A 115,664-nucleotide genomic window follows, 5' to 3' on the forward strand; every position below is an offset into this window, starting at 1 on the left:
GACCCCTGACAGATCACATGCTGATCACTTATACTGTGGACACTTGTCCCCTGGCCCGATCTCGGGCTAGGCCCCCCCCAGTGATTGGAGTGATGGTTCCATGTGCCCAGAGCACTGCTGTGCATCCCTGGCCACCTCACCATAGACTTCTATGGGAATGCATTTGCTAGAAGTGCCAGAGAGGAGAACAGCGTTGTCATTGAGCATGTGCATTACAGCTTCATTGAGGACAGGGACCTCCAAGCAGGCAGACCCCACTTCTCCCGTGTCCTTGGCACTTATGCAGTGGTATATAGAACGCCTCTGTTTCTATACAGATCTTGATATCCTGAACTGCAGACTTGCCGATATATGCGAAAAGTAGGAGATACTCTGTAGATTTAGCGATGTAGGTCTACAAAAAAAAAAAAGCAGAGATCCCTTGGCGCTGGAATGGTAGCCATATTGTTTGGCACTCAGCTATCCCAGGTATAAATATGATCAATCAATTATTTAATTCTATTAATGCAGCTGGACACATATAATGGCTTATATATAATATATGATTTATTATTTTATGAGCGTTGGTCTCTATATATATATATATATATATATATATATATATATATATATATATATATATATATATTAAAGACGGCTCTGCCAGGAGGGGGGTGAGGACAAATAAACTGCCCTACGTGTGGTCGCCTCTTGTCGCCCTTTCTCCACATTTGCGCTTTGCTTTGGATGACTAAAGATGACTAAGACTAAACTGAATCAAGAAACCAAAGCCGGTGTTAATGTAATAAGGGGTTAACGGCCGGCGGTGCGCCTGGAGCGGCAGTGTATATGTGCGACTACTGATGGGGATAGCGGAGTACAAAGCTCAGTCAGTTCCATAGTAGTAATACAGACACACTACTCCTATAAGGGCCCCTATCCTCCTGATGGGTGGGGCTCCAGGGGTGACACGTATCAATGGTAAATCCCTTTAAGGATAGACAGTGATATTCTGAGCTCTGTAGTGCTGATGTTTCTGTTTCTGGGAAAGTTGGGTGATAGTTCATATGACCACAACCTCAACCTTTTCAGATTGTTTAGTCTGATTCCTATTACTATCACTTCTCTGGTTAATGAGGATCCTGGGAAAGTTGAGTGCCAACCCTGTAATGGCAGTCCTTAAAGGGTTACTACACTAAAATGATGCAGGTAGTAAGGATATGGGGGTTGCTGGGGGTCCGAACTTTGAGACCCAAACCAGTCCTCAGAAGGTCAGGGGCACAGCACTGGTTTAATAGGGTTATGCCACAAGGTGAGAATGGCAATCTCTTCCCACCACCACCACTAGGGGGCGCTCACTGCATCACTTACTACTGAGCGGATCTAGTAGTACCCCTACAATCTGATCACAGTATATGGGGGGTCTCCGGGTTATACGAGAGGATGATGACAGGGTGTGGATCGTATTTATTACGTTATTAGGTTTCTACGTTTGTCTCCATTATGTGAAATCTTCCTCGTTTGGACTTTTATTTTTCTTGCAAGTTGTACGTTGCGCCCTGCGTTATGAGGACAGAAGAAGTTTTGGTCATTTGCCTTTATGTTTTGCATATTGTATAAAAATCTGTGCAGTGAAAATGACTCCAAAATCTTTTTGTAAGAGTTTTTGTATCCAAAGGCCCAATAAAACCTGCAAACGTCTCCCAATGTGTAGGTTACGTTACGGGCAGTGGTCATCACCTCGAGGAGAGTAGAAGAGCAAAAGCAATGATCAAAATTTTTGCAAACAAAGCCATTATTACCCAAAAGTAACCTCTGCTGCTGGTCTCGGATCTACAAACTTAAAGGGGTATTCTGGGCTCAAAGTATAGAAGACCTATGCCAAAGATAGACCATCAATATTAGAGCTGCAAGGATCATACACAGAGAATGTAGCAGGAAGCAAACAGCGCTGTTCTCTGTATAGTGGTCAGACCAGATACTGCATCTGAATGCAAACTAGTCAGTGCAGATAATCAAGTGGGGGTTATGGGTTTAAGACCCCAACAAATCTAATAGTAGGGACCTAGTTTAAATTTAGTCCAGAAAACCCTTTAAGGCCGGGGCCCACGGGCTGGAAAACTTGTGGCGTTTTTCAGTACTTGCAAAGTTTATGGGATTCATGCGAAACTCATTCCCACTTTGCGGAACAAAAATCGCAGCATGTCCATTATATCTACGGAAATGTCGGCGGCTTTCCCATAGATATAATGGTAACTAGAGATGAGCGAGTACTGTTCGGATCAGCCGATCCAAACAGCACGCACACATTGAAATGAATGGACGTAGCCGACACGCGGGGGGTTAAGCGGCCGGCCGGCGTCAAAGCGGAAGTACCAGTTGCATCCATTCATTTCAATGCGTGCGTGCTGTTCGGATCGGCTGATCCCAACAGTACTCGCTCATCTCTAATGGTAACAAAGTCCGCGGAGGAAAACTCAGAACTTTCTGTTCAAAGGGCTGTGGGAAGAACCGCAATGCCTTCACATCGCAGTTGTCCCCGCAGTGCTTTAGTGCAGCGGTTCCAGCCCGTGGGGCCTTAGCCTAAAGCCCCACATAGTGAGCCGCAGCCAAAAGGCGCCTTGGAAAAGCATTTTTTTTTTTTTTCTGCAGCGCTTTTTGCAGAAAGTCTGAATTTTCCTCTGTAGATTTTCTGCTTGCGTTATACCTATACAGAATCCACCACCATAAGTCATCAGTATGTGATCTGTGGAGGTCGGATACCTGGACCCTGCACAGATCAGCTGGTACAATCAGTTGCTAGTGGATGAGGCTACTAGAGATTGCAGTCTCATAGCAGTAAATGGACCGCCATATTGGCACTTCATTGAAATAAGTCGATCATTCCCTGAGTGGACCTGGCCATTAAGTCCATTACGGTCAGGGTTCTGGTTATATCGATGACTGGAGACGTCACCGAATATCGATATCACAGGCCGGGCGGCACGGGCATGCACCGAAGACAAAATGCAAACTCCAGTATTACATCTCTGCATCTCGGCCCTTCACCTGACCACCAACTTGGTGACTTCTACAGGCCATGTACAAAGACTCGACACCATTGTTTGCGCTCACTTTTATTTAATTTTTTTATTATTTGAACACAATAATTGAAATGAAAACTTCAGACCGGTGACTTGTAAAGATTCCTCAAGTGGTGACCCTTATGGAGAAGCGACCGAGAACACGGGCAAAACTCATCCCAGACCTTCGAGACGTAGATCTGCCATGTCACCCTATATCCTCCTGTGATCTGGCCTGAGGATCACCAGTGCTGTAGACTGCTCTTAGGGCGAGACAATACATACAGCGGCTAGTACTAGTCTACGGAGGACACAACATTCGGTCTATGCTCTCCACGCTCCTTTAGTTTTCCGCCAGGACCTCCAAAAGTTGCCCGGAGTCCAGGCCGCACGTCTTCTCCACCCTAACCACAAAGGGCAGTTGTACTGTTCGTTCTGCTAGGACTTTTTGGCATGGACTCCACGTTTGTGCTTGTTGAGACTAGAATTGTCAGCAAAACTTTTATCGCACTGCGGACAGGGGAACGGCCTCAGGCCCGTGTGCGTCAGCTCATGCCTTTGTAATCTGGATTTGCAGATGAACCCTTCTTGGCAATGTTTGCAGGTGAAAGGCTTCTCTCCCGAGTGCAGTCTTTGGTGGACCACCAGGTTGGCATACTGGCAGTAACTTTTGCCGCACTCCTTGCACACGTGCGGCTTCTTCTCTGCGTGGATACCGGAGTGCTTGACCACGCTTGACTTCCTTGTGAAGCCTTTGCCACAGACTGGACAAGTAAATGGCTTCTCCTTGGTGTGGACCACCTTGTGGAGAATGACGTGAGACTGGTTGGTGAATTTCCGTCCGCAATCGGAACAGGAGAACGGTTTTTCCCCGGTGTGGATCCGCTGGTGGGATATTAAATGATTCCTGCAGGAAAACCTTTTCTGGCATATGTCGCACGGAAACGGCCTCTCCTGCGTGTGAATCTTCATGTGGCGGCTGAGAGAAGACTTGTTGCCGAATCTTTTCCCGCACAGATCGCACGGGCCCGTTCTCCCTCCCGACCTCGATTTTTGGCATCTTTTATCGGTGACGGTTATCTGGTAGATAATTTCTGACTGCACCGTCTGATGGTTAAAGTTGATATCTGATCGCAAAACCAAAAATACACAGAGATTAGTGATAGGTTGTCCACTTGTCCCCGTTCTGGGTTCCACTTTCATTTGCCAAAAGCTCCTCCAGTTTATAGGGGCGAATGATAAGTAGTAGGACAATCCCAGAACTGGCCAGAGCAGAAGACCCAGATGGCACCATGTAATGCTTTATTTCCCCCCAGTGGTGGCGCTGAAAGGAAACTGAACACCTGTTGCCTCGTTCCCCCAAAAATTACAGTTCGCTGGTGGTCCCAGCATCAGGACAATTCTATTGTAAGGCCTGTTCATACTTTGGAAAATGAAGAGGAACCAAAAGTGGACATTTGCCTCGGACTCATCTGTCTTTATGGTCATCTCACCTACTGCGCAGAGCTGAGTATCGTCATCTTCATCAGGTTTCTCCGGGATGTGACTTGTGACCGAAGACAGACACTTGGGAGGATCTGTAGGTGACACAGCCATAGGTCTTAATAGCATCCTATATAAATACAGCTACCATAGATATATAGTCCTGGCCTGACCTGTATGGATATCGTCCACCGTGTCCTCATCGGAGCTCGTTCTAGGTTCAGACTTTATACAGCACGCAGGGATGCCGCCAACACCTACTGCAGGCTGGACTTCTAGAAAGGAGAGAACATCATCTACGGTATATATCTAGTGGTTACTGAGACGTACATCTCTCTTATAATTAAAGGGGTCGTCCACTTTTCCAAAACCATTTCCATATTCCCATTCAGTATGGCATTAGATCAGCGTCTCTCACTCTGGAGGACTTGTCCTGCATTACTCAACCGGATATCAATGACCACCGTGTAGTACCCAATCTGTCCTGTGGGGGTGCTGCAAGAAAACTGAGCACATCCTGGCAAGTTTACCCTTGGAGCTCCCAGTATGGGGGGTGCTAATTGTCAAGAACAAGTAGGAGCGGTCCAAAATGGAGAACCCCTTTAAAGTGAAATTAAAGAATTTTGCTCTTCTATTTAGCATCATCTCCACCATGAATGGTAACAGATAGGGAACCTACTGATCATGTAATACAGGACATGGACGTGCCGAGTCCTCCAGAGCAAGAGACACTCTTTATAGGCACATTCAGCTGGGAATATCAGAGGATCCTGAAGCAGAACCTCAGTCTATTACATGGACCCCCTAGGTCGTCACTCTTGGTATCTCCACACTTTGGTGAATGTTTGATCCGTACCCTGATAATCTCCTGTGTCTGGCTCCTCTTTTATACGCTGGTGGACAAGGCTCCTCTGGTCAGTGTCCTGGTAGTTCATCACATGAGGGTCTTCTATGTTGAGAAGGAACAGGTTGGAAAGAAAACCTATCTTTACACTATACTGTCCATGATCAAGTCAAAGACCCTGCAACAAATGTATCCCATACAGCCCGTGCGACTAGAAACATTATTGCTAAAGAGGCGTTATCTGGCGACCACTATGTTGGGATGGAAACCATCTTTAAACTCTCTTCTAAACCACCAATATGTTGTCGTAAGGGGGGGGGGGGGGGGGGGGAGGGGGGGTCATGGGATACACGGGGAATTTTACTTTTTAACCTCTTGCTGTCCACCCATTGACTTTATACATCCAGATGGCCCCTTTAAATAAAATGTTACACTGTTCCTTTAAGGGGATTCTACCATTCCGTAGAAATCCCTGTTTTCATTGGTATGCAAATGAGTTCTCTCGCAGCACTGGAGGCGGTCCTCAGCGCTCAAACAGCCCTGGGGGCGTCCCCAATGCTGCGAGAGAACTCTCCAGCACCACCTCCATCTTCTTCAGGAACATCCTCTTCACGCATCTTCTTCTGGCGATGGCGGTCAAACTTCTAGGCCTCGGGGACTGTGCATGCCCACAGGCCACAAGAAAGCGTCTTTTTTTCTTGTGGCCGCAGGCATGCGCAGTTGGCTCTGCCCAAGGCCTAGAAGTTTGACCACCAGTGCCGGAAGAAGACGATGTTCCTGAAGAAGATGGAGGCGGCGCTGGAGCGTTCTCTCGCGACATTGGGGACGCCCCCAGTGCTGTTTGAGCGCCTGAGACCGCCCCCAGTGCTGCGAGAGAACTCATTTGCATACCGATGAAAACAGGTATTTCTACGGAACGGCAGTGCAGAGAAGACATCTAAAGGTATAAGAATAATAGCCTTTCTTAAGGCTATTCCTATGTGTCAATGAGAAAAAAAAAAAAAAAAAGTGTTTTAATGGTAGAATCCCTTTAAGGCTAAGGTGTAATCATGGCGGACGGCTTACTCCGGGGCCCCAGATTACCTTTAGCTTCATCCACTCTCTTGTAGTTGTAATGTTCTCCGTGTCCTTCTAGATATTCCCATTCATCCTTGGAAAAATAAACCGCCACGTCCTGATATTTTAAGGGCACCTGAAATCCAAGGAATAACATTTTCACACAGGAGGATTTAGAAGCCCTTGGGCTGAGGGGAGTGGTAAGGGTTAAGTGTATGGCGCTCCATTGAAAATCTATAGGACTGGCGAAGATCGCGGGGCTCACCGGTATTCTTGGCCAGGCCCACAGACTGAATACCCTGGCAGTGGAGTCTGTGCACTCTGGAGGCGGATGCAAGAAGCCCAGTCTTGTGTGGACAGGTGTTAAAGGGTTAATAATATGGAAACTATCCTTAGGATAAAGATTGGTAGGGTCCAACACCCAGAACCCCCGGGGTCTCTTGGCTACTTACCAAGAACAGCACCATACATTTGTATAGAGGCTGCACTTGACATGCCCTTCACCCGAGTGGGGCTGAGCTTCGAACAAACCAGGTGACCAATGACATCACATGGTCTCCGAAGCCTCCGGGGTGTCAGACCTCTGCCTATCCTATTGGAGAACTACTTTAATTGGCCTTTATGGGAACCTTTTCCCCAAACTTCCCACCTCACATGTCAATAGCTGGATAATCTTATCTGCCAGCTCCAGGATCTTCTTCTGATTCAGGTCCTGAATTCCAAGGATGGTGAACGAGAGCTCAGCGGGGACGGCTGAGGCGTCGGGGATTTTGGCAGCACAAAGGCCGTAGCTGGACTTGTCTCCATCGATCTCTCTCTTGACGACAATGTAGTCCTATAGGGGAAAAAAAAGCGCATGATGCAACCTACTAAGAAAGAGATGTACGGTATATATCACGTCTCATCAGACCCAGCAGGACTTTAGACTAGGCCCTCACCGGCCTATACAAACTAGTACCAAGGCTGTGAACTATGCCTATGTAAATAGTCTGTTTGTTTGTTTTTTTTTATCTTAATTTAGCAGTATTTCATAGTGTGAACTCGCAACAGTAACTATGTAGAGCACCCAGTGCTCAGACACAGCATGGAGCAGCTCTTCCTGCCTCTACCACAGCAGGAAATCTCAGCATAAGAACTGAAACATTGATAATCCAAGGGATATTCTGATGCTTTGCTACAAGGGTTATAGAGCATGAACTATCCAGATATATGAAATGGATTGGAACGGTTCAGAACCCCCCCCCCCCCCCCCCCCCATTGTAATCATTGGATATCATTAGAATCAGAACCCCCTAGGGTGCACACAGCGGTCAGGAGGATGTCTGAAATTGAGAAAACAGAATCCCTCCTCCTGGGTAGGATACTGATCTGCCCTACATAGATAAGATGCTTCAGTCCTGTCTCTGATGTTCCTTGTATTCCCGGGTCAGGCTCCACCCCCCACCCCAGTCCCTGCCCCTACACATTATGTCCACCAGTTCTGCCTGGAGTTTACTCACCTCTACAGTCAGGAGACAGAGCATCTCCAAGGTATGACTTAATATGGCTTCTGCCTTCTCCATCATCTCCATGTGGGTCCTTTTCCAAACACGTATAGCGTCCTAGAAACAGAAGATTAGTTACAGAGCCAAACCTACTATCCCGAGCGTCATCCATTACTGGTCACATTAAAAAGCTATTTTTTTTGTGACTGACAAGTAGGAATAGCCTTAAGAAAGACTATTCTTCTCCTACCTTTAGATGTCTTCTCTGCGCCGCTGTTTGGTATAAATCCTGATTTTCGTCGGTATGCAAATGAGTTCTCTCGCAGCACTGGAGGCGGTCCTCAGCGCTCAAACAGCACTGGGGGCGTCCCCAATGCTGTGAAAGAACTCTCCAGCGCCGCCTCCATCTTCTTCAGGAACGTGGTCTTCATGTGTCTACCAGCGCTGGGGTCAAACTTCTAAGCCTCAAGCAGAGCTGACTGCGCATGCACGCGGCCACAAGAAAAATGGCCGCTTACACAGTAAGTGGCCACGGGCATGCCCAGTCAGCTCTGCCCGAAGCCTAGAAGTCCAAAAAACCCTGTGTGACCTTACCCTTGACCCTTCAGACCGCAGAGTATAATAATCGGAGGCCAAAAGGGGGTGACAAGCATAAAAATAAAAAAAAAAAAAAAAAAAATAAAAAAAACACAGCGGTCCTCATCTATCCAGGACTCCGATGCCATTCCCTTTTCTCTTCGGGTTTTCTGCCCAACCTCAGGGATCACTGAGACTTAATATTTGGTAGTCACGTGGCATTATGACTTGTGTCTATGCATCGAGATGCCACGTGACCACTGCGGCCCAAACAGATCAAAGACTGGAGAGAACAGGGAGTCGCGCCGGGGCCCAGGAGAGGTGAGTAACATTGTTTTTTCTAGGTTTGATCACCAGTTCAGACCCATTCAGTCCACATAAACCGCCCAGTTCACCCAATACAAACCAGTAAGGGGCACGGCCTAAATCATCGCCATTAACTGTACTTAAAGTAAAATGCCCAATTAATCGCGATTGTATTTCGGTCATAACGGCCCAGCCCTAAGATTTGGGGCCGCATTTTTATGTAAATCACTGTTTTATCCACGAAGGGGAAATGTGCTTTACCCCGGAATCTAGATCTGAATCTGTCCACAGCAATTATAGATATTTATTGGTGCAGGTTTGGCCGCGGATTCCGACCTAAAAGCCATGAGAGCCTTGACCGTGGCAGGGTGCGCTATGGCATACTGTGTCTTGACAGGCCACACCCCTTTTAGTAACCCCACCCATTTCCGCCCTCTTTATTGTGCACGACAGATACGAGAGAGTCCTCCAGGCACAGGTTTACCCCGTTTTATGGGCGTTTTGGGAAAGTTGTCAGGTATGGGCTGCAGACATCCCAGCAGTAGACCTGAGCCTTGTTATTTTAGCCTTAAAGGGATTGTTTGTGGAGGCCGACAAAGGTGTAAGATACAAATAATTCATACTCCGCTCTTTAGGTTGGCCTGCGGTCCCTCTTGACTGCCACGTACAGCGCCTTACATCCTATAGTGGCCATGCTTGATATTGCAGTTCAGTCCCATTCATTTCAATATGTCTCCCCTGCTTTGGCATCCACCACCACGGTCCTGGCGTGCTTTGTGCCTTCTCCACTGTCCTGCGGCGCACGTGACAACTGTGACCACTCAATGGCCAGAAGACTTTTCGGCAGAGAAGGCACAAAAGCCCACCTGGACACCAGAGATAGGCGAGTAGGAATGGGACTGAACTGCAATATCAAGTACAGCCACTATTCGGTGGTGGCGCTGTACTTGGTCAAGAGGGACCGCGGGTCAACTCAAAGAGCTGACGGGTGGGGGCGGGGATGCCAGGTGTCCGATCTACTGACAACCTACTAAGGACATCTTAGACTCGGAGAGCCCCTTTAACCAAACCGAAACCAGGAGGAATTGACATTATACGCCGGTTAACCGTTCCAGGACTACGTTTTATTTGGAAAATCCAAAAATGTGAGCGTTGGGTTTTTTTTGGTCAGGCTCATGGACGTCATGGGGGGAAAGGGGTCAAAGGCTCAGACCCGTCCACCGGAGAGGAGAGCGGCAGATAGCGCTCAGCGTACGTTATCATGGACGCCATGCAGCGAAACATGGTACATGCATAAATAAGTCAGACAATGTGGCCTTGCAGTCCAGCAACCAATCAGCACACAGCTTTCACTTTCTAATCTACACTCCAGATGGCGCAGAGTCCGGTTACCAAGAGCAACAAGATCATTTCCCACATATGAAACTCAGAGAGACAAGCAGCAGAGCGCATGTGCGCGATCCTCTGCAGTCAGCCCTGTATATACGCCTATACTGACAGTATACAGCACCGCACCGTCTCTGCGCATATAGGGCCATGTACACACTCAGCACACTCCAAACAAAGCTCCTACCTTCTCCGACCATGTGAGTGGGCGGGTTTATCAATACTGCGCTCCTATTGGCTCTTTATCTAAAGACTTCGACGAGTATTCTGGGAGTCGTAGTCGCTCTCTGATAAGCTCTCTGCCAATCACGTGCGCAGCGAAACTACAATTCCCGACATGCCTTTTGTTTCCTCCGCGCTCTGGCGTTTGTCTGACGCTTAGCAGCTTGGGATATGCAGTTCTACCGTATTCGTTTATCGATAGGGGACATTGAGCATTTGACTACAATTCCCATGATTCTAGTCTGAGCTTTGATTGGCCGCTGGTGTCAAGATCCCAGTGCATGTCGGGACTTGTAGTTCTAGAGCGTGAATTAATCGTCAGACTATAGCGCGGATTGGACTACAATTCCCGAGATCCCTCAGCGGCTCCATTACTATGAGTGATGGGCTTGTCCTGCAGTCATATCGCGTTATATGAAGTGTGCTTGTTGTGTGAACAGGGCTGTATAGGGAATTCTGAAAGCAATGCTGCACATAGAAGCTGAAATACAGGGGGAGCTCCAGTGTAGTGTCCATAATCATTGTGTAATGGGAACGTCTGCCACATTCTAATGTACTTTGTGTATCAAGAAGAAACTGAATGCAGTTCCCTAAGTTTATAAAATCCAAACCCACATTATAACTGCAGTGTGTGAACACCCCCTCACAGACAGATGTGCCATTTCTATTGAAAGGGGTATCATGGTTATTTAGAGTCGTCTATTGGGGGCGCCACTGGTTCTGGTGACCTGCAGTGTGGCTCTTACTGACTACTAGCAGCGATCCCTGCCCTGCCCGGAGGCTGCTACATCAGATGGTCTGTCCGGGGTCTGGGTATCGGCCCCAACAGATCACGTACTGGTGACCGGTCCTGGGGATACGTCATCTCTTTGGCCGGACCATCCCTTTAAGAGTGGCTTGAAATGGTAAGGGAACTATGTTTCCCTCTTCTGCTTGATCCACTACAGCAAAATCTGCAACAAAGCTGCGTTTCCGCAACGTGGGGCCTCAGACTTAAAGGTGTTCCCCAAGATTAGGCTTTTTATGGCCATAAATACCTGATCAGTTGAGGGGCAATAGATGTCTCTGGGGGCAATCAGCTGTACGGAGCCACGTCTGGAGCCCGACTATACACTATATAGGGCCGGAAGCAGAAAGCGGTGTCCCTGCTATAGTGGCTCAGCTGCCAATGACATTAATGAGCGCTGAGCTGCGGTGACGGCGCCTGCCCGCTATACACGTTCTGCTTGCCACTTTCTGTAGTATATACAATGGTCTGTACAACTGATCAATCCAGGCGTCGACTATAGGCCCCCACAGATCAGGTATTTGTGGTTTATCCTGAACATAGGCCATAAAAACCTTAATCCCTGATAACTCCTTGAGGCTGAGGCGCCACGGGACGATCTGCAGCGCTTTCAATAGAAAGTTCACAGAGTTTTTCTCCGCGACTTTCTATTTCCATTATATCTATGGGGAAGCCGATGGCGTTTCCATATATATAATTAACGTGCTGCAATTTTCAAAACCGCACCGGGCATGGGAGTTGCGTGAATCCCATCCACTTTGCAAGTGCTGTAAACACTGTGATTTTTCCCGCGGCGCTTCTGACCCCTGGGCCCCGGCCCTTGCACACATGCAACTTCTTTTGTTGAAGATTTTGTGCCAAAGCCAGGAATGGATTGAGCAGAAGGTAGACGTATAATAACTTCTATGAATAATGCAGCCCCAACGCAAGGCCCACATATATATATATCACCATATATTGCATCGGAGGAGTATATACCACCCTATTGGTCTATATACTAAGGATCAAACACCCAGTGCTGAGCCGCCAAATAACCTGTCAATCCAACATGGGGCGCTGTTTAACAGATTATCAGGGCGACCGATCGATGGGATTTTGCAATAAATAAATCACTAGTCGTAAAACAATTATGAACAATTTATTTGGCCTGTAACACAATTCATGTATAACTAAATATACTCCTGGCGTCTGTGTGACCTCCACCTGCCAGCAGCGACCTCCTGCGCCAGTCACCACTTACGGTTGACCATACTATAACATAAGGATTACGGCTATGTTCGCAGAGTTTTTTGCAGGCCTCCAAACTCCCCCATTCATTTCACTGCAAAGAAAATCAAATAGCCGCATGATCCGAAATCTAATGTGTATGGCCAACCGTAGACTAGTCTAAAGATGAGGAATCCAGAAGTTGTCCCAACCCAACCGCCTTCACTGCTATGCAATGTTCTGTCACTATGTCTCCCGAGCCTTATTATGGCCAAGACGTTTCGATGGCGTGTTCACAAGTATTAGATATTGGAAAATTACAACGTTGACATGATATTGATCCGAGTAGACCTCGCTCTTCTCCACCGATGAAGTGCTGGTTGATGAATCTAGTATCAAGAACGGTCCTGCCCCGAGGCGGAGGAGGACTGAAGTTTCGCCTTACAATGAATCTTTTTATGCACCATGAGAGAAAACCAGAGTACAAAACTTTTGCCGCATTCGCATTGGTAAGGCTTTTGTCCATAGTTCTCCATTTTGACATGGCTGTCGCAGTCCATTTCGTGTACGAGAAGCTCCTGGTTCTGGTGAGTTCTCTGGTGTCTGTACAGGTGTGACTTGGAGGTGTAACTTTTACCACACTCACATTTATAAGGTTTCTCCATTATACTTTCTTCCGCTGGATAACTTGAGCTTCCGGAGACATTCTTGTCTTGGTGAGTCCTTTGATGTCGGTAGAGATGAGAACTACAAGTGTAGCTCTTCCCACAAATACACACATACGGTTTCTTGCTACCTGTCTCTTCCACAGAGTCACCTCTGTGTTCTTCTCTCGACAACTTCTCTTGGACGTGGGTCTTCTGGTGCTGGTCCAGATGTGACTTATTGCTGAACGCCTTCCCACAGTCACATATATAGGTGATGGCGCTCTCCTTACTTCCATCTAAGTGAGTTCTCTGATGTCTGTAGAGATGCGAGCTGCAGGTGTATCGCTTCCCGCAGGCGCACGCGTAAGGCTTCAATTGACTTTCTTCAGTATCGGACTGGAGATTAGACGCGGAGACAGCTTGGCAGGTCTTCTGGTGTCTATATAAATGAGAACTGATGGTATAACTCTTTCCACACATGCACGAAAAAGATTTTTCACTTGTGACCTTCACCTCACAAGGTTCTCCAAGAAGAGGACCATTACTGATCTCATGAGTTTTCTGGTGTCTGTGGAGATTGTAGCTGCTGCTGTAGCTTTTGCCACATACACAAGTGTATGACTTTGACTGTCGGTTTTGCGATTTTGTCCTTTTTGTGTCGTGAGCACCTTCTTCTTGCAGAGTCTTCTGGAGTCCACCCTCCACTGGTCCAGTCGACAACGCTATTTCCATCAAAGTTTTTTCAATATGATTGTCCGCGTTCTTGAATACCGGTAACCGATCATCTTCCAAGTTGGATCCTTCCGTACTATCACAGTTTCCATCACCACAACTGGAATTGATTTTGGTTTTACTAGTCCTTCCATGCTCTCCGTTACTTATGGTTTCATGATCGTTCTTGGATACGTGGTCCTCATGGGCACATGTGCCACCAGAAGAGGAGGAGACCTCTGAGGAATCACGAGGTTTCGTCTTCTTACGTTCACTCGACGCTCGTAAAGATTTCTCGATAGAAGCCCTTTTCCTTGTATGTTCCATGGACTTGTCCGATTGAGAGTCGCGCTCTACGTCACCTATGTAGCAACTCAACTTTGGATCTGTGGGATGGAAGAACAAATATATCTATACATTACCATCATCATCAGTGATTGGTGACTGGCATAAGATTACAATTCTCTAGCTCAACAAATCCACCATGAAAGGGTTACAATTAATATCCATTAACTAACAATCACAAGGAGTGATCTATAAGAAACCTGAGTGTTACTTCTTATGATCGGTGCTCTTTTTTTTTTTTATATGCAGATTATGAGCCCCATATAGGGAGATACAGTATATATATATATATATATATAGGGATCACAATGTACATTTTCCCTATTAGTATGTCTTTGTAGAATGGGAGGAAATCCACACAAACACGGGGAGAACATACAAATGCCATTCAGATGTTGTTCCTGGTGGGATTTGAACTCAGGACTCCAGCGCTGCAAGGCTGCAGTGCTAACCACTGAGCCACCACATTGCCTCATATGCACAACTTTTTTGTCAAGCTAAATGACAGACGCTGGAACGATAGTCCAACAGACCCCATTATAGACAATGGCACTTCCATCATTCTAGTCCTATAATGGAGCAGAACAACGGAAGATGGCACAGTTGTGCAAGAAGCCAAAACCATAACTCTTTCTGCATAGACTCAATGCAATCAATACGCCCTACAAAGGAAGACATGCCACTCGGGACTCTAGGAAAGCTTGGTGCTACACCTGTAATCACATTTGTCACCAAATGTTTCATAGACTTAATATTGTAGCATGCAAAATGCAACGCAACAACGGGCAAAAGGCTTTATCTAGGCTTGAACAAGCAATTCCTGGGGATTCCTGCTTATTTCCGTGTGCAAAAATGGACACTAGGACACTGCAATAAGCACATGGACGACAATTTTTTTTTTTTTATGTTCAATAAATAACATGAAACAAATTAAACCAGTAAAATAATAAAACCGTCACCAAGAATAAATAACAGCAAAAAATAACGAGAATCCTCCAGAGGTTCAACATGAGGAGCAGCAAACTGGGAAAACGAGGCGAAATCCAGAATTCTTCTCTAGCATTTCACTTACAAAGATTGTCGCTCCGGGCACATTCATGGCCTACAGATAAAACAAGGCTCTTGGAGAGATCCAATTACTGGGACCCATCGTCGTGTCTCATGAGAATGAGGGACTGGTCAGTGTCTACCAGTGGCCAAACCCCTATCGGTGGAGACATTTATGACACTGGTACAAATGTATATGGGAGAAAATCGTCTTCAAGACGCGGCGACACCTTGCGGAAAGGCTTATTTTTTTGCAGATTTTTCTGTGTTTGCTTTTGAGCCACAGCTGGGGGGTACTCAAAAATTAGACGAAATCTGCAAAAACACAACGTGTAACCTCAGCCTTATGGGGGTCACGGCACTTCCCGGGGTTTCAAGACCATTTCAATTGAACTTGGACTTGTCTTCAAGACTGACCATTCAATGGCAAGAGGTCAAATTTGGACTTTCCAACCAAAGTCAACAGTGAAAGGGGTCGTGCCATTAAGGACATTTACCCCTACTCACAGGGCAGGGAATACGTGACCGATTGCAAGGTTCCCAGTGATCAGGAGGATGAGGGAACAAAGGTCCTCCTAAAGCCTCCTTGTGCATGGACTACCAGTGCATTGAACTTCATTCACTGCGATGGTGTTGCGGCACTATCAGTCCCCGAAGCCCCATAACGGTGATGGAGCGCATGTCTCACAGAGACAATGGTGCTCCATTCACAAGGAGACTTTTGGTCTCCCATCCTCCTGATTACTGGAGACTCGCTGATCAGTCCTCAGAGATCGGACACTTATCTCCTGTCCTGTGGTCAGGGGATGTGTCCATAGCGGCACAACCCGTTTAACAAAATGGTGAGGGTCCTAGATGCAGTTTGATGGGCTTTTCTTCTGTGGTTCTTCTGAGGTTACGGGTTATCTCGACGTTGCGGTAGCATAATACAGTATGTCCAACACACTGGTCTCCAACAGGGGCTTCTGCCAATACTGGCAAACATGGGTACTGCCCATAGCAAACAAGGTCTCATTTTTCAGAGGCCTTAAGTCATCTTCTGCCTTGTGGTACCAAACGTAAATCCAAGAGTGTCCATGTACGATAGGCCGATAAGTGGCTCGGGCTCCCTCTCGAGATCACACTGTACTCCTCTACTTATTCCTGTAACTACTTGCGTTCCGACACTCTTCCTATTTACATTCGCCTCAGTCATGGTCCAGGCGTCCATCTTATTCCTGACACAGGAAGTCTTGACCTTCTTTCCCACAATTTTATACTTGTTTTCCTTACATATTCTCCTTTGAGGAATGACCTCAAATATTGTTGGCACGGCGTCCTTCCTAAGACATTTCCTACACCCACCATCCACGTAACTCTCTGGAGAGAAATGTCTCGAACAAATTCTAAACAAATCCGATTTTTTTCCGTCTAGAACTTTCTGGGCAAATTCGTCAATGTCGCCAAAGTCTTGAGGGATCTGAAGGAGCCATAATTTTATAATATCTTTATCTTTGGGGAACGTGTGCATGATGAGGTCACTTTTCTTTTTCCAGCTGTTACAACAACCTTTCACGATACAGGACGGCATTCTGGGAAATAACGGACGTAGACGAAGAACGTCTTCACATGAAGTCGATGGAAGAGATTTATCCGAAATGGTGCAAGGCCAAAGCGAAGTAAGTAACCTCAGCGACCAATCACATTCCTACTTTCATTTTTACTCCACCAATTATAAATCTCCCACATTGGGCCTCAGGTCCAACAGAAAAAAAAATGGCAACCAATCAGATCTCAGCTTTAAGACGTTATGGGAAATGAAAGCTGCAGTGTGATTGGTTACTATGAGCAACAAGGCCGCAGTGCCGATTTTTTTTGACAGTTTTGGTAAAAGGACCAAATTATTTTTATCCCAATCTGTCACAGAAACAGACCCGCAACGTAATCCCAGAAAAGGCCTAAATTTACGCTTAAGCTCCTCCTCTCTCCCTGACAAGAACGCCCCTAAATGGACAAAAACGGCCATTTTAATGTAAAATTTGCAGAAATTTCCCTTTTTTCAGATCTTCTTGACAGATGTAACACTGACGCGGGCCGTAAGGGATAAGTGGAGGTGCTGCAATACTTGTCAACTCCGAAAGGCTTCCGAAAACAGGGGTGACCACCAGGACACCCAGTACAGTAGGCAAATCTCCTGGGTTTCTCCATGGAGTATGGGGGGGGGGGGGGTATGTGGTGCACCCACGGCACAAAAAGAGAGGGTGCGGTATTGCTATCAATGTTGGCAATTATGGGTATTGTCCCCATAGCAAGCAAGGCACAATTTTTTTTATAGGGGCCCTCTGAAAAGTGACCGCTTGCTCCAGTATCCATGTGAACTGCTTTACGTAAAATGTGTGCACAGATTTACCGCCAATGATTGTTCAGTCAGCCATATTCCATATAATATCTGGTCTGCGGGTTATATTTAGGATTGAAACGCTCTCATTTATAGGATACTGAAAGACAAAGGCTCAATGACAGCAGTATTCAGACCTGTCACCTTGGCTGACGGTTCCTTGCGTGGGCAATATGGAGATAGCAGTAGTATTAGACTAGGCCAGGAGTAGGGAACGTACGGCTCTCTAGCTGTTGCAAAACTACAACTCCCAGCATGCATACTGGCTCTGCTATTCTTGGAACTCCCATGGAAGTGAATGGAGCATGATGGGAGTTGTAGTTTCACAGCAGCTGGAGAGCCAAAGGTTCCCTATCCCTGCACTAGGCGGTTCATGGGTGATATGGAGATAAAGGGGTTGTCTCATTGTGACGTTAACCCCTATTTATATCCATACTGCGATAAATGGATGTCAAAAAGTGGGAAAGAGGGACCTGGTCATGCTCAAGACCTCAATTTAGGAGCAAGAGCAGATGTCTACTGATCTGGTGGACCCTTCCATGGTTTACATCAGGGGTAGGGAACCTTTGGCTCTCCAGCTGCTGTGAAACTACAACTCCCAGCATGCTCCATTCACTTCCATGGGAGTTCCAAGAACAGCAGAGCAAGTATGCATGCTGGGAGTTGTAGTTTTGCAACAGCTGGAGAGCCGTACGTTCCCTACCCCTGGTTTACATGGACACTGAATTCATTTCAATGGTCAGAATGTAATGCTACGTGTCACCTGCAGATGGCACTGTTATAAATCTAATGTCAGATGACGCCAATGGATCGCCAGGGCTGTGAAGTCGGTAGGCTAAACCGTGGGGTTGAGCCGATCTTGAGATTTCAGGTTCGATTTTAAGATCCGATTTTCAAGAATTTTCCAGCCGATCCCGATCGTGAAATTTGCTCGATCGCCGATCGGGATCCGATTTTTCCCGATCCAGATCACTCAACCCTAGTCAATGCTTCTCTATGGGAAAAGTCACTTTTAGGGTTGAGCCGATCTTGAGCTTTCAAAATCTGATTTCTGATCATTTTCCAGCCGATCCCGATCGTGAAATTTGCTCGATCGGGATCCGATCTTTTCCGATCCCGAACGTTCAACCCTACTAAACCACTGACTCTGACCCCTCCATAAACGGCTGCCAACCATGATCAGTCACAAGCTCCTCTAATTCACCAAAAAATCAGAGATCGATTCCTATGAAAGTAAATATGTAACAAACGAATCTATTCTAGAATATTATTAATTGTGTAATATAACATATCATTCTATTTAGAAGACTATATAGATAACTTCCGTACAACTCCACAGCCCTGATAGCTATTGCTCAACGTTCCGAAAAAGCAGCAGTTATTATTGCAGATTTTGCTGAGCTTTTTGAGTCAAAATTTCCAGATGTTGCTGATTTTGTTGCATTTTTTAAATTATACTTATAGGGAAATCGCCAGTATTTCCAAAGGTGTCATCGACATGCTGGGATTTCCAAAACCGCAACGTTTTTTGAAATTGCAGCGTAACCCCTGGGAATATTTTTCCGCAATGTGTGGATAGGATTAGTTTTGCAGTGCCATTTTTTTTTCCGCATTGACGTCGCCCCCCATCAATCAGATCACAAAGATAGGCCATAAGTTTGTAGATACGCTCCGTGCGGCACTCATACGGGTATATTCACATGCAGAAGTTTTTGCAGAAATTTCTGTGATTGCAAATCCGTTTCATACATTTATTGGATTTCTGCACAGAATTATTGTCCGTTGGGCATTTTACCTCAATTGTGATGAATGACAATCTTTTTAATGGGGATCTTTTCGGGGGCTCTTATCTGCCACGATAACCCGTTAGAATCCCACAAATGCATTGCAGGGTGCCAATGGGCGAACAGATAGAGCCCCCTCCCACTAGGGTCACCACTCGCTGCAGCATCTAAGGAGTTAAACTGCCAGGATTAGCATGATCGCCGATCCCAGCGGATGTTGCAAAGGCCATGGCTGTGGAATACGGCCCCAATTCCGCCGCCGATCTTGCAGTGCCATGGGTGGGCATGTATCCTGTAAATGGGGATATTGATGCCAGTATAGGGAAATCATCACCAATTCTTCTAGGTGACTACACCTAGGTATAGCATGCAGCTCTAAGGGCATGCTGGTTCATGCAGTTTTGCATTGGACTCCATTACAGTTAGCATCTCCTTTAAGGTTAACCCCTTGACCTGCTTTACATGTTGCATGGCTTAATTAGCATTTCCTTAATTGAATGCAAATCCTGAAATCAGCAATCATGGAAATCTGGACATTACTATCACAGGAACTACAAATCCCAGCATGCCACCCCCGCCAGGCCCCTGCCCAGCATCACTCACCGGCTCCTCAGCAGACGCGTCCTGGATCACAGTCCCGGCCACGGGTTCCAGCCCAGCTGCGCCCTGATTGGCTGCTGGGTATCTCGTGATCTCTCTCAGCCAATCACAGCTCAGAGAGACCCCGAACGCGCTCCACCAATGACAGAGCTGCTTGTAAGACCGCTGGAAAGCCGCGGGGTCCCGGAGTGTGAGGCGGGGGCGGAGGGTTAGGCTGAGACTTGTAGTTCGGGCCGTCTCACTCACGTGACTGTGTAGCCGTACGTGAAGGGCATGCTGGGAACTGTAGTTCTATCAGTATGGAGCCGGGACTATCATGAGGTGATTGCTATTGTGGAGCTACAAGTCCCAGAATGTATAGGAATGGCCTGTATATGGCAGAAGCCTGACCTGTGTATATGGCGAGGCGTCATTTATACAGAAGCGTATTTATACAGACTGGCGGTAATAACACGCGTGTGCCCCAATGGGATAACACCGCCATTATACCGCCAGTCACCCACATGTAGCCATGGAAAGGGGTCCTATCATTAAAAGTCAATTTTTCATGACTAGCACATAGGAACATCCTTAAGAAAGTCTATTCGTCTCCTACCTTTAGATGTCTTCTCCGCGCCACCGTTCGGTAGAATTCCCGGTTTTCGACGGTATGCAAATGAGTTCTCTCGCAGCACTGGGGGTGGTCCTCAGCTCTCAAACAGCACTGGGGGTGTCCCCAATGCTGCGAGAGAACTCCCCGGCGCTGCCTCCATCTTCTTCTGATGCTGGCTTCATACGTCTAGGCATCGGGCAGAGCCGACTGCTCATGCCCACGGCCACAAGAAAAATGGCTGCTTGCACAGTAAGTAAGTGGCCTTTTTCTTGTGGCCACGGGCATGCGGATAGATGCTAAGTAGGGTTGAGCGATCGTGTTCGGAAAAGATGGGATTCCGTTCTGCGATCGAGAAAATTTCACGATCGGAATTCCGAACCCGATCTTTTTAGGTGGCATCGAGATCGGTGATTATTTCCCACAATGCTTTGCTACTGGACAAGCATTGTGGGAATAGCTAACAATGTTAGCCTTCACACTGAGTATACGCTCAGCGTATACTCAGTGTAAAGGCTCTGCTGCGGTTCCATAGGAATGAATGGAAGCAGCTGGCACACAGCCTTAACCCCCTGTGCGCTGGCTGCGTCCATTCATTCTAATGGGAGACTAGCTAACATCTCTAGTAGCTACTTACCTGCAGAGATGGCTGGTCCGGTGCCCGGTGTTCTTGTTCTTCTTCGCCTCGCTGCCCCCTCCTCCCAGGTTACTGTTAAAGAGCTAGCAAGAAGGCGGGGCTTGTGGCCTAGGAGAGGCCCCGGGAGGCGGGGGCAGCAAGGCGAAGAAGAACGAGAACACCGGAGCAGCCATCTCTGCAGGTAAGTGGACATCAGGGGGGACTAAGTAGCCAGAGGATTAAAAAAAAATCCTCTGGCTACTTAGTGATTAAAAAAAATCACTACACAGCGTGGATTCTAACAATTAACCCCTTCCCAACATGCACCGTAATAGTACGGCGCATGTCAGGTGTGTAACTATGGCAGCCGCCATAGCCGCCGGGTATCTACTGCTTTAAGTAGTAGACATCCGGCTGTAATGCCTCCGATCGGTCGCCGGAGGCGCCATTTTCCCAGCGATCGCCGGCTCCTGGAGCATGCTCCAGGGCCGACATCACGTTGGCATGACAGCCGGGAGCCTTTACAAGGCTCCCAGGCTTGACTGCAAATTCTTTCTTTTGCAGGCTGGTCTATGCAGCCTGCAAAAGAAATGATGATTTTTTTGCAATGCATTAGCATTGTAATGCATTGCATTAGTGATCAGACCCCCTGGGGCTCAACACCCCTAGGGGGTCTAATAAATGCAAAAAAAAAAAATATATAAAAAGTATTAAAAGTTCAAGTCACCCCCCTTTCCCTAGAACACAAAAGTAGTTAAAAACTGTGAAACACCAACATGTTAGGTCTCCCTGTGTCCAAAATCACCCGCTCTACCAGTCTATAAAAATATTTTTCCTGTTTGGTAAACGCCGTAGCGGGAAAAATAGTCAAAAGTGCCAAACCGCCGTTTTTTTCACTGTTTTGATTCTGATAAAAATTTTAATAAAAAGTGATCAAGGCAAAAGCATTTCCCGAAAATGGTAGAACTACAAAGTACACCCAGCCCTGCAAAAAAAGACGCCCTATGCATCCCCGTACACTTACGTATAAAAAAGTTACGGCCGTCGGAATATGGCGACTTTTAGAAAAAAAAATTACACAGTTTTGGATTTTTTTTAAGGAGTTAAAATGTAAATAAAACCAAATAAATTTGGTATCCCTGGAACCGTACCGAAACACAGAATACAGGGGACAGGTCATTGTGGCTGCACAGTGAACGCCGTAAAACCAAAGCCCGTAAGAAAGTCGCAGAAATGCATTTTTTCTTCAAATCCACCCCATTCTGAATTTTTTCCAGCTTCCCAGGACATTGTACAGAATAATTAATGGTGACATCATGAAGAAAAATTTGTCCCGCAAAAATTAAGACCTCATATGGCTCTAGGAGCGGAGAAATAAAAAAGTTATGGGGTTTAGAAGGAGGGGAGTCAAAAACGGAAATAAAAAAATGCCATCGGCGGGAAAGGGTTAAAGCGTTCAATTGTTAGATTCCATGCTGTATAGTGAATAGGATTGTTTTTAAAATCCGATCTCCGATTAGTAAAGAAAATCCCACTGACTTTCATTGGGATCGAATGAAAAATGATTGGAAATCGGATTTCAAAATCGATCCTGAAAAGTCAAGATCGGCTCAACCCTAGTGCTAAGTTATGCTTCTGTAGATATTACATTCAGGCACACGTTACAGGTTAACCTGCAAAATTGCCGGAGGCTAACCCGCTGCGGGGACAGTCATAGTGTAGTCAATGTCTATCCAACGACTGCAGCACAAAGTGTCTTATACTGTGGATTTTACATGTCAATTATGGCTGCAGGTTTGGTCACAGTTTTGAACCTTGGCCAAGGCCGGCCACTGAAGAATGACAGATAAATCCAGCTGCTTTCCACTGGTTTTTGCCTCAGATGGGCCAAAGCGAATTTGACAAAAATGACCCCGGCCATAGGGGATTTTTGGAGTGGGGGTCATTTTGGATACTGATCCTCAGGACTGGTCATCAAATTGGTGGAGGTCCAACACTTTGACCTCATACAGATAGCTGGACAGGGCCGGAGCAGAAGGTTGCACCCGTAAAATCCCATTCATTCTATTTGTGTAGCACAGAGCTATCATTGGTTTTTGGGGGATTCAGCGACCATTCATTTTGTTAGGGAGAGCGCTGTACTGGTACTTATGGAGTACTTCTTATGTGGCTTCTCTGACGGCATTGTCAGGCCTCATTCACATCTCCACATTTCACATACCTATGACATGTTTTCGCGGTACATACCCATTCATTTCATTGTGTTTATTCAGACGTTAATGTTTTTTTTTTTTTTTTTGTGGACCGTAGGTTCACAAATCATTTTTTTTTTTTTTTTGTCACTCATGGTGATGCATCATATTAATAATGGTCGTTTTTCTTATTTGTGTGATACTGGGTTTTATAAGCCAAACATTGCCTTGTAAATGCCACCATTCACATTAGAGCAAAGTTGGAACCAGCCGATCTTATGTGTATCGTATCTCCCTACAATGAGAGATCACATTAAAGGGATTCTACCAATAAACTAACATTTTTTCTAATGACCATGTTGGAATAGCCTTAAGAAAGGCTATTCGTCTCCTACCTTTAGATGTGGTCTCTGCTGCGCCGTTCCGTAGAAATACCGGTTTTAACCGGCATGCAAATGAGCTCTCCACAGCAATGAGGGCAGGCCCCAGCGCTGAAAGGCCGGTGAGCGCGTCCCCATTGCTGCCCAGAGCTCTTTCCTGCGCCGCCTCCTTCTTGAACAGCAACTCCGCCTCTTCTGATTCGGTCCAACTTCCGACGCCTGCACAGTGGGCTCCTGTATTGAACTACAAGAGCGGCCTCCCAGAAATGGCCGGCGGCCATTTTTGGGATGCCGCTCTTGCAGTTCAATATAGGAGCGGCTCTTGTAGTTCAATACAGGAGCCTACTGTGCAGGCGTTGGAAGTTGGACCGAATCAGAAGACAGAAGAGGCGGAGTTGCTGTTCAAGTAGGAGGCGGCGCTGGAAACAGCTCTCGGGCAGCAATGGGGACGCACTCACCGGCGTTTCAGCGCTGGTGCCCGTCCTCATTGCTGCGGAGAGCTCATTTGCATACCGGTTAAAATCGGTATTTCTATGGAACGGCGTGGCGGAGACCACATCTAAAGGTAGGAGACGAATAGACTATTTTAAGGCTATTCCGACGTGGTCATTAGAAAAAATGTTAGTTTATTGGTAGAATCCCTTTAAAAAAAATCACCTACCGTACATACTCAAGTATAAGCCGAATTTTTTAGCCCCCCCTCGCCTTATACTCGAGTCAAGCAAAAAAAAAAATTTTTTTTTTTTTTTTTGGGAGTGGGTGTCTATGTCCAGCCGCAATAGTAATGTATAGAATCTCCCATAAAATAGTGGAAAAAAAAGAAGCTTTAAAAAAATATATATAATAAAAAAATAAAGTAAATAAAAGTTGTAAATCCCTCCTTTCCCTAGAATACATATAAAAGTAGAAAAAGACTGTGAAACACAAACACATCAGGTCTCCCTGTGTCTGAGAGTGCCCGGGCTACTGAATATAGGGTACCTGCAGTGCTCCTGTTCTGTCGGGAAGGGGTTAATAGGAGCTCTGCAGATACCCTATAGTCAGCCAGGCTGAATTCCAAGTGGGGGGGAAAAAACAGTTCTCAAGCTCAGGGAAGGGGCAGACAGACAACCAAAACACCCCCTCCCCAGCACCTACTGCACCCAAAAACTCCCACCATTTTGATTTTTGCTGCATTTCCCCCCTCGGCTTATACTCGAGTCAATACGTTTTCCCAGTTTTTTGTGGTAAAATTAGGGGCCTCGGCTTATATTCGGGTCGGCTTATACTCGAGTATATACAGTATATTGTTCTGGTCTGTTGGAGGACCGCTGAAAACAGAGCCCGGCGATAATGGAGTCAACGACTATAATGAACCAGTGGATAAAAAAAGCTGTGCATGCAAAATTTTTGCTTTGGCAGATTTCAGACAGACATTGCGGCTTTGGGGACTCCAATGCAATTGTGAACACGGCCTTAGTGAAAGTGAATATGTGTGATAAGGCCTGGATCAGGAGAGGAGCTGTAATCCCAGGCTGCCTTATGTCGGAATAGATCTGAGCTTTCTTCCAAGTTTATAGCAGGTTTCTTATCATCGGTGATAGCCTCAGTAGACAAAGCACCTGTGTGACTGCAGCTCTGGAGCATTTCATTAACCCCTTCCAAGGAAGCCATTATTTTTTCACTTTTTTATGTGTTATTCTCCTATTACCAAAAGCCTTGGTTTATTTATTGTTCTGTTCACAGAGCTGTATGACGACTTATTTTTTGCAGGACATTTAATGTTCCAGACAAAGTACCAGGAAGCTGCATATGCGCCATACTCTTATGGGTTTTGTTTTTACTGTGTTCATTGTGCAGACAAAATGATTACGACAATAGCAAATTTATATAGTTTTTCTTTTGTTTTAATACCTTAAAAAATCAAAAAACAAATACAAACATTCTTGGAATCTTATCGTTAAGGAATTGCAATAGGACAGTAGCTGCTGGAAACCCTGGAAAGGGGCACAAGAGACAGTGATCCCTAAGCTGAAGCCCCTCACTGTCCCTTCCTGATTGCCTGGTCCTATCCTAGGTAATAGGTGACAACTGGGCGACGGGCCCTTCCTATATATGTGATACACAAAACACAGACAAGACAAACAACAACAAAGGGAGATCAGCTAGCCAGGGGTCAGTAACAGTCGAGCAATGCAGTGCCAAAATCGAAATCCAAAAGAATTCCGTAGATATAATTGACAGGCTGCGATTTCCAAAACTGCGCTTGTTCTGCAAATCGCGGCGTGTTTGCTCTGTGGTTTTTACCGCAAAATGAGCATGGGATTCGCTAGAGCAGGGGTAGGGAACCTTTGGCTCTCCAGCTGCTGTGAAACAACAACTCCCAACATGCTCCATTCACTTCCATGGGCGTTCCAAGAATAGCAGAGCAAGTATGCATGCTGGGAGTTGTAGTTTTGCAACAGCTGGAGAGCCGAAGGTTCCCTACTAGTGTTGAGCGAGTAGTATTCGATTGAATACCTCGCCGGCATAGGAATGCGTGTAATCGGCCAAACACCAAGGGGTTAAACGCATCGAATATTCAAAGCGTTTAACCCCTTGGTGTTCGGCCGATTACACGCATTGCTATGCTGGCGAGGTATTCCATCGAATACTACTCGCTCAACACTATTCCCTTCCCCTGCGCTAGATATTCCATTATAGCAAGGATATAAGAATTATAATCTACGACAACTGAACACCACAGAGAGAAAGATGATTATCTGGCACCTGCCGTGGATAAAAAAAAAAAAAAAGTTATTTTTGGGCGCTTTAAGGGTAAATGATAACAACTAGTCGTAAAAACTTGGATAATAAAAGATACAAATAACATTTGACCCTTCGTCTTCTTACTCAATCCCTGTTGGGAAGACAGACTTAATCTCTCAAGGTTAACAGTCGATTACCTGGGATTGTCACTTTTTGGTATATAGCCTCACCTGACATCTGAGAACACGGACCTTTCTCTCATGTATGTGCTGATACACAGGAGCTTCTATTTTTGGATGATATCTTTTACATGGATGATCACCTTGTATGTGTCTATGATAAGAAGATGAGGATTGTACTGTTGATCTACCTTCTTCTTTCGGACCCTGTGGTTGAGGCATTTGGAAGAAGTAAGGTTGATTTTCTCTCTTTTAATCTCTCCGCTGGGTTTTGCAGTTGATAAACTTGCCAAGAAACTTGTTGAGTAGAACTTGTACTTGTTGCTCCAGAGCAGCCCGGTGCTGATGGCTCATGCCTTGAACTTTTCCTTGAGTAGCTCAGTATTTGCACTTGGTTGTTGTAGGTTGTGGACCTCCAGAAATGGGCCACATGACGTGTGACACTTGTACACCACTAGGTTGGTCTTAGCTGAACCCTCACCAATGTCTCACTATAGTTTATTTTGTATGTATCTTGTGGTTTGGCGCATGATACATGACCTGGAAACTTCACTTTAAAAAAAAAAATGCAAGCAGTTTTTGATGCGTTTTTTTTTGCAAACACCACATAGAAAAAAACACGTCTGTTTTTTTCTGCTTTCCATTCATTTCAATGGGTTCTTCAAGGAGGAATCTATCTTAAGATAAGTCATGTCACTTTTCTTTTTACTCTGGCTTATTGGTTTTGCCTTCCGATTCCTCAGCCTTCATGATGCAGGTTCTTAGCAACTAGAACTTAGAAATAACAAATGCCTCCATCCCCTGGTCATCCCATAGTCCGGTGTGGCATAGGTCTTTATAGATCAAGTGAATCCTTATTCATCAGCAGCCAAGCATGCAAAATTTTTAATCGTGCAGCTAGGTGTCCCAGCACTACAACTTTTTCCCTAGGGCACCGAGTTGAGAATTTGTACTTCAGACTTGGAAGAAACTTGGCTTACATCTACTGCTCACATGCCAGACTTCATGGAGGTGATATAGACATTGGGGGAGACATTAGCAGTCATCATAACTCAATCGCCAGTGGAGGGGCATCGCATGTAGGACGAGGCACATGTCTTCTCATATATCAGGGACGTCCTCCACTGGGCAGTGTGCCTGGAGGGAAGGCTATGCTAGTTCATAGCTGGCATAGATTTCCAGCATCATTTATACCAAATTTCTGGTATAACTTATGATACATACTAGCAGTACCCGCAACTTTGTCCGCAGCACCCTGATCCCCTGCGCGACCCACCTAGAGCGCTGCGCAGGCTCCTCCCTTACACCTGTGGGCCCATGGACCCCCAGGCCCCCACTTTGCGGCCCGCTGGCTCCCTTTATCTCCTCTCCCCCCTGGCGACCCCCCTTCCCCCATTTTCTGTACCCGCTCCCCCATTCCCTCACTCCTCCCTCCTACCCGTGTGCGGCCAGCTTGTGGCTGTATAGCTGCGCCCCCGCTGACGCCTGGTCCAATCGGAGCGCTGCGCCTGACATCGTGACGTGATCGCAGGTCCTTCAGTCTACCCCGACCGTGAATTTGGTGCTCGCGGTCGGCAAACTCGGCAATAAACAGGGATGGTGAGGTGCCTATATTCTATTCCTGGTGCCACTCTAGGTATGTGCAAAATTTGAGGTAAATCCGTTCACCTGTTGCGGCGTGATTGCGGAACAAACATACAAACTTTCACATTTTAGTAGGATAGGATAGGAGGATATAATATTAGTAGGATAGTATAGGATGGTGGAGTTGATGGCCCCACCACCTTTACACCTTCGCCACCCTATTTCGAGAGGGCAACAATAAAAGAAAATGTTGCAAATTGGCTTTGTACGCTAAAAAAACAAATACGACACATAATAAATCTGCCCCATTATTGGGCAGCTAATAGTATAAATAGAAGGTTCTAGATCTCTCTCTATTGGTAGGGTAATGGCTCTGTCATTCTCATACTATTGTAATGAGATCTTGATTTTGTATCTAAACAAAATCTACATAGAATTTGCACAGTGGCATGAGTTTCCCATATATGATCCCAACAACACCAACATTGCAGTGATCCAGGTGGGACAACTTCTGGACCCTGTAACACTACACCAAGGATATTACATACAGTAGATCTGCTGACATTGGTCTGATGTTTATGACCACCTAAAGGATCATCAGTGTCACTTCCGAAGGCTTATCAGTCATAGCAATAATGATAACAGATTATTAACACCTGCCATTCTGCCCTTGTGAGAAAAATACTGACATGCACCAATGATATACTATAATAAGAACACACACTATGTCATTGTATTCTTATCTGCCTGCTCCTTTCCGGAGCGAGAGCATTATATTACCCTGCTCTGGCTCTGTACACGTCTTGTTTACTTTTAGTGTATCCATCAATGTTCCTAACATATATGCACAGAATATAACCATAACTTTCAAGGGGAGTCTACGATCACCAAACTAAATTATAAACCATTTTTGCATGGCCGCATCTGCCAGCACATCCATTTTCTCTTGTGGGCTCCATCTAATGCCACCCTTAATATACTGCCCGATCACGCCAACGAATACAGATCTGAGACCTTGAAACGCGTCATCTCGAATAAAGTCCTTATTCCTCATATCCAGTCTCAGTTGTCATCTATATTTTTCTGTAATGTGTAGATAGGATTCGATAGAACTGCCGCCCCGGTTTTAAATAGATTGTTTTCATAAAGTATAAAACAATTCAAATAAAAATATATTTTCAATGAAAAAAAAATATTGTCTTTTTTGTCATATGTGTATAGAGTACAAAAGTGCAAGGATGAAGTCATCGGTATTGAACACGTCTCTAGAAGATGAGAAGACGTTATTGTATGCAAATTCAGTCATGAAAATAGAGACCAGCGACAGAAGCGAAGACCATATATTTGTTAGACATCACGAGATGATGACCTGCCCTCCATGTACGACAGCCTATACCACATCTGTGACCGCGACCCAATTCCAGGGCAATTCCACGACCAAAACAACTGCAGCAACCACAACATTCACTACACCATGGGTACCAATTTCAGAAGATTCAATGACTGGTATATCCACCAGAGAAACGCCTGCAACATCTACTAGGGTGGAGATGACATCTACTACAGCCTTAATGGCTACTCCAACAGCAATGGACCACACAAGTGGAGCTACAATTGTATCTCCCTCGGCAACTACCGAGGTACAACTAACCAGGTCTTCATCTGTTATCCCAAGGACTGAGTACACAACCGAAAAAAGTACTACATCAATGGAGATGTTAACCACAGGAGGAATCACAACATCAATGAAATCGGGACACGTAAGTTCTACTACTGATTTACCATCAACAGCGAGGTTGTCAACAACCATGTCAGAATTAACAACATTTGGAGAGTCCTCAACTACAACATTACTAAGTACACCAAGAACAATGGACTATCTAACTACTTCATCAATAACTGGGATTACATCAACTTCCACCCTAACTAGTGTCGTAAAAACATCTATCGGATCTACAACTACGACAGACGCACCATTGGAAACTACAGAACTTGCTACAGTTGAGGAGACACCAACCATAATACTCAGTACAAGCACAAACCTAACTAGTGATGTATCAGAAACTACACCTGGAAGTGATATGTCTACAACACCCATTCCTACGTCTTTAGATCATATAACAACAGAAATTCTCGCAACGACATCATTGATGACTGATGCATCATCAGGTTATGTTTCAAATACAGGAGCCACAACTATTACAACAACAGCACCATCAACAGTGTCACCTTCAACATTAAGCCCAAGTACAGGAACATCAGATTTGACAACAAGAGCAACCATCTTAACATCTCTACCGACTGTGGTGTCGGTGCTACCCTCAATATCATCCTCAAGTACAGACGTGCCTGATCTGATAACCACAGATCTTGGCACCATCCTAACATCTATACCAACTATAACTGAGGCAACAACTGCATTACCTTCAATGTCATCATCAAGTACAGACATAACAGACCTCATAACCATCACTGATCCTTTCACCATCCTGACATCCATACCATCTATGACTGAAGTATCAACAGATACATCAGGTCTGAGAACCACAAATCTTGCCACCATCCTACCTTCTATACCAACTATGACTGAGGCACCAACAATGTTACCGTCAGTGTCATCCTTGAGTACAGGACCGTCAGATATGAGAACCACAGATCTTTTCACCATTTTATCATCTACACCAGCTATGACTGAGGCATCAACAGTTTTACCCTCAATGTCAGACCCATCAGATTTGATAACAACCACAAACCTTGTCACCATCCTGACATCCATACCAACTATGACAGAAGAATCAACGGCATTACCCTCAATGTCACACCCATCAGATCTGATAACAACCACAAACCTTGTCACCATCCTGACGTCTACACCAACTATAACTGATTCATCAACAGTTTTACCCTCAATGTCACACCCATCAGATCTGATAACGACCACAAACCTTGTCACCATCCTGACGTCTACACCAACTATGACTGAGGCATCAACAGTTTTACCCTCAATGTCATCCGTAGGTACTGACACATCAAGTCTGATAACCACAAATTCTGACACCATCCTAACGTCTATGCTGACTATAACTGAGGAATCAACTATGATACCCTCAATGTCATCCTCAAGTATGGACTCAACAGACCTAATAACCATCACAGATCCTGTCACTCTCCTGACATCGTTACAACCCATGACTGAAGCATCAACACCGTTGCCATCAATATCATCCTCAATTACACAAACTTCAGATTTGATAACCACAGATTTTGCCACCATCCTAACGTCTATGCCAACTATAAGTGAGGAAGCAACAGTGTTACCCTCAATGTCGTCAAGTACAGACTCAACAGATCTCATTACCATCACAGATTCGGTCACCATCCTGCCTTCTATACCAACCATGACCGAAGAGTCAACAGCATTACCTTCAATGTCACCATCTCATACGGACTCAACAGACCTCATAATCACAGATCCTATCACCATCCCAACATCCATGACAGCTGTGACTGAGGAATCAACAGTATTTCCTTCAAGATCACCCTCAGGTACAGACTCAACAGATATCGTAACCATCACAGATTCCACCACCATCTTAACATCTATGCCAAGTATGACTGAAGCATCAACCGTGTTACCCTCAATGTCATCCCCAGATATAGGCACGTCAACCAATTTTCTAACAATGGAAATATTCTCAACATCTGAAATAGATCACACTATCACCCTTACACCTGAAGATGCTGCAAGTGAGGAACCCACATCAGCAACGATAGAAGTAATAACAAGCACTATGTCAGTCACTGATGCAAAATTATCTAGTGATATATCCGAAACTACAACTGAAGCAACTACAGTTCTAAACACATCACCACTGGTTACAACTCCAGCACCTCCGACTACTCCAATGTTATCTACTACTTCTCTGACAAAAACAGAAGATGCCTCAATCACTACCATTATAGAAGCAACTGATTTCTCTGGAACGTCAGATTCCACAACAGAACTAACTACTCTCCTAACATCTGCTTACACCACATCGGAGGCAGCAGAGACATCCTTGGCAATTATTTCTACTATGCCATCGATAATCGAGACAACAGAGATTGCGGAGCAAAGCTCTCCAGTGTTAACATCGAACATGTTCACTGAAACAACAGAGACATCTGCTATATTGACACTTACACCAACTTATGACGCAACCGAGATGACGGCCACAGCCATAACTACTGACACATCAGAAACTACAACCAGTATGGAAGCAACAGAGTCAAGTGCTCAGCCTTCTACTTGGTCTGTAACACTAAGAACAGTTGACACCACTAACCTTTGGACAACTGAAACAACGGACCATATGACAGCTGCATCATCAATGTTGATACCAACAACAGGGTCCTCGATGACCAAAACTGAACTCTCTACTGTAGTGACATTAACACTACCAATAACTGAGGAAGTGCCATCATGGACAACTATGCCATCTACTGCTAACCCAGCCACTGAGACATATGAAACTACTACAGATGTCAATACTGATTTCTCTGAATCTATACCCACACTAGGGTCAACAGATCCAGCTATAGTATCTTCACCTCCCATTACTTCAATACCAATAAGTACACCTGGAACACTTGGTATTACTGCTGAGACATCAGATTGTCTGCCAACTACAGGAATAACCTCCATGGAAAGTGATACGCCAGCAACAACAGTTTTTACATTGTCGGAAACAACTGAAGATACTTTGCTAACAACTACACCAACCATAATTGAGGAGGAAGTGTCATGGACAACTACAGGGTTCACAACATTTGAGGAAACAATTGCCACACACATATTTAGTACAGATATTACCTCTAATGTAGTAGAGATCACATCTACATTGGGGGCAACAGAACCAAATACAGATATACCAATGACAGAAGCTATTACTGCAACTTTACTACCAAGAACTTCTCAGGCAGGTTCACCAACTGTAGTTACGATTACACCAGTGCACATGGAAACCACAACATTAACTCCCATTACAACTGATCTACTTTCTTCCATGACTGACACAACTGAGGACAAAACCCAAGTCACGCTGACATCAGACAGAAGTGAGGAAGTTACCACTGGGGCAACGATAGCTAATGAAACACCCACTGCCTTACTGACTACTGCAGAAATGACCACAGGTGAAATAGAAGATTCAAACGCAGTTACTACCACCATACTATTGACCTCTGTAATTTCTGATAATGTTCCAACCACCTCAGAATCGATGACCATGTCAATAACTCATTCTACTCTAGCCAAACCAACAGAAGAAACAACTCTAGTGGATGTTGTCACAGCCGAAACTGAAGAAGCAATGTCAACTGTGGCAACTGAGAAAACCACACACATTACACAAATGACTACAGATGTGTTGGAAACTACAACCAATATGGACACAGCCGAGATGACTTCAACCCCCGTAATCACAATTTCAATGCCAATATCTATGCATACAATATTTCCTACTGGTACGCCACCAATTTCATTAGAATATGTGTCGACAACAGGAATAGAAACTATTACAGCAACAGCTATCGAAGCTGCAACATCATCTCTGGTAACCACAGATCGTTCTACTACAGGTGTTGAAACTTCTTCTCTACCTATTACAACTGAAGCATCAACCTTTTTACTGACCACAATGGAAGAAGCATTATCTAGTACAATGTTAGTGTCCACCACAATGAAGACAACTTTTGAGACTCTCATGATTAGTGAGGGATCAGATGGCATAATGACGAGTCCATCAAACACAGGACTATCCACTTCACCAATAGCTTCCTTTGAGACCACACCAAAAATAAGTACTGGTGTAACACAAGTGACAGAAAATGTTCAGACTGTGTTACCAGAAAGTCCAAACACTGATGAGACAATGGAACCATCTACAGGACTGTCTACTTCAGAACCTATCACTACACTGTTCTCACCAATGACATCTGAGTCTAACATTGTACCATTATTCACCACTGACGTAACATCAGAAAAAGGGCCAACTATAGTCTCAACAACAATTCCAGTTTACACAAGTCCCGATCCCACTACGGTCCCAATCATAACTGGGGCTTTGACATCAAAGTCAACCTTGGCTCCCACATCGATGGAAATGAATACTGATGAAGCAACATCGGAGACAACAGAACAAATTACTGTATCTCATGTTTCCATATTGTCAACAGTGCTACCAATAGATCCTACTACTAACACTGAAACAAAGGGGACAGCAAGTTACTTGTCAACTACAGCAAATCCATCGGTGACTACGACGCCATTATTTTCCAGAATCACTGGAATGACAGATCCAACCATCAACGTAACGCCTATATTAACTACAACTGGGCCATCAACATTCGGGATATCTTCAGTTTCCACAATAGATAATTTAACACCTGTAACTATGGATAAGACTTCACCAACTACAGTTACTGATACTATATCTATGATGACATCATCAGAACATGTTTCAACTATGGCCACTATAATACCACCTACAGATGTCAGCTTTGGACCATCCTTAGATACTGTAAGGCCAACTCTAATGACAGATTTACCCTCTACGCTAACTGAAACAGAAGCTACTACTACCAAGACAGGTACACCAACCAAAACTCAACCATTGATATCAACGGCAACAACAACCTTTAAAAGCAGTGAAGTGACATCTGTAACAGAACCCAGTACTGGTTCATTCACTTCTTCACCCTCTATGAAACCATCGTCCATAGTTTCTCAGACATTGACTGCAACCATGAATTCTACATCGGCAACTGGAACTCAAACCAGTCTATCAACCTCAACTGGGGCAAACACCATGGAAATGTCTGTAACACCTTTAACCTCCCACATTACAGAAGTAACTTCTGTATCCATAGGGAGAACATCTACTACTTATGTCAGCACAACTTCCATAACTTCTACAGAGAGTTGGGAAGATACCACCACACATTGGGTTATCACTTGTACGCCATGTGTTTATGATGATATTCTTATTACTTTACCATCCCATGTCAGCAGGTCTCTATCAACCACTATACCTAGTGTGGCACCTCTCTATACCTCTGCAGGAACCAGTAGCAAGAACCCAGTTCCCCCTAAAACAGGTAATTGTAATCTAATATAGTATCTTAAAATCATATCCCAATAGTACTATACCTTATTCTTGGTATTCCTTATATGCCTCGTTATTGAAAGGTCCACCTCTACGACCGTCACCTACAGGAAAATTGGGGTCCTGAAACTTCTGCTTAGTATTAAGACGATGGTTTACTTGAGCCACGATCCAGAAGTACTCAATGTTTTTAAGACTAGAAGTTGCAGTTCCATTTCTTTAATATTGGTGAAGGAGTCACAGAATAACATTCAATGTTTGACCACGCAAAAGGAGTCACGGCCAAAGTTGAAGCATAACCCTAAGCTTAAAGATGGCTATCGGTAGCCACAAAGAGGTGGACAGACAAGGGAGAGGCAGATACATATGTGATTGTCTCCATTTTAATCTAAAAAAGTCACAAAAACAGCTGCGCACTTGGAGGGGCCCCATCTCTCGACTGTTCCACCAATGGAATTTAGAGGCTATTCCATAAACTCATCTTTTATCTTGTATATCTTGAGATATAATATGATGGAAGTATCAAGCAGCAACTAAGATGGCGGCCAGTGGAGGAGGTGAAGTGTCACAACGCTGTATATATCTTGCAGTTTGTGCCAACGATGGGTATTTTGATGGAATAAAATGCATCTGCCATGAAAATTTTACCGGGGAGCATTGCCAACGTCCAAGAGGAGATTGTGAGAATGGAGGATATAAGGAAGATGGCGGGTGTGTATGTCCTGCCATATACAGCGGCCTCACCTGTCAGTATGTCATTGACACTGTACCTGTAGGTAAGTACACACTATTGTATATTTGCCCCTGGGTGGAAAATGGTAATAGATAAGACGCCCTTGGCACACTTCCGCAGAATAGTGTTTGGGAGTACAAGGCATACCGGGTTGCAAATTTTTTTCCACAAAAAAATTGCAATTTTTTTTTAGTTTTTGCGCCACCCTCACCACTTTCCTGAAAAAGTAGACATGTTGAAGCCATGCCGGGTCACATCAACTACCCCAAGATTTAATGTACAGGATTCAGGTCCTACTAGGAAAGTGTTCACCCAAAACTCCAGTGCAGATGTGACTGTAGCCTAATCCGCATCATGCGCTCGAGAAATCAGTGAATGCGATTGGTTTTTGGTGCAAATTTTCTGCATGGAAATCGGCGCAGAAAATCTGCACATAGTCCAGCTTGTGTGCATGTACCCTAAGGGAGGCAACTTTCTCGACTTTGGAGAACTCGTGAGATTTAGAATTTTCCATCACATATAGTCCCGGGAACACTTTAGTAGTAGTAATGTTACATTTATACCCTATCTGTATGCTGTAGTGCAGGTGGACGTCATTGTTAAAGTAGACGTAAATATTACCAACTGGATCTACCAAGACGAGTTCAACGACACGGAGAGCCAAGGACATAAAAACATTTCTCGAGAATTCAAGGAACAGGTAAAAATAAGAGTTCCGTTTTATTGTTGTTTGTACAGTATTTTACTTATTTTACTTGTTAGGGCAGAATTATGTACTCCAGAGCTGCCGCTCTTATTCTAAGCTGAGGCAGGGAGATGGACCGGGAATCAACCATTTCTGGTAACCCGACGTGTAGTGGTCAAAGAAGCTCTTTATGTCTTATGATCACAATATCCAATATTTAGCCAACAATAGTTCACGTTCTGCTTTATTTCATTTAGATCAAAGAGATTTACGAGAAAGTTCACGGATTTAAAGACATTGATATTACTGAAATAAGGTAAGTGCACTCGACCATGGATCAGCGCAAAGGAAGGGAGTAACGCATGTAAAGTAGATGGCCAAAGTATGTGCCCCCTTCATCCTTAAAGAGGACATTTCATCAACTCCAACTCTTTGTATCTTATAGTTCTATAGTCGCCACTTCTCTGATTCCAGCACAGTTGGATTTTTTTTCTCTAGCCCCCATTGTTCCTGAGCAATCGGTGCTGTTATTTTCTGCACCCAATAGGCTAAGGATCCCTTAGTCTGGGACCCGCCTGCTCAACAGTAGGAAGCCTGTTTAGCATATTGGGTTTTGAAACTAACAACACTGATTGCTCAGGAATGGTGGGGGCTAGAGAAAAAAATTCTGGCAGTGCCAGAATTTGTGGAGCGAGGGATATTAAGGATGTAAGAGTTGGTGAAGTCCTCTTTACGCGCACCTAAAAGTTAGAAAGCCACCAATCCGAAGGGGGCACAAACTTTTGCTATGTACTTTGTAAGATCTCAGTTTACAGTCAAGTGAATGGAAAGGCTATAAACCCTTTCAAAGGTTCAGGGTTTGTGCCAGACATGATCCAGATAGGTTTTGTTTGCTGACAACAAGCAGAGATGTAGAAAAATGAGTATAAGTCAAAGGAAAGTTGCCTCCGTTTCTTCCAAAAATAATGTTAAAGTGGCGCCATGTAGGAAAATGTCCAAAGAGGCGTCTCCTTGGACAGACCTCTGTGTTCCAGGAACTGCTCAGGGTACCACCAGTGGGGTTGAGCGATCGGGATCGAAAAAGATCTGATCCCGATCAGTGATCGAGCAAATTTCAGGATCGGGATCGGCTGGAAAATGATCGGAAATCGGATTTTGAAATCTCAAGATCAGCTCAACCCTAAAAGTGACTTTTCCCATAGAGAAGCATTAACTGGGGTTGAGGGATCGGGAAAGATCGGAGAAAATTTCACAATCGGGATCGGCTGCAAAATGATCGATTGGATTTTAAAATTGTCTCAAGACCGGCTCAACCCTAACCACCAGTTACACATTGACAGGGGTAGATACAGGATTTTCTGGAGCGGACGTTCCCCCACACAGTATATTACCCTCCAAGCCTCCTCACATTATAAAACCCACAGGTTTCACACCATATAATGGGTTTGCCCCAAGGCCAATCGGTACGGGGTTCAGGAGGTGAATGGTGAGTAGGATGTTCAGTACTTGGAGGACTAGGAGTGACGCCGGGGCATACTCACCTCCTTATAGTGGCAAGTCATGGTCGACCAGGGAGTAGCTTCATATGATAATCACCCCCTTACGGACCCAGTTGGATCACGAGGTGGATTATAGATATACTATAGAAAAAGGTGCAGCGATTACCAAAATAAGAGAATCTAATAACCTATCTAACAAAAAGTTGAATTCTCCGTTTTGATAAAGTGTGAACCCAACCTCTCTGCCATGGTGAACTATTATGACTTCTCTAGGAATAAGACATTACTAGTCGATCACGACGTGATTGTAGAGACGGAATACAAAGAGAACATCACTGAGGAATACGCAGAGATACATTTCAATATTACCCGTAACCTCATCAATGCCGACCAGTCACACTGCAAGGCCGCAGGTAAGAACTGGGGGCGCGCGTACAGTGGGTGTCTAGGGGAGGTCTTCGTATAACCTCCGCTCCTTGTCTTTCTTCCAGCTCAGTTCTGTTTGGATCCGGACTACACGAAAGTGACGATTGTGGAGCCAAACCTAAAACCAGAAGGTAGAATGTCCTGTACAACTGTCCTCCATTCTTGTCCTAAACTTGAGGTGATACATTGTATACAGGAATTCCATCTCCTATAGGCATCTCCAAATTCATTACAGGTCCACATTCTTGTCCATGGGGGGGCACGTATGTATGGTTGACGTTACTAGCCAGTCCATATAGATTTGGTTAAATGGAGGGTGAACTATAGGCTAGCACATATCACAGGGTGGCTTACGTCTCGTATCACCGTCCATGTCTCTACTCTGGCATTGTTTCTCTGTTTTCCAGATTTGTGTCACATTCAGTTTGATCCAGAAATCTCTAAATATTTTTTCCCCTATCGGAACGATACGGGATTATTCTGTGTGAGTGTCTGCGCTCGGGGGTTCAGGACCAGCAAAAACTGCAACTATGGGAAGTGTCTCTTGTCTAGGGCAGGAGCCGCCTGCGTGTAAGTACAACCGTCACATCTTATTCACTTCTACAAGGCCTTAAGGTGCACAGACATCTTAAAGGGAACCCATTATATCACATCAACCCCACCGACAGATAAGATAGGATCTCCAGAATCAAAGTCGTCCACCCTTCTGAATCGCTGCCTCCGCTGCTGTTCATGGGAAAACCCAACTCAGGTCAACCAAACCCACCGATTTTGGCAAGACCAACCAACAATGTAACATGTATGAAATGTTTAGGTGACCTTTGTTGAAGAGAAGGAGACCATCAAGATGTCACCCCTACTCATGTGTAACGGGTGCATTGCTCCGCTATGTCCATCAGCCCCATAGACTTTGATTGAAGGGGCAGTGCACACTCACATCCAACCATTGCTCCTTTTTGGGAACATGGGACCCCCTTATCATGATCATGGGACCTGTAGCGATCAGATATCATATGTCCCATAGGTGACCCTGCAATGTTCTTGGCTGTCCCTTACCTAGTTGCTAATAGTTGCAAATTTGCCCGTTCAGGCCTAAGTTTTTGGAAGCAATCCTAGCAAATTTTGGCAATTTTACCAATGTTGGTAAGTATGTGATACAACAGTCTGTAGATACCCCATGTGACAGTCATAGATCTCCATCATCCAAAATCTGATTTTACATTTTGGATGGGAATTCATGTGTCATAACCGATTACCATCACCCATAGGCGACGCCATGTTGTTCTACCTACAGGTGCCCGGACACAGCAGACTTCTGGTACCTGGGACAGAATTGTGACGTTCGGATAAGCAGACCGGGTGTGATCGGAGGAGTCTGCCTCCTACTGCTGTTGCTCCTCCTCCTAATAGCCTTATATACCCTTTTCTATAGGGAACGCAAGTAAGTGATTCACCATATACTGAGCAAACCCAAGGCCAGGACTACAGGGCGACTTTGGCTGTCACAGTGCAATTCCTTTACTAAAGTGCATGCATGCATTCACAACTCCCAAGAGTGCTGCAACTGTGACTTCTAGCCACAAAAAGATCAAGCAGTCCTGAATTTTTTATGACTAGAAGTCACAGTTGCACCTACAAGATCTTAGTAGGATCTTAATGCACCTACTTACATTAGTGATGGAGTCGCAGACCAAGATGGCGATCTTTGGTCACACAATGGAAGTCACAGACAACTAGTCCAATCCAATTAAATGGCATTTTATATGGTATGGGTAGGGTTTCCAATGAAAGAAAGCGGTCCTTGCAGTCAGCTGACCATCAGGACTTGGTTGTTGACTCCCTTGGGATGACCTAACCAGTATAGGGCACTAGTAGGAGTCCAGGAGGTCCTCACTGGTTTGGGACTCCCATTAATAATCTTGTATTGGACACTTTTAGGAAACAGTCATATGGACTTCTGGATTCACAGAACGATACAGACTGGTCTACTACTGAAGAATATCACGTGATCGACCCAGACCATCCAGGGAGGTGAGAAGAACCAAAGCTGTTAGGACAGTGCATGTGATGGCGTCCGGCCACTATATACGGGACAGAGCGTTCTGCTTCCAACACTATTTTGCATATAGGATGGGAACTAGAAACGGCTCCATACACCTGATCAGTCTCGGGACCGGATGTCAGACCCACCACGATCCGGTGTTTATGGCCTACCCTGAGGATAGGCTACAACAGGGGTAGGGAACCTTCGGCTCTCCAGCTGCTGTGAAACTACAACTCCCAGCATGCTCCATTCACTTCCATGGGAGTTCCAAGAACAGCAGAGCCAGTATGCATTCTGGGAGTTGTAGTTTTGCAACAGCTGGAGAGCCGTACGTTCCCTACCCCTGGGCTACAACAACCTTAACCACAAATCCCTTTAAGATTATACAGCATGCTTTATAAAAGGGATAGCCTCTTATGTTGCAGGGTTAATGTGGGCCACCAGGAAAGGGGGTCTGGATGTGATTTGAGCCCCTGCGTCCTTTATCCCTCTGTATTGCCCCTTTCTACGTGTTACACTTGACATTATTAGCATGTAAAAGACGCCATTTTATTCTTTCCTATAGTTTCAGAAGTTTGCCGGTGGAGGATGAACCAACGACCGCACAACCCTCACACTATGGAGACGGAAACAAATACGTTACCACTGCCCAGGATGAAGCAATAATTCAATTAATAACCTCTTACACCCCCCTCCCTTCTCCATAGACTTCTATGTATTCGCTGGATACAGATAGGACTCAATGTAAACAAACGGTCTGAGTGAAGATGAGGAGGAGCAGAGCAGCCTCATAGGTGGTGAAGGAAACAGATCTCCTTAATAAGATATATTACAACGTTTCTTATATTCACCTGGACTATTCATGTATGAACAGTGGTTTGATCATTGAAGGTCACGGTAATGTCAATAAAGATTTTCTTAATCTCATGTCCACATTGCAAATTTTTATCAGTGTGGAAATTGATATGATGGATTTCCTGTGCAAATTTCACCTATGTCAGTGAGATGCGTGAACGCGCAACAGAATCCATATTTGCAGAAGATCCACAGCATACACCATTATGTGTCCATGTGGCCTCGAGATAAGTGAGCCGAGGAGTATACCGTGCAACAAAGAGAGGGCTCGAGTCGAGATCTCAGGCCAAAGTAATATGCTTGTGTAGAGGCCAGAAGCGGGAGTAGGAAGAATGTCCGTAGGAAAGCCTGTAGTTGGTTATACTCCAGCCAGGACAAGGGTAAGGCCCGGGTTGGAATCGCGCATATAATCTAAAGAGGGGAGGGACGAGACACCAGCAATGTCACACAACGGAACGCCGATCACGACCGTCCATCATGGAAATGTGGAAACGGAACAACCCGGCGGAAACAGTGTGTTAATGAAGAGCAGGCTCAGAGGTCCCCGTATGCTAGTTACAGAGTCCCAGACGGGCAGAGAGGAACGTGTGGTTAACATGTCTTGGGCAAAAGTGGGCAGGGATCCAAGGTGGGTTTTAAGTAAGTCAGTCTCCATGGCCATCCATTGTTTATCCACTCCTCTATCGCCAATTGGAAATACGCAGTAAAACCACAGATTTATAGTATAGATAGGAAGGGTGCCAAACTTCAGACGACTGCGCACCGAGCCCCACACAAAACTAATACAAGTTAACTAACCGGTGAAAGAAGGAGCGCGGGAGTCGACCAGGTATGGCCTCAAACATGTACAAGAGACCGGGGATGATAGCCATGTTCAAGGTGTTAATACGTCCAAACCAAGACAAGCCCAAGGCGCCCTAAGACCTCGGGTCCACCGCAGTATGTTCTAGTAAGGGGAGTAACGATAAATTGTAACGATAAAGACAAGATGGGTCCACAGCGATCCGAATACCCAGGTATCTGATCTAGGAAATTGGGCCGCTACTGTAGGATTGGGGGTCATTGAGGGCCGCGATTTAAGAGAGATTAACTTTAAATTTGCTAAAGTGGCCGAAGAGTCTAAACTCTTATAAGATGGACGGGAAGGAAACTCGAGGCCGAGTGACGTAGAGGAGCAGGTCGTCAATATATAATGCCGTCTTAACCTGTCTATCTCCCATCTGAAGACAGTGTACACTAGGGAACACCCACAGGGCCACAGCAAGGTGCGCCATCACCGATGCATACAGGAGACACGGATGACTATTATACAAAGTGTCAGGACATTCCCTTCCCCCACAGAAAAGTTGGTTAGCCCTGCCAATATGAACAAGAAATGCAGCTGCACGTTGGTGTGGCTGCCATCCAATTGTGCAAACAAAAATTTGCAAGAGCACTCGAGCATTACTACAAATACCTACCGTATATAAGGATACATGAAAATGAGGTTCTTGGTGCTTTACATTTTGATCAAACTGTAACTATAAGCCCAGCTGCCAGGTCACAGCTAGGGAAAGATCAGATCCTGATCGGCGATTCAGCAAATTTCACAATCGGGATCGGCTGCAAAATGATAGAAAATCGGATTTTAAAAAACGATCCTGAAATCTCAAGATCGGCTCAACCCTAGTCACCGCGACTTCTGTTTATGCATCCGTACCTACAGTAGGTATGCGCAGTTGGTGCACGAAGAGGGCCGCTGCAACATTTGTGAGCAGCAATGGGCACCTGCATCTCTTATTCCCATTTTTTGGCCACGCTGACCAACTCTTCTGTGGTTGTGGCCCAGTAGAGGTGAGGGATGGTATGACTATTTTTATGTCTCCGCACCTTCCCTGGGTCTCCGATTCTTATATTCTGGGGCATGAAGAGACCCCACAGTATAACACCACCACTTCCATCTAGTGGCCGCCCCACTGGTCCTCACCTGCTGGGGTAAGCCATTGGTGCCTGCACATTTCATGAAAAGAATGGTTGGTGACCGTGGTCATGTTTACATCATCTCCCGAAAATTGCCCACAACTTTAAGACCACCCCTCACCCATAAAGTCCTACCCATAGCCTAATAGATGGAACAGTCATACGGATGAATAAAAAAATTAAAAAAAATTCCAAAAACAGACTCAGTCATTCATTTCTGAACCGATTAAACTTTAATACTGGGTATAAAGGGCTGGCACTTTCCATAGGAGAGAGACAACAACAAGTAGACTTTAATGATACAACTTCACGGGTAATGGTATATGACCATAGCACCAACGTTTAAAACCCCGCCCCCTGCAGGGCACAATGATACTGTGACTAGAACATCAGCACGACCATGCAGTATAATGTAATATATATATATCTATATGTCAATACTTCAGTGTAAGAACTAGATCAAAAGTCACTTGTAACAATGTAAAGGAACACTCCGGGATAAAGAGGATCTATCCAGCCTTGTGCAGAACCTCGGGGGCGGAGCTTCACTCAGAAATATAACAGCACCAAAGAGAGAACCCATGGGTCATGCTCCGCCCCCGAGGACCAACCTTTGGCAATAACACAGTAGATTAGTTTCCCACTGAGCGCCCCTTTAACACTCAATAAATATTCCGATGTATCATAAAAACATCTTCAGGATTCACAGTAAAGATTCAATGAGAACATTTCTCATTTGAATAATAAAAAAATCTACAGTAATAAGTCCTTGAGTCGTCCTCCATTGTCGTTGACAAGATCACATGTAGTGTATCGCCTATATGTGTTTACTGATTAAAACCGGATACTGACAAATATAATTTTTTCACATTTTTTAAGATTTTTATAGGATTCCGGGGCGGCCATCTTGCCTGAGCTGCTCCTCTGCTCTGCTAACAGCATTCAGAGTTCTGCTTTACAGCAGCCACATGGACCATAGGAGCCTATAGACTGGAGAGAACGCATTGACCTTTACGGGTGAGTGTAGTGAGCATGCTCTGTGACACGTGCGGAGGTCACTGTACAGGGAGGGGGGAGTATATGAGCTATTCTACCCCCACCGACATCCATTTATCTTTTTGTATCAGTTTAGCTGGATCGGGGCTTGTTTTTTGTGGGATGAATATAAAAAATATATTTGAATACATATGTATCTTTTTTGGAGGGCGTGGGTGGAAAAACAGTAACGCTGCATTTTTTTTGGGGGGGGGGGGAGTTTAGCTTAATTTTTATTTGTACTTTATTACTTTTGCATAACTAGCTTAAAAGGGCATTAGTGTATCTGGAACAGACATAGATTCTCTATTGACCTTGTTTTTTGCAGGACGAGTCGTCATTTTCATTGGTACCGTTTTTGAGATGGCTGAAAAAAACCTGTAATTTTGGATAAGAGGGCGATTTTTTTTTTTTTTTTTGGTCACATTTGGAAAAGGGTTTATTTTCGAGCCATTGTTGGGAGTCTGTGAGCTGGGCCCTACTGATCCTGGGGCGGGGGACGGTGACATAATATGGTTGAAATGGCCTTCAGGTTCATCCAAGGTCATAGCGAAAGGGAAGAGTGAAGGAAATTATATAGGCAGCAATGCTAGTTTGCTGTAAGAAGCTGTTAACCATTACGAGCAGTCCTTACAGTATACAACCAGCTGTTGGGGTAGGCTATCCCACAGGTTCACAGTCCTTACAGTATAGAACCAGCTCCTATGGTAGGCTATTCCACAGGTTCACAGACCTTAGAGTATAGAACTATGTCCTGGGTAGGCTATTCCACAGGTTCACAGACCTTACAGTATAGAACCAGCTCCTATGGTAGGCTATTCCACAGGTTCACAGTCCTTACAGTATAGAACCAGGTCCTGGGTAGGCTATTCCACAGGTTTACAGTCCTCACAGTATAGAACCAGGTCCTGGGTAGGCTATTCAACAGATTACCAATCCTTACAGTGAAGAAGCCTTGTCGGCTCTTCAGATTAAATCTTTTTTCCTCCAGGTGGAGGGAGTACCTCCTTGTTTTTTGAGGGCATTTTACACGCAACAGCTTTTCTCCATATTTCTAGTATGGGCCATCTATATAGATTTATCATATCTCCCCTTAAATCCTTCTTCTCCAGACTAAACAGATGTAACTCCTTTAGTCTCTCCTCATAAACGAGGTCCTTCGGGCCCCTTATGAGTTTTGTGGCCCACCCACCTGACATTAGGGAGTCTAGTTCGCTTATCAGGCACCAAAACTAACTGCAGTGCATCACATAATCTTCTCTGGTTGCATCTAGAATGGATTGGTTTCTATCAGGGGTGTGCGTGTCCAGATTTATACCCCTGAGAAAGCCAATAGTTAGTGGCGAAACGCACGGGGTTTCCGAGCCAGCGCGTTTCTTGGGCCTTTGCACTATTTGAGTATCATTAGCTATATGCATTTTTTTTTTAGATTGTGCCGTCCCCATTATGGTGTACTATGGATACATGTAATAGACCATCTAACCAGATTTAGTGTCCGCTGAATCTTATTTTGGATTCTCCTGGGGTTAGAGGTCACCCTTAGTTTGGATTGACCCTGTACGTGTACGGGTATAATTAGTTATAGTCCCTATTTATGTTATTAGTGTCAGTAACGATTATTTGCTGTTTTGTTGCAGTTCCTTGTTCATGATACTTTGTTGCATTAGCTGCACCCTCGTTCCTCCCGTATATTTTTGTAGTGCCCGCTCTTTTTGTTTGTGGCGCTCTTTTTGTTATAATAATATAATAATAATAATAAATGTGGCGCTCTTTTTGTTATAATAATATAATAATAATAATAATAATAATAATAATAATAATAATAAATGTGGCGCTCTTTTTGTTTGTGGCGCTGCCTTGGATCCCAGAGCAGCCGTATGGTCTGACACGCTCACATCCAGATCCTGGGAATTTTGGGGCGTTTCATTATTATAGAGGCCAACTATGCCTCTCCTATAGGCTGCCCTAACCTGCCGATTTGTGCACGCAGCAGGTGGTGCCTCATACTAACAGTGCCAGGACGTAGCGCCACCTACTGGATCCAGGTAACACGTGATTTTACCCTTTCCATACTAGCATCTACCATAGTATATTAAGGGTAATATGGAGTGGGTAGAAGTGGTGAAAGGTCCTCTTTAAGGGGACGGTTGTCTAACTTGGGGGTATTCACTATAAAAAAAAATAGACAATATAGGGCGACCTAATACCGTACAAGCACATGAATGGGCCATAGCGATCTTGTAACGATCCCTTTACACCGAGGCCTGTAACTATGACTAAGGGGCATCTTCTTCGTCTTGACAGATTCCTCAGTGCCTCTCGACAGTCTGACAACCTATTGGAGCAGAGGAGTCAGGTGACGGGCGCATCATTCTACCGTATATAGGTGGCAGTTTTCACCCTAGTAGATTTAGGTGAGGAATCTATACGACAGCTATACAGTCCTGACAGCTTGACATAAGATGACGACTCGAGGGGGATCTACTCTTTACCAATCCGCCTTAATCTTAGGCCACCGGATCACCAGTCGTCGGAATCGTCCGTGGTCCCGGAAGACTCGGGGTCCCCTTGGACTCTCTTGCTAGTATGGAGTCTGCAGTGTGTATCCAGAGTAAATTTCCTATTGAAGGATTTCCCGCACTTCTCACATTTATAGGGTCTCTCTCCCGTGTGTATCCTCAAGTGCCGCACCAGGTGGGTTCTCCGACCAAAGGCTTTGGAGCACTCAGTGCATTTGTGCGGCTTATCGCCGGTGTGAGTTTGTTGATGTCTCTTTAGACTCGATGAGTGGGTAAAACTCCGGGCACACACGGGGCACATGTACGGTTTCACCCCCGTGTGGCTTCTCTGATGGGACGCGAGGTGGGACTGGTGCACGAAGGTCTTGTCGCACTCCGAACACTTGAAGGGCTTCTCGCCGGTGTGGATTCTCTGGTGGATATCCAGCTCTACCTGATCGCGGAAGCCTTTGTAACACTCCCGACATTTGTAGAGACTCTGGCCGGAGTGGTTGTTCTTGTGTCTATTGAAATGGCCGATGTGCTTGAAGGTCTTCCCACACAAGGTGCAGCCGTAGCGAATCTCTCCATTGTCATCCTCGATAAACTCGGGATGGGCGTCCATGTAAGCGGCGGCCTCGTCTATGCTATCATTCCCAGCTTCGGAGTAATCGGTGATGTCTACCTGCTGCTCGCAGTGCTCAACCCTCTTACCGCCCAGATTCTGGATATCGTCAGCCATAGTTAGATCCTTCTCCAACTCCATAGTATATCGGGTAAGAGAGGACAAGTTTCGGCCAAATCGTGAGAATCTCCCGGGGTCGAGCCAGTTGGATGACTGACGTATATTGGTGGTCCAGGTTGTGTCTGGAGAGCTGCCCAGTACTGTTACTTATTTGTAGGGGGTCACACCTGTATACAGTATAGAAAGGGGAAGTTAGAAGGAGAAAAATACATTTTCAATCTTAAAGGGGTTGTCCAGGTTTAGAAATATAGGTCTGCTCCCAGTAACAGCACCCCACTGGTCTAGTGGTTCTGTCTGGTATTGCAGTTCATGACTATTGAAGTAAATAGGGCTGAGCTGTATTATTATTACAGCACAACCTATAGACAGGTGAGGTGCTGCTTTAAGAAGGAAACCATATACTTGAGATTTAGGACAACTGTAATGTCTATTACCTATTACCTGACCAAGTTCATTATTACACTGCAGCCCAAAGTGTTTCATCACATTGCAGCCCTGACCTGGCATGTTATTACCCTACAGGCCCAACCTCACATATCATTACATTGCAATGCTCACTTATTACCCTGCAGCCTTGTCCTGTTATATTACCCCCTGCAGCCTTGTCCTGATATATTACCCCCTGCAGCCCTGTCCTGATATATTATTCCCCTGCAGCCCTGTCCTGATATATTATTCCCCTGCAGCCCTGTCCTGATATATTATTACACTGCAGCCCTGTCCTGATCTATTACCCCCTGCAGCCCTGTCCTGATATATTACCCCCTGCAGCCCTGTCCTGATATATTATTCCCCTGCAGCCCTGTCCTGATCTATTACCCCCTGCAGCCCTGTCCTGATATATTACCCCCTGCAGCCCTGTCCTGATATAGTATTCCCCTGCAGCCCTGTTCTGATATATTATCCCCCTGCAGCCCTGTCCTGATATATTATTCTCTTGCAGCCCTGTCCTGATATATTACCCCCTGCAGCCTTGTCCTGATATTTTACCCCCTACAGCCCTGTCCTGATATATTATTCCCCTGCAACCTTGTCCTAATATATTATCCCCCTGCAGCCCTGTCCTGATCTATTACCCCCTGTAGCCCTGTCCTGTTATATTATTCCTCTGCAGCTCTGTCTTGATATATTACCCCCTGCAGCCCTGTCCTGATATATTACCCCCTGCAGCCCTGTCCTGATATATTACCCCCTGCAGCCTTGTCATGATCTATCACCCCCTGCAGCCCTGTCCTGTTATATTACCCCCTGCAGCCCTGTCCTGATATATTACCCCCTGAAGCCCTGTCCTGTTATATTACCCCCTGCAGCCCTGTCCTGTTATATTATTCCTCTGCAGCCCTGTCCTGATATAATACCCCCTGCAGCCCTGTCCTGATATAATATCCCCTGCAGCCTTGTCATGATCTATTACCCCCTGCAGCCCTGTCCTGATATATTATCCCCTGCAGCCCTGTCCTGATCTATTACCCCCTGCAGCCCTGTCCTGATATATTATCCCCCTGCAGCCCTGTCCTGATATATTATCCCCCTGCAGCCCTGTCCTGATATAATACCCCCTGCAGCCCTGTCCTGATATATTACCCCCTGCAGCCCTGTCCTGATATAATACCCCCTGCAGCCTTGTCATGATCTATTACCCCCTGCAGCCCTGTCCTGATATATTATCCCCCTGCCCTCATATATTACGCTCTTGCAGCCCTGTCCTGATATAATACCCCCTGCAGCCCTATCCTGATATATTACCCCCTGCAGCCCTGTCCTGATATATTACCCCCTGCAGCCCTGTCCTGATATATTACCCCCTGCAGCCCTGTCCTGATATATTACCCCCTGCAGCCCTGTCCTGATATATTATCACCCTGCAGCCCTGTCCTGATCTATTACCCCCTGCAGCCCTGCCCTGATCTATTACCCCCTGCAGCCCTGCCCTGATCTATTACCCCCTGCAGCCCTGCCCTGATCTATTACCCCCTGCAGCCCTGTCCTGATATATTACCCCCTGCAGCCCTGTCCTGATCTATTACCCCCTGCAGCCCTGTCCAGATATATTACCCCCTGCAGCCCTGTCCTGATCTATTACCCCCTGCAGCCCTGTCCTGATCTATTACCCCCTGCAGCCCTGTCCTGATCTATTACCCCCTGCAGCCCTGTCCTGATCTATTACCCCCTGCAGCCCTGTCCTGATCTATTACTCCCTGCAGCCCTGTCCTGATCTATTACCCCCTGTAGCCCTGTCCTCTTATATTACCCCCTGCAGCCCTGTCCTGTTATATTACCCCCTGCAGCCCTGTCCTCTTATATTACCCCCTGCAGCCCTGTCCTCTTATATTACCCCCTGCAGCCCTGTCCTCTTATATTACCCCCTGCAGCCCTGTCCTCTTATATTACCCCCTGCAGCCCTGTCCTCTTATATTACCCCCTGCAGCCCTGTCCTGATCTATTACCCCCTGTAGCCCTGTCCTCTTATATTACCCCCTGCAGCCCTGTCCTCTTATATTACCCCCTGCAGCCCTGTCCTGTTATATTACCCCCTGCAGCCCTGTCCTGATCTATTACCCCCTGCAGCCCTGTCCTCTTATATTACCCCCTGCAGCCCTGTCCTCTTATATTACCCCCTGCAGCCCTGTCCTGATCTATTACCCCCTGCAGCCCTGTCCTGATCTATTACCCCCTGCAGCCCTGTCCTGATCTATTACCCCCTGCAGCCCTGTCCTGATCTATTACCCCCTGCAGCCCTGTCCTGTTATCACATCTTGCTGCCCTCGGATACTGTTACCTGCTCTGCCCCTGCAGTTACACCAGCAGGGCTGCACACGGTTCGCACCATGATGTCGCGTCTCCTCCTCCTCCTCCGTCCGCTCCTCCGCTCTCACTCCGATACCCACAGGTCATGTGACCGCACAGCATCCTAGCAAAAGCCTAGGCCCGTACTGGATTGTGATTGGTGGAGAGAACCTTGACGCCACGCCCACAAATAGCTCTCCGGCTTCTCTATGAGGGGAAGAGGCGGAGCGTTCCAAGCCTCGGTTTCAAATGAGCACAGAAGACTTCTGATTGGTGGATTCTGTGCTGGAACGCAGGCTCGTACTTCCGACTGTCAGAGGAGTTGTGTGGCCGGGAGGTTGGTGGCTGCATGCCGGGGACAGAGAGGCAAGGTCAGTGTGAGGAGAGGGACACCTCAGGGGGACAAACCTACATAATACACTGCCAAACCGGGCCACAGGTGAAACTACAACTCCCAGCATGCTCTAAGAACAGAGGAGGAGTGTGCCGGCTGGGAGTTGTAGTCTCACAATCCCCGGGGGCTGCTGTCCTCTGCTGCGGTGCTGAAGTTAGCTCATTAAAGGGATTGTTCTAAATCCTTGGGGTCTTGGACAACCCCTTTAAATTATACTTCCCTATAGCGCCCAAATAATTCTGCCATATAGTGTCCAATCAATACTCTCAACCAAACTATTATACATCGCCCATATAATACCGCCATGTCTTAAAAATTTCAGACCTATACCCACACAATATACAATTCCTCATTATTATACTCAATACCTGACCATGTAATTACAGTATCAAGTGGCCAAATAATACTGCCGTAGAGTTCCTACATAATACTCCCGCATAAGTCTCCATGCACACGTCCGAGTGTGCCATCCAAGGGGGTGTCCGATGGTCTGTTCCAATGAAAATAGAGCAAAATCTATCCTACTTCGGAACAGAATGGATCGGAAGTCCACGTGGATATGAGTGCATGATGTGCATGGCGTCTAATGATGCCATATAGCGCTGACATAATACCGTTGTACCATACTGTACTCAGACATAAGGATACGTGCCTGGTTTATTCCATAACTCCTATAGATTACAATACACGAGGACAGTATGGCTGCCTTGGTATTGCACAGAATTCCCCCTAGTGCTTGTTGATGTTATTACAGAGCGGTTGTACTCACTGGTCACTTATAGGCAGGTTCTTCTTGTCTTGTACAAATGCTCTGAAATCCTTGTGTTGAGTCTGTCTCGGTCAATGACGGATTTGCCACTTTTTTTCATTGTACTAGGAAGTTATTTCTTTCTTTTAGGGCTCCTCCCCCTCTCTTACAATGCTCCGCCTCTTACGTGACACTAACCGCTGTGTCTTTGGAAGGGCACCCCGCAGAGCTGCCAGCACCGTCACCGAGCGGATCAAGAGGGATGAGAGGCGGCAGCGACAGCGGGCTCAGCTGGAGGAGGGTGCGGCACAGGAAGAGGTAGATGATACTTTGTTATTACAGTGTGTAATACAGAGATACAGTATGGCTGTAGTGTGTATACAGGATGTATATTATTAACTCTCCCTCTGCCAGGTGTCACCAGGTAAAGGCCGACACTGGAAGGACAAAGAGACAATTGAGTATGAAGGTCACACGGCGCCCGGAGAAAAGAAAGGTAGGACGGTATATTAGGCGCCATCTGCGGTGTCCTGCTGCTTCCCTTGTTATACACCACAGCTGGTAATATCAGGGTGTTATACTAGCTACTGACAACAGGGGGCATCATCACAGTGCAATAGGAAAGTGGTAACAGATGCCTGCTTTGCAATAAGGGGCAGCACCTCTGAGTTTAATGGGGTTTTCTGGGACTGAGGATCAGTCCTCAATATATATTAATAGGGACCCCCACGATCATGTGGATGAAGAGGCAGCAGCGAATAGGTGAGTGCATACATGTGGGGGAGTGCTGTACATTGGCTAGGGGCTGTCCCTGAATGGGACTGAGCTGTTGCTGTACCATGTGACCTATAAATGTGATTATATTGTCACGGTACTATGTGGCTACATATTCCCCTTCCCTGATACATGCCTTGTGTTTCCTTTGTAGATACCAGTAATCCACTACCTGCGGCGTACAGTCCACGATATGTCGAGGCCGCCTGGTATTCCTGGTGGGTAAAGGAAGGATTTTTCAAGCCGGAGTACCAGGTAAGGATGTCGGTATAACCATATATAGATCCGGGGTGACGGTAAGATAGTATCCAGACACGGACCACACTATTTGGGGCCAGACCGTACACGGACCGCATCATTTGGGTCAGTGCTGCAGCTTCTCCCCTTAATACCAAGCACAGCGCTGCTCGTATTGTATTGTATATTGGGACTGAGTTGCTGCTGTGTCATGTGACCAATATATGTGATGTCATCAGCGCGGGGATGAGGCTGCAGCACCCGGGTACTAGATAGATCCCATATTGGTGACCTACTGTATCCTAATGTCCTGGAAATCCGGAGAGATACCCGTGCATTTACAGAGAGCAGAAGGGAAGGAAAGCTTCAGGTTATCTAGTTTGCCTCCATACATGTACACAGCAGATGTATAGATACAGTATATAGCTGATAAGTGGTGTTGTTTGTGTCATTGCAGAGTCGTCTCCCCCACGCCAGGCCGGAGGTCTTCTCTCTCTGCATCCCTCCTCCTAATGTTACCGGCTCCCTCCACCTCGGCCATGCTCTTACTGTGGCCATTGAGGATTCTCTTGTGCGTTGGTAAGAGAGATGATGTCTGTATAACGGGATGAGTTCAGGATCGTCCTCACTGGGAGATCATTCCGTGCCTGTATCATTGCTTATTTGGATACAATGTACCCCATTATATCTGCACCCTAACTTTTTTTCCATAACCCCCCCAAACACAGCAAGCACTTCTCAAACCAAAAGTAAGCCTGTTCCATATTAATATTGTATATAGACAGAAAGATATATACCTGCTGTACGAAGCTACCAGAAGATGCCAAATTGTGGGAGGTTGTCCTTGTATACAGTATATAGGGGTGCAGTATAGGGAACCTTATAGGTGCAGTATAGGGAACAATAGTGCGGCAGGAGTGAGGCCTGAAAACATTTTGGTAAACTGCTGTTCCTCTCACCTTAAAATCAGTCCTCAAAAGTTGTCCCGAGACTGAAAACCTGCACAGACTTAATACTTTTCACCGCTGAGGGTTTGTTACATTTGTACACAATACACAAACCACAGTCCTCATAGTTTGCTACATTGTATCAGTCAGGAGTTCAGACGGCTCAGCTCACAAAAGATTGTCTAGACTGGATACAATTGTAACAAACCCTCATCACTATACAGGTGAACACTGCAATACCGGGCACGGCCTATGGCAAGGAGTGGCACTGTTTCTGGGGTAATAAGTAAGCACTCCTCAGGCCAGGTTCAAGAAATTTTAATGTGATTTTTAGAAAAATTTTAGGTGACGATTGTTTTATTCGCCATGACATTCATAGTCCCTTCTTCTGTCTGGCAGGAGGAGGATGCTGGGCGAGAAGGTTCTGTGGGTGCCGGGATCCGACCATGCAGGGATTGCCACACAGGTACGTCTCCGGATCTGCTTGTGGTTTTCTGCCTTAGAGAAACATTGCCGTCATCTTTTAAGGGGTTTTACAGGTTTATTAACCCCCTCATGGCCGTTTTGCTAAATCCCCGAGCAGGAGACGTTCATTTGTTCTGTGCGGTGTCCGGGTGTCTCACCTACACAGGTTACCTATATACCTATCCTGTGAATAGGTGATCTGTATGACAAATCAATTTGGGGTTAGAAGCCCCCTTTAAAGGTAACATTAACAGTAAAAAGAGCCGGGATTTCTATAGATCAGTCTGCTTGGCTCCTCCTGCTCTGTAGAGATCAGTATGGCGGCTTTCCTTTACAGAGTCTGTAGCCATTGACCTCTGTTTTTGCAGACTGTGGTAGAGAAGAGCCTGTCTAAGGAGCGAGGTCTCTCACGTCACGATCTGGGCCGGGAGGAATTTCTCAAGGCGGTGTGGGAATGGAAGGAGAGGTAATGCAGCGGAGCGGTGTGTACAGAGCTCTACATGACCGCGTCTTCACTACGTCTCATAGTAATTCTCTATCTTCTTACAGTAAAGGGGACAGAATATATCACCAGCTGAAGTCTCTCGGGGCGTCTCTGGACTGGGAGCGATCCTGCTTCACTATGGACGGTGTAAGTGTTATATCCTGTATCCCTGCAGTATGGGCTCATATGGTAGAGCTCCAGATCTGCTGCTTTCTAGTCCACCTCTATAATGGGTACCGGACATTTTTCTAACACATTTAGGGCCTGTCCTTTTGGATAGGGCATCCGTATTAGATTAGTGGGGATCCGACTCTTGACACCCCTACCAGTTGGCTGTTTGCCTCTGCATCGTTCGCATTGGTCTGGACAACTCCTATGAGGTCATAGAGGGGGGGGGGGTCATCCGCTTGGGACTTCTCATTCGGAGCTGGAATATCCCTGGTGAGACAGCCCTTGAAGCCATCATTATATAGGGGGCATTGAGTCCTTAGCTGACCCTCCTCTGGCAGATATTTGGTCTTACATAGACGTTATAGCTGTTCCATACTGTCATCCCTCCCTTTGATCGTACGAGCCCCGTGTCCGCTCACTGACCCGATCTTCTGTTCTTCTCAGCGTTTCTCCCGCGCAGTGTCCGAAGCCTTCATCCACCTCCATGAGAGCGGTTTGGTTCATCGCCGGCATCGTCTTGTGAACTGGTCCTGCAGCCTCCGATCTGCCATCTCTGACATTGAGGTTAGTTATTGACGTGCGGTTTCCTCTCCTTTGTCTTCTCTGTACAGCACAGACCAGGGACCAGTCAGCCTTGGCACTCCCAGCATGCACCAGTCACGTATGCTGGGATATGTAGTTTTCCACCGCTGCAGTGCCGCAGGTTGTTGATCCATAGACCATTATATTCCCTTTGCACAGGTGGAGAGTCGGCAGCTGAATGGTAGAACCTACCTGTCTGTACCCGGCTACCAGAGGAAGGTTCCCTTTGGGCTCCTGTTCAGCTTTGCGTACCCCACTGAAGAAGGAGGTAGGATGGTGAATCTGACGGGGGCTCTGCATGGAGGTGTCCTGGTCTCTTAGTGGCTTCCTTTGTTTTGTAGATGATGAAGTTATTGTGGCCACCACACGCCCTGAGACTATGCTGGGGGACACGGCTGTGGCGGTCCATCCAGACGACCCCAGGTACCGGGTGAGTTTCCGTTATCCTATATAGTAAGGGTTCTATATTGGTGACTATTGCCCTCCTCTGCCGTCAGTGCGGTGCCGTCTTAGGCTGTGGTCAAATGTTGTGGATTAAAGGAGTTGTAAACTGATATCCTGTCCTTAGGATAGGTCATTAATATCACATCTGCAGGAGGACGACTCCCGGCACCCCTGCCGATCAGCTGATTGAAGCGGTCTGGGTGCTTCCTTTAGTACCGTAGCTTCTTCATTGTATACCGCACACTGTATAGCGCCTTCACCTGGTATTTCACTTAAATGGGACTGAGCTGCCTCATGGTCATGTGACTGATCATGTGACAACCATCAGGATGAGGCTACAGCATTTGTCCAAGCAGCATGGCCCCTGTAGACAATTGATCGGCTGGACTGGTTGGATCCACTCCCCAGGTGATCTACACTGAAGCCTAGAACAATATTAAAGTCCAGTGTGAAAGTCCATTTAGTTGTTATTTTTATTATTTTATTTTAATATGTTTTTTCTTTCTTTTTCTCCTAGAAATTCCAGGGAAAGAATCTTCTTCACCCCTTTACTGGGCGTCTGCTCCCTGTTGTCACTCATCAGCTGGTCAACCCAGAGTTTGGCACTGGTCAGTACAGCACCAATATAATAGCACTGGTCAGTACAGCACCAATATAATAACACTGGTCAGTATAGCACCAATATAATAGCACTGGTCAGTACAGCACCAGTATAATAGCACTGGTCAGTATAGCACCAATATAATAGCACTGGTCAGTATAGCACCAATATAATAGCACTGGTCAGTATAGCACCAATATAATAGCACTGGTCAGTATAGCACCAATATAATAGCACTGGTCAGTATAGCACCAATATAATAGCACTGGTCAGTATAGCACCAATATAATAGCACTGGTCAGTATAGCACCAATATAATAGCACTGGTCAGTATAGCACCAATATAATAGCACTGGTCAGTACAGCACCAGTATAATAGCACTGGTCAGTACAGCACCAATATAATAGCACTGGTCAGTACAGCACCAATATAATAGCACTGGTCAGTACAGCACCAATATAATAGCACTGGTCAGTATAGCACCACTATAATAGCACTGGTCAGTATAGCACCAGTATAATAGCACTGGTCAGTATAGCACCAGTATAATAGCACTGGTCAGTACAGCACCAATATAATAGCACTGGTCAGTACAGCACCAATATAATAGCACTGGTCAGTATAGCACCAGTATAATAGCACTGGTCAGTACAGCACCAGTATAATAGCACCGTGGCAGGCCTAGCTACATTACAGGACCGGCCAGTATAGCGCCACACAGTGGTCACTTCCATAGTTTATTATGCGGTATATGACCCCGGCCCCCTGCTTACCTGTAGGCGCGGTGAAGGTGACCCCGGCTCACAGTCTGGTAGATTTTGACATCGCTCAGGACCTGGCGCTCCCATTGGTTTCTGTGATTGGAGAAGATGGAGCCATGACGGAGGCCGGAGGAGACTGGATACAGGTTTAGCAGATCTTTCTCATCCACGCACCTCCATCTGTTGTGTTCGTCAGTGTTTCGGTCATTTCTTATCTGTGTCCCTCTTTATAGGGCGTGAAAAGATTTGATGCCCGGGAGAAAGTTGTGTCTGCCCTGAAGGAGAAAGGTCTCTATAGAGGAGACTGCGAGCACGCCATGCTGCTCCCTGTCTGCAGGTGAGTCCTGCACGGCCACTATATCTATTACTAGTAGTACGGCCACTAGATGGCGCTAAGTAACCACAATGCCATCTAGTGGTACATAGTTAATTTACAGCACGAGATGACAAATTATTATCCTCTACTTCACATCCATGTAGTTAGACAGTACAATTCTGTCTGCCTGCGGCCACCACTAGGGGGAGCTCACTGAAGTGGGATTTGTACAGTTCTCTTTGACATCAATCCCTATGGAAGAATCCTCTCTGCTCCCCCTAGTGGTGGCTCCAGGAAGAACATTCCGTCCTCCATTGTACCTGAGAGCGGACACTTATACGAAATCTTCTCCTTGTCTCCTTTGTGCCTTGAAGTCGCTCCGGCGATGTCATCGAACACTTACTGAAGCGCCAATGGTTTGTGAACTGCGAGGAGATGGCCCGAAAGGCTCTGAGGGTAAGACCTGTTATTCCCTAATCTTCTCTTACCCCTCCCTAGGTCTCCTCTCATATAACGTCTCTGATATTATCCCAAGGCGGTGGAGTCAGGAGAGCTGAAGATCTCGCCATCGTATCACCAGAAGAACTGGAGGAATTGGCTCGCAAACATCAGGTAGACCTAGCCGAGAATTGTCCTATGCATTGTCATTGGAATTCACTCTTCTATTTAAAGGGATTGTCTCATTACAGACTTCCCTTTAATATGGGGTAAATTGCCTTTAGCTGATAATCTCCTCTGCAGTGCCCTCTACAGGGGAAACCTTGTATTACATAGTGACATGTGACAATGGTAACACTGTATCTAAAATGTGTCACTAAGTTCCTGACCCCCATGTCACATCCTCATGCATTTGGTTTTTTAGACATGCGACCACCCCATTGATCTTTTTATAGATTCAGCCTTTGCCATTGAGGACCCTGGGAAAGCTGGGTGACAGCCCCTGTAACACTGGATTCTTAGTTATAGTAGTTGGCCCTCACTTTTTCCAGAAACTATTATATTGCCAGGGTTGTGCTGGGAGTTGTAGTTTTAGCACAGATGGCCGTACCCCTGATAGACAGGATGAAAACCTCCATGCTTTACACTGCAGGCTGTATTCCGAAAACTGAAAAACAATGTAAACCTATCCCCTGTAGTTTGTAATAGGCAACATTGACCCCAGTGGATACCTGTGCCCCCTTCATTGTGCCCCCTTTTGTCGCCCGCAGTGACTGGTGCATCTCGCGACAGCTTTGGTGGGGACATCAGATTCCGGCCTACTTTGTGACTACGTCTCTCCAGGTAGGTAGAGTCCTTATAAAGGTGCAGTCTGTATACCAGAGACCGTCCCATCACTGACCCCAGCACTGTCTACACCGCAGGCTAACAAAGATGAGAGTGAAGGATTCTGGGTAGCTGCGCACAGCGAATCGGAAGCCAGGAGGAAGGCCGCCATTGTGCTGGGGAAACCAGAGGCCGAGCTCAGCCTTAAAAGAGGTGCGGACCCTGAGACTAGGGATGTCTGTAGGACGTATAATCCAGAATATTTGATAATCCGGCACCTCTCCGGCCCCTTGGCTAGTCTTATTGTATATAGGTCGGATTGCTCTTCAGTCTCGTTCCTTATTGCTCCTTTTCTCGTGTAGATGAAGACGTTCTCGATACCTGGTTTTCATCCGCTCTTTTTCCATTTGCTATGCTGGGATGGCCGGAACGGGTGAGTCCTGTGTGTTTTCAGTCTGACTCTGGATTATAGGAGATATATCACCAATTTATCACATAATTTAGGGGCCGGGAAACAAGATCAGCTCTGAAGTGGACTGAACTCTGCATGCCAGATCAGCTTAGCTGAGCCCTACTGTAGTCAGGCCGGCAACCATGGCTGATACACAGATATTGTTTCTGAATAGACCTTACCCCATAAAACAGAACTGCTTTCTTGCAGCCACCACTAGGGGGAGCCGAGGAGCTTACTGTGTACTATGCTATAATTGAATTCAATGTATAAGCAGTATACCGATAGCTCCTGAGCTCCCTCTAGTGGTGGCGGTTGCGAGCCAGATTGTTAACTTTCATTTAACATCAAGCACTTGTCCAAGTGTGCCTTGTGAGGGGGTGTCCGAGGGTCTGCCAAAAATACAGCAGATCCTGTCCTGCATTTCATCAGAACAGAATGGGTCGGAAGCCCCTATAACAGAAGGCACTCGGATCTGATGCAAAAACGGGCCCCGCCTCGGTTGCACGCTTGCTCATGTGCATGGGGTCTTACATTCATTTACATGCTGAAGATTTGGAACTCTGTGTCAGAAAATAAAGAAATAGGAACCAAAGACATATTCAGGGATGAACTTTGTGTCTTCCAAACAGACTGAAGATCTTGAGGATTTTTACCCCAACTCTCTCTTGGAGACGGGCAGTGACCTCCTGTTCTTCTGGGTGGCTCGGATGGTGATGTTAGGAGAAGAGCTTACGGGCCGGTTACCATTCAAAGAGGTACTGGAATATTCCAGGGGGCGCTGCTTTAGATAACCATTGTGTCTACCCCATTAGGGAATCCCAGAATAGCAAACAGAGCGCGTCTCATTGTGGAGGACCCACCATGTCCTTGTATCATATGGTCAGCCCATTGATTTTAATAGAAACGGTGTAATACTACATTCCATCTGTGGTGGCGCTGCAGGGAAACTGAACAGTTACTGCCAGGTTGATCGCTGAGAGGGTCCGAACAGCACGAGACCATTGTCCTGCCCCTACTAATATAAGCACGGCAGCTTGTGTGGTCTATTGCTCAGCTGCAGTACCAGACACAACCCGTGGACAAGAGTGGCGCTGTTTCTTGGAGAAATCAATCATGTCTAATCTCCTCCTACCCCCCGATGGAGGCTTTGTTGTTAGGACTCCTATGGATAGTTATGTCCGTGATTTCTGTCTCTATTCCGCCAGGTCTTCCTGCACTCCATGGTCCGAGATGCTCATGGAAGGAAAATGAGTAAATCTTTGGGGAACGTTCTTGACCCTCTGGATGTAATGACAGGAATTTCACTGGAGGTAAGGATAGTTCTCTAGTACCTGTGCAAGCTGCAGCAAACATGGCACATGTTAAAGGGGTCTTCTCATTTTTGGATGACCTAACCCTGTGATTTTTGGGGGTCCTCACCAGTTACTTCGGTTCTTAAAGGGGTTATTCATAAACTGTTTAAGCCCGCTTGCTTCCCCCAGGCTCTATTTGGGCCAACGCTCAGGATTCTGGCTGGTTCTGACCTTGGATCATATCACCAAAACCAGAACCCGAGTTGATCCGTCGATGGCTTCCCTATTACAGTGATCTGATCTGCCCGGTGACTACCTGGGAACATGAGGATGAGAGGAAGCAGAGCTGCCCTGGTGCTGGTTCTGATCACATGACCTAGGATCGGCCCAAATAGAACCCCCAGGGAAGTAAGTTTAAACTGTTCCTGGAGAATCCCTTTAAGTCTATCCTTAAAGGGATCTTTTAGGCCCTGATATTGCCATGGCGTTGCACAGATGCCCTGACTTACAGACGGTGCAGTGTCGAGAAATCGTCACTGTTCACCAGACGTGATTTTTATGTTTTGGAACAAAAGCGTACACGTTCTCCTCCTTCATATAGTTCATTGTGTCCTTACAGGACCTGCGGGAAAAGCTAAAGGAGGGAAATTTGGACCCTCGAGAACTAAAAGTAGCAGAATCTGGACTGGTAAGAAGTGAATTGGGCTCAGAGAGTGTGAGGATTGGATCTGAAAAAACCTGCATCGTAAAGTGCACACATATCAGTGTCATACAGTGTACAAATAACACCGCTATACTGTGCCCAAATAACAGGTTACCTAAATATTTATATGTAGGAATAACTCCGCCATACTGTGCCCAAATAATAGGGCTACCTAAACATTTATATGTAGAAATAACACCGCCATACTGTGCCCAAATAATAGGGCTACCTAAACATTTATATGTAGAAATAACACCGCCATACCATGCCCAAATAATAGGGCTACCTAAACATTTATATGTAGAAATAACACCGCTATACTGTGCCCAAATAACAGGGCTACCTAAACATTTATATGTAGAAATAACACCGCCATACCTTGCCCAAATAATAGGGCTACCTAAACATTTATATGTAGAAATAACACCGCCATACCATGCCCAAATAATAGGGCTACCTAAACATTTATATGTAGAAATAACACCGCCATACCGTGCCCAAATAATAGGGCTACCTAAACACTTATATGTAGGAATAACACCGCCATACTGTGCCCAAATAATAGGGCTACCTAAACACTTATATGTAGGAATAACACCGCCATACTGTGCCCAAATAATAGGGCTACCTAAACATTTATATGTAGAAATAACACCGCCATACCGTGCCCAAATAATAGGGCTACCTAAACATTTATATGTAGAAATAACACCGCCATACCATGCCCAAATAATAGGGCTACCTAAACATTTATATGTAGAAATAACACCGCCATACCATGCCCAAATAATAGGGCTACCTAAACATTTATATGTAGGAATAACACCGCCATACTGTGCCCAAATAATAGGGCTACCTAAACATTTATATGTAGAAATAACACCGCCATACCATGCCCAAATAATAGGGCTACCTAAACATTTATATGTAGAAATAACACCGCCATACTGTGCTCAAATAATAGGGTTACCTAAACATTTGTATGTAGAAATAACACCGCTATACTGTGCCCAAATAACAGGGTTACCTAAACATTTATATGTAGAAATAACACCGCCATACCGTGCCCAAATAATATGGCTACCTAAACATTTATATGTAGGAATAATACTGCCATACTGTCAACATAAAGAGCCAAATGGTCACTAAAAATACTTCTAACTCCTGCAAGGGTAACAATACTATATGCCACAGTGCACTCATACTGCCATACAGTGCCCAAATAATACAGCTATGTTGTGTCTAAGAAAAATATCACACGATTCTATAAAAATAAGATAATGTGCAGAAATAATACTGCCATACAGTGAATAAATAAAGCTGCATTATAACAAAAAAAAAAAAATTCAAAACGTTCCATATACTGCAAAAGTAGCAATGCAGTGTAAAAATAATAGTGCCATACAGTACCCAAGTAATAGACCTATAGTGTAGCTAAAGATGCTGCCAAATACTGAACTGACTGACTGTGCCATACAGGAAAGATTCCAGCGTACCATACACACATCTTAGAGGTGTATTGTACATAAAAACAATGCTGCCATATGTTTGCAGAATTAATAGTGCCATACCATGTAGAATACTGCCATGATGTGTACAAGTAATAGAGCTATAGTGTAGCTAAAAGAATCCCGCCATAAGCTGCAAAAGTAAGAATGTCATACAGTGTACTAAAAATACCGCCATACTGTGTCCAAATAATGGAGCTATATTGTATCTAAAAAATACTGCCATACTTGTACAGAACAGGAACCAGTAAATTGTCGGTATTATTTTGTTTTGTCTCTGCCAGGTAAAGGATTATCCCCATGGGATACCGGAGTGCGGGACCGATGCCCTGAGGTTCGCCCTCTGCTCTCATAGAGTACAAGGTGAGGGATCGCTCATTGTTCACGTTGCACTTCTGTCCCCTTTAATATCACTGAAGTGGTTAAAACCGGTAACAATATTAGATTTAGATTCTATTTTTTTCCCCAAAACAGCGCCACCCTTGTCCATGGCTGTGACCGGTACTGCAGCCGATCTCCATTTATATATTATGCCTTATACCTGTCCCCCCCTTTGTCTCCCTAGGTGATGACATTAATCTGGACGTTGCTTCCGTCCTCGCCGTGCGCCATTTCTGCAACAAAGTGTGGAATGGGGTGAAGTTCACGCTGTCGGCGCTAGGGGAGGGGTTTACTCCACTACCTATGGGAGAGGTGAGGGAAGCGTCTGTCTCCTATGTACCGTCCCTTTAAGTTCTGCTTTATGAACGCTCGTGTCTTGGTATCAGCTCAGGCCGCCGTCTCCCCTGGACCGATGGCTGCTGGAGCGGCTGCGGCTGCTGACAGAGGACTGTGAGAAGAAGCTGCAGAGCTACGAGATTCACCAGGCGACGGCCGCCATTCATAACTTCTGGCTGAAGAACTACTGCGACGTGTATGTGGTAAGTGGACGTCAGTGTCAGTAAGACTACAAGTACCAGCATGCCCGGACTCCTCCTCTGCTGGGAGTTGGAAAGTTGTTTGCTATTTTGTTATGTCTGATCTGTGCACAGGAAGCCGTGAAACCCATTGTGAGGGGCCCCGGGGGCTCCGACGCTCGGCAGGTGCTGTATTGGGGCGCAGAGCTGACGCTTCGCCTTCTTGCCCCCTTTACTCCGTACCTCTCAGAAGAGCTGTGGCAGCGATTACCGCCATCTAGTGCTTGTCCCGCGCCCAGCGTCTGCGTGGCTGAATACCCCGGCCCTTGGCACACGGTAAGATGGTGGGAGCTGCGTCTTGTAGGAGGTGCAGAGGTGAGGTGGAGATGTCTTATCGCCCTCACTCCATTCCCAGGCTCATTGGCGGTATCCTGAGGAGACGCGACGCTTCGACTTTGTCTATTCTGTGGTACGGACGTTGCGCGGTCTGAGGAGCGACTACAACCTGACCAAGGCCAGGCCGGAAGGTAATGGGGGGGGTCGCTGAGGATTAAAGGGGTCTTTGTCTTATTGCACTTTGTATATCTCCACCTGCCATGGAGGGATCTGAGGTGACATCCTCAGGTAACACCTCCTGGCACAAACTGAGCGGCGGGATTTTCTTATTAGCGGCCACCTATTGGTTTATTCCAGCAGATAGTGGCCCCAATGCCCGCCCCTGTGCCGTCCAGCCTCTGCTTCCTCCTCAAGAGTCCGTGCCCTGTATGATTTCTAATATTGGGGCAATCCCTTTAACATTTCTTTATATAGAAGCCGACGACCCCTTTAAGTGCTGCACCGTATCTCGGCTCCTGATCCCCGTCTCGCTTTATTCTGCAGTCTGTATCTCCTGCTCCCAAGAGGACGACCTGCAGTCTCTTCAGTCTTTCCTGTCTCCGCTGCAGACTCTCTCGTTTTCGGGGCCCCTTCACGTCCACCTGTCAGCAGCCGCACCCCGGGAGGCTGTCGATGGTACGGGCTGGGCCTCAGAAAAAGTTACAGACGGCTGCCATGTTTACATGAACCTGAAGGTTTGTCATTAGTAATTAACCCTTTCACTGTCGCTGCGTTCTAGTTTACACCATGAGCCAGTTCTGAACACACAGCTGCGGGGCCGGTACAGTGTACTCTGTTGTTACAGTGTACACCGTTGTCTCAGTTGTTACAGTGTACACCGTTGTCTCCGTTGTTACAGTGTATACCGTTGTCTCCGTTGTTACAGTGTACACCGTTGTCTCCGTTGTTACAGTGTACACTGCTGAGGGATCAGGATTTCAGCTGCTGTTTCCATTCTCTGGCAGAGAAGAGAGATCTTGTGAATGAAGCGCCGAGCCCCCTAAGTGTCTTATTGTCTGCTGTTCTTCCTCAGGGACTGCTGGATCCTTCCTCAGAACTCCACAAGCTACAGGCAAAGCTTAAGAAGCTGGAGAACCAGGTCAGAGGCAAGACGAAGGAAGAAGAGGAGGCGGAGGTAGGTTATGGGAGAGGGGACTGCAGGTGTCTACAGCGTCTCTTGTCAGCCTTCAGAATATCAGTACCAGTATAGTACCACTGCCTGTATATATTACCAGTGTCTGTGTATAGTACCATTGCCTGTATATAGTACCAGTATAGTACCACTGCCTGTATATATTACCAGTGTCTGTGTATAGTACCATTGCCTGTATATAGTACCAGTATAGTACCACTGCCTGTATATAGTACCACTGCCTGTGTATAGTACCACTGCCTGTATATAGTACCACTGCCTGTGTATAGTACTAGTGCCTGTGTATAGTACCACTGCCTGTGTATAGTACTAGTGCCTGTGTATAGTACCACTGCCTGTATATACCACTGCCTGTATATAGTACCACTGCCTGTATATACCACTGCCTGTATATAGTATCACTGCCTGTGTATAGTACCAGTATAGTACCAGTGCCTGTATATACCACTGCCTGTATATAGTACCACTGCCTGTATATAGTACCACTGCCTGTGTATAGTACCACTGCCTGTGTATAGTACCACTGCCTGTGTATAGTACTAGTGCCTGTGTATAGTACCACTGCCTGTGTATAGTACCACTGCCTGTATATACCACTGCCTGTGTATAGTACCACTGCCTGTGTATAGTACTAGTGCCTGTGTATAGTACCACTGCCTGTATATAGTACCACTGCCTGTATATAGTACCACTGCCTGTGTATAGTACCACTGCCTGTGTATAGTACTAGTGCCTGTGTATAGTACCACTGCCTGTATATACCACTGCCTGTATATAGTATCACTGCCTGTGTATAGTACCAGTATAGTACCAGTGCCTGTATATACCACTGCCTGTATATAGTACCACTGCCTGTATATAGTACCACTGCCTGTGTATAGTACCACTGCCTGTGTATAGTACCACTGCCTGTGTATAGTACTAGTGCCTGTGTATAGTACCACTGCCTGTGTATAGTACCACTGCCTGTATATACCACTGCCTGTGTATAGTACCACTGCCTGTGTATAGTACTAGTGCCTGTGTATAGTACCACTGCCTGTATATAGTACCACTGCCTGTATATAGTACCACTGCCTGTGTATAGTACCACTGCCTGTGTATAGTACCACTGCCTGTGTATAGTACCACTGCCTGTGTATAGTACTAGTGCCTGTGTATAGTACCACTGCCTGTATATACCACTGCCTGTATATAGTACCACTGCCTGTATATACCACTGCCTGTGTATAGTACCACTGCCTGTATATACCACTGCCTGTATATAGTACCACTGCCTGTATATAGTACCACTGCCTGTGTATAGTACCAGTATAGTACCACTGCCTGTATATAGTACCACTGCCTGTGTATAGTACCAGTATAGTACCACTGCCTGTATATAGTACCACTGCCTGTGTATAGTGCCACTGCCTGTATATAGTACCACTGCCTGTATATAGTACCACTGCCTGTATACAGTACCAGTATAGTACCACTGCCTGTATATAGTACCACTGCCTGTATATAGTACCACTGCCTGTATATAGTACCAGTATAGTACCAGTGCCTGTATATACCACTGCCTGTATATAACACCACTCCTCTCATTGATCATCCGTCAGCTCCTTCTTTCCTCTTCACTGTCGTCTTCTGTTTCTTTAGGAGAATTCTCTGCAGATGAAAATTTCTAGAATTCTCCGTGTGATGAAGACCTTGGAGCAAATGTCCTAGGACCGGAGGAGATAACCACTACCAGCTATAGTGGTGAGCGCCCACTTGTGGCCACGGTGTGTATGACAGGCTCTCGTGTGCTCCTGCCTGTGACGCTCTGGTGGGGTCACTCTGACTCTTACCGCTCTCTTCTTACCGCTCTCTTCTTACCGCTCTCTTCTTACCGCTCTCTTCTTACCGCTCTCTTCTTACCGCTGACTGTATATATTGTAAAATCAGAAACTATAAAACTTTTTTTTTACAAATTTACTGACAATTGTGTTTTTTTTAATAATATTTTGCTGTACAGGATAATATACCGTAACATGCCGGCGTTCCAGCCCCGTTATAGGCCTAATAGCAGAATATCCATGTCAGAGCAGTCAGTGACATGGGCCTGTGTATGACTGAGAATCCTGGACTTTCCAGATGAAGCAGGAACTTCTTAAATTTGTTCTTCTTATTGTTCTTTCCAGGCTTATAATATGACCCGGCACACCCACCGATCAGCAGTTCTCAGCAGCTGATACATGGAGAGTAGAGCAGGAAGCAGACAGCGCCGTTCTCTATGTAGTGGTCATACCAGGTATTGCAGATCATCTCACATTCACTTTAATGGGACCCAAGCTGCAGTACCTCAGTTCAGCCACTACACAGAGAATGGCGCTGTCTGCTTCCTCCTCCATTCTCTGATTGACGGGGGGACCCCTTAGGATACGTTGTAGAAGCCCCCTTTATCTAGATGGATTGATCAGTCCTGAGTATTTATAAGATGCGTGAACCTCATGAATACCAAATGACGACATAATAAGGGAATCCAGCATTGTTCTGTGGAGTCTGGAGTTCAGGTGCAGGGGCCGGGATCTGAGTATCTCCCTCCATTCATCGTCTTCATATCACTGACCCATAGAAGCGAAGGTCAGGTCTATAGGAGTCATTGACCCTCTTGTTTCACAATATAGATGACTGATCATGATCTTCAGTGTTACTTTGTAGCAAGGTCAGAGACTAAGGGTGCATTCACACTGAGTAAACGCTAGCTTATTTTGTAGAGTAAAATTACACTTGTAAATTTTGCTATCCCATTGACTTCAATGATATTTTTTTACAAGTGTAAAAATACGCCTGTAAAAAATACGCCTGTAAAAATACGCCTGTAAAAAATACGCCTGTAAAATGTCATTGAAGTCAATGGGATAGCAAAATTTACAAGTGTAATTTTACTTTACAAAATAAGCTAGCGTTTACTCAGTGTGAATGCACCCTTAGAGCGTCGTCTTGTTTCCTCTGAGCAAAGGTTTGATACAAAACTGACAGCACAGATTGCTCAGGAATGGCGGGGGCACCGGAAATGGTGAAGAAGGGCCCAATAAAGAGCTAGAGTTGTCCTAGAACTATGATACTAATGCCGGCCAGCCCCTGCAGTGGTCAGCTGTATGTGCCCTATATAGTGGTCTGGCACAGTCAGTGGGAGCTGAACTGCAGTACCGGCATATGACCACTATACCGAGACTGGAGCATCCGACTCCATATTGTGTGTAGTATGGGCATCGTCACGTAGAGCTGATCCGAGCACAGACCATCGCTCGGTCCCTCACTGATCAGGTGTGGATGGGCCATAAACAACAAACTCCTAGCCAACCCCTTTAACTATTCAAACCATTAGATGCCTAGGAACCTTCACTTCGGCGAGGCGGGAGAAACCAAATCTGTGTCACTGTCACTTCTGGGGATCTTTCTTGCCCATTTTCATACCCAATACATACAATGGAACTTCTCCTTTTGGGCCTCTCCGCCCCTTTATTGTGCACCGCCCGTACTGAGCTTTTACACCCATTCCAAGCCTTTGACCAAAATTCACACCAGTTGCCCCCTCAGCTCACGAGTTATCCTCTGCAGGTTTTATTGCACATATTAAAAATACAAAATCACATTGAATGTTTTTTCTTTTTAACAAAAACTTGACAAACACTTTTTATGGCACAAGATGCCCCCGGGGCAGGAGCTTGGATGGTGGACTGGACGAGGGACGACAAAAGATCGGAAGCCGTCATCGGTGAGACCACGTGGACACGTCCCACGGACACGAGACAGAAGACGGGGCGGCCGGGGGGGCGGTACAAAAATAAATATATACATTTTTGAATTATTTATAAAAAAAACAAACAAAAAACTAAATCTTTGCTCTCGGAGTTTGGCAGCAGATTGAGGCGCGATGTCCTGCGGAGAAGAAGATGCGGTTGTTAGAAGGATCAGTGGGCAGGTACTTAGGGGGTTCTCGCCTATCAGAGTGGCGGGGGGCACAATATTTTTGAGACTTAGTTGACACAATATACAAGACAGATTTTCACTGCTGTGTGTGAATATACACGAAGGTCTCTTGGTCTGTCCATTAATTTAAGCCCCTTTTGACCCCCTTCTGGGCTCCCCTGGCTGTGGCGCCCCCTATAGTCCTACCTCTTTAATGATTTGTTCAGCGGCTCTTCATAGATTCTTCACCCGGACTGGGAAATTTGTTGCGGTCTAGATCCTGTATACAAAGACAGCGATAACCTCAGTATAAATCTACAGTCACCACAATGTATGCGACGTATAGAAACTGTAATGTCACACACATGTAATCTAAGGATAAGTAATGTAATGTATGTACACAGTGACCAGCAGAATAGTGAGCGCAGCTCTGGGGTATAATACAGGATAAGTAATGTAATGTATGTACACAGGGACTGTACCAGCAGAATAGTGAGCGCAGCTCTGGGGTATAATACAGGATAAGTAATGTAATGTATGTACACAGGGACTGTACCAGCAGAATAGTGAGCGCAGCTCTGGAGTATAATACAGGATAAGTAATGTAATGTATGTACACAGTGACTGCACCAGCAGAATAGTGAGCGCAGCTCTGGAGTATAATACAGGATAAGTAATGTAATGTATGTACACAGTGACTGCACCAGCAGAATAGTGAGCGCAGCTCTGGGGTATAATACAGGATAAGTAATGTAATGTATGTACACAGTGACTGTACCAGCAGAATAGTGAGCGCAGCTCTGGAGTATAATACAGGATAAGTAATGTAATGTATGTACACAGTGACTGTACGAGCAGAATAGTGAGCGCAGCTCTGGAGTATAATACAGGATAAGTAATGTAATGTATGTACACAGCGACTTCACCAGCAGAATAGTGAGCGCAGCTCTGGAGTATAATACAGGATAAGTAATGTAATGTATGTACACGGTGACTGTACCAGCAGAATAGTGAGCGCAGCTCTGGAGTATAATACAGGATAAGTAATGTAATGTATGTACACAGTGACTGCACCAGCAGAATAGTGAGCGCAGCTCTGGAGTATAATACAGGATAAGTAATGTAATGTATGTACACAGTGACTGCACCAGCAGAATAGTGAGTGCAGCTCTGGAGTATAATACAGGATAAGTAATGTAATGTATGTACACAGTGACTGCACCAGCAGAATAGTGAGCGCAGCTCTGGAGTATAATACAGGATAAGTAATGTAATGTATGTACACAGTGACTGTACCAGCAGAATAGTGAGCGCAGCTCTGGAGTATAATACAGGATAAGTAATGTAATGTATGTACACAGTGACTGTACCAGCAGAATAGTGAGCGCAGCTCTGCAGTATAATACAGGATAAGTAATGTAATGTATGTACACAGTGACTGTACCAGCAGAATAGTGAGCGCAGCTCTGGAGTATAATACAGGATAAGTAATGTATGTACACAGTGACTGCACCAGCAGAATAGTGAGCGCAGCTCTGGAGTATAATACAGGATAAGTAATGTAATGTATGTACACAGTGACTGCACCAGCAGAATAGTGAGCGCAGCTCTGGAGTATAATACAGGATACGTAATGTAATGTATGTACACAGTGACCGTACACACCAGAATAGTGAGCGCAGCTCTGGAGTATAATACAGGATAAGTAATGTAATGTATGTACACAGTGACTGTACCAGCAGAATAGTGAGCGCAGCTCTGGAGTATAATACAGGATAAGTAATGTAATGTATGTACACAGTGACCGTACACAGCAGAATAGTGAGCGCAGCTCTGGGGTATAATACAGGATAAGTAATGTAATGTATGTACACAGTGACTGCACCAGCAGAATAGTGAGCGCAGCTCTGGAGTATAATACAGGATAAGTAATGTAATGTATGTACACAGTGACTGCACCAGCAGAATATTGAGCGCAGCTCTGGAGTATAATACAGGATAAGTAATGTAATATATGTACACAGTGACTGCACCAGCAGAATAGTGAGCGCAGCTCTGGAGTATAATACAGGATAAGTAATGTAATGTATGTACACAGTGACTGTACCTGCAGAATAGTGAGCGCAGCTCTGGTGTATAATACAGGATAAGTAATGTAATGTATGTACACAGTGACTGTACCTGCAGAATAGTGAGCGCAGCTCTGGAGTATAATACAGGATAAGTAATGTAATGTATGTACACAGTGACTGTACCAGCAGAATAGTGAGCGCAGCTCTGGAGTATAATACAGGATAAGTAATGTATGTACACAGTGACTGCACCAGCAGAATAGTGAGCGCAGCTCTGGAGTATAATACAGGATACGTAATGTAATGTATGTACACAGTGACTGCACCAGCAGAATAGTGAGCGCAGCTCTGGAGTATAATACAGGATAAGTAATGTAATGTATGTACACAGTGACTGCACCAGCAGAATAGTGAGCGCAGCTCAGGAGTATAATACAGGATAAGTAATGTAATGTATGTACACAGTGACTGCACCAGCAGAATAGTGAGCGCAGCTCTGGAGTATAATACAGGATAAGTAATGTAATGTATGCACACAGTGACTGTACCTGCAGAATAGTGAGCGCAGCTCTGGAGTATAATACAGGGTAAGTAATGTAATGTATGTACACAGTGACTGTACCTGCAAAATAGTGAGTGCCGCTCTGGAGTATAATACAGGATATAACTGAGGATCAGTACAGGATAAGTAATGTATGTACAGAGCAACCCATTATACTCCTGTTTTTGTGGGGATTGGAGTATATTTACTACAGTACCCAGCATGCTCTAACAGTCTGACAGAATTAAATCACTTCTTCATTGTTATATTATAGAAGTCATCTAACAATAATAATGGTATCATCATCTACCGTGTTCTTGTCTCTTACCTGAACCTTGATTTTGGGACTGTTGGGACTGTTGGGTTTGAGAGAAACTTCCACCACTTGATCCTCCTTGATGTACTGAACCTCCACCAGAGACTTGGATGTTTTGGGAGAATCCGCCTCCAGTTCCTCCTCCACCACCTCCACTACTCATTGATCCATGGGATTGGGAGATCTGTGAGAACCCTCCTCCAGTTCCTCCAGAACCGCCACCAGTTCCTCCAGATCCACCACCGTGGGTTTGTGATACTTGGGAGATCCCACCACCTGTTCCCCCTGTTCCGCCTGTTCCACCAATATTTCCAGAGCCTCCAGTATGGGTTCCTTGACCAACTGTAAAGAAATTGAGATTCAATGAGTTACTGTGTAGCATATGGAACCCGATAATATACTTCAAGAATTTTGTCTGTATTTTTTCTCCAGATTTATTGGGTGAAATTTTCCCTACACAGTTATGGATGTTGTCCTTGGAGTCTCCATAGGGGTTGGAGTCCATTTGTGACTTGTAAGTGGTGCCACTTTGATGGAACGGTTAGTGATACGGCTAGCTTGTGACTAGGCCACCAATGGGACCTTGTCAGGAAAGTGTTGGCCCTTTGACTTGCTGGCCAGCATTGTCTCTCATGAAAAGGGAAATGAGGGTCCACTATAAACCCCATCATTTCAGTGGGGTGCATGGTGTGTGTACTGCAATGATCCCCAGGCTCAGAGGACAGTGCAAGTCGATCCCTGTTTTGGCTCCTGCAACAGGAACATGCCCATAGCCTTGTCCTACACCAGGGAGCATGCAAAGAAGACTAGAGCCCTTGCAATGGTGGGAGATGACAGAGTCTCCCTCTTGCCTGTGTAATGCCTGAAGCATGGTGCTATAGTGCCACGTGTGCACCCTTCTGGGGCCAAAGCAGAGAAGACCCAGCCTGTGAGAAAAATATAGACTGTGCCCCACAGAAGGTGGGTGCATGGGGGGAGAGGGAGTCTTCCTCCCCGTAGATCAGCCCATAGCAATAGACTGCTATGCAGAGCAAGTCCAAATAACCAGGCCACAGACCAGGCCCAACAACTATCAGGAACTATAAATACATTACATTCAGTGATCTGTACTAGATATATAAGGAAAACCGATCTGTTAGGGATCAGCAACCTTTGGCACTCCGACTATTTTGATGTTACACTTCTCTACGTCGCCGGCTGTTCTCAGGACTCTCCCAGAAGTGACTGGAGAACGCTGGGAGTTGTAGTCAGAAGAGCTGGAGTGCCGATCCCCGCTCCAGTGGATGACGGACCATACACCATGAAATAGATCCTTCATCCATTTTAAGATCATACATCCAGATCTTCAATGGGATCCTTACCTTGCTGGTTCTTTTTATCACAGCCGAGAGACACGGGAACGTCTTCTGGTTTTACACCCGCTGGGAAAAAAAAAATAATAAAGTGGAAAATCAGCAAATCAAAAATACATTCTCTAAATGTTACAATGTTGCATGGTGCTACCAAACTGGACTTAGATTAGAGAAGATCTCAGTGGGTCCCAACATTGGGACCAAGATACAGACACCAATGGTGGAAACTATGTGGCCATTGGGGGGGGGGGGTCCTAGTCACTCCTAGTTCTGTTCTCTATGACATAGCACAGCAAGAAACAGAGCAGTTCTCCCATCTCTAGAGGAATTGTAGCACCGTGCAAATGTTTTGGAACAAGCCTCCAAAGAAGATCTGAGCTTGGTTCTCCAACATGGCGGTGGGAACCCAGCTCTACCAAGAACTATCTGCAAGAACCAAGAAGAACTGATGGAAGGCAAAGGTCACCCCAAATGCTGATTGGATTTCCAGTTCTCTTTTCTTCATTCACTTCATTTTCTTCATTGACAACCATAAACTATTAACCCTTCTATCTCTGAAGACATTCCCACTTTGCTGCATTTTCCCCATGCCTGCCTAAAACCTTCGCACAGTCCTGTATGCTGTTAGCAAACAAGAGGTGTAGAACTTGACTAAGGGTCATGGAAAGAAGAACATGAAGGGGATATGGACATCTCTGTGTCCTGGATGGTAAAACACAACGCCATAATTGCTGGCCCGTTATGTTTCTTATACAAGACATCCCTTCTTCTCTATAGACCACAAAATATCAGCAAAATGTCAAAACAAGAAGTTTTCTGACTTTGTAACTCTAAAATAATGGAATGGAGACCAGTGTCAGATGAGTCTCTCAAAAATATTAACCAATCCTCCCCTATTTATCTGGATTCCATACATAGGAGTGATCTTACTGGTGCCATGAAGTCTCCAGACACGTTCCCCATAGCATAAGACTGGCCCACCAGATTACTAGATCTACTAGGATCTTCTGATCTAACACAATAATGGTCCAAAAGAAGAAATCCAACTTTGAAGCATACTATGGTCTATTTCTAAGGCGTTGTTGAAAGGTTGACCCCCGAATCAATGTATCTGGTGGGCCCAAGGAACCTCAGTCCAACATTGGTTCCCTACGTAACCAAGAACTCTGCTGGTGTCATGAAGACCATAGCAGGAGACAACTACAACTATAAATTCATTGTAGAGGGCAAATAGTATTATGGCAATCTGAATATTTGTGAAAAATTTGGGTAAACCCCTGAAAACATCAATTATTAATTATTACCAATATAGTTACCTGGCAGCTTAAAAGAGCTTGAAGCACTACCACCAGACATACTGGAACCACCGCCCATAGAACTTCCACCTTGAAACTGTCCAGATCCACCAGCAACGCCACCTCCTCCACCGAATGAGCCTCCACCTCCTCCACCGAATGAGCCTCCACCTCCTCCACCGAATGAGCCTCCACCTCCTCCACCGAATGAGCCTCCACCTCCTCCACCGAATGAGCCTCCACCTCCTCCACCGAATGAACCTCCACCTCCTCCAACGAATGAACCTCCACTTCCGGGCCTCTGACCAAATGAGCCTCCACCTCCTCCAACAGATGAACCTCCACCTCCGGAACTCTGTCCAATTGAGCTTCCACCTCCTCCAGAAAATGAACCTCCACCTCCGGAACTCTGTCCAAATGAGCTGCCACCAGATGACTGAGAAAATGAACCACCTCCGGAACTGTGGCTAAATGATCCTCCAGCATGGCCTGGGACAATTTTACCTGGTACAATAACGACATTATGTACAGAAGAGCCTCCACCTCCAACTGCTGATGCAGAAAATGAACTACTGGAACTGGATGATGAGCCACTCTGCATAAAAGAGCCTCCACTTATTCCAACAACGCTTCCTCCACGCGGTGGGACAACTTGACCCGATCCAACATTGACAACGTTCAGATGGGAAGAGCTACCACCTGTGCCTCCACCTGTTGAAATGAATTGGGAGCTTCCTCCTCCACCTCCTGCAGAGCTACTTTGGACAAATGCTCCTCCACCTCCACCACCTCTTCCTCCTCCACCTCCTCCTCCACCTCCTCCACCACCGCCGCCTCCTCCACCACCGCCGCCTCCTCCACCACCGCCGCCTCCTCCACCTCCTCCTCCTCCTCCAGCTGCCCAGGAGCCGCCACCACTTTGCATGCTGCCTCCTTGGATAATTGTGTTGGTCTGTACCACCTGGGAGCCACTTCCACCACTTGAAGATACACTCATAGACCCTCCTGAAGATCCAGATTGACCTGAAAGAACCAAAGGAAAAGCCGTGAAGCGATCCCTGATGAGTGAACAATGACTCAAGCATGCGATCTTCAATGGCCTCTCATCTTGAGCTACTTTGTAAAGGCCTTAGATATAGGATCTTCTGACCTTCACATGAAGAGCCGTATTCACGATTCTCTTTGCTTTTATGGCTTCCTAGGTATATGGTCTTATCTCCTAACACCCCCTGCTGATTCAGTGTATGGATAAAGTTCTCTCTACATATGGTAGCCTGAAATATGGTCTCAGCATGCCTAATAAACCAGCAGAATTCTGAATACAGCTCTGGATGCGACTGATATAACTGAAAGTATTCAAGAATAATACTCATTTGAATATACTGTACATGAGTAAGATGCAACAGGACCTCCGGACCTTCAATTAGACTCAGATCCGATTCTGACCCTATGCACATGTCCTCTCTTTCGGACTCATCTCACCATGAATGGTCCATCATCATAATAATGGACATACCATGTAGTTGTCTAGGAAGGACTGATAACGGTAGAATGTGCATGTCTTTACCAATGAGGACCAAAATACCCACCAGCAGAGGCGCTGGAGATCTGGATGAATTCTGGATTCCCATCACATACAGAGTACTTTGCAAGGGGATCTGCCGAAACCGGAGAAGAAAGTGAAAAATAGAGAAAACAATAGTGAATGGGTTATAATAATATACTGAAGAAATAGTGAACAAAACACAATCTATGTCTGTCAATTCTATCTATCTATCTCCTATCTATCTATCTATCTATCTATCTATCTATCTATCTATCTATCTATCTATCTATCTATCTATCATCTATCTATCTATCTCCTATCTATCTATCGCCTATCTATCTATCTATCTATCTATCTATCTATCTATCTATCTATCTCCTATCTATCTATCATCTATCTATCTATCTATCTATCTATCTATCTATCTATCATCTATCTATCTATCTCCTATCTATCTATCTATCTATCTATCTATCTATCTCCTATCTATCTATTTATCTATCTATCTCCTATTTATCTATCTATCTATCTATCTATCTATCTATCTATCTATTATCTATCTCCTATCTATCTATCTATCTATCTATCTATCTATCTATCTCCTATCTATCTATTATCTATCTATCTCCTATCTATCTATCTATCTATCTATCTATCTATCTATCTATCTATCTCCTATCTATCTATCTATCTATCTATCTATCTATCTATCTATCTATCTATCTATCATCTATCTATTTATCTATCTATCTCCTATCTATCATCTATCTATCTATCTATCTATCTATCTATCTATCTATCTATCTATCTATTATCTATCTATCATCTATCTATCTATCTATCTATCTATCTATTATCTATCTATCATCTATCTATCTATCTATCTATCTATCTATCTATCTATCTCCTATCTATCTATCTATCTATCTATCTCCTATCTATCTATCTATCTATCTATCTATCTATCTATCTCCTATCTATCTATCTATCTATCTATCTATCGATCTATCTATCTCCAGGCCAGTATTACATACTGTATATACTTGTTACCTACCTGAAGGCCCGGACAGTTGGTGGGTCGGGCTCCTGCAAAACTTCTGAGCAGCGGAATCTGCAAAGAAAATAACTATCATGAAGTATATAGCGTTACATAACTGTGTATATATACTGTATAATATATGTGTATTCTACTGTGCCAAAGATTTAGGAAGGTTCTAAGCTCAACATCATCCAGTCTGGGATTGGTGAGGTAAGAATTGATTCTTTTACCCTATTGTGAGTAGAGTTGAGCGATCGGGACCGGATTGGTGATCAAGTAAATTTCACGATCGCGATCAGAATTCCGATCCCGATCTTTTTAGGCGGGATTGAGGTCGGAGGTTATTTTCCACAATGCTTTGCTACTAGAGATCAGCAAGTACTATTCGAATCTGCCGTTTCGAATAGCACGCTCCCGTAGGAATGAATGGACGCAGCTGGCACACAGCCTGTGCCGGCGTCCGGCTGCTTAACCCCCTGCGCGCTGGCTGCGTCCATTCATTCCTATGGCATAGCAGGGAGGAAACAGAAGAGTGGATAGTATCTAAGCATAGATCTACGTAGATCTCAGATGTAGCAGAGCTGAGTATACGGTAAAGCAGGGATGAAGCAGAAGAGTAGATAGACAAGTCAATGTACAGTAATGCAGATGTAGCAGAGTCCAGTATACAACACAGCAGGGAGGAAATAGAATAGTATAGTCCAGTAGAAACCAAGTAGTCCACTTACCTGCACAGATCCGCTGCCGCTGTCGCTCCCCATTCTTCTCGCTCCTCTTCTCTCTCATTTGCAGGCCTTCAGAGCACCGTGCGCACCCCTAGAACCCAGGTTAGTGTTACAGACCTAGGAAGAAGGCGGGGCTTGAGGCTTAGGAGAGTGTGGGCGGGTACTGGGAGGGAGACATGAGTGATGCACTCACATCTCCCCGCCCTGTATCTGCCCACACTCTGCTAAGCCACAACAAGCCCCGCCTACTCCCAGCATCTCTAACACTAGCCTAGGGAGTCGGGAGTGCGCACGGCGCTCTGAAGGCCTGTACATGAGAGAACCGGACTGAGAAAAACGAGGAGCGACAGCGGCAGCGGATCTGAGCAGGTAAGTGGACACCAGGGAGGACAATGTAGTCGGAGGATTTTTTTAAATCACTACACAGCGTGGAGAGTAAACATTAATGCGTTCAGTTTTTGGACTCCTCGCTGTGTAATGAATAGGATCGTTTTTAAAATCCGATCTTCGATTATTAAAAAAATCCCATTGACTTGCATTAGGATCGGAATTGGGATCGGATGGAAAATGATCGGACATCGGATTTTAAAAATGATCCTGAAATCTCAAGATCGGCTCAACCCTAATTGTGAGCCCTTGGACCCGTTTAAGCTCCACAAATCCTGATTATTTAATTTTCTGGTATCTGTGAAGTCAATTTTGCAAAATTAATCATCTCCGCACCAATTCCTAGGAAAATAAAGATGTGTTTGTGAAGTCTCCAGACTGGACGGCAAAGTAGAATTGTCACTTTCTATTTCCTGACTGCTACATTGTATTCGGCCCTGACAGATCCAAAGATGGCGGCAATAATCCTGCTCAATCCCTGCAGACTATAATATTAACCTAGTCAGGCCCAGATTGTCCTGCACTCTCAGAGTTATGGCTGCGGAAATCCAGATAGTCTTCTGTCATTTTATTAATATATAACCTATATATAATATATATCCTAAAAACAAAGTAAAACTCAGAGATTTTAATTTTTACAATTATTTTTGCAGGAAAACATTTCTTAAATATAACTGATAACTTTAAAAAAAATAAATTATTCCACATAAATCGTGTAAAATATGTAATTTTTTTGTTGCTTTTTTTACTTTTGAGAAAATTGTATCCTATATAAAGGCATCATAGACAAGGCAGCTATAATCTACCGGCATTCTAAGGTCACACAACTATCTATCTATCTATCTATCTATCTATCTCCTATCTATCTATCTATCTATCTATCTATCTATCTATCTATCTCCTATCTATCTATCTATCTATCTATCTATCATCTATCTATCTATCTATCTATCTATCTCCTATCTATCTATCTATCTCCTATCTCTCTATCTATCTCCTATCTATCTATCTATCTATCTATCTATCTATCTATCTCCTATCTATCTATCTATCTATCTATCTATCTATCTCCTATCTATCTATCTATCTATCTATCTATCTCCTATCTGTCTATCTATCTATCTATCTATCTATCTATCTCCTATCTATCTATCTATCTATCTATCTATCTATCTCCTATCTATCTATCTATCTATCTATCTATCTATCTATCTATCTCCTATCTATCTATCTATCTATCTATCTATCTATCTATCTATCTATCTATCTCCTATCTATCTATTTCCTATCTATCTATCTATCTATCTATCTATCTATTTCCTATCTATCTATCTATCTATCTATCTATCTATCTCCTATCTATCTATCTATCTATCTATCTATCTATCTATCTCCTATCTATCTATCTATCTATCTCCTATCTATTTATCTATCTATCTATCTATCTATCTATCTATCTATCTATCCATCTCCTATCTATCTATCTATCTATCTATCTCCTATCTATCTATCTATCTATCTATCTATCTAACTATCTATCTATCTCCTATCTATCTATCTATCTATCTATCTATCTATCTATCTATCATCTATCTATCTATCTATCTCCTATCTATCTATCTATCTATCTATCTATCCATCTCCTATCTATCTATCTATCTATCTATCTATCTATCTATCTATCATCTATCTATCTATCTATCTATCTATCTATCTATCTATCTCCTATCTATCTATCTATCTATCTATCTATCCATCTCCTATCTATCTATCTATCTATCTATCTCCTATCTATCTATCTATCTATCTATCTATCTATCTAACTATCTATCTATCTCCTATCTATCTATCTATCTATCTATCTATCATCTATCTATCTATCTATCTATCTATCTATCTATCTATCTATCTATCTATCTATCTCCTGTATCTATCTATCTATCTATCTATCTATCTATCTATCTATCTATCTATCCATCTCCTATCTATCTATCTATCTATCTATCTATCTATCTATCATCTATCTATCTATCTATCTATCTATCTATCTATCTATCTCCTATCTATCTATCTATCTATCTATCTATCTATCTATCTATCCATCTCCTATCTATCTATCTATCTATCTATCTATCTATCTATCTATCTATCTCCTGTATCTATCTATCTATCTATCTATCTATCTATCTATCTATCTATCTATCCATCTCCTATCTATCTATCTATCTATCTATCTATCTATCTATCTATCATCTATCTATCTATCTATCTATCTATCTATCTCCTATCTATCTATCTATCTATCTATCTATCTCCTATCTATCTATCTATCTATCTATCTATCTATCTATCTATCTCCTATCTATCTATCTATCTATCTATCTATCTATCTATCTCCTATCTATCTATCTATCTATCTATCTATCTCCTATCTATCTATTTCCTATCTATCTATCTATCTATCTATCTATCTATTTCCTATCTATCTATCTATCTATCTATCTATCTATCTATCTATCTCCTATCTATCTATCTATCTATCTATCTCCTATCTATCTATCTATCTATCTATCTATCTCCTATCTATTTATCTATCTATCTATCTATCTATCTATCCATCTCCTATCTATCTATCTATCTATCTATCTATCTATCTCCTATCTATCTATCTATCTATCTATCTAACTAACTATCTATCTATCTCCTATCTATCTATCTATCTATCTATCATCTATCTATCTATCTATCTATCTATCTCCTATCTATCTATCTATCTATCTATCTATCTATCCATCTCCTATCTATCTATCTATCTATCTATCTATCTATCTCCTATCTATCTATCTATCTATCTATCTAACTAACTATCTATCTATCTCCTATCTATCTATCTATCTATCTATCATCTATCTATCTATCTATCTATCTATCTCCTATCTATCTATCTATCTATCTATCTATCTATCTATCTCCTATCTATCTATCTATCTATCTATCTATCTATCTATCTATCTATCCATCTCCTATCTATCTATCTATCTATCTATCTATCTATCTCCTATCTATCTATCTATCTATCTATCTATCTATCTATCTATCTAACTATCTATCTATCTCCTATCTATCTATCTATCTATCTATCTATCTATCTATCTATCTATCATCTATCTATCTATCTATCTATCTATCTATCTATCTATCTATCTATCTATCTCCTGTATCTATCTATCTATCTATCTATCCATCTCCTATCTATCTATCTATCTATCTATCTATCATCTATCTATCTATCTATCTATCTCCTATCTATCTATCTATCTATCTATCTATCTATCTATCCATCTCCTATCTATCTATCTATCTATCTATCTATCTATCTATCTATCTCCTATCTATCTATCTCCTATCTATCTATCTATCTATCTATCATCTATCTATCTATCTATCTATCTATCTCCTATCTATCTATCTATCTATCTATCTATCTATCTATCTATCTCCTATCTATCTATCTATCTATCTATCTATCTCCTATCTATCTATCTATCTATCTATCTATCTATCTATCTCCTATCTATCTATCTATCTATCTATCTATCTATCTATCTATCTCCTATCTATCTATCTATCTATCTATCTATCTATCTATCTATCTATCTCCTATCTATCTATCTATCTCCTATCTATCTATCTATCTATCTATCTATCTATCTATCTATCTCCTATCTATATATCTATCTATCTCCTATCTATCTATCTATCTATCTATCTATCTATCTATCTATCTATCTCCTATCTATCTATCTATCTATCTATCTATCTATCTATCTATCTCCTATCTATCTATCTCCTATCTATCTATCTATCTATCTATCTATCTATCTATCTATCTATCTCATATCTAAATTACATTATCTTCCCCCACTTTGGGCCTATATTACATCTGTTATTTGGATTGTCACCATGTGGTATATAAGGACTAGCTACAATGTGACCCACACTCAGTCATCATGGCTACACGCCCTATCACACCCTTACGGTATACCAATAATTTGCTGCCTAAGCACATATTAGGGAAAACGCCCTTCAGAGATGCCAACCGCACCATGTCATGAGTTGTTGTGACCAGTATCCAAAAGTACCAAAGAGACTCATGGGAAAGCTCTTATATAAGCAGGTGTCATAGAAGCTTGGCTTCATAAAAAGTCACTTCTTCCGCCACTCCCCCTTCAAACAGTGGATCTTGGGCTCTCCCCTCCATCTACTCCCCTGGCTGGACTCCATCCCCGCCTTCTCCGTGCGGGCGCACCCTGCTATTAGACCCACTCTGACGATATGCAAATCGCTCTTCCGCAGAGAACAGATCTCGCCCTCTCTGTCCCCCATGTTCCTGCCTTTCCAGGTGGCGGGTGTTGCAGCTCTCCCATTATCTCTCCTCGCTGCCCAGCCCTGAGGGTTATGATAGACCCCTTACAGATTTTGAGAAGGCCTGCTATGGCTCTGGCTTGCTCAGACACTCCGCTAGGGCATGTATCCCGGTGCTCTTGAATTCATCCAGTCCGCCTTCTCTTTGCCACTGGATTCATAAAGTGGAGGACATTCAGAGCATGGAGGATCTCACACCATGGATTATCTTTCAGGGTTCATCATCACCATCTCTTTTCTCTCCCTCCCTATTTCTCCTTTTTTTCTCTCTTCTCCTCCTTCCCTCCTCCCCCCGTTTTATTTGTCCTGGGGTTGCCCTTGGTCTTTCTTTCACTTGAATGTATTTACTTTGCCCTGTTTCACTTCTGGTACCTGTTCTTTTTTCCCCCAGGTCCTGTATCTCATTGTTTTGTGTTGTTTATTCTTTTTATTTTTCTTATGAATAAAGAAATTATAAAAAAAAAAAAAAAAAAAAAGTCACTTCTTGTAACGTTGAAACCTTCATATAGAAAGTCACTTCATACAATTTTATCTGTAAAGAAAATCACTTCCTGCAACTTTAACATTAAAGAGCATCACCTTCATGTAACTTTAAGCTTATAGAAAGTAACTCTTTGAGATTCAATACCTAAAAAAACACTTTAACCTTAAAGAAATTAACTTCTTGCAATTTTATCCTTAAGCAACATCCCTTCCTGTAACTGTAGCCTTAAAGAAAGTCACTTCATGCAACTTTGTAGGTTACAGGTCCTAATGGTAGGTTGTTGCTTCCATGTATTCCTATGGGTCTGGGGTTGTGCATTGTTCCTCTATGTCAGGAGAAGGGAACCTACGGCTCTCCAGCTGTTGCAAAACTACAACTCCCAGCATGCATACTGGCTCTGCTGTTCTTGGAACTCCCATGGAAGTGAATGGAGCATGCTGGGAGTTGTAGTTTTGCAGCAGCCGGCGAGCTGAAGGTTCCCTACCCCTGTTCTATGTGCTGGGGCTCATTACATAGTTGAAGCCATCGGCTCAGCACCATGGACAGGGCTTTGGTATATTGCAGCTGGTGACATTGTTTGCAGATAACGTTCTTATCATGTTCCTTTATAGCCAATTCTGCTATTTATGCATTAACTTATTTCACAATATGTGGTCATTGGAGAATCTATATCTGTATCTCTATAGATCTATAAAAACCTTTATACAATAAAAATTCCATCCAAATTTTATCAATACCGGCCACTGGCTCTGCATGAGAATAATGGAAGGACTGAAGTTTTTATATATTTTACTAATTGTTTTCTGGAGGATTTTACAAAAAATACAAAACTGTTTTTTTTTTTTTTTTTAACAAAAATAAAGTACAAATCTTGCTAAAATCGGTTACAGAATATCATGTATAGTAAAGGTGGAATACTACAGGAGCACGTATGAATTATCCAGCGGTAAAGCCGCAGAAACATACGGGAATATAAAAAACGAAATCGAGTTCCAATAGTAAAAAAAAAAAATTAAATAATTGTAACCAATTGTTTTATAGGTTTTGTATAATAAAAATATTCAAATAAATATAAAAAATACAAATGATAAGAAAAAGAACATTTTTACCAATATTATTACTACTAATATTTCATAATGAAGAATAGTAATAAATTAATAATAATGACGACGATGAAATAATAATAATAATAATAATAATAATAATAATAATAATAATAATAATGATATTATTATAATGAATAATAAAATAATAATAATAATAATAATAATAATAATAATAATAATAAAATGAATAATAAAATAATAATAATAATAAATTATACTAATAGTGAAATAATAGTAACAATGATGAATTCTACTATTACTAATTGATAATATTAACACTAAAACTAATAAAATAATAAAACTAATAATAATAATAATAATAATAATAATAATAATAATAATAATAATAATAATAATACTATTAGTAATGAATAATACATTATGAATTACAGTAATACTACTACTAAATATTATTATTATTATTATTATTATTATTATTATTGATAATAATTACGGCTAATAATAATGAATGCTAATAGTAACAATAAATATTACTAATAATACTATGACTAATCAAATAATAACACAGAATAGCAATAATAATTCTAATTCTGATACTGATAATAATAGCAATAATTCTGATAATGATAAAATATTAATCTTAATTAATATTAAGAATCAATAGTAGTAACATAGTAACGACTGCAGGTACTGATGATGCTGAAGAATAATGATAATAACCATGAAAATGAAGAATATTAAATACTACTATTAATAATAATAATAATAATCAGTAATTATAATAATTTTGTTAGACGCGTAGCATAGTAGAAATAGAGAAAGATAAAACAGTTACGCTCCGAGGTCACCGATGTCGATACTATGGCTGGATTTTTCCCCCCTTTTACATTGAATACTATATAATATTGTATATCCCCCCTCCCCCACCTTCTCTTATCTACCCCCCTATACTTACTGCAGATACACAGCACTGCCGCCCAGCACAGGACGGCCCGCACCTGACCAGACCTGCTCATCCTGGTGTTTGGACGTCTCCTATTTTGCCAGCACAGGATCTCATGTTCACCAAGCCAGTGTCATATATATAGAGCTGGCTCAGTGGGAGGGGACGCCGCGTCTCTTGGTTTGGCTTGTATCCTGGGATGAGCCTGACAAAGCATGCCTCATGAGGGTGTGAGAGGAGCTCAGGGAGCTGACACCCATGGGTGCGACTGTTTATGGCTCTGCTTTTATTTCTATCCCAAAACAAGCAACCCAGCAGTTATAGGGTGGAGATTCTTGTGATTCATTCGTCCTACAGATGCTACTTTCTCCCCCTCCTTGTCCTCTGCTGTATCCCGCTGTCTCACCTTATTTCCCTATTAATCTTCATTAGTTTGTGTCAATCAGTCTCGTTGTTTCTAAATAACAGTTTCGGTTACTTTTGTATTTGCCCTGTCTTATATTCTCCTTATTGTCCTCGCTTAGCCTCGTCTCTGCGTCTTATTCTCCCGCTCTCTTATTGTTTCACATCTTCCTCTTTATTGTATTTTTTATTCTGTTTTGTTTCTTTATTTTGTCTTTTTTTTCTATATCTTTGCTCTTTTTGAATCTATTATAGGAATTGGGAAAGAGGCGAAAAACTGTCAGATTAGGTGATGCATCATTCTGGTTAATGAGAGTCTTACTGTCTCCACACTTTACTGTCTCTACTCTTTACTGTCTCTGCTCTTTACTGTCTCCGCACTTTACTATCTCTGCACTTTACTGTCTCCGCACTTTACTATCTCTGCACTTTACTGTCTCCGCACTTTACTGTCTCCGCACTTTACTATCTCTACTCTTTACTGTCTCTGCACTTTACTATCTCTGCACTTTACTATCTCTACTCTTTACTGTCTCTGCACTTTACTATCTCTGCACTTTACTGTCTCTGCACTTTACTGTCTCTACTCTTTACTGTCTCCGTACTTTACTATCTCTACTCTTTACTGTCTCTGCACTTTACTATCTCTACTCTTTACTGTCTCTGCACTTTACTATCTCTACTCTTTACTTTCTCTGCACTTTACTATCTCTGCACTTTACTATCTCTACTCTTTACTGTCTCTGCACTTTACTATCTCTACTCTTTACTGTCTCTGCACTTTACTATCTCTGCACTTTACTCTCTCCGCACTTTACTTTCTCTGCACTTTACTATCTCTGCACTTTACTATCTCTACTCTTTACTGTCTCTGCACTTTACTATCTCTACTCTTTACTATCTCTGCACTCTACTATCTCTGCACTTTACTGTCTCTTAGTCTTACTGTCTCCGCACTTTACTGTCTCTTAGTCTTACTATCTCTGCACGTTACTGTTTCTGCAATTCACTGTCTTTTAGTCTTACTGTCTCTGCACTTTACTATCACTGCACTTTACTATCTCTGCACTTTACTGTCTCTGCACTTTACTATCACTGCACTTTACTATCTCTGCACTTTACTGTTTCTGCACTTTACTGTCTCCATACTTTACTGTCTCTGCACTTTACTACCTCTGCACTTTACTACCTCTGCATTTTACTGTCTCTGCACTTTACTACCTCTGCACTTTACTATCTCTGCACTTTACTACCTCTGCACTTTACTACCTCTGCACTTTACTACCTCTGCATTTTACTGTCTCTGCACTTTACTATCTCAGCACTTTACTGTCTCTTAGTCTTACAGAAATCATTACACATCCGTCCAAGCAGAGACAGTGGGTGTAATGGTGTAATGGTGGCGCCCCCTGTGTTTGGATGGTAGACACTGTGGCAAATGCTTGTGCTTGTTGGCAGATAAAATGATGGTCTCTACTGATGATCTGTCTCGGCCGCCCGGAGCCTGTTCACCATGTGTGTACCTTCTGTATGCAACACCACCTAACAACTAAGTCCAAGTGGCACAGATGGCAGGAAATTTATCGAAACAACCATATTTTCTATCATCTTGGCAATATGTCTTTGAGTGTGTTGTAGAGTCATGTCTAGCAGTCAGTGATCTCTCACCAAGAGGTACATTACCTAAAAGTAGCCTCTGAGAGCTTTTTACTGGGAACAGGGAAAGTACTTTTTACACCCTCATTTGGTAAGACCCAGTGTCTGACCAGACCACACCAGTACCGTATATACTCGAGTATATACAGTAATCATTTACATCCCTGCCCCAGACATATATGCAGCACGTTTAGCATCATTTATTCTTTACATTCTCCATCTATTTCTGTATAAGAATATAAAAGTAATAAACAAAACACAACGAAGTCAACGGAAATGGTTTCTCTCATTTCTGTATATTCCTACACTACGTGTCCTCCATATCTACACGATACATACTTCAGTCTTGGGCCAAGCTTTTGTGACCTCTTATTCTAAACTCCCAGACATTAATATAGACTTACTCTTCACTTTCTTTGAGTCTTTCAGGAAAGTTTTCAAAAAACATTTTGGAGGTATTGGAGGGAATTTTTGCCCATTTATCCAAAAGATCACTTGTGAGATGAGTCCCTGATGTTGGATGAGATGGGCCGGCTCACAATCTCTGTTCTGGTCCATCCTTTGGGCGTTGGATGGGGTTTCAGTCGGGGCTCTGTGCGCGGACAGTCAAGTTCTTTGACATTAAACCCATCAATTGGGTCTTTACGGACCTTGCTTTGTGCACTGCGGCTAAAAGAACCTCCACAAACTGTTCCCACAAATTTAGAAGTCACAATTGTCCGAAAAGTCTTGGCCTGGTGAAATGTTACAAAAGAGTCCACTGAACAACCTCATAGCATTACCCCTCCTCCAGCAAACTTTATAGCTGGTACAATGTAGTCGGGCAGGTGACGTTCTCCTAACGTTCACCAAACCAGACCTGTCCATCAGAATGACAGTATAGATGTGAGATGGGGTCACTACACAGAACACGTTTCCACTGGTCCGGACTCTGGTGGCCACTTTGTGCTTTCTCCTGCTCGCTCTGGCGCTTGTTATTGTGCTCGGTGATATACAGCTTGCAGGCAGTTGCCTGGCCATGGACACCCAGACCATGAAGCTCCTGGTGGGCACAATGTTTGTGCTGATGGTAATGCCAGTGGAGCTTTGTAACTCTACAGCCATTGAGGTTGGTCACATTCCCCCACTCGGCCCCTCGCTCTGTAACTCTCCGTGGTCTCGCCATATGTTGTAACTCATTTGCTGCACTGTGGCTAACCTCCCTAGATGTGGACGCAAAAGAAACATGGACGAGAGATTTCACCGCAAGATTGTGCGGATGGCGGATAAAGAACCTCGACTAACATCCAAACAAGTCCAAGCTGCCCTGCAGTCCGAGGGTACAACAGTGTCACCCCGTACTATCCAGCGTCAGCGTCTGAATGAGAAGGGACTGTATGGTAGGAGACCCAGGAAGACCCCACTTCTTACCCAGAGACAGAAGCCAGGCTGGAGTTTGCCAAAACTTACCTGAGAAAGCCAAAACCGTTCTGGAAGAATGTTCTCTGGTCAGAGGAGACAAAAGTAGGAAAAGGCCTCAACATAGAGATTACAGGGAAAAAAGAGAGAAGAAGACGCCCCCTACAGTCAGACATGGCGGAGGTCCCTGATGGTTTGGGGTTGCTTTGCTGCCTCTGGCACTGGACTGCTTGACCGTGTGCATGGCATTATGAAGTCTGAAGACGACCATCACATTGTGCAGCATCATGTAGGGCCCAGTGTGAGAAAGCGGGGTCTCCCTCAGAGGTCAGGGCTCTTCCAGCAGGACAAGGACCCAAAACACACTTCAGGTCAGCACTAGAAAATGGTGGTGAGAGAAAGCCCTGGAGACTTGTAAAGTGGCGGCAATGAGTCCAGCCCTGAACCCCATAGAACACCTGTGGGGGAGGGAGAGAGATCTCTTGGTGGCAGTTTGGAGAAGGCCCCCTTCACATCTCAGGGGGGACCGCGAGCAGGAGCCAAAGAAGAAGGGTCTAAGATTCCAGCAGAGCCTTGTAAGAAACTCATTGCTGGTTAGCGGAAGCGGTTGTGTGCAGTTATTGTGTCTAAAGGTTGTGCGACCAAGTATTAGGCTGAGGGCGCCAATACTTCTGTCCGCACCAGTTTTGGAGTTTTGTGTAAAATGATCAATGATGTGACTTTTTTTTCATTCTCTTTTGTGTTTTTTTCATTGCAAGCAAAATAACTGAAGATATTACCAAAGAGTTTGTGCTGTGTAATCATTATCTGGGGGACACCGAGGATTATCTGACAGGACTGCAGGGGGCGATACTTATACTGTATATACCCTGTGTCACTTATATACTATATAAGAGTCTGTGCTGTGTAATCATTATCTGGGGGACACCGAGGATTATCTGACAGGACTGCAGGGGGGCGATACTTTTGGCCAACACTGTATGTCATATGTGAAGGAGAAGCTTTTCTTGCCTCTTCAGTAGCAGATCCACCTACAGTATATACTCCCTTGTATACGTTATATTTTTTATTCCTTGCTCTGTATTACACTTATGGAGAGTCATCTCTATAAACCACATAAGTGATCAGTCACGTGTACATGCCATATACCATAGCAGACATCCGTCCTCACTATACATTATATTACATATTATTACCCTGGACCCTGAAACTCGTAAAGGCTGAGCCATGTACAGGGAACTTCTTAGAAGTCACAGAGGTTTTTACTAGTCCTTATTCCCAATTATATCCCTGTAAAATATCCTGTATATTATATGTGATAATCATAGTCCTGAGCGATTATATGGCTGTAGTATCAGACATGTCATTGTCCTGGTGACTCAGGTGCTAGACATGGCAGGGAGTCATTATTATAGGGCTATGACAGTGTGTGGCGTCAGGTCTCTGCTACTATTCACCCTGAGCTAGAGGGACGTAGCAGGCGGCAAACCGTAACTTGTGACCTGCCGAGACCACGTTACATCAAGGTGTTAATGTGAAGGTACCAAAGCCAAGGGGTGCACAAACATACACCCTGCACATGCCTGGACTATTGTCACTATTCCCCTCCCCCTAATTACAATCCATCTAATTCCATCCCCGGCAGTGAATGTTACAGATCTGACGGATATTCTGTGCATTAGTCAGAGTTGTCAGGACGTCACAGGTGTCAGAGTCACACATGATGGGACTGTGTGGGAAATCCTATTGTTTAGGAATCCGGTGAACATTAGTGGGATTATTAGGAGCTCAATGACGGTTGTCAGTGATATAATGGTGGCAGGTTTTGTGTAGGTTGCAGGAAAAAATTCTAAAACGTGATCCTTGTAAATCTGCAGCCGAAATCTGCTTTAGATTTAGAGGGGTGGCCATCTTAATGTATTTGGCCTATACTGTATGACCATATAGTATGACCTGGTAAATGTGAGCCATAGTGAAGGTGAACAGATCCCGGTCATATACACGTTCAGATATGTGGTTATACAGGGTCAGATTTCTAGAAGGTTACTACCACCTATTCCCAAGACCAAGAAAGTCAAGAACACCAAATGTCAGATATCTTGAGTAGACCTAGGCCTGAGGAGGACGACCTCCAACTAGGTTATTAGGAGATCAATGGTGGATGCTGCCACTCAAGTCACCAAACAAGATCTGACACGGACTGGACGAGACCTGACCATGAAGTGAGTGTGACACGGACTGGATGAGACCTGACCATGAAGTGAGTGTGACACGGACTGGATGAGACCTGACCATGAAGTGAGTGTGACACGGACTGGATGAGACCTGACCATGAAGTGAGTGTGACACGGACTGGATGAGACCTGACCATGAAGTCAATGTGTCAAAGGACTGGACAAAACATGACCATGAAGTCAGTGTGAGAAAGACTGGATGAGATCTGATCCATGAAGTCAATGTGTCAAGGACTGGATGAGATCTGATCCATGAAGACGATGTGTCAAGGACTGGAAGAGATCTGATCCATGAAGTCAATGTGTCAAGGACTGGATGAGATCTGATCCATGAAGACAATGTGTCAAGGACTAGATGAGATCTGATCCATGAAGTCAATGTGTCAAGGACTGGAAGAGATCTGATCCATGAAGTCAATGTGTCAAGGACTGGATGAGATCTGATCCATGAAGACAATGTGTCAAGGACTAGATGAGATCTGATCCATGAAGTCAATGTGTCAAGGACTGGAAGAGATCTGATCCATGAAGACAATGTGTCAAGGACTAGATGAGATCTGATCCATGAAGTCAATGTGTCAAGGACTGGATGAGATCTGATCCATGAAGTCAATGTGTCAAGGACTGGATGAGATCTGATCCATGAAGTCAATGTGTCAAGGACTAGATGAGATCTGATCCATGAAGTCAATGTGTCAAGGACTGGAAGAGACCTGACCATGAAGTCAATGTGTCAAGGACTGGACAAGACATGACCATGAAGTCAGTGTGAGAAAGACTGGATGAGACCTGATCCATGAAGTCAATGTGTCAAGGATTGGATGAGATCTGATCCATGAACATTGCAGACTGACCAACTTCTTCATTGGTTTCTTGGATTCTCCTAAATTTCTTTGCATCTTTCCCTCTTTAGGTCTATCTCCACTCCGGACTTCGGCTCCAGTAATAAGAATTGCTCCCTGCCTGCACTATCAGAAAGACTGAAAGCCCCTGGAGCCGATCCTGTAAGACCCGATGTGTAATATGTTGTATGGTAAAGACTCCATAGTCCGATAGTGAGCCCTTCTTCCTTCCAGTTTATATTCTAGTGCACGGAGGACCAGCAGTGCACCTCATATAGCAAGAGGTCTCCTAATAGGATTCTAGATATAGATCCTTGCAGGTCATGCCCAATGTTGTAGACGTGTATCAGCCTCTTAGTGGTGATAATGGATACGGTGGCCATGTTCTGCTCTTATTATAGGCTGATAGACTTGTCGTCCCCTCCCCTGAGCTTATCATTGAAGACCTGGATGTGGAGAACACGTAAGACTGGATAACATGGAGGAGCACCAGATAGAAGGCTGTATCAGAGAGGAAGTGTTGTCAAGAGCATTCAGGACCAGATGTCCTCTCCATACTCTGTACCCGGCCAAGCATCTTCCATCACTGTCCAAATGACTCATCTTCCTGCTAAACTGGCTCCACAAGCTCCATTGGACTTGGCACCATCTCACCCCCTGAGGAGACCAAGTTGCTCCCTGGAGCTTTTCACACATAGGGAGCAGCATCATGCTGGGGGGAGGCTTTACTTTGGTAGGGACAGGGAAGCTGCTCATAGTTGATGGGAAGATGGATGGAGATAAATACAGGGCAATCCTGGAAGGAAACCTGTTGGAGGATGCAAAAGACTTGAGACGGGGAAGGAGATTCACCTTCCAGCAAGACAATGACGCTAAACCTCCAGCCCAAGCGCCAGTGGATGGTTCAGATCACAGAATATTCTACTCTTAGAACGGCCCCAGTCACAGTCCAGACCTAAATCCCATTGAGCATCTGTGGCAAGACATGAAAATTGTTGTTCACAGACGTCTCCATCCAATGTGGCTGCAAAGAAGAAGAAGAAATCTCATCTCTAGATATGCAAAGCTGGTAGAGACCGAGCCCAAAAGACTTGTAGCTGGAATTGTAGCCAAAAGCGGCTCTACGAACTATTGCTATAGGGGGGCTGAAGACTTTTGCACATGACACTTTTCAGATTTTTATTTGATTAAACCTTGTATCATTTTCCTTACACTTCTGATACTTTGTGTTGTTGTCGCTGAAAATCTCAAGACAATACATGTGGTTGTAAAGTGCCAAAATGTGAAAAATGTCAAGGGGTATGAAGACTTTGACAAGCCCCTGTATAATCCGCTGCTCTCTCTAAAACCTGTCATTCCGGCTGCAGCCCCATCACCATCCATCATGGGATGTGCGCCTGATCCTCCCCCCAGGCCAGACGGCAGCAGAGAATTACTCAGGCTGGATAGAGACATGTCAGGAGACCTCGGAGTATACGCAGTATATACTCTTATCAGCTTGTCTATCTCTGAATGTTGTACATGAGAGTAATTTGTTGTATGTGCAGATTACTGGCAGGATTCTCAGGGATTGAAGGATTATGCGGCGTGCCGCGCTGCCCCCCCCCCCCCCTTCCCCAGCCGGGCCAGATACCTGTTGTGTTATCGGACCTGGGCTAGGTATAACTTTTCTTATTTTAAGGGGCACTAATTTTGTACGGGGGGCACTAAGGGGTATCATCAATGTAGGTGGGATCTAGGGGGGGAGGGATTGCTAAATGTATCACTAAAGGGGGTATCATATGGTGTGGGGCAACGTAGAGGGCATCACTACTTTGTGGAAGGCACTTAGAAGCTCTCACTGCTCTGAAGGGCATTTAGGGAGTGTCCCTACCCTGTGGGTATCGAGGGGGTATTATTACTGTACAGAGGAGCTAAGGGGGCACCATTACTGAGAGCTAGACGCAAAGAGGGTATCATTCCTAACCGAGGGCACTAAGGGCATATAATAACTTTGTGAATCCACTATTGAAATTGTCACCTCAATTCCTGGTTCCCCTTTGCAGGTAGCTGGTAGATCGTGCATGTACTACCGGTTGTTTGAGTACTTGGTAGGTGCAGCGTTCATGCCTTTGCCAGGTTTTTTGCAGGGTGTGCCAACAACACCTCAGCCATCTGACAGTCCTGGCATCATAAAGCTGTCACCATCAGACTGAGATGACAGCTATAGTAGTGCGGGCTATCCAACCGGTCCAGCAGGTGCGTCTATAGTAGGTATGGCTACTGGAAATATATACCCGTATACATAGGTAGCAGCAGTTTACAAACTCTGACCCTCCAAATATTGCAAAACCACAACTCCCAGCATGCCATGATAGGCAGAATAAAGGACTTATTTTTTCTTATTTAACTCCTTCCTCTTCTTATTGTAGCCAAGACAACCCCTTTTACACTTTAAGGTGTTGGATGCACAAAAAAAATTGTCAAGTGATATGTGGGATCGCACCATTCTGTCTGCTGATATGTATAAGCCTGAGGCAAGAAGTGTAACCACCAAGCTTGGTTTCTCTACCATGAAGTGTAACCACCAAGCTTAGTTCCTCTACTGTGAAGTGTAACCACCAAGCTTAGTTCCTCTACTGTGAAGTGTAACCACCAGGCTTAGTTCCTCTACTGTGAAGTGTAACCACCAAGCTTAGTTCCTCTACTGTGAAGTGTAACCACCAGGCTTAGTTCCTCTACCATGAAGTGTAACCACCAAGCTTAGTTCCTCTACTGTGAAGTGTAACCACCAAGCTTAGTTCCTCTACTGTGAAGTGTAACCACCAGGCTTAGTTCCTCTACCATGAAGTGTAACCACCAAGCTTAGTTCCTCTACTGTGAAGTGTAACCACCAGGCTTAGTTCCTCTACCATGAAGTGTAACCACCAGGCTTAGTTCCTCTACCATGAAGTGTAACCACCAAGCTTAGTTCCTCTACCATGAAGTGTAACCACCAAGCTTAGTTCCTCTACCATGAAGTGTAACCACCAAGCTTAGTTCCTCTACCATGAAGTGTAACCACCAGGCTTAGTTCCTCTACCATGAAGTGTAACCACCAAGCTTAGTTCCTCTACCATGAAGTGTAACCACCAAGCTTAGTTCCTCTACCTTGAAGTGTAACCACCAGGCTTAGTTCCTCTACTGTGAAGTGTAACCACCAGGCTTAGTTCCTCTACCTTGAAGTGTAACCACCAAGCTTAGTTCCTCTACTGTGAAGTGTAACCACCAAGCTTAGTTCCTCTACCATGAACTGTAACCACCAAACTCCATTTCCCCCCCAGTATCCAGCGTTCTTGTGTCCTCCACGAGCGGCTCCTTTAACCACCCTGCTGGTTGCCTCTCTTTAATACTATTTGTAACCATTAAGTTTGTTTCCACGATATTGAGGATATTTCTGCTCAATACACAACTCAAGGGCCAAAAATCCTGGTAAGATCTGACCCCACTACAATGGTCCTGTATGACGCATGTGGATATATAAGACTTAGGGACGTCACGGCGCATTGTTGGGTAAATTTCCCATTTAGGGTTTCAAGAACACACACAAATTTCACGGAGACAGAGATCTGAGGTTTATGATGACATCATTGGGTTTTATTTATAAAAAGTCTGAGCCCTGTATCCAGGGATGAGGTCACACTGTGCATGTATATAGGAGTATGATGCAGCCCTTCTGGACCTGCAACGTAGAGACAGAGGAGAAAGATTAGTATCATAGTCGTAAGATGACAGCAGAGTCTTCGGGTCTATTTATATGTCAGCATCATATCACATATTCCCTGTCGTCCCAACAGCGGCACAATACAGCCTTGTGCCGCTGTTGGGACTAAGGGAAAACAGATTATCTACAGAATCATCCATTCTGCTGCAACTTTGCAAAAATTGTGGCATAAACCGCACTGCGACACATGAATAGATCCGGAGTATGGAGCTCAGGGGCCCAGTTGTAGCTGCTCTATGTATAATACAGGAGTCTATAGACACCTGATTGTGACACAGATATGTAGCCCCCTCCCTCCCCTGTAGACTCTGCTCTCCGGTATCTTCATACTGACCTGTTCATTACACGCGGCCTTCATAGTTCGCTGCAGGCTCAGACTCTGGGCACTGTCAGATTGAAGAGACATATTAGGAGTTACAGCAGCTAAACATGGATTTTTAATGGGGTTGAGCCGATCTTGAGATTTCAGGATCGATTTTAAAATCTGATTTCCGATCATTTTCCAGCCGATCCCGATTGCCCAAATTTCATGATCGGGATCAGCTGGAAAATGATTGAAAATCAGATTTTGAAATCTCAAGATCGGCTCAACCCTACTGTATATATGATATACAATCAGGATTGAGCAATCAGGATCGGGAAAGATCGGAGAACGATTGGCCATCGAGCAAATTTCACGATCGGGATCGGCTGGAAAATGATCAAAAATCGGATTTTAAAATTGATCCTGAAATCTCAAGCTTGGCTCCACCCTATTCCTGGTCACCGCAGAGCCCGGCACTGCCACTACACAGTGGATGGAGATGTCCCTGTCCAGCTCCATACACTGTATATCAGCGGACTGGGGGGTGTACAGGAGCCCCTTGGTCACACAGTGACTGCAGTATGTTACATTTGATGTTTTATTGTATCACTTTATACTCACCTTCACAGATACAAGGAGGATTTCCACCAATACCTGGAAAGCAAAAGCCATTTGTTTGTTAGTTTCGGGTATATCTCTTTAAAATGGTCCATAACACTAACCACTACCGAAATCCTGGCCACCAAGCTTAATAATACACTGACACTTGCCAATTCTGTAGAGCTTTTCTTTGGTTGCCTGATTGGCATCACATCCAGTCTTACAATGGAAGATAACACCTCTATAGATAACACCACTAACCCATCCTTAGATGATGTCACCACTTATCTACTCCTTCTTCCTGCCCAGAGCATGTCTAGAAAACTCTCCAATAGAGTCTGCTCCAGACTATTGCTGCCTATGACCATGATCATGCTGTAAAGCAGATCACTAAATGCTGTTATAGCATAGGAGAAATGTAGCCAAAAGGGTCGCCCCATGGAATAAAACAATCTACAATTAGAAAATAGAAAAAAGTCATAGATTTCACAATCTGGTTTAAATAAGTAAAAAAGGGGACACATTCCCTTTAAGGACTATTTATTGATCCTTAAAGTGGGTCTGTCAAGTCTGTATCTGAAGGCAGCATTGGATAGCGCTAGATATACTGAGCTCATTGATATATAGTTGTCTATGATTTGGTTCAGTTTTTTCTTGTAGGAAGCTGAAATCGTGGCTAAATCCTGTGAGTCCTCCTTTCCCCGCCCACTCCCCATGAGAGCTGTCAATCACTGTATGTGGGCGGAGTAAGAGGACTCACAGGCTTACTCTAAGCTTTCTTATGAGAATCCTAAACCAAAGCATAGAGACCTATATATCCCCGAAATCAGCGTCTCCCCCTCTATCCAACGCTGCTCTCACCCCGGGGATCCGATAGATCCACCTCAAACAAGATCGGCCCTTCAGAACCTTCTTTAATTTTTCAATTGCAATTTGCCAAACCCACACCTAGACATTGCGAGAAATCATTGAGCGGAGGATATGATGAGTAAGCGATCACGGATCAGGGTGTACTGACGGCTTCTATTTCAGGCTTGGCTTGTTTCGGTTTTTAGCTGAGTCACTTAATCTGTCACTTTATTTGATCCTCTGCCCTCCGGCCTTATAATCCATGTGAGAAACCTTCACAAACCTAACATTTACCCTTCTCTGCCTTTAGCTGCCAGGGCATGCTGGGAGTTGTAGTTTCACTCCAGGATTAAAAGTTGTCTCCCGGATTAGAAGACGTCCTTCCAAACAGCGCCATACCTGTCCAGAGGTCTTATGTGGTATTGCAGGTTAGCCCCAATCACATGATGATACTGAACTGCAGTACCAGATGTAACCTGTGGACAGGTGTGGCGCTGTTTCTGTAAATAATCTTGTGATCTCGTATGAGCACTTTTATATGTTCTTGCCAATCTTGTCAATGTTCTATGACCAATCTTACCATTGGGGCACCGATCTGGGCAGGGGTTGACGAAGGCTCCATTGACTACGACAGGTTTGTTTCCAAATAAGACATTAGGCTGTGAGTTTGTAGAACCTAAAAATGGTAGAAAAACATGAGAGTTAGTGCAGGTAGTGACAGAAAACCATTACGGGCAACAAATCAGACGATGAAGAGAATTAGTGAGTCATTGACTTCCATGGAAGGCCACGTCTGGCCCCCGGGCTCTTGGGTGTTACATCTTGTCCCGTAATGGTATCGTTATTTTTGCTCACTGTTTTTGTTTTTATTGGATCGGGCTGAGCTGAGTCTTTTTATGACAACGTCGCCACCTAGTGTCTAGTCTGTTTACTGTACAGGTTATGGCTGACTTTATATAGTTACATAGTAGATAAGGTTGGATGAAGACATCAGTCCATCAAGTCCAACCTATAACCCTACAATCCCTACAGTGCAATATGCATCCTGAATGGTGTCCCTACTACTATGGGGCTCGAGGGGTGAGGGGGCCCGGCATTGATCATCTTCTGCTTCCCAACACAGATTCCCTGCATTTTCATGCCGCCGCCACTAGAGGGAGAACTTTTGCAGCTTCTATTGGATTGAGCAGTAGCTGTATTCATTCCTATAGACAGAGCTCCCCCCACTGGTGGCCGTAAGTAGCAGGTTGTATCGCTTTATAGGGGTCGATTTATCAATATATTTCATGGGGCCGATTCGGACAAGGCTATGACCATACAATATTGACTTTTCCCCTGCCATTTCTCTTATAAGCAGGCAGAGAGTGGGTGGGGCTTTGCACCCAAACAAATGTAGGGTGCAACTAATGGGTGCAATCTATACCTATTCTTTACACTGTAGCTCTGGCTGTTCAGATTGGCTTCCATGTATAAGCGCCAGCCCTGCGCAGGCTCAGCACCAAATCCTATGCACAATGGAGCCCAGTGCACGTGTCCTATAGTGGTCACAAAGTATCAAAACTGTCTAATAAGTAATATTCCATTCCATTCCATGATACAAACGTGATTCCTTACCGTTAATGGGGAAAGTGCTGATGTTCCCATGACTCCCAGATAAAATGGCTGAAACAAATCACACGATATTAGATGATAAAAAGAATACGAATGGTTCCACAACTTTGTAACATCACTTTATGTCAATCCCAATTGTAGCAGACCCTCAGCTCTACGAAGCTCTAGGAAGGGTCTCAGACTATAGGTGTAAATAACACAGTTCTGATTTGGTGACACAAAGCAAAAATTTGGAGTATCCCGAGGAGCGGAAACATAAAGTGTAACAAAAAGTTGCAGAAGTTTCCAGTTACAAGGGTTAAAGCCCTCTAAAGTTCTACATGGGGTGACTCACGATTTCCTCCGGTGACAGCAGCGGCAGCTCGGGGGGTGACAGCGAGGACAGCTCCGGAAACATTAGCGGATCCTACAAACAGAACCAGAGGAGGCAAAAGTGACCAAATAGTCTGAGAATGGAGAGAACAAAACCAGAGCAGACCGGACCGGGGCGATCTAGGCCCTGGCAATGGACTGACCAAGGCGCCGCACTCCTGCAGGACACATCTGCTTTAGTCACTGATGTCTCTGCACACAAGGCTCATATGTCATTACAATGGTGAATAAGGATTGAAAAACAAGGACATTTGTTTTCCAAAAACATCAGCACACATGTCCATAGGGCTTTGAAGCTCCAAAGGGCCCAGATCCAACCCAATAATGGCCATCAGGAGACACCTACATTCAAAGACGATTATTGTCTATTTCCTAGTTTCCTAGAGGTTATTGGGGGTGGAAAAAAAAAAATTTCTGAGGGAATCAAGGAGCCTCAGTCTGACATTGGCCGGTTCACTATAGCCCGTGTTCCTAGTGTCATCTACAGATGGTATGATCCATTGCTGGACCACATTAGTTGTGTTGTTGACTGAGCCCTTGGGAAAATCCTGAGCACTTAATGTAGGCCAGTCCAAAATACATAGGGAGCACATTACATAGGGAGCACAATACATAGGGAGCACAATACATAGGGAGCACGTTATATAGGGAGCACAATACATAGGGAGCACGTTACATAGGGAGCACAATACATAGGGAGCACAATACATAGGGAGCACGTTATATAGGGAGCACAATACATAGGGAGCACGTTACATAGGGAGCACAATACATAGGGAGCACGTTACATAGGGAGCACAATACATAGGGAGCACGTTACATAGGGAGCACAATACATAGGGAGCACAATACATAGGGAGCACAATACATAGGGAGCGCATTACATAGGGAGTATGTTACATAGGGAGCACAATACATAGGGAGCATGTTACATAGGGAGCACAATACATAGGGAGCACGTTACATAGGGAGCACAATACATAGGGAGCACAATACATAGGGAGCACATTACATAGGGAGCGCAATACATAGGGAGCACGTTATATAGGGAGCACAATACATAGGGAGCATGTTACATAGGGAGCACATTACATAGGGAGCACATTACATAGGGAGCACATTACATATGGAGCACAATACATAGGGAGCATGTTACATAGGGAGCACAATACATAGGGAGCACATTACATAGGGAGCACATTACATATGGAGCACAATACATAGGGAGCATGTTACATAGGGAGCACGTTATATAGGGAGCACGTTACATAGGGAGCACGTTATATAGGGAGCACATTACATAGGGAGCACATTACATAGGGAGCACATTACATAGGGAGCACAATACATAGGGAGCACATTACATAGGGAGCACATTACATAGGGAGCACATTACATAGGGAGCACGTTACATATGGAGCACAATACATAGGGAGCATGTTACATAGGGAGCACGTTACATATGGAGCACGTTACATAGGGAGCACGTTACATAGGGAGCACATTACATAGGGAGCACGTTACATAGGGAGCACGTTACATAGGGAGCACGTTACATAGGGAGCACGTTACATATGGAGCACGTTACATAGGGAGCACGTTACATAGGGAGCACATTACATAGGGAGCACATTACATAGGGAGCACATTACATAGGGAGCACATTACATAGGGGGCACATTACATAGGGAGCACATTACATAGGGGGCACATTACATAGGGAGCACAATACATAGGGAGCATGTTACATAGGGAGCATGTTACATAGGGAGCACAATACATAGGGAGCACATTACATAGGGAGCACATTACATATGGAGCACAATATATAGGGAGCATGTTACATAGGGATCACGTTACATAGGGAGCACGTTACATAGGGAGCACGTTACATAGGGAGCACGTTATATAGGGAGCACGTTACATAGGGAGCACGTTATATAGGGAGCGCAATACATAGGGAGCACGTTATATAGGGAGCACATTACATAGGGAGCACATTACATAGGGAGCACATTACATAGGGAGCACATTACATAGGGAGCACATTATATAGGGAGCACATTACATAGGGAGCACATTACATAGGGAGCACATTACATAGGGAGCACAATACATAGGGAGCACATTACATAGGGAGCACATTACATAGGGAGCACATTACATAGGGAGCACATTATATAGGGAGCACATTACATAGGGAGCATATTACATAGGGAGCACAATACATAGGGAGCACATTACATAGGGGGCACATTACATAGGGAGCACATTACATAGGGGGCACATTATATAGGGAGCACATTACATAGGGAGCACAATACATAGGGAGCACGTTATATAGGGAGCACATTACATAGGGAGCACAATACATAAAGAGCACTGGTTGTCTGGAGATTCCCACCAAAGTTATTCTGTAGAGGGCAACAGGATTTGGGTAAAGATTGTAAGCAGTAACGAGCACAGAAGTTTATGGAAGATCTTTGATGTCCACGAGATTCCCTGAAGGAAATCTCCAAGTAATGTCAATGGGGGACCTTATCCCAGGAGAAGCAGGGAAAGAAAATAGTTCTGTATGGAGGAAGCATAGCACCGGGCAGGCATGTCTGTAGTAGAGACCCATATGGGCACTATATCCAGATAGACCTGCTCCAAGATTAAAGGGATTCTCCCGTTAAAATACATTTTTTCTACTGCAGTATAAGTAACACAGACGGCGACTTTTTCTTACCACATATCAGAAGTTCTTCGGGGTGCGTGACCAAGTCTCTGGATATAAGGAGAGCGATATACAACGAGATAGAGGAGTCTGTATCGCACCGAATCTTCTGAATATGTTTCTTTATTTCATATCCATAAAAGTATAATATCCAAACCACGTGAAAAAGTAGGAAAAAACATACAAAAAAGTGCAATCAAAAATATCACTGACGCACAATAACCCCGAAACGCTGATCAGTGATATTTTTGATTGCACTTTTTTGTATGTTTTTTCCTACTTTTTCACGTGGTTTGGATATTATACTTTTATGGATATGAAATAAAGAAGCATATTTAGAAGATTCGGTGCGATACAGACTCCTCTATCTCATTGTATATCGCTCTCCTCATATCCGGAGACTTGGTCACGCACCCCGAAGAACTTCTGATATGTGGTAAGAAAAAGCCACCATCTGTGTTACTTATACTGCAGTAGAAAAAATGTGTTTTCATGGGAGAATCCCTTTATGTCTGAGAGTATTAGTAATGGAGCAGAACCTGAGCCCACCGGAGGACACTGCGCCCACTGGGTACACCAGACGACATGTTCTCACAGACTCCCGATAATTATATGGAGGTTTTTACATTTCTTAATTTAGACAGATTAAAATGACTGACACCGACAACCACAATACAAGTGCTGACTGGTGAGTACGGAGAAACGAGACATAGCAAACGCTGGCTGCCAAGACGCCATTGGTGTGAGTCAGCCTGGCATCTGTATCTACCTGTACCATATACAGAACGCTGATTGTATCTATCTATCTATCTATCTATCTATCTATCTATCTATCTATCTCCTATCTATCTATCTATCTATCTATCTATCTATCATCTATCTATCTATCTATCTATCTATCTATCTATCTATCTCCTATCTATCTATCTATCTATCTATCTATCTATCTATCTATCATCTATCTATCTATCTATCTCCTATCTATCTCCTATCTATCTATCTATCTATCTATCTATCTATCTATCTATCTCCCTCCTATCTATCTATCTATCTATCTATCTATCTATCTATCTATATATCTATCTATCTCCTATCTATCTATCTATCTATCTATCTATCTCCCTCCTATCTATCTATCTATCTATCTATCTATCTATCTATCTATCTCCTATCTATCTATCTATCTATCTATCTATCTATCTATCTATCTCCCTTCTATCTATCTATCTATCTATCTATCTATCTCCTATCTATCTATCTATCTATCTATCTATCTATCTCCCTTCTATCTATCTATCTATCTATCTATCTATCTATCTATCTCCTATCTATCTATCTATCTATCTATCTATCTATCTCCTATCTATCTATCTATCTATCTATCTATCTCCTATCTATCTATCTATCTATCTATCTATCTATCTATCTCCTATCTATCTATCTATCTATCTCCCTTCTATCTATCTATCTATCTATCTATCTATCTATCTATCTATCTCCTATCTATCTATCTATCTATCTATCTATCTATCTATCTATCTATGTTACATTTATATAAAGGTAAATCAGCTCCTATTTACAATAACCACTTCATGGACAGGATTACATTTCACCACTAGTAGCGCTGTTGCGTTTGCGTATATAGAATAGATCTGCTGCTGCCAGTGGTAAGACATGGTACTGCAATATATTATAATGTTTGTAGGTGCAAGTAGAATTATTATCATGTATTTATATTTAGTGTCCAGATTATGTGAAGTATCAATTGATTTAGTGACTACTTACCATTGTGTGGAACTGGTTGACCTGAAATGTTTCCAGGCTGAGAAGTGACGGCTGAGAGGGATCCTGTGCTGTTCAGTGCTGTAATATTCAGCATAGCAAATTATCAACTGAATTATGTCTAATCTATGACCATGGAATAACTAAAACAGAGTCTGGAGATGACTTACCAGGCTTTGGGGTTGTAGAAGACACTGGACTGGAAGCGTTGGAGATATTACCTATAACAATGCAAAAATATTAACTTGTATAACAGAAAAAAGATCAAACTGGGCCAACAATAAGGATATCAGGCAAAGCAAACCAGAACTGAAACATCTATCATCTATCTATCTATCTATCTGTCTGTCTATCTATCTATCTCCTATCTATCTATCTATCTATCTATCTATCTATCTATCTATCTATCTATCTCCTATCTATCTCCTATCTATCTCCTATCTATCTATCTCCTATCTATCTATCTATCTCCTATCTATCTATCTATCTATCTATCTCCTATCTATCTATCTATCTATCTATCTATCTATCTATCTATCTATCTATCTCCTATCTATCTATCTCCTATCTATCTATCTATCTATCTATCTATCTATCTATCTATCTCCTATCTATCTATCTATCTATCTATCTATCTATCTATCTCCTATCTATCTATCTATCTATCTATCTATCTATCTTCTATCTATCTATCTATCTATCTATCTATCTATCTATCTATCTATCTCCTATCTATCTATCTATCTATCTATCTATCTATCTATCTCCTATCTATCTATCTATCTATCTATCTATCTATCTATCTCCTATCTATCTATCTATCTATCTATCTATCTATCTATCAATCTATCTATCTATCTCCTATCTATCTATCTATCTATCTATCTATCTATCAATCTATCTATCTATCTCCTATCTATCTATCTATCTATCTATCTATCTATCTATCTCCTATCTATCTATCTATCTATCTATCTATCTATCTATCTCCTATCTATCTAGCTATCTATCAATCTATCTATCTATCTCCTATCTATCTATCTATCTATCTATCATCTATCTATCTATCTATCTATCTATCTATCTATCTATCATCTATCTATCTATCTATCTATCTATCTATCTATCTATCTCCTATCTATCCATCTATCTATCTATCTATCATCTATCTATCTATCTATCTATCTATCTATCTATCTCCTATCTATCTATCTATCTATCTATCTATCTTATGTATGATATCTAAGTTTAGGGGAAGTTAGAAGATACAAGTCTTGATTTGTAGACACTGATCCTGCCTTAAAGCCACAGAATTCCTTTAGCCCAGACACAGGTTCTCTCTTGTTCTACAATCCTTGCGCCTAATTTTGTATTTAATGGCTGGCAGATTTTTCTACTGATGTCACTGACTTCATATCCATATACAGTCCTATGAAAAAGTTTGGGCACCCCTATTAATCTTAATCATTTTTAGTTCTAAATATTTTGGTGTTTGCAGCAGCCATTTCAGTTTGATATATCTAATAACTGATGGACACAGTAATATTTCAGGATTGAAATGAGGTTTATTGTACAAACAGAAAATGTGCAATATGCATTAAACCAAAATTTGACCGGTGCAAAAATATGGGCACCTCAACAGAAAAGTGACATTAATATTTAGTAGATCCTCCTTTTGCAGAGATAACAGCCTCTAGTCGCTTCCTGTAGCTTTTAATCAGTTCCTGGATCCTGGATGAAGGTATTTTGGACCATTTCTTTCTACAAAACAATTCAAGTTCAGTTAAGTTTGATGGTCACCAAACATGGACAGCCCGCTCTCAAATGATCTGAAAACAAAGATTGTTCAACATAGTTGTTCAGGGGAAGGATACAAAACGTTGTCTCAGAGATTTAACCTGTCAGTTTCCACTGTGAGGAACATAGTAAGGAAATGGAAGAGCACAGGGACAGTTCTTGTTAAGCCCAGAAGTGGCAGGCCAAGAAAAATATCAGAAAGGCAGAGAAGAAGAATGGTGAGAACAGTCAAGGACAATCCACAGACCACCTCCAAAGAGCTGCAGCATCATCTTGCTGCAGATGGTGTCACTGTGCATCGGTCAACAATACAGCGCACTTTGCACAAATAGAAGCTGTATGGGAGAGTGATGAGAAAGAAGCCGTTTCTGCACGTACGCCACAAATAGAGTTGCCTGAGGTATGAAAAAGCACATTTGGAGAAGCCAACTTCATTTTGGAAACAAAGATTGAGTTGTTTGGTTATAAAAAAAGGCGTTATGCATGGCGTCCAAAAAGAAACAGCATTCCAAGAAAAACACATGCTACCCACTGTAAAATTTGGTGGAGGTTCCATCATGCTTTGGGGCTGTGTGGCCAATGCCGGCACCGGGAATCTTGTTAAAGTTGAGGGTCGCATGGATTCCACTCAGTATCAGCAGATTCTTGAGAATAATGTTCAAGAATCAGTGACGAAGTTGAAGTTACGCCGGGGATGGATATTTCAGCAAGACAATGATCCAAAACACCGCTCCAAATCCTCAGGCATTCATGCAGAGGAACAATTACAATGTTCTGGAATGGCCATCCCAGTCCCCAGACCTGAATATCATTGAACATCTGTGGGATGATTGGAAGCGGGCTGTCCATGCTCGGCCACCATCTAACTTAACTGAACTTGAATTGTTTGTCCAAAATACCTTTATCCAGGATCCAGGAACTGATTAAAAGCTACAGGAAGCGACTAGAGGCTGTTATCTTTGCAAAAGGAGGATCTACTAAATATTAATGTCACTTTTCTGTTGAGGTGCCCATACTTTTGCACCGGTCAAATTTTGGTTTAATGCATATTGCACATTTTCTGTTTGTACAATAAACCTCATTTCAATCCTGAAATATTACTGTGTCCATCAGTTATTAGATATATCAAACTGAAATGGCTGTTATAAACACCAAAATATTTAGAACTAAAAATGATTAAGATTAATAGGGGTGCCCAAACTTTTTCATAGGACTGTAATACACTTCAAAAACATGCGAAGGATCCAACATGGAACACGGAGAGCGGAGGGTCTAAAATGACCTATGGCCTATGGAGTATGGAGGATCTAACGTGGCCCATAGAGTGTGGACAATCCAATATGGGCCACCAGATACTGATTATACTGTGTGTGTGTGTGTGTGTGTGTGTGTGGGGGGGGGGGGGGGGGGGGGGGTGGGGTGGGGGTGGGGGTTGGGCATTTAGATATTTTTGGCCATAAATATAAAAAATGTGAAATATTATTGGACGTTCTCACCTGCAGGGATCACCAATGGCTGCTTTGTTGTGGTAATTGGTGCTAGAACTGAATAGAAAGAAAGAACATGAAACAAGGTTCTACTCCAATAAGCTGCAAATTTAGGCGGAGGCCCCACGTTGCAGAAACTCTGCGTTTTTTGTTGCAGATTTTTCTACAGTTTTTTTTGAGCCAAAGTCAATCCTAGAAAGGTAAAGAAGGAGAAACCAATATGGATTCCTTCACAAATTTGTGTCCTTGTTCCTCAGGGGCCATGTTAAATTTCTCTGCATCATTCCAATTTTCGTACAGGTGCTGCCAAAGCGAGAATTTAGGCTTCTTATTTGTAATACAGCCCATAATAACCTATCTTAAAGGAGTTGTATCATCAGAGACCTCCCCTTTTAGGAGAACGTGCCATGATAAATAGCTGATTTCTCCAGGGGCAAGAGGTTTGGTGAAGGAGAAGTCAACAGAAGTCAACCTATTGTATCATATGGTGGAGCGTTACACAGCGGCTCTCCATTTTGGCACCCTAGATGGGGGCTCTGTAACAGGACCCCCTTTTGCATAACTTCAGTTCAGAAACCTGTACAACACCTGGAAACTCAAACTTTTTGAGTTGCAATTGTTGATTGAGGGGATCTGTTGGGTTTGGGATCCCCATATATTACAGGATTCTCAGCTAATAGAAGGAGGTTGGGGGTCCCCATTTAGTATCCTGGTCTATTGCCCGGAGTAAAGAGTAGCTACAAGGTTACTCACCATATAAACCATTTAAGGTTGTGTTTGTAATTGGAACCATTGGAGGTTTTGGGCTGTCAACTGGTGCAGAGTCTGGAAATATACCATAGTAATAATAACCATACTATTCTATAGATACACTATAACATATAAATATTTGTTATCCCGCACTACCTGTCCAAAATTATCAATGAGAAACTGCTTGAATGGATCATATCACCCAAAAATGTCAAACTGTCACTGGTATCTTCAGAGTCCTCCAGTGTTGGACTGGCCCACCGAAGAACCAGAAGATGCTCATGTAGACCCAAGATCTTACACAATAATGGTGCAGCAGAAGATACCCAAATTTAATGAGTATTATGGTCTATTTCCCAGTCATTGTTGGAGTCCATAGTGACACTGGAGTGACACTATAGTCCACCACCGTTCCAGATCCAGAGACATTCTAGCAGAAAGTATCAGTGAAGGTCTGTGAACCCCACCAATAACTAGAATGAGGAGGTTGGAATATTACATTCCCATTCATTTCAGTGGAAGCTCCATTAAATGATCTTGGATCTAAGGACATGGTGTGAAACCACTCTATAGGATCCCTCATTCTGATATGTCACAACTTATGGTCACCACCATTACGGGTGGTCACCACCACCATGCCCTTAATAGTTAAAATAGCCATTGTCCTATGCATTATCTCCACAATTAGTTGGAGATAGATGTGAAGGAAATTTGGAGATGGACCATGGAAATCCAAACAAACCAGATCGAACCAAATTGAACATTCATGAACACGAATCGAACCTTGAAAGGTTCGTTGATCTCTACAGATAGCCCTAAAACTCAAGAGCAAAACTTTCTCATGAAACCTCAAAAGTTGATATGGCATTCTTGAGTAATGCTCTTCATATGGTCCCCATTACGATACACCAATAGTCACCCAACCATAAATGTACTCACGACTGAGCTGAAGATGGAATCCAGCCACCAGCAAAAGTGCCAAAGCTGCTTTGAGGTCCACCATTGTCAACCTTCAGAGGATCTTCTAGGTAAAATACGTTCTTCAGGTATCTCAAGACTGAGTATCTTCCTCCATTGTGAGCTCCCACTTATATATAAGTCATGCATTATCTAGACCAATCCCTACACTTAGCACCTTCCCTTGGGTCTCCACCCTTATAGGCCTTAATAATATTCCTCACAGTCTTGGAGCACTTACTAGAGTTGACAGGAAGTTCCACACCTAAAAATTACAGTCCTTATACCGGGTTTTATGGTTAAGATGTTAATCACTAATAACGAGAAGATCTGGGTGTCAGAGCTGACTGAGCGCGCTCAATCTAATACACGTGAGTCTCCAGCTCCCCTAATAATCCGCCACCGTTTCTTTCTCTTTTATAGAGGAGATCTATCATAAGGAGAGATGACTTCTTCAGAGCTGAACAACTGGAAGAGCGAGGCAATCTTGAGAATGGAGAGTGTGAGCCATGAGATAATGAGAAGGGGATTAAGAGGGATTTCCATAAATCTCATGAAAATTAGGCGATTTTTCACCTTCATAGTAATTCATTCAGGCCTTGACCAATTGTTTTTGATAATATAACTCCATATCAGGAACTCGTGGACCCTTCCATTAACTTCTTTATTTCCTCAAGAATTGGTATTTTGGCCGTTAATGCAGAACATATTACAGTTTAGCAAAGTTTGGAGAGGACCTGATTCCCAAAGCAAAAAATTCATGGAAGTTCATATTTGGCAATTGAGTTTAGCCCATTTGACACTATACTAAGGAACATTCTGGACAAAACTGTGTCCTAACTGGACAGAGCATGATACATGAATTCCAAAAATATCAAAAAGAGAAAACCCGGTCCTGCTTCACCTCTTCATTTTGTAATAATTTTATCCACAGTGTAGATGAACACGACATCAGAAGGAGAAGGGTAATACGTAGTAACGTAGTCGGTTGGATAATGAAAAGTCCATCACAACTAACCTAGGTGAACTAACCCATAAGGTGAGCTCCACTCACCCATACTAGGGGGGGAATTCAGAATGAATCCCCGGTATCAACCTCCAATCCCAAAGTTCTAGTTCCCACAAGCTGGATGCTTTTACTTTCAAGAACGTCATCCCGGACTCCCTTGAGCTTGTATAAGTTATTGCGACATCACCAGGTATTGTGGCAGGGACTTCCATAGTCTCGTAGTTCTGACAGTAAAAAAATCTCTGCGCCTCGGTATAAAGAGACCGTCGGAAAAGTTCCTGTACCGTCCATTCATATATATGTACATTATTATTAGATCTCCCCATAGCGTCCTGTTTCCAAGCTGAACCATCCCCAGTTGGACAATCTGCCTTTGTACGCTGCTCCATCCATCCCCAACCAAGCTCAACCTTGGTGGTCCTCCTCTTCATCCGCTCTTTCCATTCAGCTAGCTTTACTACAGACTGGTGTAATTGGTACTAGAGTCATTGGGGCAATATTAATGCAAAGGGTTCATTGGGGGATTATTAGATAGGCCATAAATAATTGATTGGGGGGGGCATGCTCTGTACAGTATGGGGATGGATGCATCCTTGAATGGCAAATCTGTACAGCCCCCCCCCCCCAACAATCAGATATTGGTCTATGCTAAGTTGATATACACCACCTCTACTGCCTCCCTCGGATCAAGTCTAGAACTGAAAATTTGACCACATTAGTCTGACATGGCCAATCTCTCATAAACCCATGCTGGTACTGTGTACTAAGTTCTTTTGCTCATCCTCCTCCACCATTACACCCAGACTACTTTAGAGAGAGACACATTGTCAGCTTTTAGTTTCTTATCCTTTATACAGCTGAAAAATAATTTGGGATTATTTTTACTTTCCTTGACAATTACTCTGTCTAGATCTTTGCTGCCTTTATTTTCACAATTTTTTTTATGGCACCCCAATACCTTCTTATTATATTTTAAACACTTTCGACCAAATCTGACAACCCTTAGCTATTTAGTTCGATTCATAGGTAGGTGTGCTCTCATGTACTGTAGAATATTAGTATGATCATTATAGGGTGAGTCTAGGTTGGAAGAACATAAACTAAAAGACTATAATTGTTCATAGTTCATAGACACCGTCATAGTGAAATTGTCGCTCTTTACGATGATCACACTCAACAGGTTACACAATATATAGTTGTGTCGTGTGTAGTAGGGCAGAAATATTCACTTTGCACAAGTAATTAGTCGCAAGAACACAACTGGTTAGTTATGAATTCTACCAAAATTTTGGGTTTGGCCAAACCCCAAATCTATGGGATTAGCTATCTATAGATCGTTGTTATTATTATGTGGGGTCTCTTCAGACCTCTCACAACTCATACTCAACTTTGCTCATTCTCAGGCGTTCCCGCCATCTTCTAGCCTTCTCTTTGGCTTCATTGACCTTGGGTCACCACTGAGACCTGTGATTGGGCCAACACTGGTGATACTGTAGATTGTCCTAGGATCAATGTTACCTATTTATCTAACTATCTACTGCCAATCTGTCATTGAACATGTTTGTGTTTGGAAAAATTTTGGAATAAAACTGTTTAACCTTGACCACTGTATTATGAGACGTTGTAAGACCCCCCCCCACTTCTTTAAGGGAAGTAAAGAGTTAATCGACCTTCGATGATTTCACGTGAGGATTCCAAAGCCGTCTCATAAAGGAAACCATAGAAAATGACATATAATTCCTGGAAACCATTAAGTGTTTATGGTCTGGTAAAGATTCCCTCCCATGTTTATAGACAATTGTCTCAGTCATCTTCATAGGGCTGTGAATCAGAATTTCCTCCATATTAGGGTCATGTAAAATGTAGATAATGTATTTAGTACCGAATAAAATTCAATGGAAAGTAACCCCTCCCCGCCAGGGACCTTTTTACAATTTTCGTTTTTCGCTCCTCGTCTCCCAAACACAAACATCAAAATGTCTGACAGCTACATGAGCTGAGTGGAAGCGGAAAAAAATAGCTTGATGGATCTTTAGTACTATTAGCCATAGGGCTATAATATGCGTAAGGGCAGTGGTTAAATTGGGCCGGAACGTGCTTGAACTCAGATCTGGCATCATTATTAAATGCCGGTCAGCGTTCTGGTATAAAGTAGCAAATATAGCAATATAGTTAACGCCTTTTGACACAATGCAAAATATTGGTATAGAAAGACAGGCTAGATCAATTGGATATGACTAGAGATGAGCGAGTAGTATTCGATGGAGTAGGTATTCGATCAAATACTATGGCATTCGAAATACTCGTACTCGATCGAGTACCACTCGCTATTCAAATGGAAGGATTCGATGCAGAACCAGCGTTGATTGGCCGGATGCTATACAGTCGGCCAATCAACGCTGGTTCTTCTCCTACCTTTAGAAGTCTTCTCCATGCAGCTTCCCCGTGGCGTCTTCCAGCTCTGAATTCACTCTGCCAGGCATCAGGCCTGGGCAGAGCCGAATGCGCATGCCCGTGCTACAAGAAAATGGCCGCTTTGACTGTAAGCGGCCATTTTCTTGTAGTGCGGGCATGCGCAGTCGGCTCTGCCCAGGCCCGATGCCTAGCAGAGTGAATTCAGGTGAGCGCCCTCTATTGGTGTGAATGCCTGAGGCATTGACTAGACAGTACTAGACATATTAGAGACAGACTAGACAGTACTAGGCGTATTAGAGACAGACTAGACAGTACTAGACATATTAGAGACAGACTAGACATAGTTACATAGTAGATGAGGTTGGATAAAGACATCAGTCCATCAAGTCCAACCTATAACCCTACAATCCCTACAGTGTTGATCTAGGGGAAGGCAAAACCTCCCATGAGGCTTATGCCAATTGCCCCATTTCAGGGGAAAAAATTCCTTCCCGACTCCAATCTGGCAGTCAATATAAAAACCCTGGATCAATGTGTCCTTAAAATCTAGAGTCCATACCCTGTTATATTTTTCTCTTCAAGAAAGGCATCCAGGCCCTCTTTGAACTCGTATTAATGAATCCGCCATCACCACTTCCTGGGGCAGAGAGTTCCAGAGCCTCGATGTTCTTACTGTGAAGAATCCCTTTCTATGTTTCTGGTGATACCTTCTCTCCTCCAGACGTAGAGGATGTCCTCTTGTCACTGTCACTGGTCTAGGTGTAGAGGACGTCCCCTTGTCACTGGTCTAGGTGTAGAGGATGTCCTCTTGTCACTGTCACTGGTCTAGGTGTAGAGGACGTCCCCTTGTCACTGTCACTGGTCTAGGTGTAGAGGACGTCTCCTTGTCACTGTCACTGGTCTAGGTGTAGAGGACGTCCCCTTGTCACTGTCACCGGTCTAGGTGTAGATTATGTCCCCTTGTCACTGTCACTGGTCTAGGTGTAGAGGACGTCCCCTTGTCACTGTCACCGGTCTAGGTGTAGAGGACGTCCCCTTGTCACTGGTCTAGGTGTAGAGGACGTCCTCTTGTCACTGTCACTGGTCTAGGTGTAGAGGATGTCCCCTTGTCACTGTCACTGGTCTAGGTGTAGAGGACGTCCCCTTGTCACTGGTCTAGGTGTAGAGGACGTCCTCTTGTCACTGTCACTGGTCTAGGTGTAGAGGACGTCCTCTTGTCACTGTCACCGATCTAGGTGTAGAGGACGTCCCCTTGTCACTGTCACTGGTCTAGGTGTAGAGGACGTCCCCTTGTCACTGTCACCGGTCTAGGTGTAGAGGACGTCCCCTTGTCACTGGTCTAGGTGTAGAGGACGTCCTCTTGTCACTGTCACTGGTCTAGGTGTAGAGGATGTCCCCTTGTTACTGTCACTGGTCTAGGTGTAGAGGACGTCCCCTTGTCACTGGTCTAGGTGTAGAGGACGTCCTCTTGTCACTGGTCTAGGTGTAGAGGACGTCCCCTTGTCACTGTCACTGGTCTAGGTGTAGAGGACGTCCTCTTGTCACTGTCACTGGTCTAGGTGTAGAGGACATCCCTTGTCACTGTCACTGGTCTAGGTGTAGAGGACATCCCTTGTCACTGTCACTGGTCTAGGTGTACAGGATGTCCCCTTGTCACTGTCACCGGTCTAGGTGTAGAGGACGTCCTCTTGTCACTGTCACCGGTCTAGGTGTAGAGGACGTCCTCTTGTCACTGTCACCGGTCTAGGTGTAGAGGACGTCCTCTTGTCACTGTCACCGGTCTAGGTGTAGAGGACGTCCTCTTGTCACTGTCACCGGTCTAGGTGTAGAGGACGTCCTCTTGTCACTGTCACTGGTCTAGGTGTAGAGGACGTCCTCTTGTCACTATCACTGGTCTAGGTGTAGAGGACGTCCCTTTGTCACTATCACTGGTCTAGGTGTAGAGGACGTCTCCTTATCACTGGTCTATGTGTAGAGGATGTCCTCTTGTCACTGTCACCGATCTAGGATGTCCCCTTGTCACTGGCCTAGGAGTAAAAAGATCCTTAGAAAGCTCTTTGTATTGTCTCTTCATGTATTTGTACATTGTTATTAGATCTCCCCATAGACGTCTTTTCTCTAAACTGAATAACCCCAAGTTTGTTAACCTCTCGTTGTCCTCCAGTCCACCCATTCCCCTAATCATTTTGGTTTCCGCCTTTGCACTTTTTCAAGTTCACTTCTGTCTTTCTTGTATATCGGGGCCCAAAATTGCGCACAATATTCTAAGTGTGGCCGTACCAGTGATTTGTATAGAGGCATAACTATGTCCTTGTCATGAGAATCTAGACCTCTTTTGATGCATCCCATAATCTTATTTGCCTTGGCAGCAGCTGCCTGACACTGGTCACTAAAGGTAAGCTTGTGTCCACCAAAATCCCTAAGTCTCTCTCATTGGCAGTCTTATCCAGTACTTTACTATTTAGTACATAGTCAGACATTGTATTACGTCGACCAAAGTGCATTACCTTACATTTATCTACATTAAACTTCATTTGCCAAGTCTCTCCTCCCCCCATGCTTCCAGTTTCCTTAGATCCCCCTGTAATATTCTACTATCCTCCTCATTATTAATTAATTACCCTACAAAGTCTGCAAATATGGACCCCCTGCTGTGTAATATGAACACCCTGCTGTGTAATATGAACACCCTGCTGTGTAATATGGACCCCTGCTTTGTAATATGGACCCCCTGCTCTGTAATATGGACTCCCTGCTCTGTAATATGGACTCCCTGCTCTGTAATATGGACACCCTGCTTTGTAAACCCTCTACCAGGTCATTAATAAAGATATTAAACAAGAGAGGACCTAATACTGACCCTTGCGGCCCCCACTGGTGACTGTGGCCCAGTCTGAATATTTACCATTAACAAGTCCCCTCTGTTTCCTATCAGTGAGCCAGTTGCTAACCCAAATGCAGATGTTTTCCCCCAGTCCCAACACTCTCATTTTGCATACCAACCGTTTATGTGGAACAGTATCAAAGGCCTTTGAAAAGTCCAGATACACCACGTCTACTGCATTACCCATGTCCAGATACACCACGTCTACTGCATTACCCATGTCCAGGTACACCACGTCCACTGCATTACCCATGTCCGGGCGCACCACATCCACTGCATTACCCATGTCCGGATGCACCACGTCTACTACATTACCCATGTACGGATGCACCACGTCCACTGCATTACCCATGTCCAGGTACACCACGTCTACTGCATTATCCATGTCCAGATACACCATGTCCACTGCATTACCCATGTCCAGGTGCACCACGTCCACTGCATTACCCATGTCCAGGTGCACCACGTCCACTGCATTACCCATGTCCAGATGCACCACGTCCACTGCATTACCCATGTCCAGGTGCACCACGTCCACTGCATTACCCATGTCCAGGTGCACCACGTCCACT

The 115,664-nt window shown here is 44.1% G+C and overlaps 6 protein-coding genes and 1 pseudogene across 8 annotated transcripts in view; 2 read left to right on the forward strand and 5 right to left on the reverse strand.

Moving 5' to 3' along the window:
* LOC142185147 (uncharacterized) overlaps positions 1 to 1,553 on the forward strand; it is an 11,868-nt gene extending 10,315 nt beyond the window's left edge. Inside the window, exon 6 of the mRNA XM_075260410.1 lies at positions 1 to 1,553. This exon is cut by the window's left edge and continues 1,389 nt beyond it. The gene's annotated coding sequence lies outside the window, so the exon portion shown is untranslated.
* Positions 1,554 to 3,153: 1,600 nt separating this feature from the next.
* On the reverse strand, positions 3,154 to 10,384 carry LOC142185070 (gastrula zinc finger protein XlCGF66.1-like). The gene is made up of 8 exons (XM_075260320.1): positions 10,363 to 10,384; positions 7,923 to 8,024; positions 7,073 to 7,258; positions 6,451 to 6,559; positions 5,380 to 5,472; positions 4,697 to 4,798; positions 4,535 to 4,618; positions 3,154 to 4,168 (listed from the first exon to the last, which is right to left on the reverse strand). Exons 2-8 carry the CDS (start codon positions 7,992 to 7,994, stop codon positions 3,480 to 3,482), a joined length of 1,335 nt encoding a protein of 444 aa, XP_075116421.1. The 5' UTR covers positions 7,995 to 8,024; positions 10,363 to 10,384; the 3' UTR covers positions 3,154 to 3,479.
* A 1,951-nt stretch (positions 10,385 to 12,335) lies between these two features.
* LOC142185071 (uncharacterized) lies at positions 12,336 to 19,990 on the reverse strand. The gene is made up of 2 exons (XM_075260321.1): positions 19,905 to 19,990; positions 12,336 to 14,134 (listed from the first exon to the last, which is right to left on the reverse strand). Exon 2 carries the CDS (start codon positions 14,073 to 14,075, stop codon positions 12,786 to 12,788), a length of 1,290 nt encoding a protein of 429 aa, XP_075116422.1. The 5' UTR covers positions 14,076 to 14,134; positions 19,905 to 19,990; the 3' UTR covers positions 12,336 to 12,785.
* Positions 19,991 to 46,605: 26,615 nt separating this feature from the next.
* LOC142185073 (uncharacterized) lies at positions 46,606 to 50,660 on the reverse strand. 2 transcript variants are annotated; one of them, XM_075260325.1, is made up of 2 exons: positions 50,572 to 50,660; positions 46,606 to 47,959 (listed from the first exon to the last, which is right to left on the reverse strand). In XM_075260325.1, the coding sequence occupies exon 2, from the start codon at positions 47,811 to 47,813 to the stop codon at positions 47,070 to 47,072; it is 744 nt and encodes a 247-aa protein (XP_075116426.1). In that variant the 5' UTR covers positions 47,814 to 47,959; positions 50,572 to 50,660; the 3' UTR covers positions 46,606 to 47,069. The 2 variants fall into 2 exon arrangements, with proteins under 2 accessions (XP_075116426.1, XP_075116427.1); XM_075260326.1 differs by having other exon boundaries at positions 50,620 to 50,655.
* Positions 50,661 to 50,881: 221 nt separating this feature from the next.
* Positions 50,882 to 67,073, forward strand: VARS2 (valyl-tRNA synthetase 2, mitochondrial). 2 transcript variants are annotated; one of them, XM_075260314.1, is made up of 30 exons: positions 50,882 to 50,950; positions 51,872 to 52,039; positions 52,136 to 52,217; positions 52,650 to 52,750; positions 53,190 to 53,311; positions 54,079 to 54,145; positions 54,513 to 54,610; positions 54,694 to 54,775; positions 55,244 to 55,363; positions 55,541 to 55,649; positions 55,723 to 55,811; positions 56,343 to 56,433; positions 57,207 to 57,334; positions 57,422 to 57,525; positions 57,879 to 57,960; positions 58,040 to 58,116; positions 58,713 to 58,785; positions 58,866 to 58,980; positions 59,130 to 59,200; positions 59,851 to 59,976; positions 60,427 to 60,531; positions 61,133 to 61,201; positions 63,009 to 63,087; positions 63,290 to 63,417; positions 63,492 to 63,644; positions 63,756 to 63,956; positions 64,036 to 64,147; positions 64,500 to 64,690; positions 65,029 to 65,130; positions 66,793 to 67,073. In XM_075260314.1, the coding sequence occupies exons 2-30, from the start codon at positions 51,893 to 51,895 to the stop codon at positions 66,859 to 66,861; spliced, it is 3,093 nt and encodes a 1,030-aa protein (XP_075116415.1). In that variant the 5' UTR covers positions 50,882 to 50,950; positions 51,872 to 51,892; the 3' UTR covers positions 66,862 to 67,073. The 2 variants fall into 2 exon arrangements, with proteins under 2 accessions (XP_075116415.1, XP_075116416.1); XM_075260315.1 differs by having other exon boundaries at positions 66,796 to 67,073.
* A 1,946-nt stretch (positions 67,074 to 69,019) lies between these two features.
* On the reverse strand, positions 69,020 to 85,379 carry LOC142185237 (uncharacterized). The gene is made up of 9 exons (XM_075260530.1): positions 85,295 to 85,379; positions 77,267 to 77,323; positions 76,256 to 76,324; positions 75,456 to 75,689; positions 74,688 to 75,410; positions 73,381 to 73,440; positions 72,032 to 72,361; positions 69,298 to 69,370; positions 69,020 to 69,060 (listed from the first exon to the last, which is right to left on the reverse strand). The coding sequence occupies exons 1-8, from the start codon at positions 85,353 to 85,355 to the stop codon at positions 69,336 to 69,338; spliced, it is 1,569 nt and encodes a 522-aa protein (XP_075116631.1). The 5' UTR covers positions 85,356 to 85,379; the 3' UTR covers positions 69,020 to 69,060; positions 69,298 to 69,335.
* Positions 85,380 to 107,291: 21,912 nt separating this feature from the next.
* Positions 107,292 to 107,392, reverse strand: LOC142185768 (U6 spliceosomal RNA; annotated as a pseudogene).
* Between the last annotated feature and the right edge of the window lie 8,272 nt (positions 107,393 to 115,664).

This window comes from Leptodactylus fuscus, chromosome 11, assembly GCF_031893055.1.
Source record: "Leptodactylus fuscus isolate aLepFus1 chromosome 11, aLepFus1.hap2, whole genome shotgun sequence".
Lineage (NCBI taxonomy): Eukaryota > Metazoa > Chordata > Amphibia > Anura > Leptodactylidae > Leptodactylus > Leptodactylus fuscus.

What these genes read in the sequence shown, in the direction of transcription:
- LOC142185073 (XM_075260325.1), bottom strand. Translation starts at nt 47,813, where the DNA reads ATGGAGTTGGAGAAGGATCTAACTATGGCTGACGATATCCAGAATCTG.
- LOC142185237 (XM_075260530.1), bottom strand. Translation starts at nt 85,355, where the DNA reads ATGAGCAGGTCTGGTCAGGTGCGGGCCGTCCTGTGCTGGGCGGCAGTG. An exon ending in CCAACTGTCCGGGCCTTCAG is followed by an intron (nt 76,325 to 77,266) that starts GTAGGTAACAAG and finishes CGGTTTCGGCAG; the next exon opens with ATCCCCTTGCAAAGTACTCT. An exon ending in AGGAGGTGGAGGAGGAAGAG is followed by an intron (nt 75,411 to 75,455) that starts GTGGTGGAGGTG and finishes GCTCTGCAGGAG; the next exon opens with GTGGAGGAGGAAGCTCCCAA.
- LOC142185070 (XM_075260320.1), bottom strand. Translation starts at nt 7,994, where the DNA reads ATGGAGATGATGGAGAAGGCAGAAGCCATATTAAGTCATACCTTGGAG. An exon ending in GAGAGTGGATGAAGCTAAAG is followed by an intron (nt 5,473 to 6,450) that starts GTAATCTGGGGC and finishes TTCTCAACATAG; the next exon opens with AAGACCCTCATGTGATGAAC. An exon ending in AGACACAGGAGATTATCAGG is followed by an intron (nt 4,799 to 5,379) that starts GTACGGATCAAA and finishes TCTCCTTTCTAG; the next exon opens with AAGTCCAGCCTGCAGTAGGT.
- VARS2 (XM_075260314.1), top strand. Translation starts at nt 51,893, where the DNA reads ATGCTCCGCCTCTTACGTGACACTAACCGCTGTGTCTTTGGAAGGGCA. An exon ending in CTGCCATCTCTGACATTGAG is followed by an intron (nt 55,364 to 55,540) that starts GTTAGTTATTGA and finishes CCCTTTGCACAG; the next exon opens with GTGGAGAGTCGGCAGCTGAA. An exon ending in TGGCCCGAAAGGCTCTGAGG is followed by an intron (nt 57,961 to 58,039) that starts GTAAGACCTGTT and finishes TATTATCCCAAG; the next exon opens with GCGGTGGAGTCAGGAGAGCT.
- LOC142185071 (XM_075260321.1), bottom strand. Translation starts at nt 14,075, where the DNA reads ATGGAACATACAAGGAAAAGGGCTTCTATCGAGAAATCTTTACGAGCG.